This window comes from Girardinichthys multiradiatus, chromosome 20 (assembly GCF_021462225.1).
Source record: "Girardinichthys multiradiatus isolate DD_20200921_A chromosome 20, DD_fGirMul_XY1, whole genome shotgun sequence".
In the NCBI taxonomy this organism is placed as follows: Eukaryota; Metazoa; Chordata; class Actinopteri; order Cyprinodontiformes; family Goodeidae; genus Girardinichthys; species Girardinichthys multiradiatus.
In genome coordinates this window covers 21,087,590-21,202,102 of record NC_061812.1, presented here as the reverse complement: position 1 = coordinate 21,202,102, position 114,513 = coordinate 21,087,590, and the positions used below count along the sequence as shown (strand labels likewise).

Genomic DNA, 114,513 nt, shown 5'->3' with positions numbered 1-114,513 from the left:
TTTTGAGGTAATGTCTACAGATCTACAGACCTGGGAGATGATGCCCTTGTTTGATGGATTCGAATGAAAAAGCTGATTGTCCAAAGGTAGAACATCTTTTTTGGGCAACAGTAGAAGTGGGAAATGTACCTAGATGTCTAAGTTGTTTGGTCAGAACATAGTTTAATAATTTTGTTTAATGAAAGAGGAGCAATATTAACAATTTTGAAAATAATTTGTAAATATGCATCATGAATTAGGTCACTGAAAATGAGCATATTGTGTTTGCTAAGAATATTACAATGGTGATTCTTTGAACAACTTTAGGGCTTTGCTCACAATATGCTTTTCCAAAACCGGCTGCATGCTCCTCTTGCAAAAAACAAACATTTTACTCCCTGACTTATACCTACTCTAGTGCAACTTGGTGAACAAACATTATTTTAAGGTTGCAACGCCTCTGGGAAAGCACATTTGTTTCTCACACCCTTCTGGCAATTCCTGTTCAGTCAACAACACCAGGAAGCTGTGCCAGTTAAACAAATGTGGGATCATGTGGTTTCCAGCATGTACCTGTTCACAGCCGCCTTTTTTATCTGAAGAAGCATTGATGTGATAAAAACTGGAACATGGTGTGATCCTTTTCTGGTGTATCACAGTAACCTGCAGGGAAACAGTGTCTTCCCTACCGAATTAATCATCCCCTCCATCTTTGATCTGCTCTGTCTAAGAGCTGTGATAGACACGTTAGAGTCTGAAAGTTAAAAATACCTGAAGCAACTGTAGAAGCAGCAGCTGATGATTGATCTGGGGATTGGGTTTGTTCAAAACGAATGCTGTCTGTAGCATCAACACTTTAATACATTTTTTAACCCACTGGATTTGCTTGAATGTAACAGGGAGAGTTCAGACATGAACTCATTAATTTTTCTCTTTTTCTAAAAAGCAATGAATTGTAGTTTTATGACTTTCAATAGCAGAAACAAACTCCTGCACACATTAATTTATCTACCATTGTCAGATCTACCAGGGCATGGTTGCCCTGTCAGTACTGGTATGTGTCCTAGAGGCTATAGATAAAACAGACTCTGATGTCACTCATTTGGCAGAAGACCTAAGGCTTTTGGTTTAAATATTCCATATAGCCATAAGTGTTGAGCAGAAGACAGAACTCAAGGACAACCTGATTTAAGTCTCAGGGTGTGCACATTTGCCCAACTCACAGCCTTGCATGATAAAATGATACATTTATCCTGCCATGCAAGTTTGTGGACCTATTATTTTGTTATTTGTGACACAACAAATGATCTAATTTTACCCCCTTTCCACTGCAGTGGTTTGGGGCATAATTAAAAGAAGCCATTTCCTTTGTTATTTCACTGGTTTTGTTCAGCAAGACCCCTTGGTCAACTATATCAAAAGCAGAACTTAGATCCAGTAACAAAATAGAGAGTTTCTAAGATTTCTGATTCATTTTTTATTAAAACATTTTAAGGTAACTGTTTGTGCTGGGCCCCAACTTCCAAGACCTTTTTTTGCATTTTGTTTTTTTTGGAAAGTGCCATTTGCTTTTTGTCTTTTTAAAAGGGAAGGACACAGGCAGGGAAATGGGGATGGTTTACCATAGTGAGCAAGATTATGTCAACAAATGCAATTATGACCTATACGACCCAGTTCTGCTATTACAACCAAAGTATGAGTAACATATAGCTACCTGTCTTAATTATATTAAAGTGCATTCCTAATTATGACTAGTTTACAAAAGCTCAGCCAAGGCTTTGATACAGAAAATTGCACAACTTAAGCTTGCTCAGATTTAATATCTGCTGTTCACAGCTTCAGGCAGAGATGCTGTCCGCTGCATCCTGTAAACACTTTGCAACCCAGGAACAGTCACAGTCAACCCTGGATGAACTGTGTGTCAGCGTGATTTTACAGTGAAGCAAGCGAATGCGCTCAGTAACTAAAGCTGTAATCAGAAGGCTGAGGATACTGCTGTGGTGGTGTGGCTTTTTTTTCTTCCTCACCCGCCTGTTTGTTAAGTGGCTGTGTGTACGTGGCAGCACTCTCACACTCCTACGCACAGCAATTAGCGTGTTAGCCTGGGTGCACTTCGATACATCAGCTATGGTGAGAGAAGTGCACACACGCAAGCAAGCTGACATCCAGCGTGGTCAGCTTACACCAACACAAAAATGGATGTGAATTTAATTTTCTACTTGCATTTTATCCATTTGGTTTGATGTTCAGTTTGAATGAAGGAGCATGGAAAGTTCAAATATATGCATGACACTGCCCAGATTTGACAGCATGGGTTACAAACAGTCCACCTGCTGAAGCCAAGCACTTTAACTGCCAGCCATTTTTGGTCTGCATGACTAAAACTACGTATCAGTGAAGATTAATTGCAGAGACAACAAATAAACGATAAACCACACAGTTTTCCTGCTAAATATAGAAAAGCAAATGGAGAAGATGATAATTAATCGGTAACATAGTGCTATGAATCAGAAAGAGGCAGACCCAAGATTCAGCCAGACAGTACTGAAAGTTTAAAAGGTTTATTCAGCCACAGGAAAACATCACACAGGTAACACTCCTCACAGCTTCCAGGAATCACTGAGGCAGAAAGAGGGATTAGTGACTTGTAGTCTCTCCAGATTTTGCGGGGATCAGAAAAGCCACTAACCTGCTTTAGTCTTGAGTGGAACTTGAAACCCAGAGGGGAAACCTCAGTGGGCGGCAGGCAGTGATCTCCACAGCACAGGTAAGAAGTGACTCCAGGCTGAATAATCCGAGGGCTAGGCTGGCTCAATAATCCAAGGACAGAAACAGGGTCAACGATCGGAACAAGAGTCGTCAGGCAAGGGGCAGGCAGAGGCATAAACCAGATGCAGGAAACAAGGTCGACAACCAAAATCCAAATAGTCCGACACGGAGCAGGCAGAGGCATAAATCCAAAAGGCAAAGCAAGGAAGAAATGGAAGAGAAGCAGAGCTGCCTTGTGCCCAGGGAGAAACGTTTGACTTTATGGTAAAAAATATGGACCAAAAAGCACTGAATGGGTTAAAGAATTATTTTTTTTCCGACAGAGGGGTCGTTCAGCCCTAAATTATTAAAAAGGGTTGAGGAAGTGATAAAAGAGATGTTATTAAAAATGATGGACCCAAAATCACCGAATGCATCAATGAATGGGGTAAAACATTAGATTTTCTGACAGGGGGTTTGTTCAGCCCTAAAATATGAAAATTCATTAAATTTAAGTCTGTAGTCCAACTTTCTTACTTTTCTTTGCTTTTCATACTTTCCTTTATCATGCCTCTGCAATGTACTTTTGTTTTATTATGTAAAGCACTTTGAATTGTCTTTTTGCTGAAATGTGCTATATGCTGTAAATAAACTTGCCTTGCCTAAAATAGACCTCCTAACAATAGGAGCTACTGCTATCATAAACTGTGCCTTCTGGGTTTTGGCTTTAACTTGTAGCTACAGTCAGGTGATATTTTGCATACTGATTATATCACAGGGTTCAAGTGTAGGCTTAAAATATTTGAAAAGCATTTGTTTTAATAATTTCAAGGTCTGGATAAGAGTTGAAAAAAAGGAAAAGATATGGGGAATCAGTTAGTTACAAAATGAAACATTCTAAAAACACTGTTTATCTCTATTCTAATAAACGATCTGGAGCCAAATAAGGCTTGATTTGTTTAGCCTGGAATGAGACCACCATCTGCTATTTGAGAATCTCTGATCTTAACTATAAAGATTATAGGAAAGTATTGACAAAATGTCTGATTTTATTTGCCTTTATAGCTGTCATTGAGAAAAATTACCAAAAAAATTGATTGTGAAAGATCTGAAATTTTGAGTCTGGAAGAGGGTAGAAATTTAGAACGGAAAATGTTAAATGTTAAGAATGTGAATGCAATAATATAGGAGTTGTATCTCTCCTGGTCATGTTGGCCAAACATTCCTCTCTCAGCACATCTTAATCGGAGGTACAGTTCCCTGAAAACAGTATGTGCCCGCCATACAGATGTCTTTTAGTTTTGCTCTATTGTCACACTCAAGTATTTCAGATCATCAGCCAAATGTTTATATAAGAGACAAATATAACCTGAGTAAATACAAAAATAGATTTTCTAATGATGATTTCATTTATTTAGGTCAGACGTTTGTCTAAACCAATCTGGCCCTATGTGAAAAAGGCCATCTGAACCTAATAGCTGTTTGTGGCGTACTTGGTGGCAACAACTGCCAAGTTTCCGATAACTGGAAATTAGTCACAACAGAGGAATTTTAGACCTTTATTCTTTGCTGAATCTTTTCAATTTAGCCATATTGAATAGTTTTCTAGCACTAACATTTAAGGTTTGCGGTTTGAGCACCTAAATTGGATTTAACCTCTAAAAATGACTAAACCACTTTTATTCTGACTTTTTCTGAGCCATTCGGAGGTGGATATGCTGGTATACTTTGGATTATTGTCTTGCTGTATAACTCAAATGTGCTTGAGTTCAGTTCACAAAATAATTTCCCCAATGTCTTAAAGATCATCAAGATGTTTTTTGTGAGATGGGCCTTTGTGTAGCCATGTAACTCTCCCATACATAACACTTTTGTCCATCCATTTTGATATTATTGAATCATGAACACTGACCTTATCTGGGACGATTTTGGGATGTCGGTCAGGATTCACCATTGTTCCATATTTTCCCCATTTGTGGATAATGGCTCAAGTCCCTAATGCTTAAAATGGGTTTTTAACCCTTTTCAAATTGACAGAAGTCAATAATAAAGCAAAAACAGAGGGAATCTGTATCAGACAATTAGAGATTTTACGTTTAACTCTCAGAAAAATCTTTATAAAGTGTCCTTCATACATATGATATCTTCTGTACAATTAAATTACAACCCCCAAAAGCCTGTTTACAGGAAATTTGCACACATAGTTGCTATTTTTATTCACAATTAAATTGCAACTTAACATTAACTAATTAAAATTTGAATGTTTGCATATTTCTATATACTAGGTAAAATTTCCTCTAGTTCAGTATCTCAAAAATTCCGCACAATTTTGTTTTTCTGCACAAATGTTTCTGATAACAGCCCAGTTCATAAAAGCCACTTCTTCTCCTGCAGGATGATGCCCAGCAGCTCTTTGCCCTGGCTGCAACTGCAGAGGAGCAAGGCATTCTTCCTGAAGACCTGGCCAACGTGATCAAGCGGTTGTGGGCCGACAGCGGCATACAGAGTTGCTTTACGAGGTCGCGAGAATACCAGCTCAACGACTCAGCAGCATAGTAAGTATGGATTGGGGTTTCATGTAAAAGTAAAACATCAAATAACTGCAAACTGTCATCTCTGCAAAGGAAATCCTATGATTCTGCTGGGTGTTGCCTCTTTAAGCATCAAACTCTGAGCATTGTGCTTCTGCAGAATCTGTTAATTAGATGTAAAGGCTTTGTGAAAACTATCACTTTGCCACTCATCTTAGATAATTGCTTTTAAACTCAAACGTACTCAGTTAATAATGAAAATGTCTAAATGCGACAATCTACCTGCACTGGATTTACAGTTTTATTTACATTTTTAAATCTTTGCTTTAATAATGTCTGTTTAAAACGTCTGCCTTAGAGGAGGCGTTTTGCTTGGCATTGTGATGCATTCCATTTTCTGCCTCACCGATATGAGCTGCTTTGAAAACCTGTCTGAGTTCTCTGGTGGAGTAATGGAGACTGGAAAAATTGGCCAATAACTTCCATTTAGCCGTCTTTTCTCCCTCTGTGGGCTTGATTTTTAGTATCAAAAACTGATAAGAAGACAAAGATACAGTTTTTCTTCAGGGGTAAGGAAAACAAATACCATACACCAGTTTGCTGATGGTTCTCACCCATGTGTCTCTTTTTTTGCCTTTTTATATTAATTTTGGGATTTTCTGACAGCAATGTAAAAAAATATTTTATAGTAGCTATGATGAAAAGAAGGAATATTTACCAAATCATTTATGTTATATTCTCTCCAGTACGCCTCTCAGAATTTGACAGCTCATTAAATATTAAATTGTACAGCAAGAACAGGGAGATCTATGCTAGAGATATCCATTTCGTTTTAGAAATTGTAGGGTGGCTGGACATCTAAATCTTCAAGCTCGTTTTAGAAGATGATGTAAAACCTGAGTAAGTGGGTCCGCCAGAGTCGCGCATGGCAAAGATGCTTCTACGCTCCCCTACTGACCATCAGTCTTTCAGAAATCAGAGCAAATGCAAGAAATGATAAAGGAGAACCAATAATGATGTAAACAGAGAGCAAAAAGATACAGATAGACCTTGTGTTGTGAACCTATCTGTTTTGTAGTCTATGTTTTCTAACAGATAACGGAGGATCCTAAAATTATGTCGCATATTGCATGGATCACTATAAAATGCCTTTCACAACAACATTTAAATGAAAAACAGGTGCATGGAAATTCTCTGATATTTGCACCTTTTAAAGGTTATCATACAGTCTTGGGTATGTATCTCAGTGTGTCTTGTCTCATAGCAGTAGAATTTACATTGCACTTGCAGATTTGATGTTTGCTATCTATCTTTTCACAAGCACAATAATGATTATAGTGATGCTTTAAAATGTGTGCCCAAAAACATATTTTTTGTAGAATTAAAAATTAAAAAAGGATTTTTCAAAAGTGACAAATGGAACCTTAACAAAGCCCCTGTTCTGCAGCTGCAGGCTACTTTTTCTGCATTCCAGTTGATATTTCCTTTCAGCCAATCAGATTCACAATTTGCACATATAAGGCCACCTTCCTTCCCCCGAGAAATCCTTTCCACATTCAAGAGGCTGCAAATATGTATCATCATATGCATGTTGTTGATTAGTAAGCTAAATGTTAGCAATGACTGTCAATGACTCAGAGCTGCAGTTTGTGAGGAGCGTTTCCCTCTACAAGAATCACAAAGTGATCTGCTAGAGCATGAAAACCATTAGCAGCAACAATCAGCTGGAGGCTGCACCATCAATTCTGCACATACTGCGCTGCACTCAGACATCAACAACAAAACATTCATTGCAAAATTTATGCTTAAGCCTGGACTTTTAATGTTGAGAGCCTAGCGCCAAGATGGGTGGATTTACAAATACTAAAAATGAATACCTATTTTTCTACTAATTAGTCATGTGCTTTTGATTTCCAGCCCACGGTTAGGAGTACAAACATCGTGTTTGGATGTTCAAGTGTTCTGTGAACAGTTTTATTAGAGTAAAATCTGTGCAGAAGGCGATTCTCTTTGTTTCTGTTGCAGCACCCCTGTAACAAACCAGAAGGAAGATGGAGTTACAGATGAGTACGACGACCCAGTGCAATGCAGTCTAATCTGAGAAATACATTTTGTTCAATTATTACATTATAACTAAACATTCATGTGGACTCAAGCACTCAAGTGTTGGTAGCAAGTTAGAGCTTCTCAGTGGGTTGCAGCTTGATTTTATTTCTTGCCCTGTGTGTTTTGTACTGTGTAAGCCAGCTTGTATTGTTGTTTTTCTCTCTGCCTCATGGGTTAAAAATCATGTTGCACTACTGATCACTGTTTTTTGTCTCATAGTTACCTGAATGATCTGGAGAGGATAGCAAAAGCAGATTACATCCCCAGCCAGCAGGATGTGCTACGCACTCGGGTTAAAACGACCGGCATTGTTGAGACTCACTTCACTTTTAAGGAACTGCACTTCAAGTAAGCTCATAACGCAGTGAGCTGATTGATGGATGCAAAAAGACAAAATCAATATGAACGCCATGCTTATCAGATTTTAAAAGTAGATTAACACACTTAGCAAAACCTTGTAGTTGGGAGGGTATAGTGCAGCCAAGTGCTGCTGATCAAATGCACCTGATTCAGTGATCATCATTATCATGGAGTCCATCATTCAAAGAGAGAAACATTATTCCCAGTGCCTTTAAGGTATTCATACCCCTTGAATTTGTTCACACTAGAGCTACACACTTTGACGTATTTTATAGGGATTTAATGTAATAAGGCTGCACACAGTAGTCCATTATTGTGAAGTTAAATAAAAATGATATATGGTTTTCAAAGTTATTTAAAGGGGAAATAAAAATGTGAACATTGTGGTGTGCATAGATCTTCCCCCCACATTTTGTATCAGTTACAGCTGGTAAATCTTTTGGGGTATATCTCTACCAGCTTTGCACATCTAGAGACTGAAATGTTTGCTCGTTCTTCTTTGAGCATCTTATAATTCTTTCCACCTATTTTCAGTTGGCTTTAAGTCTTGACTTTGACTGATACATTCTAACACATGAAAAGGTCAGGTATTTGTTTTCCTACATAGATATGTATATACACATGCATACAAGTCACACTCAGCTATTTGTCTCCCAACTCAGAGTAGAATTGTGATATATAGCTCCTCGTGTATTTGTTGATGGCTTTGTTTTGTGTCCACTGTAACCTGTTGTGGTTCTGCACCTCTGATTTCTTGCACTGGATTTTATTCAGGGGTAACAGACAAAAAGGGGTTCCATATAAATGCTTTCCCCAGTTTTTAGGCTTGTATTTGTAAACAATGTTGAAAGCATGTATCCTTTTCTTTCAAATACACAATAATGCACACTATTTTGTGTTGGCCAATCACCTGAAATCCAAATGAAATACATTGTAGTTTGTTGTTGTGACGTGACAAAATGTGAAAAGTTTAAGGAGTGTGAATACTTCTTCTGTATTTGTGTGGTGGCGGCCGTGCTCATTGTTTACACATCTGGCCAGAAAATATAATGGTCCTATTAATATTAGCTTTAGGAGTGGCAGCCCATGCTGGTGTAGAATGGGCAACTTCGCTACTTAAAAGCCAAATTGTGGCAGAAATTAAAAGCCCAACCATCATTATCGCTCTCAGAGCAGAGTAAATAAATCTGATTCTGCCCACATCGCTCTTGTTCAATAAAACAAGAGCTGTATTGAGTGATAACGTTTTAGTAGGTTCTACATGTCGCACTGCTTTTGGTCTTACATAAAATATGCTCTATCCCAGCCAAAGCACTCGTGTGTGTTAGTAATGGATGTATAGGGACAGGTACTTATAGAGGAAGTGGTTCAAATATTGGAGAATGAAAGGTATAAAAGGTATTACATCTACTACACAGTTTTTCAGTTTAAGCTGCTTTTTTGTCACTAAAGTGAATTGATTAAAAAAAAGGGAGCAGCAGCTAAAGGTCTCTGGTGTGACCGGCTTCCTGATGAACTCTGACATTTACCCATTGTCTCAGTCTCAGCATTCAGCCTGAATAATACACGAAGACAATCAATAAAAGGAAGCCAGCTTTTTATAGTTTGGTTCCCTTCTCCTCAATTACTTTAGATGGAAAATACTTGGAGACTATTTTTACTTGGAGAGACAGTTGGTTTATATGGATTTGTGTACATAGTTGCATTAGATTTCATCAGCTACAAACTACTTCAGAACGACCAGAAAAAGACTGATGTCCTAAACAAAGAGGATGTACATCACCTCCACTTTTGCACCCAGCTTTCCCATTTTTGTTTTGTTTTGGATATGTAGCAATTTCTATCTCTCGTAACCCTTCTTGACCCTCTTTTCTTTTGCCATGCATCTGACAGACACGTTTCCTGTTCCTCACCACTTTTCTTCTCAGAGCAACCTCATGAAAGCATGATCAGACTTCCCTCTTAAATCCCCCACGGATATTCTTCCGTTAAAGTCCCTGGGGGATGTTTTGTCTGTACTAACCACATCTTACACACACTAGCAGATAATTGATAATTTTTCTGAAACATTTCCTTGCAGAATGTTTGATGTGGGAGGCCAGCGATCAGAGAGAAAGAAGTGGATTCACTGCTTTGAAGGAGTAACAGCTATTATCTTTTGTGTTGCACTGAGTGCATATGACCTGGTGCTGGCTGAGGATGAAGAGATGGTAAGGAAAACCCCATCCTCTGGTTTCTTGAGTAGATTTATAAACCTGCTCTTAATCTTGCTTTCAGCTCAATTTTAGACTGTGACACAGTGGATGGCATTATATCAAACTCCAGTTTGTTAAAATCGCTCACTGAACCTTTATTTGACTTGTGGTTATGTAATCAAATTTCTAATAGCTGTTTTTTGAGTGACTTGAAAGTGTGTGAGAGAGATACTGCTAAAAGCCCTTCTCTCCGTTTGTCCTCATGTTTAAATTATTGTACGAAACAACACTGCCCCCTGGTGGCATTTTGGCCGCATTGCTCTAATCCTTTAGTTCTAAAATGTTATTTTAAAACATCCTGACATCAGAATATCATTAAAAATGTATTTCAGTAATTTAATTCAAAAAGTGACAGAAACATATTTGAATGATTGATTACACACAGACTAACTATATTTCAAGCATTATTTTAGTTAATGCTGAAGTTTACAGGTTAAACATAAGAAAAACCCAAATTTCTCACAATATTAAAAGGGTCTTTAATAAAGAAATATTAATCCTATGGTCTACTTAATAATGAAAAAGACGCCTGACTTAACAAGTTTCCATCTGACAGTAATTGACCCCCCCGCCACACACACACACACACCACGCACGCACGCACGCACACACTCACACACACACACACACACACACACACACCACACACACACACACACACACACACAAGGTAGGCAAGCTAGACAAGGTAACTGCTAAAGAATTTGGTTGCTCATATTCAAGCATATTAATGGATAGTTGAGTGAAAGGAAAACGTGTGGTAAAAAAGGATACACAAGCAACAGGCATAACACAGCCTTCAGAGGACTGCAAATCAAAAACCATTTAAGGGAAGATGCACAAGGTTCTGGAATGCAGCTGGATCCACCACACACGGACGTATCCAGGACATGGGCTACAACTGTGGCATTCCTTGTGTTAAGGGAGACCTGAACCAGACGTATGATGAGAAGTTTCGTACCTGGGCTTATAGAACAAAGCACTGGACTCTTGTTAAGTGGTCTAAAGTCCTCTTTTTAAATAAAAGTCGATTTTTCAGTCAATTTAGAAATCAAGATCCCTAAGATTCTGAAGAGTGGAAAGGCACAGACTCCAAGCTGTTTGGGGTCCAGTATAAAGTTTCTACAATCAGTGATTATTTGAAGGGCCATCTCATCTGCTGGTACTGGTTCACTGGGTCTTACGAAGTTTAAAGATAGCTCAGAAAATTTTGAAGCACTTCCTGCTTCATTCTGCTTGCGAGGTTTACGAAGATGCTTTTCAGTAAGCCCACATTTCTGTATTTAAAGCCTTCTCCTTTTTGATCTTATTTACTATTATAATTTTCCAACTACCTGAAATTTGGGTTTGCATTAGCTGTAAGACAAAATCATCAAAATTAGCAGAAATTAAGGCTTGAAATATGTCACACCGGGTGTACACTATGTAAAGCCTGAGTTTCACTTATTGAATCTTAATTACTGAAATATTTTCAGTTTTTGATGATATTCTCTTTTATTTAGGGACTCCTATATGCCAGTTTCCGGGTACTACTATAATGACATACAGTTTAAAACAGCTTTCCAGCAAGACCTGAACTTCTTCAGGATTTTTTGTGTTTTTCTCTTTGACACTACATGTTTGGCTGAAGATTGCCGTTTAATTGTGCATTCTATGTTTACAGAAAAAATGAACAGGATGGCCCTCTGAAGTTTGAAATACAAGTCAGAATGTCAAACATTCCTCATTGATCCCAATCTCAAAATCCAATATGGCTGCCACATGTTTAAAACGTTTTCATAAAGCCAGAGTCAGCTTTTGATTGAACAACTTATCTTTTAGGCATTCATTTATTAGCTCTACATCACAGTAAATAAAGTTTGTATTTAACTTATGAATGATTGACACCAGCGTTTCTTTGAACACCACTGAAAGCTACCTAAGCACCACTAGTGGTACAAGGCCCTAGTTGATGCTGTTGGCCATGCCCATTCTTTCTTCTCTTTAGAACCGAATGCACGAGAGCATGAAGCTTTTTGACTCCATCTGCAACAACAAGTGGTTCACTGAAACCTCCATCATCCTCTTCCTGAACAAGAAGGATCTGTTTGAGGAGAAGATTACTCGCAGCCCCCTCACCATCTGCTTCCCCGAATACACAGGTACACAGAGTTTTTCTTCCGTAGCTTCTTGTTGCATTTCTCCTCCCAGTAAGTTTTCCTAACTCTTGCTTTCAGGAACCAACAAGTTTGATGAAGCTGCCAGTTACATCCAGACCAAGTTTGAGGACCTGAACAAGAAAAGAGACACTAAGGAGATCTACACCCACTTCACCTGTGCCACTGACACCAAGAATGTTCAGTTTGTCTTCGACGCTGTCACTGATGTTATTATTAAGAACAACCTGAAAGACTGTGGTCTTTTCTAAAGGTAAGACAAGAGAATAAGGGGGTTTGTGACAAAGTCACTGCCTTATCAAAATGTTTATCCTATGTCTTGCAAAAGTATTCACACCCCTTTAATTTTTTTTACCTTTTGTAACGTTACAACCACAAACCTATATGTATTTAATTAGGATTTTATGTGATACACCAACACAAGGTAGTACATTTTTGTTAGGTGGAAGGAAAATTAAGATTTCTTGAAAGGTTTGCTGTTGTTTTGTACTCTTTCCATACTGTTTTCCATTTTTGGAACACTGCTCAGTAAATTTTAAAACCTTGGGTGCTGTTTTGAATCTTAACCCTGCTCGTTCTTAACAACTTTATCCCTCATCTGGTGTTTAATTAGGTTTTCATGATGCTGTTTGTTCACTTACAGACAGATAAACAGACCCTTTAATAATGCTGGAAGGACATTTTGTTATAGTCGCACGCATTAAAAATTATTTCCAAGACCAAACAACACCATTTACAAAGTTTACAGCATTTACATAAAAAATAACAGTAAGTTAATAAGGTTTGACCTAACCGATTGTTAAGGTGAACTTCCACCCAAACTCTTCATGATGCCAAGAGGTCAATGCATGGCTGCTTCTCTGATTAAGGTCCTCTTTGCTTGGGATGTGAGTTTAGCTGACTGGCACTGTCTCGGTAGGCCTACAGTCGTTTAACTATACTCTTTCCGACAGTGCTCTGTGAGACGTTTAAAACATGGAAAATTGTTTCACAAACAAATTGACTTCTGAAGGCAGTTGGCTGCACTGGATTTTATTTAGAGTCTCACAATAAGCATGGCTGAACATAAATGTGTGCATCATAAAATCCCAATAAAATGCATTGAAGTTTGTGGTTGTATTGTGGCAGAATTTAAAAACTGTTATTGCAGGACTCAAATACTTTTGAAAGGCACTGGATCTGAATGCTTTTCATTAAAATTCTTAATTTGTATTTACTATAAACTTGTCTAAAAATGTTCCTTCTTTTGGTGCAGGACAAAACAGAACACACACAGACTGCATGAGAGACTGCAATAGCCATGTGACGATTCCTGCTTTTCATAATAAAAACTATGTTGATTGCTTCTGAAAGAGGAACCCGTCAGAAATTCTGCAAACACTGATTTACAGACATCACCTACATCAACATTTCACTTTTTAGGAAGTTTTCTTTTATTCAAATTAAAATCAAACACATATTTGATCCTAAAACACAATTTATACTCTAATTTGAAACTATGACACTTTAATTAGATCTGTAACAACATATTAACCTTGTAGCTTTTGTTGGAAATGTAAAGCTTGACATCCTATAACAGCACAACGTTGGTGGAAATATAGCAGAATTTCAAAGAGGTTTATTATTAATCGATCATTTTTATGACACCTGCTCTGATGGTTTTATTTCTTATTTGCCTGTTTTTGTATTCAGGTTTTTCATTAATTTTGTCTCGTTTTAGGCTGAAAAAGGGAAACAATTGACAGAAAAAAAAACTTTTTATAAAAGAACATAAGAACTTATGTTAACTATCATCTTAAGACCCTTTTAAGTGCACAGAGATTATTTTTAGAAGAAAACTAATGAACATGGAGATTGAAACTGCGGGCAAAAGAGAGATGTTTTTTGTACACTGTTTACACAAAATCAATATTCACACTTGTGTAGTGGAACGTTCTGCATGATCCTCCATAGATTAGCCTGTAATCTCCCCCATAAACTGATTAACAACCCCTAAAGCATCTTGTTAAGAAATAAAAAAAAAGCAGAAATGGTTAATGTGTCACTTTTAATGTATATGTATGACTTTTAAATGATTGTCTGTTCCCAACAAAGATTGTTTTTTCAGTCTTTTCATTCCAAGTCTTTTTAAACATATGTTTGTGCCTTGATATCTGTTTACACTTGTTCTTTAGAGACATGCCATCTCCATTGTGTGAATTAGGGCTATTTTTATTCCACCCAAGGACACGAGATCAATGATTTATGATGCAACACCACACAGAGATAAATGGATGATCGTTGCTCATTACTATTATTCTAATTCACTTGTTAAATGTAAATAAAGTTTGACCACATTAACTTTAAGCGTCTATGTGATGTTTTAAGAGAGAGTGTGAAGGTGGTTTCTTCTGTCTTTGTATTTGGACTAATAATTTGATTGCAAATAATAGGAGTCCCTATTAAAGATTTGTAAAAATCCTTCAAAATAAATGAATGTTTTATTGTAGTGACATAATATCACTCTGCAACCCTTAATTTGAGTAATTTTGTTCATGGAAAAAAAAAAACTTACCTTAAGAAATAAATGTTTTTAGTAAATTTACTGGTGGCACAATCCATTTCTTATTTGTCATTCATGCTGTACTTTTTAAGGTTGATCAGAGCCTCTAAGAACTATTATTTAGTAATCAGTGACTTAAGGTTATTGATAAAGCTTTACATATGAGGTGACATAAATGTCTATTTCTCTTAGTTACTGGCTGGACCAGAACCCTTATTTATCCCACCACAGAGCACTGTTAGCAGGATGCTAAGTGAAGTGTAAAAAAAAAAAAAAGTCTCCAAAGCTTATTGTTAATGCATTTTGGAAAAGAGTGGCATCTTGAGGTCACAAAGTCTTTATGACAACCATTAGATGCTATCAACATGCTAAGCTGTTGTTTCAGAATGATGCCAGAAAATAGCATCTTCTCTCCTACCATTACAAGCAGGCTGAGTTTGCCAAGCTGTTCTGGGACTTTTTTTTGCAAACACTCCAGGTAGGTCTGGTATGAGACATAGGGGGAATTGGTGAAAAATGCCCTCATGCCCACTGTATGGTGGAGGATATGTGATGCTGTGGGCCTGTTTCTCTTCTAAAGGCCCTGGGAACCACATCAGTGAGTATGACATCATGAACTCCTTGAAATAAAGAAAGACTTTTGTTACAAATGTGGTGGACTCTGACAGAAATGTAAAACATACAGCCAAATTGCCACAGAGAATGACACAGCATCAACTATCTATTTTTCTATTTTATATACATTATTTACAGCTCATCCACTGAACAAGCAAATGTTTTGAACTTGTGACACCGACAAACAAGGATATTCTGATTCTTCCTCCATGGTCATTATTCTATCAAGACCTAAATCCTACAGAAAAACCTGTGAGCTGAAGATTTTTGTCTCAACACAAGCAAGGTGTCAGTTGCATCTCATGTCCAGCTGCACTCCACACCTGGTCAATCTCCCACAAACTCTTGAACGGGCTTTGATTCACAATCCTCTCAAAGGTGTGATAATCCCTGTCTCTTGTGCACGTTTTTTGCCAAACCTTTCCTTCAACTAAACGGCACATTCTCATGTTTGGATACAGCATTGTAAACAGTCATGCTTCTCTAGCAATTACCTTTTGTGGCTTACCTGCTTTGTGCGGGATGTTGATGACTGGCTGGACAACTGTCAAGTCAGTCTTCTCATTAATTGTGTAGGTCATTAACATAACATCTCTGTGTTATAAATCTGTCTTCAAAAAGTCATATCCTTATTTTCTGGGTAAGTGAATTTTTGCTTTTTATTAGCTGTGAGCCTAAATATAAAATTAACAGAAATAAACATCTGAAATATATCACTCTGTGTGTAATAACTTTAATATGAGTGACATTGTGAACGGAATAACTGAAATAAATTTACTTTTCGATAATATTTAAATTTACTGAGATTCACCTAAACATATCTCTCAGCTTTTGGTTAATCCACCACATCAGGCCTTGAAATCGTAATTTTCCGTATTATAGTTCTTGAGGTACTCACTGAGATTCCATGTTTGAACAGACAGCCAAAACTGGCCTGGAAATCACTCGCAACATTTGGGAACAGTTTAGGCAGAGGGAAGAAAATCCAGCAGGTGGCGCTGTTGAATTTACCCACCAAGTGAAAGTCAGCGACATAACTTTGCGCTGCACTGAGGCTGGCGCTGATTCTTAATTAAATCCGACAGCATTTTAACTCAGAAACTCGACTGTGTGCAGTGTTGTAAGTAGAATCACGATTCAGTAGTTATTAGACGTGGAAGAATAGTGATATCAATGTTGTAACCAGTGTGAAACGAATCAGGTTATATTTTTCTATTGAGAAATTACGAAATTAAGAAGTCAAATTATATTATAATAAACGGTAACTTTTAATACAATTTTAAACAACCAGCTGCATACACCATAATTAACTGAAAAAAAGTGATTCTGAATAATAAATGTAGCTCATGTTGTGCTACACATCTGGATTCCTGATGCCTAGTTCCAGATGTGGAGTCACAGCAGTCAGACTAGATACGGTGAAGTTTACACACAGCAACACACGCTGTAGTTATTGTTCCGAAGAGTTTCTTAAAGGCAGCCTCCTATTGGCTGGGTTGTCAGTGCTCGGCGCTGATTGGCTGTAGCAGAAACGTTTAGATCGCTCAAATTGAGCCGACAGACCTTCATCAGTCTCAGAGGAGAGAGTAGATGGTGGGAGAGACATCTTCGGTGGGAATCGGCTTGCATGTGTTCGGACGTTTATTGCCCTTGAATTAAGTTTAAGGTATGGTAGTCTTGTGCTTGACGCAAAGTTTAGAAAGAGGGTAATTATCTTTGTTATTTGGCTAAATTTTATTTTTTCCCTTTCAGAGGACATAACTGGGGTTTAAAACGTCACCAATTTTATTTTTTGTTTTTGTTTACAACAGATGGTAAGTTTTGCTCACTTTATTCTGTTTCCACTTCTTGATTGCTTTTTAGACAAAAACACACTGTTTAGGTCTAACTTACAAAGATCTGAGTTAATGCCAAAATTGTCACCTTTTCAGTTTTTCTTCAATTCTATGTGAGCCACTGGCATGTTGCCCCCCACAAATTATAGTTTATGCACACCAAAGTGTCCCAGCCAAACGCATCTACTGTAACTGAATTACCTTTCCTCATTGTGTGAAAGCAGCCAAGAAGAACGGTGGGTCTTTAAAAAGCAGCAGAGTCCCTGTGGGTGTCTTTCTATGTCTCATAAGTCGGTCTTCAGGGCCAAATGGTCCAGTACCCACAGCTGTGATAACATCATGGTATTGTGGTGTCCTTGCTGACTCTGGTTTAGGGAAAATAAAAAAAAAAAAAACAACTTTGGGCCCTTCAAAATCTATATAAAGCAGAATATGCCTGCTTTATATAGATTTTGTTTTTACTGAAGAGATATAAAGCATTAGGAAACGGGGATTATCCACACTGCCTGCAAGATGTGTGTGTAATTCCATGAGGTTGCCGTCATTTCCTGCTGTATTAAACACAGCGGTCAACATCCTGTGGGCTGAAGGAGTCAAGGGAGGATATGTGAGCCAAGACGCTGCAGTCCAGATTCAGCTCCACTTTGTTTTTTTTATGTCAGTTTAGAAATGTGCATCCTGCGCTGTGATTTCTGGCTCATAATGCATGTGATGGAGTTCATAAAGCTGCTCAGATGTTTATCAGGAGTTATTTAAATGTGCCTATAGATGCAAGTGATCTTACTGGTTGTGGAATTTACACCGGAGTGTGATTTAATCTCAGTAGAAATACAGCTGCTCTGTGAAAGCCCCAAAGATTTCTTGGAGAACATTAGTGAGCATCATAAAGACCAAGGAACACAGCAGACAGATCTGGATAAAGTTAAGTTTTTAGTAATGTTTTATTCTAAAAGGTTATCCCAAGCTTTGAACGTTTTACAGAGTGCTGTTCAATCAACATGGTAGTGGCAGTATAATGCTGTGGGGATGCTTTTCTTCATAAGGAGCAGAGAAGCTGGTCAGAGTTGATTAAAAGATGCTTGGAACATTGTAATCCTGGAGCAAAACCTTACAGCTAAATCTATTTGAGACTCTTTGTGTCTTGACTTGAAAACTGCTATTTGCAGACGCTCTTCATCCAATCTGACCAATCTTGAGCTGTTTTGGAGTGAAGAATGAGCTAAATTGTTTACCACTTTGTGTTGGCCTACCACATAAAATCCTTATAAAATATTAATAAGTTTGTGGTTGCAACATGATGAAGTGTGAAGTTCTTTTTCGAGGCACTATGTTAAATGTGTTGTTGTTGAAATGCTGATTGTAATTAGTTTTGCATAGGTAATTAAATATTTGTCTGTTTTCTCAATGTGCAGCTGTGCTTGGGAAACTCCACCAACTGCCTCCAGGATCAAATGCAGTCGATGATGAGGTCCTTGCAGGACCTGAAGCAGATAAGCAGGCCAAGGCCACTGAGTGAGCCGAGTAGCCAGTCTTTTGCTGTCACAAGGCTCTGCAAACAAAGATTGCAGCAGGAGCGACTCACCCGACTTCGTGCGTCCGACGCCAGCGATGCCAGCACCTATGACTCTGCCTGCTGCCTAGCCAACCCGCTGGAGGAGGAGGAAGAGCAGCAGGAGCCCTCTCGGCTGGCGCAGGGTTCCCCTGGCAGTGAGAAAAGTGTGGATTTAGACTCTGGTTTCTCTGAGGCTTCTTGGCATGATGAAGGTGTGGTGCTGAGAAGGACCAGAAACGTGCGCGTCTCCAACTCCGCCTGCGTCCGAACAAACAGAGGAACCTCCAGCCGTGCCCGGCCGAAGTCAACATCTGACATCTGCCTGGAGCGCTGGACATCTTTTGAAGCGAGTGATTCAGAGGACTGGACCACATCTCTGCTGAGCCGCAGCAGGAACAGACAACCCCTGGTTCTGGGGGACAACAGCTTTGCTGACCTCATTAAGAACTGGATGGACCTACCTGATTTACCAGAACCAGCTGAACTAAAGCCCAGCTCGGGCCGACGTCTTGCAAAAGACATTTTTGGCAACATGCGGCGGAGGTTGGCAGGGATGTCCAAAGGCGTGGAGCTGCGGCCAAAGCCAGCAGCCTCCATACGGTTAAGAAGAGCTGCGGAGGCTCCCCAGAGGATGTCCTGTCCTGTGGGATTTGAGCCTCTCAAACCTTTCTTCCATCAGTCTCACACAGGGCTGCATCAGCTGGACACTGATTTCTACAGGTTTTCTGCACTCATGAAGACGGGCAGCCGGCAGCCCATCATATGCAACGACATCATTGGATACATTTGAATGTGATGCCTCATCCAAACAGATCAAATTTAAATAAGACTTATGCGCTAAAGTGTAATAAATAAAAGTTGTTTTTTTTATTTATTGAACAATTTGCTCGCTTTCTGACGCAACTAAGAAAACTTTTTTATGGGAGAATAAACAAAACAGTTCTGCCATAAAGTATACATAGACAATATGTTCCTTATAGAGACTTTTATGACCTTTTATTTACACATCACATCTTTGCTTTGTTACACAGTGCAGATACTTCAGTATGTACTGTAGGTAGGATGAGTTACAGTAATAACCACGGCAATAATCCACGTGCAATCCTTATAATTTGACCAAGCAGTAAAGCGGTGCATTTTTTGACAAAAATGTCTACATATTAATTGGAAAGTGTGGAGTGAAACACATTGTGGGGTTGTGCTTAAGGGCAGGACAAACATAAGCCATCTGAGGACAGACGGAGGCCTTGTAGATGACTGCAGGAGGCCGGGAGGGTAGTGTGTCCTTAGCAGTGGGTCAGCTTACCCCTTTGCCAGCTGTTACAGTCTACACAAAAAATATACGCCACTACATACAGAAGTGTCGCCGGATTTCAGCATAGCGTTACATATCTGCTGTTTTTGCCTATTTTCAATAACTGTGTCTATGATCTGTATTTGAGGCAGCTGTATATCAGATAATGACCCCTGATCAAACCAAAAACAACTATGAGTGACCTCCAGGTAACATTCACTAGAGTCACAAAACCACATTTCCCTACAGTAGACCAGTTGATTTTGAATTGCCAAAGAAATCAAACTAAAAGTAAAAACAAGACAAATGTCATAAATCTTATATCACATAAAAACAGTAGTCACAAATAGATGAAAACAATGTTTCGGTAGCTGTAGGTGTCCAGAATTACTTGATAAAACACCTTACATGAATGCATAGGAAATGGTACAATTCTGATAAAATCAGCAAAGAAACAGTAGTCCACAAAAACAACAGCAAAAATTGAGTTTTATCACATAATAAAAGGAAAGAATAACACCAATTGTAGTCAAGTCAAGTTTATTTATATAGCGCTTTTCAGCAACAAGGCACTGTACACAAGGAAAAACATTACAATGATACAGAACATCAAACAACAGAGGTAATTAAAAAAAAATAAAGAGAATAGAATGATGGAAAAGAAAATGAAAGGAAAATTGGACTGAAAACTTAACTAATAATGTTTAAATAACACATTCAAAGGCCACTCTAAACAAATACGTTTTTGATCTTGATTTAAAGCAACATAGGTTTTTGGCGATTTTACAGTTTTCTGGGAGCATAAGAACTAAAAGCTGCTTCTCCATGTTTGGTTCTGGTTCTGTGTATGCAGAGTAGATTTGAGCCAGAAGACCTGAGAGGTCTGGGTGGTTGATACACTGACAACAAGTCTTTAATGTATTTTGGTGCTAAGCTATTCAGTGATTTATAGACTAACATAAGTATTTTAAAGTCTATTCTCTGAGATTTGGTCTGATTTTAAGGGAACACTTCAAGAAAAGATGAACTATTAAAGTTCACATTACTAAACACAGGATGAAAAAGTGGCCGACAACCTGTAGAAATTGCAATTTTTGTAAAAAGTGTCATTAAATTATGTTTTTATCATTGTTATTATTTATTTTTTAAATAACATCATTTTTCAGGAGATTAGAATCAGAAGAACTACTATGGTTTGTTGAATGCATCACAGGAGCATGTATCTGATGGTAGGCACTGACTCGCTGTCCTCATCTTCTTCAAACGAAGGGATCAAGTCTAACATCTTCTTATGAGGAGGGACTTCCGCCTTCGTTACCATTTTCACCAAATCGGACACGCTGCAAAAGATAATCACACATAACATGAATTGTGTCCAAAATACACAGAAAATATACACGTTCTGACCACATTCTTGGTCAGAACCTTTTGTGTGAGTCTTCACTCTACGATACAGTGGATATTGGGGTTTTATGTGATAGATAATCACAAACTAGTGGAAAGTTTTGCAGTGTCAGGGGAAGTCAACACTTTTTAGAAACACCTTTTACTGCAGAGGCAGCTGCAGGTCTTTCAAGATATGTCTCTACAAGCTTTACACAGGTTTCTGCCTGTTCTTAGACTGGATGGAGAGTGTTTTTGAACATCAATTTGCCAGTCTCTTTACATGTCTTCAATTGGATTTAGGTCTGGACTTTTTCTGGGCCCCTCTAACACATAAACATGATTTAATCTGGCTCTATGCTTGGTGTTGTTGTCCTGCTGGTAGGCAAATGTTCTTCCAAGTTTGGCCTATATTTAGCTTCATCCCTGCAGAAGAAAATCATTCCCACAGCATGAAGGGAACACCACCTTGTTTCCCCATGGGGATGGTGTACATTGTTAGTTTCCTCCTCACATACCCTTTTACATGGAGGCCAAAAATGGTAAAATTTCCCTAATGTGACAGAGCAGCCATCTTATACTTAACATTGTCCCCCTACATTACCTGTGGCAAACATGAAATTGAGCTTCATATAGCTGTCTTTTAACACTGGCTTTCAGATAGGCCAGATTTGTGGATTGCAAAAGTAATAGCTGTCTTGTCAACAGATTCATCCACTCAAGCTTTGGATCTCTGCAGCTCCTCCAGGGTTACCATGGGCCTCTTGGCTGTTTCTTTGATCACTGCTTTTCTTGCACAGCGTGTCAGTTTAGGTGGATGACTGTGTCTTGTCTTGGCAGTTTTGCCATAATCTCTCGATTTTCAGAAAATGATTGAACGGGTCTTTTTGAGACGCTCCAAGCTTGGGATATTGTTTTATAACCTAACCCGGATTCCAACCACTCCACAACTTTCTCCCTGATCTGTTTGCTGTGTTCCTTGGTCTTCATGATGCTATTTGTTTACAAATGTTCTCTAACAGGCCTTCATAGAACATTTAGTAATTATGTGATGTCTGACGTTGGCTGCTCTGGATTTTATTTAGGGGTATGAAAGTAACAGAAGCTGAATACAATATCATATTGTTATTTTTGTCATGGATTAGCATCTTCTTAATAAAATGTATTACATCACAGATGAAACCAATCAGTCACTCAATAGCAAAAAAATGCCCCCTAATCCATTTTGTGTTTTGTTAGTGATGTTTTGTCAGTTTTTGTGCTTTTCATTCCACTTTCAGTGATTTGACACAGGAAGCTTGGGGCAGGGCGACTGCCCAGGAAGTGGCCGCTGTTGTACACATTTATCAAGTACAGCCTGGTGTCCACATGAACTGCGTTCTGCCTTTCTTTCCTGCACCTTAATCTAACCACAACACTGGGTCCACAGGAACTCAAATGTCAGCCTTTGTCAGTCAGTACCTATGCCAAAGATCAGCAGCATCAAACTTTAGTAAAACAATAGTAAGTATGGAAAGTCTTCCATGTAAACTACCTGTGGTTTATTCATCTATTTCATCTTAAAAGAATAAAAACAAACTCTGCAGGGTCAATATTCTTGTTTAACGGACAAGATTTCACACCATGAGATATCTGACTCACTCTGCCTGAGGGGTATCAAACCCGTGCAGAACTGAACTGGCCTGAACAGTGTGGCTTCTAGAATTCAGAGGTTCACTCTAATTTAACTCTTTAACGCTTGTCCATAACAAACAGAAACCCGAGGAGACATTTCGGTCATCTGTGTGCAGTGATGCATGTGTCTCTGTGTCAACAGGGTCTATCCTCAGAGGCTCAGAGGAAACAACGCCTTATGCCATTAGGGCCCAAAACAAACAAAGGAGCTCTGCTTTTCTGATGTGGTCTGTGTGCTGGACTGCCATGAGGGGATATCTTGCAGATTCATTTTTACTGGACATACCTCATTTTCAGTCGGTCTTCGTGTCCATTGTATAGGATAGCAGGTCCATAAAAAAGACTACATATGGTCAAGCCATGTGTTTCCTGCAAGAAAAAAAAATGTTATGTTTATATTTCGGCATGGGGCAGATAAGGTTAAACAGGACAATTCAATTCGAATTCAAAGATACTTTATTGATCCCTGAGGGGAAATTAGAAAATATGTACAGTGGTAATATTTTGGAATTTATTGTGCTTGTAACACAAAAAACAGAATTAATTTTAAAAGATTATTTTCTGGGCAAAAATAAACATCATTTTACAAGTTTACAAATTGCTCAAACATTCTAGATGCAACCAACATAAACAGCATATTAAAAAATCCTCAACGTGTTTTGTAACATATATTAGTGTATAGCAAAATTAATACATATGCAAATTTTTTTAAACCTTTCTACGTTTGCAAAGCTGCAAGGCTGAGGAAACCAGGACATGGGCATGAACACATTAGTACAACCCTGCAGACATACTCGTGCTCTAGCAATGCAATTTGTTCATGTAACAGGGTTGCAAGACTGTATTCCAGTCCGGTAGTAACAAGGGGTAGCTAAGCAATGTGGCCGGTAAGTGTTTGACAGCTTACTAAATATCACATTGCTGTTTCAAATTGTCTCCATTTAGCATCTAAGCCCATTCTATAGCTTCAATTCAAGCTTGAAAATTAAGAAAATGTCCACAATAGACCTCTCTTCAATACTTCTGTTTAAATGATAAAAAATGTAGAATGAAGACAATTATCTTTAAGTTGTTAAAAGCAGATCTAAACAGGGCAATCACCTCAAACAATAGTCATTGTCGCTTTGCGTGCATTGCAGGATGGCGAGCAAGTTTAGGAAAACAAATCTCATAAAAAGTGCATTCTGTAGCAGCGGGTGTGAAGAAAGTGTGTACTTCCTTGCAGTACCTTCACATGCTGGATAAGATCAGCCAAGGTCATTTCCTGCTGATTGCAACGTCTCCCTTCAACAAGAAAATCATCCCACAGGGTGTAAGTCTTTCCTGCGACCTGCCGATGGACACATTATTTAGTTACAAATTATACCGCAACACACAGACACAGAACAAGCTGACAGACGAAGGACGACTAGCTGTGAGGGATGTGCAGAGCATACCAGCTGAGAACAATCAGCAGGGCCCTGACAACCCACAAAAAGGTCAAGAAGGTGCTTCCTTTAGTGAGAATATTTGCTTTTCTGAAGTTCTATCTTTGTCAAAGTTTCCGATAATAATCAGAGCCATTAAAGATCTCTGCAGCCTTCAAATGTATGTGAGTTTAGAGAAGATTATATCAGAGCAATCTGGGAAGAAAACATGGAAGAACATTGCTTACCATAAAGTTTTAAGGGTGTGAGTTTGACAAAGGCCTAATTGTGATGACTAAATAGTTTGGTCAGACAAACCTGCAGGTCTTGTGGGGTAGTTCTCATTTACAATGATCAATATCTACCAAAAATGGTCCAAGCAAGAACCAGTAGTAAACTGGCAACAGGCTTATAAGCTGCTAAGGACTACCAATGCAACTGGGAAGCAAAGGATGGCCTGTATGGTCCAATCCAACATATGAGCTACAGCAGCTCAAATTGATGAAAAAGTCATTGTAGGTTCTGACAGAAAACTTTGGAAATCACAGTGCAGTTTGTTGCATATGAGGTTGTGGTTAAACAGCCCATTTGGCATGAAAGTAGGTCATAATGTTATGCCTGATGTCCAGAAAATCTGAAATCCGAGTTGCATGAAAACCACACATTTCATTGCCATATCTCCTGGTTTCACATGAACAGACACCAACTATTTGATGGACTATAGCAGATTTTTGAAAGAATCTTGTAGCTTTTATGGCTCTGGACAAATTTTATTTAAGGAGGATTGAGGCTCTTTGGATTGTAAAGGTTGCTGACCCCTGGTTTAGAAGGTCAGCATTAGAGTTGAGCAATAACAACGAAAACATGTATGACTCTTACTGCCCATGTACCTATCTAGTTATACCACAGAGTATTGGTTCAATGATGAAGATTAAAAACTCAAAAGATGTCTGTGATCATGTAACATGAGAAAGATTATCTTATAGAAATCATCTGGTTTAAAAAGCTTTATTTATATAGCTTTAACAAGCCGTCACAGCAGACAAAGCATAAAATGCAAAATAAAAACACAGGATTTGTTTTCAGATTAAACCAATTTGGTAGCCACACAATGACACAGATGAAGTCTTTCTGGTTTGGATAATAATTTTCTAAAGTTTGTATTGCTAAATGTGTTTATCTAAATTTTGTCCAATCAATTACGGCAAATTATGGGATGTTTTAAAAATTCCCTTTGGTTACTCTGCTGTGCAATGCTTCAAAACGTTTTCCAATAGGTTTCCCTAATTAATCATCTAAACAAGCATCACAATCTAGAAAGACACAGCCTGATTCTGGCCAAATTTATAAATGATTCAATATTTTCTTAAGTATTGATTTTCAGTTTAAAAAAATATATACAATATTTAGTGCAAATCTATTAAAAACCAGCACTGCAAGCTGAACAATAATTTATGCAAATCAAATAGGATCCCACTCTACAGCAATGCATGCAGACTTCTGCAGCATAAACTTTAAACTTTAAAACCAAGGCACAACACAAACCCAGACACCCAGACAGATTAAAGTAACCCCTGCAAACATAAACAGCACACGTTTACCCTAAACATCCTAATCCACATGTACAAAACCTAAAGAATAAACATCATCAGACTAAAGTGGGTCAGGATTCCTCACATGCAGAAAGTAAGTCAAAATATGTCGTCTGGTCAGACGCTCCTGCTCACACACAAGCGGCGTCTGGCTAGAGATGCTGTGAAGACCAAAACTTGGCCTGAGTTGTGAATACCAAAACCTCGGCTGAACCTGGCTCCAATTATCTCTGCTCCAGCAGCCAAGGGGAACTTTTTCAACTGGCCCTTGCAACTCCCTCCACTTACCGAGGTTTGGGGTTATGGAGACATGCTTGAAAAATATTTTTCCCAAAGTTTAAATGATTGTCAATGTGCTTTTTCCAAGTTTTTTATACAAAGCATAGCTTTTTGTTTGCAGGATACACATCATAACATTGGCCTGTAAGCATTCTTTACACGTTTTTGCATAATTTTATAGGAGCCCAAACCTATTCATGAAGAGAACAACTTGAAATGGCTAAAAAACCCTCTTGCTAAAGCAGCATCACTGTTGCAAAGCAAAATGGACCTTAAGTGGTCCCATGCCATGTATTTTCAGGAGGGTCTTTGTGCCTAAATGCTGATTCTACACAATACGAAGCAGACCTGTGGCCTATTTTTACACCACCTCCTCCCTTCCTCTAGCCTCAGTCATACAAATGTGTCAGGAACCTGAAGTAAATCATGTGGTATCTCAGTCCAGATACTCAGCTAAGTTAGATATTCACAGCATAAAGCAACAAAAAAAAAATTCTGCAAGAATGTTGAGACCAAACTGGCTGCTGGAAACAATTACAAATGGTCTCCCACAAGCACAACAACAACCTTTTATGGAGCTGACAAAATAAAAACAGCAGAACAGTTGCCTGTGGGGGAAAGGCAAGAAAAGTGAACCGGAAAGCTGTTTTCCTTTTAGAATAACACTAAAACAAATCACTTCAAAGAAATTACATATGATTTATCAGTAGGAAATAATATTAGGACAATCCTTTACATAGTCTGCATAAACGATAGATACTAGTCACACACAAGCTCTATCAATGAAATAACTAATCAAACGAATATCACAAAGCTCTACATATGAAGAATGTTATTAGTATAAATAAATAAATAAATAAATAAATAATTTTTCAATTGAACGGAATTACCATCTACAGTACAGTTAATGTCATAATGTAAACAACACAACAACACATTCCAACCAAAATGCTGCTTAACAGTTTATTAGAGTGTCCATCTATAATAAATAAAGGCTTATTTATATAACAAATAAAGGTTTATTATAGTGTCCAGCTATAACGCAGACAAAGTTTTTTTTCCATGCTTATACAGGTCCTTCTCAAAAAATTAGCATATTGTGATAAAGTTCATTATTTTCTATAATGTCATGATGAAAATTTAACATTCATATATTTTAGATTCATTGCACACTAACTGAAATATTTCAGGTCTTTTATTGTCTTAATACGGATGATTTTGGCATACAGCTCATGAAAACCCAAAATTCCTATCTCACAAAATTAGCATATCATTAAAAGGGTCTCTAAACGAGCTATGAACCTAATCATCTGAATCAACGAGTTAACTCTAAACACCTGCAAAAGATTCCTGAGGCCTTTAAAACTCCCAGCCTGGTTCATCACTCAAAACCTCAATCATGGGTAAGACTGCCGACCTGACTGCTGTCCAGAAGGCCACTATTGACACCCTCAAGCAAGAGGGTAAGACACAGAAAGACATTTCTGAACGAATAGGCTGTTCCCAGAGTGCTGTATCAAGGCACCTCAGTGGGAAGTCTGTGGGAAGGAAAAAGTGTGGCAGAAAACGCTGCACAACGAGAAGAGGTGACCGGACCCTGAGGAAGATTGTGGAGAAGGGCCGATTCCAGACCTTGGGGGACCTGCGGAAGCAGTGGACTGAGTCTGGAGTAGAAACATCCAGAGCCACCGTGCACAGGCGTGTGCAGGAAATGGGCTACAGGTGCCGCATTCCCCAGACCTGGGCTACAGAGAAGCAGCACTGGACTGTTGCTCAGTGGTCCAAAGTACTTTTTTCGGATAAAAGCAAATTCTGCATGTCATTCAGAAATCAATGTGCCAGAGTCTGGAGGAAGACTGGGGAGAAGGAAATGCCAAATGTCAGAAGTCCAGTGTCAAGTACCCACAGTCAGTGATGGTCTGGGGTGCCGTGTCAGCTGCTGGTGTTGGTCCACTGTGTTTTATCAAGGGCAGGGTCAATGCAGCTAGCTATCAGGAGATTTTGGAGCACTTCATGCTTCCATCTGCTGAAAAGCTTTATGGAGATGAAGATTTTGTTTTTCAGCACGACCTGGTACCTGCTCACAGTGCCAAAACCACTGGTAAATGGTTTACTGACCATGGTATCACTGTGCTCAATTGGCCTGCCAACTCTCCTGACCTGAACCCCATAGAGAATCTGTGGGATATTGTGAAGAGAACGTTGAGAGACTCAAGACCCAACACTCTGGATGAGCTAAAGGCCGCTATCGAAGCATCCTGGGCCTCCATAAGACCTCAGCAGTGCCACAGGCTGATTGCCTCCATGCCACGCCGCATAGAAGCAGTCATTTCTGCCAAAGGATTCCCGACCAAGTATTGAGTGCATAACTGTACATGATTATTTGAAGGTTGACGTTTTTTGTATTAAAAACAGTTTTCTTTTATTGGTCGGATGAAATATGCTAATTTTGTGAGATAGGAATTTTGGGTTTTCATGAGCTGTATGCCAAAATCATCCGTATTAAGACAATAAAAGACCTGAAATATTTCAGTTAGTGTGCAATGAATCTAAAATATATGAATGTTAAATTTTCATCATGACATTATGGAAAATAATGAACTTTATCACAATATGCTAATTTTTTGAGAAGGACCTGTAGATCTCTAATCTGTCGGGAAATGAAAAATAAATGGAGATATGGAAGTAAGCAAAAGGATTTTTATGCAGTGTAGCAAAGAATAAAAACGTTTGGAACGTTCGTATTTTTCAGGCCTGGTTAAGTTTGGGAAAAATAAATAGGATAATGACATTCTTTTGGATTCTGGGAAAGACTACTCTCTTTCCCAGTGTCTAAAAATGTTCATCCATCTATTTGTTCATTCCGTGCATCCATGCATGCATCCATCTGTGCATCCATCCATCTGTGCATCCATCCATCTGTGCATCCATCTGTGCATCCATTTGTGCATCCATCCATCCATCCATCCATCATGCAGGTCCTCCACTCAAAGCCGGAAATATGCATTTATCGTGAAGTTTTGTATCAATATTTATAAATGCTAAATGAACCAAAAACAAATAACTCCAAATTTTGGAAAATGTTAGAATAGAAAAGTATGGAGTTTGGACTTGAAAGCATGTAGGGACTTGCCATAATCACTACAGGCAACTCTGTTGAGTTTGCCTCCACTGGTCTATCACATGTAAGGTCATAGAGCAGACAAAAAAACAGAAATCAGTGTTAGCAGTTGTCCTGACCGATTGAGGTTCATCGTGTTTGAGTTTAGATCATGAGACAAAATCTTGATAAGTAGAGTTTGTTTGGATGTGGCTGTAAATATATACCATTATTATTAACCACTATGTAACAGTAATGACTGATTTCTCATTTCACATAATGTTGGTTGAGAAATTGTTTTTGGGCTTCTGGCTCTGAAGGTTTTCTAATAGGTTTCTTTAGGTTTTTTCACAATTTTTCTCTCTAATAACTCACCACTTTTAGGGGAATGTTTTTTGTTGTTGTCATTGTTGTTTGTTAAGTACGGAGCCTAGCAAGTGTCACTGGGTAAAACAAACACAAAGCCGGTGGAAATCCGTGCTCACGCTTTTCTAAACTGAGCGCTTGGTTTTGGATTATGTGTACACAGACAAGACTGTGCTCTGCACGGTTCAATAAACTGCTCGCTCTGTTTTGCAATCCGTGCGCGCAGATTACTCAGTGACATCTGTTGAGATATCTCAGTGTAACAAAAATAAGGTTATATTACAAGCTGTGAAGTGTGCTGATTGAAACATGGCAGTGCTTTAAGTTTATATATGACAACAGATCCACTGAACTTACCTTGCAGGTGTGGGCCATGCGTCCAAAGTCTCCACAGATGTCACTGAGTAATCTGCGTGTACGGATTGGAAAACGGAGCGCACAGTTTATCAAACAGTGCAAACGGATTGCAAAAACTGACAGCACAGTTTAGTAAAGCATGAGCACAGATTTCTACAGCTTTGTGTTTTTTTTACCCGCTGACACTTGCCTGGCTCCGTAGTTGAACTAAGTTAACCTACCCTCAGTGCATACAAAGTTTTCTCCCCTAAAGGGTTTAGCCAGTGTTTTGCAGACATCATTAGAAAATACATACGTTTAAATCAGCTCTTCTTTGTCACGAGACTATTTGTTCCAATTTTTTTAGCTGAATCTATGAAAACCACCAATGACTTCATAGTTTAGCATCTAAAATAGTATTTTAGTATCAAAGAAAACACTTTTCAAAGAGCCATCAGCTGAGAACAAGCATTGCAGTAGACAATCATCTGAAGGATGATGCATCAGTTCTCTGGATTGTTCATTTTGTTGTTTGTATGTATTTCAGGTACAGTTCATATGCTGTTGAAAGTTTTTTAGTCCTAATACTTCTTTTTTTCTGTACTTAACTTATCTACAACTTTTCTCATAACCAGGTTACTGCACAGTATATACAGGTCCTTCTCAAAATATTAGCATATTGTGATAAAGTTCATTATTTTCCATAATGTCATGATGAAAATTTAACATTCATATATTTTAGATTCATTGCACACTAACTGAAATATTTCAGGTCTTTTATTGTCTTAATACGGATGATTTTGGCATACAGCTCATGAAAACCCAAAATTCCTATCTCACAAAATTAGCATATCATTAAAAGGGTCTCTAAACGAGCTATGAACCTAATCATCTGAATCAACGAGTTAACTCTAAACACCTGCAAAAGATTCCTGAGGCCTTTAAAACTCCCAGCCTGGTTCATCACTCAAAACCCCAATCATGGGTAAGACTGCCGACCTGACTGCTGTCCAGAAGGCCACTATTGACACCCTCAAGCAAGAGGGTAAGACACAGAAAGAAATTTCTGAACGAATAGGCTGTTCCCAGAGTGCTGTATCAAGGCACCTCAGTGGGAAGTCTGTGGGAAGGAAAAAGTGTGGCAGAAAACGCTGCACAACGAGAAGAGGTGACCAGACCCTGAGGAAGATTGTGGAGAAGGGCCGATTCCAGACCTTGGGGGACCTGTGGAAGCAGTGGACTGAGTCTGGAGTAGAAACATCCAGAGCCACCGTGCACAGGCGTGTGCAGGAAATGGGCTACAGGTGCCGCATTCCCCAGGTCAAGCCACTTTTGAACCAGAAACAGCGGCAGAAGCGCCTGACAGAGAAGCAGCACTGGACTGTTGCTCAGTGGTTCAAAGTACTTTTTTCGGATGAAAGCAAATTCTGCATGTCATTCGGAAATCAAGGTGCCAGAGTCTGGAGGAAGACTGGGGAGAAGGAAATGCCAAAATGCCAGAAGTCCAGTGTCAAGTACCCACAGTCAGTGATGGTCTGGGGTGCCGTGTCAGCTGCTGGTGTTGGTCCACTGTGTTTTATCAAGGGCAGGGTCAATGCAGCTAGCTATCAGGAGATTTTGGAGCACTTCATGCTTCCATCTGCTGAAAAGCTTTATGGAGATGAAGATTTCATTTTTCAGCACGACCTGGCACCTGCTCACAGTGCCAAAACCACTGGTAAATGGTTTACTGACCATGGTATCACTGTGCTCAATTGGCCTGCCAACTCTCCTGACCTGAACCCCATAGAGAATCTGTGGGATATTGTGAAGAGAACGTTGAGAGACTCAAGACCCAACACTCTGGATGAGCTAAAGGCCGCTATCAAAGCATCCTGGGCCTCCATAAGACCTCAGCAGTGCCACAGGCTGATTGCCTACATGCCATTGAAGCAGTCATTTCTGCAAAAGGATTCCCGATCAAGTATTGAGTGCATAACTGTACATGATTATTTGAAGGTTGACGTTTTTTGTATTAAAAACACTTGAGTCCATGAAGGTAAAATATAAAGAGGTGTTTTAAAACTTTTGCACCATCCCCTGAATACATTTATATCATGAAGTGTCATCTTTTATGTTAGGGGATGGATTTATTTCCTATTTTGAGTTTTATTTTAAAAAAAGTCTTTTAACTTCCTCTAATACACGTCAGCCACTCAGTCCAAAGCAGTTACAGAAACCAATGACATTTCAACTTCCCTTGCTATCTCTATTGTGACATTTCAATGGACAGAGTTTATACCAGACAATACATAATATAAAACAATCAACATGCAGAAATAATTATTTACATGTTAAGGCAAAAATCTCAAACTCAATGTTAAAGATTTTATGATCTGAATCTCTTTCTTTTGTTTCCTTTTTAGAAAGAGATAAGAAGAAGCACCTATATACATGCTCTGCATGATATTGTCAGATTTGAAGTTCCCCAGCATCTGACCTGCCTACAGGCTGCTTCCTCTTGTTGACAGGAAGTCTGAAGAGCTCCCGATCTCTTCCTGAAAAATCTGAAGGCAGCGAGTAATTTATAATGTGCTAAAATTGGCCACAGACACTCAACAACAAACACGTACACCTTGTTGGTTTGTTTTCCCTTTCTTAAACAGGCCTGGAGCTAATGTCCAAGTGTGAATCCGAAAATTGGTCAAAACAAGTTACTTCACAAAAAAAAACTTCACTTTATTCAAAGATAGTTTACTACAAACATTAGATCATTATATTGATGATTTGCCTATATTATTGTTCTGTTAAGTTTTACAATGTTAATTAGCACTGTAGCTTGTAGCTTGTGATTAACATCTAGAATTTCTCCTTTTACCTACAAGAAGTACCTTTCTCCAAGTCCCTTCAAAATGCCATTGCCTAGCCACAGGTCAATCCAAAACAACTTCTGATTACTGCAATTGATGACCCAGAATCTCTCAAATATGAAGACTACACAACCTTGCTCATTGTTTTTTTTACCCTCTGTTTATATGAAAGCTGCCAACAGATGTGAAATGTTCTGCCAAAGATGAGACAAATCAAGGATTTTGCTCAGCTTATATGAATTATCCCACTTTACTTTTACTACCACTAATCCATAATTAGTGGTAGTTTTAAGCAATGATTATTGTTAATGGTGTTAAATATTGTAAACCTGAATGTGAACCATCTTTTATTGAATGGAATGATACCATGTGTGGAAAACTAAATGTAAAAGTAGACCCAGTCAGGAGGTAGTTTTATGTCTTGCAGTACCCAAAGTCCACCTTTTGACTGGCTGATTAGCACCTTGTGACGACTCCGCCCAGAAGCACACGCTGCCGGAAAAAGGGCTGAGTTGTGCCAGTTTCAAAAAGAGAGAACCAGATCCTATCAAGACAACTTTCCTGACTAAGCCTGAATTGTACATCATAGTACTTGAGTCTGTTTTTGTGTAAAGCTGTGCAAAATACAATTTGTCCTGCATGCACCTTGGACATGTGTACAGCAACACTTTCTTTAAGAGCATTACACGATTCCGAATCTAGAGCGGGACATCTTTTGGACATTCAAAATAGTTCTTTGGGGGACAATTTTGAACAGATGACACCAGTACTGCCTGGTGGTCTCTTAATGACCTGTGGCAGACAGAACCATGCTGGAGTAGGTGAGCTGCCCATTCCTCTGGCTGAAAGAAACCGATGTAGTGGAACTGCCTGGGCTGGTTCAAAATAGAGTCAACAGCCAGTCTGTCCAAACTCTTTTGATTTTTTCTTATAATAGTTTTTCATTTTAAGTTCTTATTTTAGAGTTGAAAAAATGAAATGAAAAAATAATATAGTTTAACAGCGTAATCTCATAACTGCTTTAACAATAAACCTGCTTTGGTTAATGCATTGTTGTTTAGTTCTTCAGCTTCCAGAACATTTAAAATTATGACCTGCCAGATTTGATGAGATAAAAACAGCTGAGTTATCAAGCACAAAACAGATGCCTAGTCCAGCAAATATTAATGAGAGCCTGGGAAAAGGACAGTTAGGGCCCAATTAATCCAAAAACAGTCAGAAAGGATCCCAATCCCACTGAAAAGAAATCAACCTGAAAAATGTAATAGTTTTACGGTTACTGTGCTTACTCCAGTCTTGCCTTTAAAACATCAGACTTTATGGAACCAGAAATCTGTGTTCAGTTATAGGTCCAACTTACATTGTGCCTCAAGAAATACCTCTGCAGAGGCTTGTTTCTATCTCAGCTTCATTATCTGCCCAGAATTCCAACACTGGAAACGTTTTTACAACTTGCTGTGGCTGGAGGCCTGTTTCTTCAAAGACTGCTTTTTTCTTTTAAATGGCTTCAAAGTGAGTTTTAGGGAAGTCATATGGGGAATTTGTGTGGCCTCTTCACATCATTTTTACATCTTAATCTCTTTTAGCTTATCTTAACCTTTCTTTCTGCAGACAGTCTGGCAACTTAAAGCCCTGCAACGTACTTTTCACCTCATGTGAGCCTCAAAGTCAGACTGCAATTAAATGCTGTTGACAATCAAATAAGAGTTGTACTAATGTAAAAATACGCTAATCAGAAACACTGAACAGTTAATTTCTGTTGATTACTTGTTCTTTTTTGAAATGCATACATTTCTATCTTTTCCCTCTTACATAATTAATTATAATTAAACATTTACAAGACTTTTCAAGCCATATTTCCAATACCACTATGCCTAGACACTTTATTTAATGTCATGAGAAAATGGTGGTGGACTTTCATGTGGAAATGGTGGTGGACTATGGGAGAACACCAACCCCATACACCCCCCTCACCATCCTCAACAACACTGTATCGGCCGTGGACCACTTCAGGTTCTTAGGAACCACCATCTCTGAGGACCTGAGATGGTCTTCACACATAGACACTGTTCGAAAGAAGGCCCAGCAGAGACTGTACTTCCTGAGGCAACTCAAGAAGTTCAACCTTCCACAGGAGTTGCTGGTCATCTTCTACACTGCCATCATTCAGTCTGTCCTATCTTCATCCATCTCAGTGTGGTTTGGCTGATCCACAAAACAGGACAGGTCCAGACTGCAACGAATAATCAGGACTGCAGAGAAAATAATCAGAGCTGACCTTCCCTCCATCCAGGACTTATACAGGTCTAGGGTCAAGAAAAGAGCTGCTAAAATCTCTGCAGACCCCACACACCCTGCACATAAACTGTTTAGAGTTTTACCTTCAGGCCGCCGCTACAGAGCACTGTTCACTAAAACCAGCCGCCACAGAGACAGTTTCTTCCCCCAGGCTGTTTCTCTGTTGAACATTCAATAGAGTACAGAACAACAACATACAGATGTTGCAAATGCACCTTTTTATTTATATATGTGTATATTTTAGAACTATCCACCCTTTAATTTGAGTACATTGATTCAGTGGTATTTACATGGTATTTATTTATTTATAAATGCCATGTGACACACAGGCAAATTTCTCCTAAACCTTCCTTAAAATGAGAAAGACAACAGAACATGGTATTCAAGTAAGGCAGATTTGCATTTATGCCAATAAATCTTGGAGATCGTTACCAGATAAATCATCAAAATACAAGTGGAAACATGCACAATGCTTGTCACAAATCATAGGAAAAGCTTTATTGCTGTAATACCAATACAAATGCTGCCTTTGATTATTGAGAAGGGTTTGCATAATTTTCTGGTTCTATTTTAATAAAATATAAATAAAAACAGACAATTGGTGTAATTATTTTTAACTGATCCTCGTTTTTCATACGTTTTTTTTTTCTTCTTTTTAGAGATGTCTGTTACATTTCCTATCACAAACAAGCAACTGGGTTCAATAAAATTCATTTTAAATCTAAATCTGCCATGGGAATGAATCCTTTTGGGCTAAAGTGTGTAATATAGTGCCTGTGTTTTTGTGTGTCAGGGACAGCACATGGAAATTACATCTACGATCTAGAGATCTGGAATAAAGCAAAATTTTCTTTGAGATCAATGCTCCAAAAGCTCCAAATTGTAGCTTGATTTGGATAAAAACGTAGACTAGTTATAACGATTCACATATATGGAAAATAACATTCTGCACATGTAGATTGTAAATAAAGACAAACAAATTTTTATTCAGTCTTACGAATGCTTATTTCAGTTTTCAAAAATACACATTATGTGTGCTCTCTTATAGAGATTTAATCACTAGTAATTGTAAGGGATCTGAACTATAATCATAACAGATTTATTGACTTATCAGGAGTAAACAGACAACTTCTAAAACACATCTGTTTTTTACAAAAGAAAGATAATGTATGGTCATGTAAAATGCATCTTTTGTCTAACTTAAAAGTATAATCTGCTACTTGATCACCATTGATCACCAAAGCCTTTCAGATTCAGTGAAGAGACAGATGGTCAGGATCTCCAACTGGTATTTTTGCTCACTATAACAAATAAATCTTCAAACACTGGTGATGTTATCAGTATTACAATCTGCCTAAAGAAGTGAGATATAAAATTTGATAACAGGGTAAAAAAAACAACAACTTTAAGCATATTTTGTTAGCTGTCCTGTGGCGTGCTGCTTCAGGGGTGGAGGAGGTGCAGCTCACTGCAGCTCAACAGACGCTTCTCAGCTCAGTGCAGAGTTTTACACACACACTAAAAGCAGTCTGTTGTTTCTGAAAGGCTTCTATTGACGTGTAAAACAACAAATAGGATCTCAATGTGATTGTCTTTCAAATGAGAAGATAACAGCACTCCACCTTACTGAAAATTACCCTGGGGCAGAAGTACTGAGTCAATAAAACTCTGAAAAATTATCCACTGACATAATGGAGCTTGCAGAAGCAGCAAATGCTGGGGAGACTGCAGTTCCATCTATCCAACCAACCAACCAACCAACCAACCAACCAACCCACCCACCCACCCACCAACCAACCAAACAAATTTGTTCAACACTACAGAAGAACAATTATGATTCATAAATGAATACTTTATGAGAAAACAGCCAGAACAGAGGTCAAGGAATGATACCCGGGAGCGTTTTTAGGTTTGCTGATAAACCCTTGGAAAACTGACACAAGTTTCAACCCTGATTCAGTTGGCTGAAGGGCAGCTGTTTTAGAAAAGGTTATGCTACCTATGCGTGATGCCTCTGAATTAAATATTTATGAGATTAGAAGATATAATAGTGGATAATTTCAAAGAGCCACTAGACCAAATGCCTGAAGCTTTCTAAACTACAAAAGGAAGAGTGTGCATGCAGAGTTTATGATCTGCACCACACACTACTGATTAAAAAAATCTCAATATCTACCTTTTTAGGTTGGTCTTATCTTCCATAATCTAAAGTCAAATGTTTTTTCACTTGTGTACCACATCCTGTTTGATGGCACATGGACAAGCAAACTGTCCACAAAACACAATGTTCCGTTATGACAGAAAACGGAAAGTTAATTGTATGAGGAAGAAAAAAACAGAAGATAAAAACAATGTAACATGGAACAAGATGAGGGCAACCAAACAGAACCAACAAATAAACTATGGAAAACAACAGAAGGTACATGCCCTTTGTGATGATCACAGATTACTCATTATCCCGCAAGCTCTATTCACGTCAGGGGTCTTGAGTTACAAACTGCACAATGCTCTCTGAGCTTATTTGGGAATCCAGAGGGTCTTGGATCATGTTCATCCCTTCTTTACTGGCACAGACCAAGGTGGCTAATGTGAGGTAACCACAAGTGAGGTAAACCCCCCTCCTTCTTTGTTCCTGGGCTCTCTGTAGGCCATTCCCTGGTGTTTGTGTGACAGATGTGTGGCCTTCAATTATGCATGTACTCAAATCACGAGCCACTTGGTAAGGTGGTAATTATTTTCTAGATCTTGAAGAACAAACTTCCTGTACTTCAAAACACAGCATCTTTGCCCTGCTTCACAAAGGCACACACTGTAAACAAGCTGTGAAAGAAAATGTAATAAGCACATCTTCATTCTGTTCTGGAGACAATACAAGCTAGAAAATATGAGAGCAGAATGGAGCTGAGGTAAAAATCAGCCTGAAAGTCTCTTTCTTCTCGCCTGTTGTCCTGCTAATTAAATAAAAGACTAAGAAGGCATGTGGGGAAAAGGGTTCACATAGAATGTGTGAAAGGCACCAAGTTAGAACCCTCTTGCAAAGTCTGTGCACAGAGAAGAAAAAGGGTGTATTTCATGGCACTCGACCAAGAGGTATAAAAGCAGACAAGTAAGGGCAGTAGCCTACTCATCGGTACAGAGAGTTGGACCAGCTGCTGTGGGGGCGGAGGATCAACTAATTTACCACATAGCTGAAACATTTCCTTGTCTAGCCTCAAGTAATATTTTTACCTTTTTCTGAAGCTGTACATCAGTAACAGCAGCAGATTTATAACACCTTTAAATGTCGTTTCTAGAAATATTTTTAAAGGTTTTTGTTACACTTTTGTGGATTATATGAAAAAAAAAGCAATCTTTCTGTGGTCGTTACCGTTTCTCTTTGGGAACCGGCACTGACCAAACACAGGTGGCTCACTACTGCATCAGTGTGTGCTTACACACAACAAGTATGTGGAATCAGCTCAGTGACAACATGTCCATATGCAGGCAAGGTGCACAAATCATTTAGACTACAAGTGTCACATGATCCAATTACAACCTGACTCTATATGGGATACCGGCATCATTCTTGGATCAGATATTGAGCTGGGGCCACTGATCCATTCATAGATTCAGATCTATGGTCCCATCATGCAGGATGTATCAGATGTTATGATTGACGTTTAAGTATGCAGGAAAGAATTGTTGTCCAATTACATATTAAAGTAAATCCAGTGTCGCACACAGTCTGCAGCAGCACTCTTCCTTCTGCAGGGTAAGTAGGCAACTTGCTCATTATGTGCTTCTTCTGACATAACTTAAGTGTAGAATAAAAGCAAACCATCTTGCCTTCCCTTTTATGCAAACTTTCAGAGGGACACTGAGTTAGACTGTTATAGTAAAACCAACCACTTTACATCCCCCTGAGGCTCTCTGCAGCTCTGAGCAGACTAAAACAAGTCTGTGGCAGCTGACATGTTTCAGTTTGTTCAGAGAGCTGCAGAGAATAAACATAGCAGCTATGCAGCTGATAAACACAGGGATTTAGTACACCTTCAGCTCTGTTAGCTGCTAACAGCCAGTTGTTATGTTCTCAAAGTGTTTACACACGGTTTGTATCTTGTCTCTGATTCGGTCAATGTTTCTTTTTCTGTTGGATACCAAAAATGTGGAACGCGACGTTTATTAACTAACTGCTAATACAACAACAACAACAAAAAACTACTTCCTTTCTTGCTTCAAAATAAGAGTCTTAAACACAGAAAGCGTTTCAAGCTACAAGCATTCTGCTTCAAATCTAGACCCCATAATAAAAGCTGTCACTTACTGGACCAGACGAATCACATGTTGACAGCAACTAAATACTGCTAAATATTGCACTGTTTTAATATTGCAAGATCTTGAGCCACATATATTTAGGTTCAGATGCCAGAATTAAACCACAAACCATAAAATGTAGATCAATGCATCTCTGGTGCAATCATGACTTCTTAAAGCTGCAGTAAAGAGTTCTGATAAAACTGTGTACTTAGCTTGAAAGTACGAACAAGCACACCTTGCACGTCCCCCCCTTGGTCTCTACTGTGCTACAGCCCTCCATCCACAGCGGAGTGAACACACAGGCTAGTAAGTGGGGCCACCGATGACGACGGATAAACAGCTATCGGACATTCACAGGTAGGGACGAAACATCAACAGTATGCTTTACATTGACTATGGCCTCCCCTTCCCATTAGCGCAGCCGCAGCAAGGGTGTGAGCAGCGAGTACACGAACACGATTGACACTGCTAAGACATCCTCCCTGGATCTGATTGGTTATTTCTGACCAGGATCGGTGTATTTCTGCAAATGGCAGTAGAACCCCTGGTAGGAGCCAGAGGAGCTTAATTCTTTTGCACAGATTACCTGCCCCATATTCTACTGTCAGGACATAGTGACAGGTTTAACAAATATGTTAAAAAAAACACATTTTTACAAATGTACTGCAGCTTTAAGGTAGAGCATCTTTTCTGTGTGCAACTGGTCTTTTTTAGGGCGCCATATGAAAAGTGCTAAAGTCTTATGAGATTTTGTTTTGTTTGTACTCACTGAACTTTTTCACTATATGGTTCCTCAATATGGCTGCAAAGACAAGCTCCAAGAACTGCTCATGTGATTTCCCTCACCCTAACCCTAAAAAAGCATTTATTTATTTTGTTTTATATTTGTAAAATGTTCATGATGGTAGTAAAATGATGTGGGGTGGATATTTTCATGGCACACTTTGGGCCCCTTAGTAGAAACGGAGCATTGTTTAAACCCCACAGGCTTGTTACTGACCATGACCATCCCTTTATAACCACAGGGTACCCACATTCTGATGACTACTTCCAGTAAGTCAATGCACCAAGTCACGAAGCTCAATTCATTCACCATTCTCCAATGGCCTCCAAAAACGATAAAGAGATTTTTTTTGCTTCTGTGTGAATCCACCAGACATGCTATACCTTTCCTTTCTTGGCCTTGGTTCCCAAAGTAAAAAACACAGGGGAAAAAACTGTGTGACAAAGCTAAAAAAACTGTGTGACAAAGCTACAGTGAGCAGACAAGGACAATCTCCTGTTTGGTTACACATTTCTAACCCCACTTAGAGGAGAGGGAGCAGAAAGAAGCAGGGAAACTTCCTATTTTGGGAAACACCTGCTTTAAAACAAAAAAAAAGCCCTGGAAAATAATTATGCTGGTGGGAGAATGACTCTTGTGATAGGAAAGCACAGAGCTACATGTCACACATTTTTTCCAAATAAGCCTTGAATATCAGCAGTCATAACAGTTGAGGTCTCAGGGCAGGTTACATCAGGGTGACTGGTGAGTATTTGGCAACTTTGGACAAACACGTGGTGGGCCAACAGTCAAATCAGAGAGATGTGAGTGTTGTTACTTGATATTAATGAACTGAGACTGAGCTCATGAGGGGGGAGGTCTAAGTTATTGCAAAAGTAATCTGAGCTCTTGATACCGCATGTCTGATCAGTGATATTTAACAGCTGCACGTCTGAAGTTAAAACAAAAGTTGCCAGCAAAAATCCGGCCTAAACCCAGAGTGATAAGACTGTATTAATACCCAGACCTATTATTTTCTTGTCCTTTGAAGGTTTCTATGTATTTTTGGAAGGAATTTATATAGATGCTAACGTTACACATTTTAGCTCAATAGAGAGTAGTTATAACCCTCTACCACAGGGTTAAAATGTTTACGAGAATAAAGTACATTTAATGTTATGCTTTTTCTGGTGACAGAGTCTAGACCCAAGGGGTTCTGGCACTGGAAAAAAATATTTAAGATGTCAAATTTCAGACATTATCTAGGAATCTGCAAATCGTAGACTTTAAATGGATATAAGATGCAATTCATGAGAGCAAACTAATAAAAGATAGTTGAGACCAAAAACCGCGTCAGTATATAAGCATTTGGAATTTTCTATTGCATGCACTTGACATTTTTGATAGGGACCTCTGTAATTACTAAATGAAGGAGCTTTGATAAAGATATACTACCAAGTGGGTTAAAAAGATTACCGGTAAAGTAAACTTAAACAATTATATTAATATTTGACAATCTGTCTTTGCTGGCTTTAATGCTAATGGGGAAGTATGGGAAGTATCTTAAGCTAGCACACAGCAGGACAGGGGTTCAAACCTCTGTTTGTGTGAAATGTTTCTTTTGGGTTGCAGTGATTGCAGAGGACAGATTGTTGAAACAAGGATGTATAATTTACCTGAATTCACTCACATTCACAGCATCAGTTCAAAGAATGACTGTGAAACAATTAAAGATCATTGTTTTATTGCTCTAAATTACTGCTTTGTTTTTCTTCTCTATTATCAATGTTGCTGTGCTGACTGGTGCGAGAATAAGTGGGTGGGATTAGTTTTAAATGTTATGTTCACAACTGAGGTATTGTAGTTAAAATTACAGAAAACATTTTAATGTGGAACAGAAAAGAAAAATTCAGAGATGACTCAGACAGGGAAAATCTGAAATTTACATGCATATTTGTTGAATAAGAATCACACCTTAAAAATCCCATGGATGATGTAATTGATAGCTTTATCTACCCTTCTATGACTAAGACGCATTTTAGAGATAAAAAAATTTAAATTTTACCAAGTTAAATCTTTCGCGACAGAAGGCTCACAGATTGTTCTGTTTTAAGAATAAACAATTTCAAGACTTGGTGACTCTTCAGTGTTAATTATGATGTCTATAATAGTAAAATGATTTATTTTGACCACTAAACATATGTAGATATGTGTCATACAGACACATATCTACATATGTTTAGTTCACTTTTACAACTCTCAAGTAAATGCTGAAATACATCATTTTTAGCCAATATAGGAAAAGATCTGAGTTTGGTTTCTAGGCTCCAGTCTCATCATTCCTGGGCCATGCTGCTCAACATGTCATCGAGTGATGAGGGCATCTCTACCCCCCTTGAACATGTCTTCTGCATGTCAGGAAGCGATGAGAGGGTCTCTAACCTCGGAGCCCAAAGAAGGTGCTGGCAGGATTGAAGAAAACCAAGCAGAAGCTGGGGTTAGCTGTAGGAAGGCAGGATCAGCGGATGAAATGTAAGGTGCAGGATGTTTAGCAATTTAAATAGGTCGCCCAAATTGTTAGAGAAACCTTGTGATATTCTCCAAGGTGTGAGAAAAGTTGTAAAGCAGAAGCACAGCTTGTGTTGATTACTTGAGCTAGTCCTTAGGAGCTGCCTCATCTATAAAACACATGTCAATAATAAAGGTTTAGTAGCTCATGTGGACCATATATAGAGGCTATTAATCCTGGATGTAGTCATCTGGGATTTGACTCCTGGCCCCTAACCATTTGCTGCATGTTCCCCCTTCTCTCTCTAGAACCCCTTTCCAGGCAGATTTTTGTGAATGAACATCACTAGTGTTGCAATCAGGGTTCCTACATGTTTAAATTTTTGGATTTTGACTTTAATTTTTAGAGTTCCAGTTCTTCTACCTATTGAATTTGAGGCAGACATTAAACAGTTTTCAGTTTTTGAATGTACAACCTGTAATAACCACAGAGGAACGATTGGGCAGACAAACAGGCTGTGGATCTTAAAACCCTCAATATTGGAAGTTTCAAAAAAGCAATTACAATATTGAGTGCTAAAATGACTACAAAGTATTCATTGGCAGCAATGAGAGCATCTAGTGTTCTTCCTTTAAGAGCATCCCTCATAATATTTTTCAGATGATACCTGGACTCTACATCGGTCTCTTCCTAAAATCTAATGCTGAAATCGAAGACAAAAGGTCCTGGATCTGAAATTCTAACATCTACCCACACTTCTGATAAGACAAGGTAGGCAGATTAAGCTATTTTTTTTTTTCACTTTGATAAAAATAATAGCTTTACAAGAATAAACTGTAAGAACCCCCATGTCTTTGCATGTGAGAAAGAGAGAACGCCTGGAGCCTTTAATGGGCAGTAAATCGCAGCTGCTTCTGTCATCAAGGTGGCCTTTTTTTGCAGATGCTGAATTTTTTCCCTGTAACTAAAGCTGAAACCAGATCTACACTGTCTCCAAGCCCCCTCATTGCAACTTAAGTTACACAGAACACAAGTTTCCCCACATTTGGTGGCACTCAGCGACCTTTGGCTCAGAAAAAGCAGGCAGGCACGGCTGTATCTGATTACACTTAGAGGTGAGCTACAGACACAAACTGTGATTTGCCATATTTTCTCAAAAGTAACTAGCTTTGAAGTCTGATAGGTAATATTGTTTCATGTGTATTTGAAATAATTAATGCATCCCCAGCAGACCCATTCTTCAAGAGTCTTTTAACATCAACCATTAGCTTGTACTTGACCCTAGAGGAGAAAGAAAAAAGTTCTCCTTTTATCGACATACAGTTGGCTTGAATTCACTTCATGTGTCCAAATAGAGAGGCAAGCCGGGGTCTGTTTCTGTCATACTTACAATAATATATCTTAAGGGTTGTACTGAGCCCGCTTAAAGACCGGACTTAAAGACACAGACAGTCTACAACGGGCTCTCATTCTGAAAGCACTCATTCATGACTTAATGCTTTCCAGCCGAAGAAGAGGGACATTACTTCAAACAGAAGTCAACACTTTTTTCCTTAAATTGACCGGCTTAAATCATGAATGTATATAAAGTAAGGGTCTGTTTGACTGTAAAAAATGCTTCACTCAGGATTTGTGTGACTGAATCCTTTTATGGATGTTTTCCCGAACCCCTTACAAACCCTAACTGAAACCAGCTGTGGTTGTACAGTGGTGCCACTCACTTCGAAGCTCTGTGGGCGGCATGGCTGGGACAGAACAAAGTACTGTACAGCCAGGTTGAGGTAAGCCGTGCGGTAGGAGCCGATGTTCTTCTGACCCTGAATCAGTTTGAGCAGCTCCAGGCACATCAGGCCTGCCACTGCTGCCGTGGTCGTGGCGATGGCAGGAATAATCCTTCCAGCAATGCGCTTGCTCTGTTAAAGTAGACAATGAGAAGTTCACTTCCAAGCTTCGCCCCAGGTCATGTAGACAGGCTGATGAAATACAATTCAAGATCTTCAAGCCAGTGAATTTAAAAACTGAATTTCATGATTTCACACAATTAGGCTTCAGTTTCATTGCTGGAAACTGATCTTCTGTATATTTTTTATTATAAATCAGAAAAAAGTTTGACATCTATGTTCAGCTGAAGTAATTCTTGCTACAAATGTACAAATGCTTAGATTTAAACAAATCTGAGTATAGAAAATATCTAAACCATTCATGGAGCTGTCATTAAAAAAAAGATATTCGGTAAAAAGAAAAACATTACTTACATTACTAACCACATGATAACATGAAATAACAGCTGACTAGACAGTATGAAACATTTCCCTTTCTAAAAAATGATAAAAGTGTTTTACAAAAATATAGAGGAAAGGAAAAGGGGAAACAGTCAGGAAAACAATTGCTGTCTTATGACTTAAGCTATCGGCTATCGATTGTGTTTGCCCATAACAGGTTGGCAGGGTTTAATACTTCACATAATACAATGCACAATAACGGGGAATATACAGGTGAATTTTTAACTACTTTACATCTTGGTGCATATGCATGTAAATGTCAAAAGACTTTCAAATGAGGAAGCATAACTGTTTCTAAATAAGTTGAGTATATTCTTTAAATATATGCATATTTTATTTAGAATTTTAGAATTTTCTGACTTCTTACATGACTAAAGAATGTCTGATGTGGTATATGCTCCTCATAAGACACATTTTGACTATTTTATTTGAGGTTTTGCAAAATAACTATATACTAAAACTAAATCCTTTTAAATAATAACACCAATATATCGCCTTAAGATGATAAAAATCAGGATGATTGATTATTATTATTATATTGTATATGACTAAGTGACTAAGCTCGAAGTTATTTGAAATGAGACGCAACCTGTGGAAAAGTCTGTGATTACACAGGGCTGGAGGGGAGGAATGGTGGGGGACTCTTTTGTCTCCCCTCACTCAACAGCTCCCCCCTCTCTCTGAGTCTCCATCTGTCTTGTCAGTGAGTGTCTGCAGCAGCGGCTGGAACAAGGCCCGGCTCAGGTGTCACCTTCCAGGCAGCAGGTAAAGTGCCGAGATTAGTCCTATTCCAGAAACAATAGGTGGGGAGGCTGTTTCTGCAGCTTCAGGGCAGGTGTGTGAAGCGAGAGCTTAAAACACTGCCACAGGGGAGGAGATGAAGTCTGTCGCCCTGTTTTTTATTTAATCTTTGTTTATAACAATCTGAACAGAAGCCCTGAATAGTCCCCTCTTTGTTTTTATTTTGTATTCAATGAGCTATAGTTTTTAAGATCTTTTCAATGTGTCTCTATCAATAGTTCTTTCACAAATTCTAAGTCTGTTTAAGCAGCTAAAATCCAAAGAAAGGGTTTGAAACCCTGAAAATCTATTTGCCAAAGCAACTTTACAAGATCACAGAAAGGAAGAAAAATATGAAGCTGGTTTAAAACGTGGATGAAGTGATTGATGTAAATACGGACCTGGTGGCGATCAGCAGCAGGGATGTCGTAGTTCTCCGCTCTCAGGTTGGATGCAGCAACGATGTAGTCCATGTGGAAGTTACTGTCATCATCCTGTAAGAGTTGGGATGTTAATGATAATGAACAAATGATAGTGAACAAACCAGATAAAACTGATTCCCATGCTATGTGACATTCCAAGGATCTGATGAAGTTTGCCCGCTTTGTGTTTTACTTGCTTTGAGTCACTGTGGTCACCAGTGTCATAATTTAGCAGGAATACGACTTCTGCTGTGATTGATGTGAGCAGTGAGCTCATGCAGCTCTACAAAAGGTAGGAGGCTGACTGTCGCTCAGGGATAGCTTTAGCGTCTGTGATGAAGCTCCTAGCTGGCAACCTGATGCCTCTGGAACTCTCCTACACACATTCCATCCATCCACAGCATGACCAGGGCACACAGGCATAGAACTGAGAGAGAGGAGTTTTGGGGTCTTATTTTTATATTCACGATGACATTCAATATGTGCCTGACTTACCTCTTACACCTTCATTACTGTCTCCACTGAGTTACAGAAAGTTTAAGCTCTTTAAGGCTTTGTTTTAAAATCAGTCATCATGTGCCAAGTCTTCTTTCCATCAAACAACTAATTCTGCTGTGAAACATCTTGAAAGCGGTGTTCTTGGCCATGGCTGGTATGTCTGATGTACACATTTGTACAACCTTTTATTGCCAATTGGAGAGACATTTGTCTTCTTCTGTAACATTTCAGCATTGGAGCATACAGAATTTACAGTTTTCTGGCAGATGGCACCAAAATGTTTAATTATTAAAGGGTCCTGATATTTTATAGGGTTCATAACAAGCCCAAAGCATCACAGATCCTCCACTATACTTAGCAATGAGGATGAGGTGCGTTGTCACACTTCTGTGTTTCACACCAGAACCACGTGGAGTGTTTCTTGCAGGAAGGCTCAATTGTAGTTTCATCCGACCGAAGCACACAGTTCCACTTAAAGTCCAAACAGTGTTTGACAAATTCCACATATTTACTTTTCTGTAGGCTTTTTTTTCCCCAGGATGCCATCCTATCAACCAGTGTACACGTGGATAATGTTTGATGGTTGCTTTGGAGACTTGGTGGCGCCAAGATAAAAAATGCTATGACAATAGAAGATGTATTTAATATTGAGCTTTTTTTTTTTTTTTTTACACATCTTACTGAGGGTCCAAATGAGTGAAGTACGTATCAAATTTATTTTATTAAATTACTTTTAAATCATATTACAGGCTTTGATGTCTCAGTGTAGTAAAAAAAAACCTGTGAATTTATTGGCAAAGAAGCACTGTACACTAAGTCCAATTCACACAACAAATTAACTTAAAGTTAATTAAAAATATATTTTTAAAGAGAATACAACATTAGTTTAAGAAATTATCAGAAAATATTTTATATTTTATTTTGTTTTATTCTGCAATATTTTCTTCTTTTTATTGAACACACCCTCCATTTCTGCTACCTGTATGACCCCCTCTCTTTTCCATTGGTTATGGTTTATCTGACATAGAGAGGTATCCCAATCGTTATGGTTTTTAGTATAACAATGGCCATCAGTGGGCTCTAGATGGACAAACTGTCTACTTTTAAGACTAGGCTTAAAACTTTCCTTTTTGATAAAGCTTATAGTGGAGTAGAGTGGCTTAGGTTATCCTGAGCTATCTGTGTAGTTATGCTGCTATAGGCTTAGACTCCTGGAGGACATAATGACCATTTTCACCCTCTTCGCTACATTCTCACACTACTCTCCAATTTTGCATTATTTGCTGTTATTTCAATTTTTAACTTGATGTTCTCTCTTTTCTCTTCCTAGAAGCTACACCTGGCCTAACTCTGTGTCTACCTTTCTGGAGAGGGGAATCGTCCGAGCTTCTGCTGGCAACAACTTAATGCTCACCCTCTACGGATGATCCACATGGCCCTGTCTTTTAGTGTTTAACCCTTTCTCTCCCCTAGACATGGAAATTGACTGAGCTTTTACTGTGACTAACTCTATGTGCTCTCTTTCAGACTCTAACCTTGAAAACTGGCTCTGAGTTTATCTGTTCATTCTTTCTAGGTAAAACGACTAAAGGAGCTACATCCATTAACATTTACTTTTCCTTCCCATAGAAAGGACTCCTGGATCAGTGCTTCTTTGTTCTCTTTGTGTCTCTGCTCTGTTCTCTCAAACCCCCAGTCAGTTGTGGCAGATGGCCGCTCACACTGAGCCTGGTTCTGCTGGAGGTTTCTTCCTGTTAAAAGGGAGTTTTTCCTCTCCACTGTCGCTACATGCATGCTCAGTATGAGGGATTGCTGCAAAGTCAACGCCAGTAACTGTCCACTGTCTCTACATGCTCATCCAGGAGGAGTGAATGCTGCAAGTCACTGACTGGATGCAATCTGCTGGGTTTTCTTAGACAGAAAAACTTTTTATCCAATTTGAATAAATAACTAACTCCGACTGCACTGTTCAATTGTTAGAATTACTTGGAATGTCTGTACTTGACTTTTGTGAAGTGCCTTGAGACGACATGTGTTGTGAATTGGTGCTATATAAATAAACTGAATTGAATTGAACTGATGGAAACATGACTTACAGGGAAGATGACCATTTCTGAAAAATATAGATTTAAGGTTATTAAATATGTGTGAGCTCACAAACCCCAGTGACAGCTGGGGCTTTGGTTTAAGTTTGTTTTAAATTTTGGAAATGGTTGCCCAATAACTGAATGTTTAAATGAATGTATATAACATCCAAAGTCTAAAGGCACTCTTTGTCATAACACAAAGAAAATAAATTTGTTCAGACAGAGATGACAGAAAAGGATGTACAAAAGCCCCAAGGAGGCACTACACTTTTAAACATTCATACTCAAGGAAAGTACCTTGTCCTTTTAGTGTCTCTTTTTAAAGGTTTACACCTTAGGAACACACGACATTTTCAAACAAACCTTTTTGGCCCTTCTTTTGAAGTGAAACTGATCGAGTGAACACAAAAACAAAACACTTTTAGTCACTACTACAGACAACGATGGCGCTAAAACATCAGCCTAAAAAAACAGTTTTTTCTCACAGTGGCTGTTAAATAACTACCACTTCCTTTTCAGGAGGATGCATACAAACACAAGAAAAGCTCAAGAAGACATTGGAAGAACTTCTCGGTATCGTTAGGGAGTTCCTGGATCCTGGATTAGATTAGAAAGCAGATTTATGACTAATACAGTCTATTTGTTAACATATTTTCATGGTTCACCAGAGAAATCAACACAAAAATAAATAAAAAGGTGTTATGGTACCCATCTTGACCAGGTATCCCTTTGAAAATAAGTTTTTAATCTCAATGGTCTACCATGTTTGATAAAGCTGTAATAAAAAGTAGTTTAAGGTGTGGCTGACTGTATTTTGCCAACGCACTTCCAAAAAAAGTCTGACTTTTTTGAACATTTATGATAGTGCCTTAATAATAAATATGATAGAATTTTATACAAAGTGAAGATGTGAAACATGAACAGACTTCAGGAAATGCGGAAATGCCTAGCTCGACAGTCAGCTTCTTGTATTTCTTTTCAGCAAGTACCGGTATATCTTTTCCATGTGAGCCGACACACTCAACTTTTCCTTTTTCCCCATTTCTGAAAACAAGAAGGAAATTTCTACAATATCTGCCTCTTCTTTTGTACACTGTATTCTGTGTGAAAACACGACAAAACCGAGCCCTGTTTTAATGAATGACTGAGCACTGGCTAAGATTCAGCTCACTGAGGCTCAAAAGATGTTGGAAAAATACACTTTGTGAAAGCACCTATAGATTTAAGTGTTGCTCCCTGCTAAGGCTCAGTCGCCACTCTGTTACTGTCTGTAGCCTCTCCAAAGCGTGCAGCAGAGGTATCATTGTGCCTATTGACCTACCTTCTCAAAGTCAATGGGGTACATCTGAGCTGAGCTCTTTAGCAAGGACAATTTTCCTTTCAGCTCCTCGAGCCGGGCTTTGTCTGTGGGGAAGACGGAAAGACGCTGAAAATGCAGGAAGATTACATTAGGTGGTGCAAATAATTAAAAGCATCCAAAGCTAACTGACCAGCGTCATCGCTGTCCTTTTTTCTGTCTTCCTCCATCTCCTTGTCAGTGAGGTGAATTTTTATGGAGGACTTGGGACTAAAGGGTGGAACCTGGACTTCCTCTAAGGTCCTTCTGATTGCAGCACTGTCTCTTCTGATCCCATAGATCTGCCCATATAGGTTAGCTGCTGCCATCACATACTCCATGTGGGTTGCCTGAAAAACACAATCCAAATGCAACCACATACTAATCAGGCATAACATTATGATCATCTGTGTAGAAATGCATTGTTCCAACTTTTGCTGCCAAAACATCCATAAAATTTTAGACTGACTCCATAGATCCCTGAAGGTGTCCTGTGCTATCTATAACCCCAATTCCAATGAAGTTGGGATGTTGTGCGAAGCATCAATAAAAACAGAATACAATGATTTGCAAATCCTGTTTAACCTTTATGTAATTTAATACACTATAATGACAAGATATTTAATGTTCAAACTGATTTACTGATTTGCTTTATTGTTTTTTTTTGCAAATATTGACTCATTTTTTATTTGATGCTTGCAACACATTACAAAAACGCTGGGACACGGACATGTTTACCACTGTGTTATATCACCATTCTTTTCAACAACACTCTGAAACTAGGAACTGAGGACACTAATTGTTGAAACTTTGTAGGTGGAATTGTTTCCCATTTTTCCTCGATGTACAACTTCAGTTGCTCAACAGTCTGGGGTCTATTGTCGTATTTTGTGCTTCCTAATGTGTCACACATTTTCAATGGGAGACCGGTCTGGACTGCAGGCAGGCCAGTCTAGTACCAGCAGTCTTTTACTAAGAAGCCACGCTGTTGTAATATGTGCAGAATGTGGCTTCATTGTCTTGCTGAAATAAGCAGGGACGTCCCTGAAAAAGACGTTCGTTGGATGGCAGCATATGTATATCCAAAACCTGTATGTCCCTTTAAGCATTAATGGTGCCTTCACAGATATTCAAATACCCATGCCATGAGCACTAACACACCCCTCATACCATCACAGATGCTGGCTATTGAACTTTGCACTGATAACAATCGGGATAGTATTTTTTCTCTTTGGTCCAGAGGACAGGATGTCCATGATTTCCAAAAACAATTTGAAATATGAACTCGTCAGACCACAGCACACTTTCAACTTTGCATCAGTCTATCTGAGATGAGCTCGAGTCATGAAAGCCAGCAGTGTTTCTGGGTGTTGTTGATATGCAGCTTTTGCTTTGCATGATAGAGTTTTAACTTGCACTTTTTTGTGTTAACTGACAATGGTTTTCTGATTGGTGTATGATGTCCGTTTTTAAAGCAGTGCCACCTGAGGGATCATAGGTCTCGAGCATTCAATTTTCATTTTAGACCTCCCCAGATTTTCTAAATCTTTTAATGATATTATGGACTGTAGATGATGAAATCCATAAATTCCTTGCAATTTTACACAGAGAGGTGTCGTTCCTAAACTGTTGGACTATTTGCTCACACAGGTATTCACAAAGTCGTGAACCTCGCCCCATCCTTGCTTGTGAACGACTGAGCCTTTCACGAATGTTCCTTTCATACCAAATCATGACACTCATCTGTTTCCAATAAACCTGTTCACCTGTGGAATGTTCCAAACAGGTGTTTTTAAACATCCCACTGTCTCCACTAGCTTGCCTTCTCCCATAGTGTATCCTTGTGCCATGTGTTCCCCAGATAAGAGACACACCCAGCCATCCGCAGTATTTAAAAGAAAAAAGAACTTATCAGACCGGGCCACCTTCTTCCATTACTCTGTGTTCCAGTTCTGATTGTACAGGTCCAATGTTGGTGTTTTCTTCAGCGGACAGGGGTTAGAAAAGCCCCCCTGACTTTTCAACTGATATAAAGTCTCATACACAACAAACTATGATTCATTGTGTACCAACATTAACTCTTTTAGAAATAAGAGCTGCAGAAGCTCATCTGTTAGATCACATCACACCAGTCAGCTATTTCTCCTCATCTGTATCAGTGGGCCCTGGCTGCTCATAGCCCTGTAACCAATTAATCAATCTTTCCGCTTTGGACCAATCTTTATATATTCTACCCACTGTAGACAAGGAATACATGACAAAACCTGCAGTTTTCAGATCCTGTCATCTAGCCATCATAATTTTGCTCTTGTCAAATCCTTATGCTAGCCCATTTTTCCTGTTTCTAACATTATCTGTTGCTTGTTTATTGTGAGACAAATAAACAGCTCGGTTATCAAGGATGTCAGTGTGTGTGGACAGCAGATCATTATCTTTTACTGTGCATTTGTAGCTCATGTAATCACTTTAAGGACACTATCAGATAAGATAAAGAAGGAATGAGAACTGCTTTCAAAAACATTGGCATTTTTTTGTTTTTTACATCAGTTGCATGTCTTGAATTGGGTCAGAATATACTTACATTGTTAGGGTCAAATGTCAGTGGATGAGGGCATCTCTTGGATCCAGACCAAAAGGGCAAGCCACTGGTGGTCAACTAAAGGAGGTAAAGAAGAAAATCCCTTTATCACAATTATGAATTGCTGGAAAACCAATGTAGATTTAGGTTAAATGCCAGTCACTTCTCTACAATACATAACAAACATAGCATCAGGAAGCTGTCAAATCTCCTCAATCTAGTGACATCTTTACAGTTCCTACAATTTTTTGTTAAATTTAATACCTTTCCAAGCTCAAATTTCCACAGTCCAGAGTTCCTGATTTTTTATGTAAATATATAAACATTGATCACTTCCTGACTGATATATATGAAGTGACCAGGCTTTGCTATGAGACAGATTTCTTCTGTTTTTGCTTTTTTGTCACACTTTTTTGTCTCTATGTTTCAGATCATCGAACAAATGACAATACTGGATAAAGATAACCTGGCTAAATACAAAAAGCAGTTTTCAAATGATTTCATTCACATAGGGAAAAAGTCTATCCAAAATGACCTAGCCATCTGGGAAAAGTATTGGGTGAAATCATCATTTGAAAACTGCTTTTTGTTTTTATTCTGGTTATCTGTATCCAACATTTGGATCTGAAACACAAATGTGACAAAAAAGCAAAAACAGAAGAAATTTGTAAGGAGGCAAAAAGTTTTTTAGAGCACTCTACAGACGAATGGATGGATGAAATAGGGAATAACATCTGGAAAAACATACATTTTCCATGACATATTTTCTTTTTCCCTACTTATCAAGACCTGGTGAGTACTAAACTCAAATTCCAGTCTTGTCCAGACATAGAATAAGACCTAAAATATTCTTTAGCTGGACCACTTTAAAGTATGAGCTACATTATTTGCTACATTTAGGGTATGTTGCATCCAACACTATAGGCAATTACATTCCTGAAGGCACTAATGATATTATTATCACCTATGTGTTGGCTGGGACACAGTTTGTAAGTCTGATAGAAGAACAAAAGGTCTGGCAGCTTTGATGATGCCAAATGTTCCACAAATGGAGACGGAGAGACTGTATTTCTGGTTGTTCCAGTTTTCACTGCAGGAGGGCTTTCTATTGCAGCAACAGGGATCAAAAGCTGAAGGCCTTTTCAGAATCAAGGCCTTCTCTTTAAAAAGATAAGGCTTATGTTATAGTGTTGTCCTTCTGATGGCCCATGTTCTCATTCTGTAAATTTTATTATACCTAAACTTTAAGCCCAAACTAAATATTATGCACACACACAAAACTTAACCATAAATAATTATATCCACAGTGCATACAGAAAAGGACAAACCACATAATCAGATCATTTACTTTTACTTGATTTTCTTGTGTATTATTTCACATTTACTGATTTGTGCTTTGAGAAATAAACAAGCAAATCACTATAAAATCAAACATTTCCATAACGTGTAATAAAGCTCATAAGGTGTATTAAAGCTGACATTCAGAAATGTGGCCTTTAGGGTAGTTAATGGGTCTAACAGTTACAGAAGTACAAAAACTCTTAACACTAAATAATAAAATAAGGTTTTGGCAAGGTATAAAGATAAAGCTGCAAGTCCTTATTTCCCCAAACAAAACTAATAAAGAAAAACAACTTGAATTTATTAAAAGGATGAACTACATATTAGCATCTGTCCATAGGTTTAGTCATAGCTCTTACTACAATAAACTGTTATGAAGAGAAATACCACTTCTGTTTACTCCTGTTTGCTTCCAAGGTATGATTTTCTTTTTCTTTTTTTTTTTTTACCATTCTCCTCATATTCATATATTCAACTGATCTCTCACTTATTTAGTAGCCCTCTTGTTTTCAAAGCTTTGCTTCAACTCAGATTTAGAGCACACTCCACATTTATTATTGCTTTTAGCAATATTGTGTGAAAAAACCTTAAAATAAATTCATCTTTTATTGCAATAGCATTATCTGTAGAATTTAGAAAAACCCAACCTTTAATAATTTAAAGTGCAACATTTACTGTTAAGTAACAACGTTGATCAGTGTCGATGAGCTTTTATTTACTAATCCAAGACTTCCTGTTTCCCGGGGTATAAACATGATGCAACACAAGGGATGAGCAATTATTACCTAATTTTATTGGTGTTGGGGGAAAAAAAGTTATTGTGATTTATCATGATAATGATAAACTCAAAAAACATCCTGTATGATTTGGATTTCTGCTTTTCCTATTTTTGCAATGGTTCCATGAGAGCATGAAGAACTATCAATATGTTTGAAAATATGAATAAATGCAGTTACTGTGCCCGGTTTAGTGGTAAAGTTACACTACTTAATGTAACTGGAGTACTGGAGTAGCACCTTTGGAAATGGGTAAGTTTAAGTTTTAGGAACTTAAACTTACCCAACAGTGTTGCTATTTGCAGTGACACCATAGCCACACAATCTATTGCCCAAACAGGCTGCAATGAATTAAGAAAAATGATTGTAACTTTTATTATTAGTACAATAAATCCCACAAAATATTGTGATTAACTTTTAAGTGCATGTTGCCCATCTCTATGTGACACGGAGACCCATCTATCTTGATCACTCTTCAAAATGGGAAACAAAAGAGAACAAGACGTTCAAATAAGACAGATGTGTTTATCAACAACCTGCGCATTGAGGAAGAAGGAAGGGAGGTGATAAAATCTCCAAAGATCACTGTTAAAGAGCTGCTCCTTTTTCTTAGTGTGAGATAATGCTACTGCAACAGAAGATAAATTAACAGTGTTTTTATGCATCTTTTATAGGGTTGCCAATATTTAAGGAGAGAGGTGTATGCTGGGTAATATATGACTGAAAGAAAGCATTTTATTTGCAGCAGCCAGTGGCCATTTAAAGCAAAACAAACCAACCAAATGAAATCAGTTAAACCTTAGGTCGAGTCTATTATACATCCCATATCAAATCTGTTAAAATGATTTTGACTCAGATTGCACCTTTTGTTTTTTTCTGTTTTAACATGGGAATGTGTGCATTTTACTGAAACCTAAAATTTGGCTCCTATTTTCATATGTAAAAATGTGCAGCAATAGAGCGCCTAAACATATGACACATAGGAGGGAGTAAAGCTGTTTGCTTGTCATATAGCAAAACTCATAAACTAGAGCTTTAAAGTCCAGCTTGACACATCGTCATATGAGCTTAAAGCTGTAAGTAAAGGCTATCGACCAGTAGTAGCTGTTACACGATGTGTATGGTTATCTATGGCCAGTATTTGTCAGGTTGGCTTGTGACAGATAACTGACATCAGTCACCTTATCATAGTTCCTCAGATGGCCTGTGGTAACAAGTGACTTTCCACGAGAACAATGGAACTATAACTGTTGTGTAGATTAAACATGACAAAAAAGAGAACAAAAACCAGCAGCAGCAATGACTACCTTTAGCAGGATTGGGTTTTACGCAAGACCATAAAGATATGAAGCCAGAAAAGTTCTGCTTTTCTAAAGACATGCTCAGGTAATTCTCCATGCCCTTACAAATATTTAGGTAGAAGTGGGTGGAAAAAACAGAAAAATGGTCATAGGAATTTCCATAACTGTGCGGGACAGTCAGTGATAGCACATCAGGGCCATTTGCTAAAACTGGGGGTCAAAAATTGGGGTGAGTTAGTTAGTTACCAAGTGTGACATCAGTCAGTCTGCATGCTTCAGCCCCTTTAGAATCCCTTTGAGACCCTTGAGATATTTATCACCACTGGATTTTTACTAGTATAGTCAAATAGGCTCCAGTTGTCTACTAAGTAAAAATGCAACAACAGTGTTTTTTTTTTTTTTTTGAGCCAATGTTCTAATGCAATGTTTAAATGGCTGATACAGAAAGTTGCTGTGCACAACAACAGCGCCCCTGTGTGTCCTTACACATTAATCGCATGTTTATGATATCTGATTGCAAGGACAGGAGTTGTTCTTTTAGCCCAGCTGGAATTTTACCTCTCCGGGAGGGAAACAGTGCAGAAGCTGACAGATATCGTTGTGGTACAGAGTCTCCCACTTGCAGCGTGCCCAGCTCACACAGTCCTCCCAGCTCTTGGGATGCTGTCCTCCCGCTTCCATCTCCTGAAGGCTGCTCCACACGCCTTCAAGAATCTCCAAGGCCTCAGCATCCCCATGGGTTAGAGTCCGCTCTATGAACTTTGGATCCCTACAGCCAATAGTGCAGCTTTAAATAACAGACTTACACTCTACAGAAAGTACAGCATAACTCTCTGTCTACGCAAAGAAACTAGCTGAAATATATATGGCAAGAAGGCAGCCTTGTTATAAGCAAATCCTGCTTAAAGTTTGCCACAAACCATGCGGAGGAAACATTATATACAGTATGTGAAAGAATGTGTTCTGGTTAGATCAAACTAAAACCTTTTATACTACGTGCAAAACAGTATCTGTGGGGGATATACTAACACTAAAAATCACCCTGAAAACAGCCCATTCCTACAGTGAAACGTGGTAATGGCAGCATCATGCTGTCAGGATGCTTTTATTTAGCAGGAGATGGTCAGTGTTGGAGGGAAGATAGATGGAGCCAAGTACAGGAGCATTCTGGAAAAAAGACTACAAGAGGCGGGGAGAGGTTCACCATCCAACAGATTAACAAATCCATCCGTCAGAACAGACCAGTCGAAGTCCAGACCAAATAGAATTGAGAATCTGTGACAAGACATCTTCACAGATGCTCTACAAAGAATATGACTGAGCTTGAGCTATTTTGAAAACAAGAATGGGTAAAAATGTAAGTCTCTGCATTTGCAAAAGTGGAAAAGAGCTCTGGTAAAAATGAACTCAGGAGGGCTGAATATACAGGGGTTGGACAATGAAACTGAAACACCTGTCATTTTAGTGTGGGAGGTTTCATGGCTAAATTGGACCAGCCTGGTAGCCAGTCTTCATTGATTGCACATTGCACCAGTAAGAGCAGAGTGTGAAGGTTCAATTAGCAGGGTAAAAGCACAGTTTTGCTCAAAATATTGAAATGCACACAACATTATGGGTGACATACCAGAGTTCAATAGAGGACAAATTGTTGGTGCACGTCTTGCTGGTGCATCTGTGACCAAGACAGCAAGTCTTTGTGATGTATCAAGAGCCACGGTATCCAGGGTAATGTCAGCATACCACCAAGAAGGACGAACCACATCCAACAGGATTAACTGTGGACGCAAGAGGAAGCTGTCTGAAAGGGATGTTCAGGTGCTAACCCGGATTGTATCCAAAAAACATAAAACCACAGCTGCCCAAATCACGGCAGAATTAAATGTGCACCTCAACTCTCCTGTTTCCACCAGAACTGTCCGTCGCGAGCTCCACAGGGTCAATATACACGGCCGGGCTGCTATAGCCAAACCTTTGGTCACTCATGCCAATGCCAAACGTCGGTTTCAATGGTGCAAGGAGCGCAAATTTTGGGCTGTGGACAATGTGAAACATGTATTGTTCTCTGATGAGTCCACCTTTACTGTTTTCCCCACATCCAGGAGAGTTACGGTGTGGAGAAGTCACAAAGAAGCGTACCACCCACACTGTTGCATGCCCCAGAGTGAAGCATGGGGGTGGATCAGTGATGGTTTGGGCTGCCATATCATGGCATTCCCTTGGCCCAATACTTGTGCTAGATGGGCGCATCACTGCCAAGGACTACCGAACCATTCTTGAGGACCATGTGCATCCAATGGTTCAAACATTGTATCCTGAAGGTGGTGCCGTGTATCAGGATGACAATGCACCAATACACACAGCAAGACTGGTGAAAGATTGGTTTGATGAACATGAAAGTGAAGTTGAACATCTCCCATGGCCTGCACAGTCACCAGATCTAAATATTATTGAGCTACTTTGGGGTGTTTTGGAGGAGCGAGTCAGGAAACGTTTTCCTCCACCAGTATCACGTAGTGACCTGGCCACTATCCTGCAAGAAGAATGGCTTAAAATCCCTCTGACCACTGTGCAGGACTTGTATATGACATTCACAAGATGAATTGACGCTGTATTGGCCGCAAAAGGAGGCCCTACACCACACTAATAAATTATTGTGGTCTAAAACCAGGTGTTTCAGTTTCATTGTCCAACCCTTGTAAATGCACAGCATACTCTTTAAACTTGAATCTTTTTCCTTTCACTTTACAATTATGTAACACTTTGTGTCTGTCTATCACACAAAATTCCAACAAAGTCCATTTGTTTTGTTGTAATAAAGTTCAAAAGGTTTCAGTACTTTTTCAAGGCCTTGATTCTGTAATTCCAATACCCACAATGTAAGCTCCAATTAATCCAATTAATATCCCTTTTAAAACAAAACAAGAAATGTTTGTTGCATCCAGCATAAAAGAGAATGAACTCATCAGACGTTTGAATCAAGAAAGGTTTTTTTTTTTATTCTTTACTTCTCACTCACATCCACTGGAAGCCAGTGGTTACTTAGCTTGTACCATGCAGGTCAGTGCTTCACTAAAATCTCATTCATTGGTAATTCATTCCTGTGCTATGAACATGCCGTGGCTCACACTACACTTACTACCTTGTATGCATTATGGAAATAGGGGATCTTCCTCCTCTTACACATAAACATGCTAGAACAGGAACTTTCAGATTCATACGTCTACATGTAGCAGCATGGGTGGAACAATAGTGGATCAAAACAAAAGTGTTCTCATTTTTGATGAGTCACAATTTGCTGGACAATGAAATGGGAATGATGGTCCACAGAAAAAAGTCCAGAAGGCTTTATTAGTACACTGGAAAATACTATCTACTAAATGCTAAGTTCCTGTTGGTGTGAGTGTGTAAGCCCCTGACAATGTGAGGGAGAACATCAAATCTAACGAAAACAAACCGAAATAAATTTAAATATGTCTGGATTAGAAAGGCTCCGAGGCTCAGAGCTCCCACAATGTTTGGCTCTAGAAGCTCAAAACCATTGCTGTTTATTTGTTCTGTCATCTTGCTTTGTCATTAGTTCAGTACATTAGGTGTTATTTGTAAAATAAGCTCAGGTCACAGAGTTGAGTAATTAGGATGATGTTGTAGCAGGCAGAGAGCAAACGAGTCACTGCTTGTTAGAACCACAATTTGCTGCAAATGCAACTGCACTCATTTTGGCGGTATGTTTCTACCAGCTTTACACATTTAGAGATTCACATTTCTACCCATTCCTATATGTAAAACCACTCAAGCTCAGTAATGTTAACTGGAGAGTGCCTGTGAAATTCAATTTTCATTCAGTTCTCAATTTTTTTAAGTCTTGTTGAATCTTCATAAATTCTCAACTAGATTTGGCTCTGGCCTTGCTACTAAAGTAGCAAACTAAATCTAGTTGAGAATTAGGTCTAGGTCTGGGCTTTGACTGGGTCACCTTCCAGCAGGACAGTGGCTATACCGCTGTCCGCTGGAAGGTGAATTTTTGTAGCAAGTCTCAAATCGTTTACAGACTCCAACAAGATTTTTTTTTCCAGGATCACCCTGAAAGCTCCATTCATCTTCCCACCAACACTGACCAGGGTTACTGTGCCTGCTAATGGAAATCATCTCCACAGCATATTGCTGCAACCACAATCTCTCACTGTGGCGATTGGTGTGCTCAGGGTTATGTGCAGTGTAAGTTTTTCCTTACACATTATGTCTATCATGCTGGTCAAAACGTTTGGACTTGGTCTCATCTGGCCTTCCTCCACATGTTTTCTGTATCCCCTTCATGGCTTGTGGCAAACTGCAAATATGAATTATATAGCTTTCTTCGAACAATAGTGTTTCTCTAACAACACTTCCACAAAGGACAATTTTGTGGAGTGCACCAGTAATAGTTGACATATTTTACTACCTGAGCTGTGAATCTCTGGAACTCCTCCAGAGTCATCATGGGACTCTAAACTGCCTCTCTGATTAATGATCTACTTGCCTGGCCTATCGGTTCAGATGGCGCCGGTCGCTTGGTATTTTTGCTGTCATATCACACTCTTTCCATACAGGTGGACTCTATTTACTGATTAGCTTTACTCTGAAGGCAAATTTTACAGTAGATTTTATAGGGGTATCAGAGGAAAACCACATTGTTTAGGTTTTTCCTAAAAGAAGATCCACAGCCATTTAATTTTACATCCACTTCACAAAAAAACCCCCAATAAAATACAGTAAAGTTTGTGGTTATAATGTGACAAAATGTTGAAAAGTTTACATTTCAGTAAGTTTAGTGACTTAAATGCTAAAAACGTGTTTCCAAGTGATAGGAAAGACTGACCCCAGTCTGTGGAATCAGCTTGTTTTGAACCTTAATAAGATCCAAATGACGGTGGAGTCTTTGCTCACCTCAAGAAGAGATTGACATTTTCAGGTGTTTGTTTAAACAGTCCTTCAAACTGGTCCCGGGCCCACTGAAACAATAACATGTTAACTTAGTTGACACAGTTGTAGTTTAACTGTCATTCATCTGAATACCTAATTTTACACTTTAACAAACAGAAAGCAAAGGAGCTCAGTTTAGTACCTGTAGTGTGTGCTCAATCCGGTGTGGGAAGTTCTTAAGAGTGCACAGAGGGATGGTGTTACCGGAGCTCGACTTGGCCGGTCCATAGGACTCCGTGAGATGAGGTACCACCACCAGAGTATGACCTTTGCTTCCTAAAGTTCCCCCTTCCAGCATCGGTTTCTGGTGCTGAACACAGCGCTTATCGAGATAAACCCCTAGGAGCATGTACAAAAAACGGATTGAACAATTTAAAACTTCTTTTAACCTTGTTGTGGCAATGAGGGATCAATTTTATAATGCTAATCTTCTTTACTAGCTTCCACGTTATCAAGGGCCGCTGCCACACCATCCAAGCCCATGAAGAAGCTGTAGTCATACAGCCCCTCGCTATCAGGGTCTAGACGGTTCTGGTGTGCAGTGATTTTAATCTGTGGGTTCATCTCTGCTACTGCTTTGGCTGCAACCTCAGATTTGGGCTCCTGTTTACAGAGACATGAGCAGATGAGAGGTGTCTCTGAATTAAGAAAAAGAAAACACATGATGGATGAATGAAGAGCTTAATGAATACTTAATTTGGGTGATTTCACATATGAGTTATGTGTAATCTGAGAGAAAGACCCTCAACAATCTCAACAGTGAAACGTAGTGACTGTTTCACTTAATATGGGTGTAATAGAATAATCACGCAAACCTGCAAACGTCTGGTTCTTAGAAACTGTGAGATTTCTCACCCCAATATCCTTAGATCTGAATAAAAATTGGCGATTAAGGTTGGATCTTTCAATGAAGTCCATGTCCGTTACAGTAATGTGGCCTTCATCTCCTGCACCGAGCCCAATAAGAGCAAAGTTTTTAAGCAGTTCACAGCCGATAGCACCAGCCCCAACCTAAAAAGACAAGAAAAACAAGTTTTTCAAGCCAAATGAACATAATAGCTGTTTTTCATAGTGGTCTCCCAACCTCATATTATGGCAGAAAACTATTTCATTAAAAGCTGCACAACATATTAACTTGTCATTCCAATATCAATGTGTGGAGTAACTCAATTGTAAAAGACTGCTTCAGTGCAGTATTTTGTATTACATTACTATAGCTCATGTGCCACTCAGTCATGCGCTGCCTGCCAATAATAATATTTGACCAGTTGGATTGTCTTATAGATATAAACAGATATACTTTGATGACCAAGACTCTAAATCTCACTGGAACAGAACATGTGGGTTAATTGCAACTAATTAATTGCAATACTTTGCAATTTAATGTAATACTGTTGTGTTCAGCTTTTAAAAAATGCTACATAGCACATAATGTCCTCTTCAAACCTAAAAAATAAACATGCAGCCAGTAAGCTGTAGAAAAATATAACATTTCACAGCAAACAGAGATAGGGCTAGGCACATTTAAATGACCTCTAGAGCAAAAGGTCTGCACTGCCAGGAAGTGAATGCCATTTTCCTGTATGTGCCATCAGTCACAGGTAAAATCAAATTATAGCACAAATAGGAGTTCAGGTATCTCCAATTGAAAGCCTGCCCTCTGCTGGACAGAGAGCTAATCTGTCCTCACCAGGAAATACTTCTGCCTCAGGAGCTTCTGCTGAAACTCAGACCCGAAGACGACGATCTGGGCGTCGTACCTTGTACCCTTCTATCAGAGAGATAAAAGGAAGAGCTTAAATCACAGAGAAATAATCATTCAAGAGACTGTTTGATTGACAACATCAGCATTTAAATTAAAGCAATCATTTGACGTACTGGTGAAAATAAGCTCTCTTTCAGACAACCTCCATCTTCAGGGAGACATTCCAGGGCATCAAAATATAGCCACTGTTGTAGAGGGGTAAATTTCCCACTGCATGCCTGTAGAAATATTTTAAAAGGTCAAAAAACATGAGATTGTATAGTATATGGCAACATGCAGTTCTCTAAACACAGAAAGACTGTCACTATTTTCAGTCTATACACACATCAACAAACAGCATGGGCTGTCATGCACTTATTTCAGCCTAAAAAAATCAGAAAGAAGTTGTTGATGTGTGATTTGATGATAAATTGGGATTTTGTCTTACTTTCTGTTTGATTCAAAACTACAACCTCCGTCAAAAAAACAGCAGGAAATTTTCTATTTTTCAGCTTTTATAATAAAGGACATAGATGTAAAAAACAAGAGGCTGTCATTTTCAATAATTGACTTTACCTTGATAACTTCCTGAGCCGCCAGGCCTCCAAAGAAAGCGTTCATAGGAGCCAAATCGCCCCGGGCGGTGAAGCAGAAGCTCCTCAGTGCAGCTTCGTCTACTTCTTCCAGTTTTGCGACCAAATTCAACTCTTTCACCATGTTAAGCAGCAGATCTGCATCTGACTGTATGAGTTCATTGAGTTATTATAGGTGAGTTGAGACCATCATGTGAACTGCATTATACAGTGCTGTGAAAAAGTATTTGCCTCTCACGGATTTTTTCTGTTTTTGTTGTTGTCTAGTCAACAGTTGTTTAAGATCTTACCTTAATTTCAGACAAATATCAGATAACTCAAGTTAATAAAAAATGCAATTTTCAAATGATAATTTCATTTATTAGGAAAAAAAATTTAAACCAATCTAACCCTGCGTGAAAAAGTAATTGTGTGAATGTTAGTTTTACAGCAGCTGTCACCAGATGCAGACCTTCCAAAACGTTCCAGTTTTGTCTTGTCAATCCAGAAGCTACATTCCCAAAAGTGGGATCTTCAGGATGTTTTATATCAGAAAGATATGGACCATTGTTTTCTTTTTGGTCAACAGTGATTTTGGCCCTGGACTGCACCAGTTTTGCCCACTCTCTTTCTTATGGTTGAGTCATGAACACTGACCTTAGATGTTGTTCTGGGTTCTATTGTTACCTCCTGGGTGAGTCACTGATGTACTCTTGGAAGCAATTTGTTAGAACAGCTCCTCATAGGAAGATTCACCACTCTTCCTTGTTTTCTCTATTTGTGGATAATGGCTCTCACTAGGGTTCAATTGCTACCTTTTGCAGACCGACAGTGACTTTGTAGTTTTTTTTACCTGCTCTTGAATTCCTTTAGCTCAGGGCTTTTTGAGACCTTTCACCCTACTTTATGTTGTCAGACAGGTTCCATTTAAGGAGATTTTTGATTCTACAGGTTAGGCAGTGATAAGGCTGGGTCTGGCTAGTGAAGCTGAACTCAATGGAACTCACTGACTCGATGCAATTTGCTGGGTTTCCTTAGATAGAAACACTTTTAACCAATTTGAATAATAAACTGAATCCAACTGCACTTTGTTTGATAGTTAAGATTAATTGGAATGTTTGAACTTGAAATATGTATGATTCGACTGAACTGACTTTATAAAGTTCCTTGAGACGACATGTGTTGTGAATTTTATATAAATAAAAACTGAATTGAATTGAACTGAATTTTAAAAAAAATGTGGCGACTACTTTTTTTTTATGTAGAACCAGGTCGGTTTGTTTAGCTATTTTTACAGTGGAAGAAATAACTGTTTGAAAACAGATAACCCAGGTTATCTTTGTCCAAAATTTATATGCATTTGATAATCTAAAACATGTAACTGAGTCAAAAAAAATATAAACAGTAGAAATCTGTAAGGAAGGAATAGTTTTCACAGCACCGTCATCATATTCTCATACAACATTTTTGCTGACCTGTGACCATGACTGAGGGAGCCGCTGCTCTTTCTTCACAAAGCCATGCAGGGCTTGGAAGGCCAGGTGCAAAGTATTATGTCTGGCTATTTTTCCGTAGTCATTCATAATCAGTAGTTGATGGTCGTTTAAAGCCTCACTCAGTGGTTTCTGCAAAGCATGTGTTTATTATTTTACTTGTGTGGGGACATTTCCTTTTAAAGCTAATGTTGAAACTGTAAACACCTACAAAATTCAGCACGAGGGGCTGCTTAACTTCAGTCACCACTCCACCTCGTTCATACTCAGAAAAGCTGGAAGTGTCAGAGATGCTGAAGGAATGCTGGCCTGGTGATCGAGGTGAGGAATAAAATACAGACAGAAAGATAAAGAGAAATTCTCTTGGAATCCACAAAATTTCACCATGAATCTCTTCTAAAGCTCAGACAAATGAAATGTCACGTGACTCAGTAATATCCTGGTGCATGAGTGTCGCAATGACCCCAGCAATTAAGAAAATCAAAAGCAAGGCAAATTATTTTTAGTTAGGCAACACTAACCGCAGACTTTGATCTCCACCGGGCCTATACTGTTGAGTTCTGTCATGCCTTGGACCTCAGAGAAAATAACTTTTGAGCCATCGAAAAGTCCATGTTTCTGGTCATCTGCACAGATAACAACTCCAGGATTGTCCTGAAATAAATGCAGGCAAATCTTTAAAAAATATTCAAACGTTAATGGGCACAAAAGTATTATTTTAGCCAAGTCCACTGGGTGACACTCTCAGGAGGTGTTACGTTTTAATTATAAAGGTCAGAATATCATTGCTAATCTGGTTTATATATTTCAATTTTTCGTCATACTGCACTTTAAGTATCATGTTGTGACCTAATGTTACACAAACGAGAGACCTGTCATTACTTAAAATATATGGGCATTATTACCTTAGTGATTCGGTCAATCATCAGTGATGCAGGCATCTCTCCATCTTGATCCAAGACCTCAAACCCCTCTCCAAAATCACAAAACAACTGGCTGCAAATGTATATCAAAATTTACAAACCTTCCTTCTCCACTGTGCCAAGTTTATTTCACAGTGTATGCATGCACACTCTTACCCACAGAGCCCTTTTGTGTCTGTGACTATAAACTTAATTCCACGTGTGTGGCAGAAATCCCCAAAACGCTTCTGATCATCCAGCGAGGAGTCGGTGAAGACCACCACCTGGATAAATTACAAATCTTTAGCTGCATGTTACTGGACTTCACTGCACAGTTCTACATGAAGAGACTTTCATTTGTTTAAAGACAAAAGTATTTTCCCTGCTCTTCGTTGTTACATGTTTGAAAGTTGAAGTCTTTATGCATCATTAGTGAATATATAAAACAACACCTGGTATTTTTGAAGAAGGTCTTCATTTAGTGGTCCGGTGTGTGCGGACACAAGCACATGAGGGTTTAATGCAGACAGCTGTGGAAGGGAACCTGTGGCTCGGTTCTGACCGAGATCAGCCTCCTTCAGAAAAAACTGGAGAAACAACAAAAAGGTGAAAACCAGATGGCCTCAGTGTTTCTAGCTTTTTATCAGTTTTGAAGTGCCTTAACGTTCATCCCCAGCACCCTGACTTTGATCCGCTCTCAGAAAAATAAGGAAATGCCTTCACTGATCCAACTAAATTGTAACTGAACTGAAATGTACTGTATGTTAATTAATCTTAATCTGACTGCATTGTTACTGAGAAGAAAAAGAGAGTATAACGGATCTGAATTTGACTTTATTGCAACAGGAATGAATTAGGCTGCATTTAACCTGATCTGAATCTTACTGTATTGTAAATGAATTGGATTGTAAATAATTTGATTGCACAACTACTACATACTTTACTGCAATATTTATTTATTTAAACCTTTATTTAACCTGGAAATGAATAACTGACATAAAAGTTTGCAAGAGCATTTGCAACTTAGGCAGCACAACTACACCACAATCAAAGATGTAAAACATTGAACTTATAGAAATCAAGGTATTTGACTCTGATACATTTTGCTCTCAATGAGAATTTTAGTGACATAAAAGATGATAAGAGCATCACAAAACAGCATGAAGAGCTAAAAAAAGAAATAAATATAACAGCACCTCCACCTAGATGAGACTGGTCTTGATTTAAACATGTTTGCAATACAACTGAATTATCCTGGACTTTATTTAATTGAAAAATAACATATTGTATTGTAATTATGTGGAACTGGTCTCACTAACTGTAACTGGATTGAACTGGCAATGAATCAATTTAAATCAGATTTTATTGTTGTTGGATCTGAATTTGATTTTATTATAACAGAATTCAATCAGACTATTTTAATAGATCTGAAACTGACTGCATTGTAAATTAATAGGATTTGGTTGTATACCACTGCATCTGAATCTGGCTGTTTGTAACTGAATTTTACCACACTGGATTGACTTGGACTACATTTTATTTGAATGTAAATCTGACACGGTTGTGTTGAAATTAACTGGACTACACATTAACTTGGACTTAGTTTAGTTATATATGATTAATTATAAATTGGACCATATGATGCCATTTTGATTTTGTTCATTCGTTTTATATAAATAAACCAAATGGTGTCTGGTTAACTTTCAGAAATGTTGATTATTTATTCTGAATGATTTGTTGCTGCTGGTTTATAACTGTACTAGGGCTAAAGCAATTAATTGGATTAATCGGATTAATGTGATTAATCGATTATTAAAATAATCGTCAACTAATTTAGTAATTGAATAATTGTTAACTGGAGTATACAGACTGTAAAACCCGCCATTAGCTGAAAGAACAACTCACTCAGAGCAGTAATTAGGCCAATTGTACAAGAAATACATACATTTTGCATTTAAGATGGAAAAACCCCTCAAGTGGCATAATTTTAACTTCGCCTGGTTCAAATTCAGTAAAAATCTCCTATTATGCACCTTTTGTTATTTGAATAGTCGACAGATCAATCTATTAGCAAAATAATCGTTGGCTGCAGCCCTAAACTGTACACAGATAGGTGGGTTTAGTATGTTCTTATATTGAAAGTAAAATGTCTGTACAGGTACTTACATATTTCCCTTACACTGATCTTTTACATGTTAAACCACATGGTCAACTATTTTTAATATGATCTTTTTCAGACCTGCCATAGAATACCCTACAAACCGGGAATCAAACAAGCAGGTGGATCAAGTCTGACAAGTTATTGCTTCAGCAGAAAGTTATTCTTATTCAGAGATTTTTACTTCATTTATTTCTCCTAAAAGCTATCAGTTGTTACCTGCGATGACAGGTCAGACCACTCAGCCCGACCCTCATCCTGGACAGTGACAGACTTTACTCCGGACAGAATCACATTCTTGGCTATTTCCACTCCCAGCCCCTTCATCCCTGCAATGAGGACCTCAGCTGTTCCCATCCGGTGCATCGCCTCATGACCCAGAACATACCTGTCCCAGATAAAAACCAAGCACACCAATAATGAGTTGAACACCTTTTAAAATACCCTCCCGAACATCAGCCTTGTTACTTACAGCTGCCTGGAGTAAAATCCCTCATCGATTTCATTGGTTCGTGCCATGTTGATCCCTCAGGTTCTTGTCTGAAACAAAACAGCGTGACTTTACAGGGAAGCAAATATCTGAATTAAAGCCGTCCGATTCTGAAGCAAGCAGGCAGTTCAAACCAGTAAAAGAGCAAAACCTGTAGCTCTGACCAGTGATCTGATGATAGTTTAACACTACCGGAATCTCACTTTCGTTTTAGATTAATTTCTCAACAATGACTTCGCAAAAAAAAACAAAAAACAAATCCTTCCGTGTGTGCACTCGTATGTTGGCCACTAGGGGGCAGATCAAGACTTCTAACAAAAACAAGACATGCTTACTAGGTTTTCGTTTTCACTTATAAAATCATAGAAGGCGCTCCATTTCGTGGATCTAATTTCTTGATGAAGGGTCTGCCTGTGTGCTCGACGTCAATCAGAATAGTCTGTCCTGTTTCCACATACCAAGCAAGTTCAAAGTCCACTAAGTTTAAGACATGCAAGACGTCAACAATGTCTTCTCAGTCTACTTTACAGTAACCTTGTTTCTGCAGTTTCAGAATTGTTTTAAATAAATAGCATTTAGATATTAGATTAAAAAATGAATAGATGTTATGTTCACAATAAAGTCTATATTTAAATGTCTACATATATTATATTTATACAACAGGGGAAAGCAGCATTTAGTTTCTACGCTCCTCAGATCTGGAATACATCTGAGGAGCATAGATAGAGATTGTGCAAAAATATTCACGAAGGTTACATCAGGAATGAGAACTTTGCTATTTAACACAGCTTTCAGGGAAAATCAAAACCTTACTTTATCAATTTATTGTTTTATGTTGTTAAGTATTTATTTTGAAACTTGCATTCTGTAACTTATTTTTTGTGTAATGCATGCAACCTAATGCAAATGTTATTTATGTAATATTTTTAACGTATCTTTTTCAAAAGGTATTTAATTTTTTCCCTGTAAACCTATTTAAACTGCCTAGCATATGAATGCTGCCATGCGTAGAAATGAATAAGTGCTTTTATGTGGGCATTGACGTAATACAAACTTTGTTAAAGCCAAGAACAGGTGTGGAGGGTTTCAGAATTTTTTCCTACTAAAATGGTGTATGTGTTTTTTTTTTTTTCCAGAATTATGCCTAAAATCTGTGCTGCCCATTTCTGTGGAAAAATGGTAAAGGATTGTGTTAGTACACACGCTTTTTAACGACGCCATACACTAGAGCAAGCAAGAGAGGCTTGTCCAAATGAGGCACAAGGTTTCCTGACATGAAAGACTCAAATTAACTTTGTATTGTAGGTGTCTGCAGCTCTTGCACTTTTAGGTGGTCTGTGCTGATCAAGATTTCACAAGACCAGGCAGACCAGAGGACATCCTGTTTTCATTCATGAAGTAAAAATAACACAACGTATGATAACACAAGATAATGCAAGCAGCCTTATTTTCTCAAAACCTGAGCCTTCTAGACCAAAAGCAGCACAGCGCACTCAGGGATTATTTGTCACAGTCTGTCTGTGGACTTGTCTCATGGATTTTAGGGTATTTTTCTAAAAAAGTGGAGGGATTTACCCAGCCAGAGACAGGATGTTGTTAAAGAGCAAAGAGGGACGATAGGAGCAGACAGGTCAGACAGCTGAGCAATAAGGAGGATATCATCATGTTTGCTCAGATTTATAACTGTTTACTGTCAAAAAGTAGTCCTGGTCTTTCAAATGAGATTTTAACCAATTTATCAAAGTATAAGAAAGTCCCCTTCACTGTTCCACTCATAAATCAGTATGTCGTGGGTCAGAAGGGGAAAAAACTAAAAAGAAAACTAAGCAAGTAGATCTGGAGGGGTATTTCTTTGATGCAAAAAACTGTATTACAACATTATTGCTTAAATGGTTGTTAATTTAATTAATTAATTAAATCATCTTTATTGGTCATTGCACATGTACATTACAACGAAATTTGTCCTCTGCATTTGACCGATCCCTTATAGGGAGCCTCGGTCTGACAGAAGCAAATGTACAAAAGAAAACCTGCCCTATGAATCAACAAGACTATAGCAAAATGACGAGAACACAGTGAAAAACAAACTAGCTGAAATGAAGATATGTAAAATAATAAGAGGAGAGGAGAACAACACAAATAAAGTAGACATGTTTTTACAGTTTGCTGTTGTCATAGAATCAGACCCTTTCCTGCTTGATTGAGGTTTGGCAGTACTCCTTGCTTCACTGTGTGTGGATGAGTCTGTGACAGGAGGATCTGCTCTGAGTTTAATCAGTTCCTCACAGGAGCTAAAAGATGTTGTCTGATTGACATGAGCCTGGCCACTATCCTCCACTCACACTTCATCATTATAGCCTGGAGGACAGCCAAGGAAAGAGCTCACACCCTGACAAGCCCTCCATGTTATTGTGTTTGTTTTAACTGCCCTGTGTATACCCCACCCCAGTAGACCACAGAGTAAAGGCTTGCCACTTCCGCTGTGTTTAAATGATTCATGCCCTCCAAACATCAGAACTTCTTGGCATAATCATCCGGATGACTCTGTGCTTTGTACACGTTTTTGTTTATGGACCAGTCTAGAACACTGCTGAAATGATAACCACTATCACTGTCAATGTCAATTTATTTATCAAGAACATTAAAAACTTGCAATTAGCATGACAGTACAGCACAGTGAAATAAAGCAAATCCCCCAAAAAATACATTTAAGGAGAGTTAAGCAGAACAGGTCAAATATATAAAGCCAATATAAGTCAGTATAACTATTTAAATCTTAATAGTCTTAATACTTCATTAAGGTGTTATGGTTAATCCAAGTAAACCACAGCCAGCCAAGGTACAGTTCGAAACAGATATTTATTGGTTATTTTTCGCTATCTGAAATGAAATCAGACTAAACATTTCCTGCTTCAGCTCAGCCTAATTGAGCTGAAGAAGGAAATTATTTTTATTTGCTAAGCGCCAGAATAACAAGACACATTTTGTTTTTTTACTTTACCCCCAAAATTGGTAGAATTGCCTTTCAAGCTGTGTGACTTGTCACTTTAACTTCTTGACTGATGGCTGGAGATGCTTCCCAATATTTCCACATAATCTTTTATTCTTTATGATGCCATCTGTGTTGTGTAGTGTAGCAATCTCTCCAGCAGCAAAACATCCAAACAAGATGATGCTGCCACCACTGTACATCACAGCTGGGAGGGTGTTCACAAGTTTCAAGCTTCTCGCTTAACTACTAAATGTAACACTGGTCATTATGGCAAAACACTTCCATTTAGGTTTAATTACACAACAGGATATGTTTTTAAAAATAAAGTTTCATGATTTTATGTTACAGTATTGATTTCTTCCTCACTGACTGGCTATTTCAATTATCGTTTTTACAGGCCTCATTTCCCTGTGGATACTGACACTATCTTCAATTTTGAGCCAATACCTTCAAATGTTCTTTTGCTTTTGTTGTGGGCTTGATATTTACATTAAACACCAATATATGTTATTCCCTGGGACATAGGATCCATCTCCTGTGTGTGCAGTATGATGGCTGGACAGTTCTAAGCTTTTTCACTGGCATATAGTAATTTAAACAGCTGAACGGAGCACTAGGAATGAACCAGAATTGTGTGGTATTTTTCAAATCAGCACATAAATAAAATAACTTCCGCTTGGTTTTGGTTTATATTGAAAACATTTAATTCACCTACATTTCTGATATCATCTATAAGCAGTGCAATAAATGCTGCAATAAGTATTGGATGTACTCGTACTCGTCGTCTTCCGCTTTATCCGGGACTGGGTCGTGGGGGCAGCAGACTCAGCAGAGATGCCCAGACGACCCTCTCCCCGTACACCAACTCCAGCTCCTCCAGGGGGAGCCCAAGGCGTTCCCAGGCCAGCCGAGAGACATAGTCCCTCCAGCGTGTCCTGGGCCGTCCCCTGGCCCTCCTCCCGGTGGGACGTGCCTGGAACACCTCCCGAGGAAGGCGTCCAGGAGGCATCCGGTATAGATGCCCGAGCCACCTCAACTGGCTCCTCTCGATGTGGAGGAGCAGCGGCTCTACTCCGAGCCACTCCCGGATGGCCGAGCTCCTCACCCTATCTCTAAGGGAGTGCCCTGCCACCCTACAGAGGAAGCTCATTTCAGCCGCTTGTATCCGGGAACTCGTTCTTTGGGTCATGACCCAACGTTCATGGCCATAGGTGAGGGTAGGAACGTAGACTGACCGGTAAATCGAGAGCTTCGCTTGTCAGCTCAGCTCTCTCTTCACCACAACGGACCGGCACAGCGCCCCCATTACTGTGGCAACCGCACCGATCCGTCTGTCGATGTCCCGCTCCATTCTTCCCTCACTCGTGAACAAGACCCCGAGATACTTGAACTCCTCCACTTGAGGCAGGAACTCCCCCCCAACCTGAAGAGGACAAGCCACCCTTTTCCGGTCGAGTACCATGGCCTCGGACTTGGAGGAGCTGATTTTCATCCCTGCCCCTTCACACTCGGCTGTGAACCACCCCAGTGCGTGCTGTAGGTCTTGGCTAGAGGGGGCCAGCAGGACCACGTCATCTGCAAAAAGAAGAGACGAAATCCTCTGGTCCCCAAACCAGATCCCCTCCGGCCCTTGGCTGCGTCTAGAAATCCTGTCCATAAAAGTTATGAACAGGACCAGTGACAAAGGGCAGCCCTGCCGGAGTCCAACATGCACCGGGAACAGGTCCGAACTTAGTGCCGGCAATGCGAACCAAACTCCTGCTCTGCTTGTACAGAGACCGGATGGCCCCTAGTAAAGTGCCCCCGATTCCTTACTCCTGGAGCAACCCCCACAGGGCATCACGAGGGACACAATCGATTGCTTTCTCCAGGTCCACAAAACACATGTGGACCGGTTGGGCAAACTCCCATGAACCCTCGAGTAGAGGGTATAGAGCTGGTCCAGTGTTCCACGGCCGGGACGAAAACCACATTGCTCCTCCTGAAGCCAAGGTTTGACTATCGGTCGGACTCTCCTCTCCAATACCCTGGTGTAGCCCTTACCAGGGAGGCTGAGGAGTGTGATCCCCCTGTAGTTGGAACACACCGTCCGGTCACCCTTCTTATGTAGGGGGACCACCACCCCAGTCTGCCAATCCAGAGGCACTGTCCCCGTCTGCCACGCAATGTTGAAGAGGCGTGTCAACCATGAAAGCCCCACAACATCCAAAGACTTGAGGTACTCAGGGCGGATCTCATCCAACCCCAAAGCCCTGCCACTGCGGAGCTTTTTAACCACCTCGGTGACTTCAGCCTGGGTGATGAAAGAGTCCAACCCCGAGTCCCCAGCCTCTGTTTCCACCAGGGAATGTGTGATGGCAAGATTGAGGAGATCCTCGAAGTACTCCTTCCACTGCCCGATAATGTCCCCAGTCGAGGTCAGCAGCTCCCCAATCGCTTCGGGGCCAGCCGGTAGTCCTTCTCCATGGCCTAACCGAACTCCTCCCAGGTCCGAGTTTTTGCCTCTGCCACCGCCCGGGCCGCGGCAAGCTTGGCCCCATGGTATCCGTCAGCCTCCTCAGGAGTCCCACAAGCCAACAACAGCCGATAGGACTCCTTCTTCAGCTTGACAGTGTCCCTTACTGCCGGTGTCCACCACCGGGTTCGGGGATTGCCGCCACGACAGGCACCGCAGACCTTACGGCCGCAGTTACGGGCAGCAGCATCGACAATAGATGCAGAGAACATGGTCCACTCGGACTCTATGTCTCCAACATCCCTCGGAATCTGGTCAAAACTCTCCTGGAGGTGAGAGTTGAATACATCCCTGGCCAAGTGGTCCGCCAGACATTCCCAGCAGACCCTCACTATGCGCTTGGGCCTACCAAGTCTGTCCGGCTTTCTCCTACCCCAGCGGATCCAACTCACCACCAGGTGGTGATCAGTGGACAGCTCAGCCCCTCTCTTCACCCGAGTGTCCAAAACATGCAGCCAAAGGTCTGATGATACGACAACAAAGTTGATCATTGACCTCCTGCCTAGGGTGTCCTGGTGCCAAGTGCACTGATGGACACCCTTACGTTTGAACATGGTGTTCGTTATGGACAATCCGTGACTAGCACAGAAGTCCAATAACAAAACACCGCTCGGATTCAGATCGGGGAGGCCATTCCTCCCAATCACGCCTCTCCAGGTGTCACTGTCGTTTCCCACGGGGGCGTTGAAGTCCACCAGCAGAATAATGGAGTCCCCGGGAGGGGCACTATCCAGCACCCCTGACAGGGACACCAAGAAGGCCGGGTACTCCGCACTACCACTCGGCCCGTAGGCTGAAATGATAGTCAGAGACCTCTCCCCAACCCGAAGGCGCAGGGATGCGACCCTCTCATCCACTGGGGTATTGGATGTCATCTGCATAAAAATTTAAACTCTTGTCCATGAAATATGATTTGAATCTCTGTAGAAAATAAATGTTAAACCCTTTGCCTTGTTCAAGTCATGATATGAGTTGTTAGAATCAACAGCCCCGGAAGATGAAACGCGACGTCCTGCAAAAGTCTGTCACCATCTCTTTCGTGTTCTGTTTTCATTTTATTTTATTTTGCTGGAAGTTGAGTACATCAGCTGAGAAAGTCCTTCTGAGACACAAAGAAGGAAACCAACAGGCTGTTTTAAAATAAAAGGAGAAACAGACAGGCTGAAAAGCTGCAATGAGTCACAGAACATTTAAAGCTCTATGTTATACAATCTTAAAATGAACTTATAAGAAGTATTTATTTGGTAATATTTATTTTATACTAATATAGTATTATCTTTTAAATTAAGTTATATTTTTATTTATTTACTTTCTCTTAAAAATATGAATTTATTCCCAGTTGAAAACATTTGTGCAAATAGATTTATTGCAAAGGATAATAATTTGTCCAGAAAGTTTACTGAACTTTAAACATTCCCTGATACAAATGCCTTAACCCAGAATGGAGCTCCACCAACTGTTTCTGTAAGACATGACAAAAGTATTTAGTTGTGAAACATTTTCAAAGCTCTTCTGGTAAGTTTATTTTATGGTGAATTCCCTCTGGAGAGCCGTTTTCTTCTCACAAAGTGTTGCTTGCAGGTTTAAGTTTCTTAGTGTAACATTCTGTGTGTATTTCTGCTTGATTCAGCACGGAATATTCAGATTTTTTGTATTTAGTTAATTTTACAATCTTGGCGCTCCATTGTGCTTGACTTTGTTGCTCTCAAATCGATGTTCTTTGTTCTTTGGGTGTTATGCCTCTTTCTGTGTTAGTATCCTCTCAGTATTTATCACATATTTCCTTTTTTAATTGGTTCACAAATGGTGTGGTTAGTGGTTTGAATAGTTACTTTAGAATGTATTTTCCCAGAGGGTTACAACCCATGTTTGCTGAACTTTGGATACAATGGTAGATAATTAACGTTTGGATGTAAAACCAGACATTATATTGTCAATAACACTTGCACTTGAATGACCAGTCTTATATTAAGTTGCAATATTAGCGAACGATAATAAACAATCATTACAAAGCTACTTTTATGGCTGCTTTATACAAACAAAATGGTTAGGGTGCACAAATCACTTTTCCAGCTGACCCAACACTGCACATGTCGCTCCTTTCCTTTTTTTTCGGTGGCTATAATAAAAAAAAAAGGGGGGGGTCTGTTTAGGGAAAGAAAGCATTCCTTTCATAACTTCCTGGCTTGACTACAGAAATCTCATCCCTCATGAGAACAAAATCCACTTCTGGCAGAAATCCTGTTCTGTGTTCAGGAGCTTTTTCTCTCCAACGCCTGTATGGAAAAACGCTGGAGAGAATAATATGAATATGACGTATTTTAAAGGAAACCATGAAAATACTTTTCGCTGAAGGTGAGCAAATTTCGCAAGTTTTTACACTTCCTTGTTGCGGGCGCGGTTTGATAGGACAGCAGGACCTAGAAGGGCAACACTTAATGTCAAGTCAGCAGGATTGAAGATGGTGCTTCCTGTCTTCAGCCCTAACAAATTAAACCAGGACAATCTTCATCAAAGCCCAGTTCTCGCCAGTATGTACCACTACACAAAATGTTATGTATTTTATATATTAGGCTATATTATATATTCTATTCCCCCGCATGAATAAGGGGGTTGTAGACCATGGATGGTTGGATGGAGTGGTTTCCATGTTAACTCTCGTGTTTCCAGTTTTCATTTAATCAATTACCTTGGACTTTGTGCGAAATAATTGCCTATAGAGCTGCTGGAGGCTGGCTGATGAAAAAAGCGGAAATGATTCGTGAGAAGGAAAAAATTTATATTGCGTAAATTTTGTTGAACTTTAAATAAACCTAATTCACTTTTTTAGTTAAACTAGATGGGAACATAAACAATTAATAAATAGGCATGCTAGCACAATTAGCCTAATCATTCATTGTTGCTTTTTAAATCCAAATAATTAATTCCTCGTTTTAATTGGTTAATTTATGGGCATTTGCAATAATTATATTTTATTCAATAAACCCTAAACATAAGTAAAGTCTGGCGTCAGCGAGGAGCACATGAGCGCTTTTATTTTGAAGGCTGAAGTGGGATCATGTGTTCTTTTTCAGACTGCTGCTTGTTTTAGTTTGAGCAACCAGTTTGCTCCGAGACAATCTGAAGTCTCTGTGAGTGAGAGTGATACGGCAGGTGAATACAGTCTTAGATTTGAGCTTCGCTCTTACTAAACATTTTCCTCCTATAAAATCTAAACCTGACAGGAATACTTTTTGAAGTCTGTAGTACAGGTTTCAGCGACACTGCTTCACTTTCAGACTGAGGTATGGGTTTCTTTTCTTATTTGTCTGAATGAGGTTTGAATAATAAAAATGAAAAAAGAAAACCATTAAAAATGGCCAAACATAGGTTTCTTGTTCAGATTGTTCATATGTCTGAATGAAAATAAACATTCAGCTTTTTACATTTCGCATTATCGATATAATTTTAAATCAGTACCTAATTTCAGTCATGTAAACAAATAGAGATCGTGTAACGTAAAATCTCCAGCAAGTATATGAAATATGTGCAGTTGTTATTAGCCTGTATTTGTTTTGTGTTACTATGAATGCCTGAAGGTTTCCATAACCGCTCCACATGTTACAGCAAGTCTCCTTCCACTTTTGATTTCATCTTTTCCCAAGTAATTTTTTGTTTGCTTCTGTCCCTCCCTTCTTCACAGCTCTATAGGTTTCAAACCACACAAATCTAGTATCATTTACTTCCTTTGAGGTGTGTTTATATACTTGGCCTGACAGTTCTCTGGCTCTTAACTTAGTTGAAACAACTAAAGGTTTACTCAGTCCACCTCCACTTTTGAGTCACTGTATCTCTGTTAAATGTTGAAATCAAATTTAACAGCCCTCTTGTCTGTTAAATTTCAACATTCCTGCTGTGTTTTCTCCCACAGGGCCCACGCTGCCTCTCCAGAATGTTCTCTTTTTGGAAAGTGTCCTGCAGGTAGCGCTCAAACAAAGTGGGCTGTGGCGTGGAGATGGTCACTGTGACTGCCTTGCTGGCAATCTGCATATGGATACAAGCACTATCTGCCTCAGGACAGCAAACCTGTCCCTCTATTCACCGTGAGGTGGTGGATTTCAAAGTAAAATACTCTTTGCCCTATTTCCAAACGAACAAACCCATTCAGAACATTGTGGTAAACAGGGATTCAGCTTCAACAGAAGTGTATCTTGGATGCCAAAACTCCATAGTTGCAGTTGATGATGCTATGAGGAAAAAATGGGAGTTGAAAACAGGACCCGTAGACAGTTCTGACTGTGAAACCTGTCACTTGTGTGACATAAAAAACGATCCACAGGATCCAGTGGACACAGACAACAAGGTTCTTGTTTTGGATCCTGTTGCATATTTTTATCCATACTTGTACATTTGTGGAAACACTCAGCATGGCATCTGTTTCTTTGTCAACTTCAGTTCTCCACAGCCTAAACCCAAATGCTTATACAAAAAAGAGCACACCTCTTCTACTGACTGCCCTGACTGTGTTGCCAGCCCTCTTGGCACCCAAGTCACCGCCGTCGAGAATAGAGACACAGCATTATTCTTTGTAGCAGCTTCCATCAATAACAAAGTGGTGCAGAAATATCAACGGAGGTCAATTTCTGTGCTGAGGTCACTTTCGACTGAAGATGGCTTCCATAAAATCATGGATGGCCTGACAGTGCTGCCCAATCTACGCGACTCTTACACCATTGACTACATTTACAGTTTTTCCACCAAAGAGTTTGTCTACTTTCTGTCAGTGCAGAGGGAAAATCCCTTCAGGAACAACTCAGCCTTTCAGACTCATCTGGGACGGTTGCCTATTTCAACTCCAGAGGTGTGGATGTACAGAGAGGTGGTGCTGGAGTGTCGATATGAACCAAAGCGCAGGAAAAGAAGCAGCTTGAAGGACATTGTGTATAATTGGCTGCAGGCTGCCCATTTAGGACACGCAGGGAAGGACTTCGCTGAAGAGCTGAGGGTCAGCGTGAAGGAGGACATCTTGTACGGGGTGTTCACAGTGGTCAACAATCAAGGGGAACGTCAGAGGACCTCAGCCCTTTGCGCCTTCCCTTTGAGTAAAGTCAACCATGTGATTGATATGGGAGTGGAGGCATGTTGTTCCTCAGGCACGGAGCAGCTGTCCAGAGGCCTCTGCCACTTCCAGCCATGTGAGAGCTGCCCACATGAAGTGAGTAATGTTTTATGGCTCTGTGTCAACAAAGATGTTCAGAGGTCGCTGTGTGCCTAGACAGGAAGTGATCTGCTCAGGCAAACATTACGCAATAGAGCAGCCTGTAAACATAGCCATAAGGCATCTGGTTTTAAACCACATAAAATTAATAAAGAAAATCTGAAATGTAGGAATAATAAACACCATTCTGAACTTTAAAAGAGTTACCTCTGTTTTTATAGTGCCATGTATTTTTTATTTTTGTCATATTATATCCACAAAAATTATTTTATTGGGAATTTACTTGATTGACCCACACAAAGTAGTAAATAATTCAGAAGTGGAAGGAAGATTCTACAATTTCTATTCTTTTCCAATTTTATTACAAATTTGAGAAAAACTGAAATGTGTAGAGACTATAGATGTTTTCAGGGTCCCTGAGTCAGTACTTTACAGAACCACCTTTTGCTCAGGATCGGTCCATCTCTATCAGCTTTTAACTTCTAGAAACTAAAATCTTTACCTATCCCACCCTTAAAGAATCGTGTTTTCTGATTCTGTATTGTTTAGCACAACGACAATGTCAAAGTGTAGATCAAAAGAATGAATATTTTTTCTGATTTTAATAGAAAAAGAAAAAAAACAAAAAGCATGTGGTTTGTACTTATTTGTCTATAAGGCCACAATAGAACGTTTGATAAAATTAGCTTTTTTATTACATTAAATTACAACATTATTTATATGTAAAAACATCTTTATCCATTGTTTTTATAAAGTTATCAAGACTCACCATAGAAAGCTTAAAGAGCCACATGTGGCTCTGATGCCGCAAGTTGCAGACCCCTGCTAAACATCCCATTGTAGTTCTGGCTATATGCTCAGGACTGTGTTCCTGCTGGAAGTTGAGGTTCTGTCCCAGACTCAAGTCTTCAGGAGCTTGTTTTACTGTGTGGATGACTGCATTAACGGTGATGTGTGGTGTTAATTTTCCACCACACATAGTGTCTTGCATATTGACCAGAAAGTTTAATTTTAGCTTTATCTGAAGGATAAAACAGTGCTTTGTGAGATCAGCTTTATCTCTGACCTGTCTGCTGTGTTCCTTGGTCTTCATGATGCTGTTAGTTCACTAACATTCTCTAATCAACCTCTGAGGTCTTCACAGAACAGCTGGATTTGTACTAAGATTAAATTATACACTGGTGGATTGATTGCGGTGAATTTTATTAGCTTCAGATTAAAGGGGGGGGGGGGGGGGAAACATATGCATACCCCTCTTTTAGATTTATATTTAGAAAAAATGTTAAACCATGTATGACTTTCTTTTCATAGTTTTGCACTTCTTTATGTTGGTCTATTGTAGTAAATGGCAATGAAAAATATCAAGGTTTTTTATGTGAAGAACTTTGGAAAATTGCGTGTGTGAATAATTTTGGAAGGCACTGTTTATCTGTCTGTTTGCTTATGTGAAAAAGTGAGGAAGAGCAGACCAAGATGACAGAACAGGGAGTGGTGGTTTAGTCAGTAACTTAACCTGCACCTTGCCACATCATTGCTGTGATTTGTGTCAGCCGTATGTTTCACTCCGTCTCAGACAATGACTGCACTTACCATTTTCAATCAGATTAAATGCTTAGTATTTACAATAATATGAACATTTCCAGTTTGTCATTTTTGGAAAGGCATAATCAATCTTAACTAAAACTACACTGGAGGAAAAGTGATTCAAGTTCTTTCGCATTAATGTGTTAAACTTTAGAACAGCCTTTATAAATTAGCTAATGTGTTTGATCTTATCTTTACTTACTTGACTTCGTCCAACCTATCTGTTCTGATCATTCCCAAGTACATTAGGAAAAGCGGAAATTGCCCAACTGAAACAACTTCAACCAGCCATGTGCAGCACATGCTTAAAGTTTCAGCTTTTAGGCTACAGTTTCTGATAAAAAAAAAAGGAGTGGCTTCTTCTTTTCAAGGAATTCCATCATTGCTTTTTCAGATTTTTCAGACATGTATACACCCACAGGAATCAGTGCCAACAAACACGAGCTATGAATCCTACTGATAAAAGCTGGAATTTCAAGGCGCAGGGTCAGTTTTAACATGTCATTTTGAGTAATATGAAAGAGGACTTATGTTAGAGGAAGGACGGATATTACCTCAGTAGGTCTCTCAGATTCACAAAAACATTTACATTTACCCAAAGAAAATAATACAACAAATAACAACAACACGTCGGTGCAGCAGGAATGAAAATCAAACTTTAAGTCAAGCAGTGTGAAGGTTCATGTTAAAAAATATACAAGTAAAACTGTGTAAATATTTGTGTTGGATTGGGTGATTAAATACAGAACTATGAGTTGAAGATCATCCAGGTTGGGAGGGGGTGTAATCAGAGGACAAATACAAGCAATGTCAAAAAAGCATCAGCTTGAAAAACCACAAACAAGTTACTCTGGTAAATAAGCCAACTACGACATGACGGTACAGGTCAGCTTGGTGCTTGGGAGTGGAATGCTTTCTATTAGTTAAGCATCCTCTCTTTTTTGAAAAATCACCTTAATTTAACCATTATGACTAAACTCTGGCAGCCAGTTGAAATGTCTGTGAGGCACAGAGCATAGTGTCACTTCCCAGCAAATTACACTTAGAGACAGTTACTAAGTCAACAAAGCTGGGAGCACTTATGTGCAACTTTTATGAGGCTCCCTCCTTTATCTGATTTCAAAGCCCGAAGACTTCCTCAATTAATAAAGATCTGTTTGTTTTTTTCAAGTCTTCTTGTTTTTAGGAGGAATGTACTGTATATACAGGTGCATCTTGATAAATTAGAATGTCTTCAAAAAAAATTTTATTTCAGTAATTTCAAATTGTGAAACACATATATTTTATATATACATTACACGCAGCGATGTATTTAAACCATTTATTTCTGTTAATTTTAATGATTACACCTTGTAACTAATGTGAAACCAAACTTTAATTGACCAGAAAAGTAGAATATTACACAAGACCAATGAAATAGGATTTTTTAAAAACTTTTGTGGCACTAGTGGCTTCTATTTTGTATGTTGACCAACCGAAATGGGGTGGAGAGAGAGGGAAAGACATGTAGCAAAGGTCAACGATCCTTAAATTGGTCACTTGCTTTATCCCTGCGCCACCACCACGCTCATTAAATAAGATCTTTATGAAAATCTTATTTAATGGCCTTGAAAATGTCCCCACATTGATGGAGAAGACTGTTATCTTAAAAGTTGCCCAGCACAGTCACTGACCATCAAGGAGGGTAAGCCACAAAAGGTCATTGCCAAAGAAGCTGGCTTTTTGAGAAGTGCTCTATCTAAGCACATTAATGTAAAGTTTAGTGGAATGAAAAGGTGTGGTAGGTTAAGGTGTCCAATTCAAATCTAGGATTTTGAGGTAAATCCCATTCTTTTTGGGGGAGATTTGCAAGCCACAGAAGTGTTTCAGGAACCACCACACAATGATGTATCCAGAAAATAGGATTAAACTGTCACATTTTCTGATATTAATGAGGGTTAATATCAGAAATGTCACCTAGGCCAAGGAGAAGAAGGACTAAATTGTTGCTTAATGGTCAGAAGTCCTCTTTTCTTGTGGAAGTAAACTCTGGAAATCAAAGTTCCAGAGTCTGGAGGAAGGTTGGTCCACTGTGTGTTACCAAGTTCAAAGTCAGTACTGCTGCTTACCCAGACATTTTAGAGCACTTTATGTTTTTTTCTGCTGACAAGCTATACGGACACCGTGGTTTTATTTTCCATCAGGACTTGGCACCTGACCAAACTGTCAAAAGTACCGATACTTGCTTTTTGAGCATGGTATCACTTTCAGGAAAACTTACCAGACCTAAACCCATGGAAAATCTATTGAGTATATCTATGAGGTAGATGTTGCTATTAAAGCAGCCTGGGCGTCCTAAACACCTATGCAGAGCCATTCCTCCATGCCACACTGCATTGATGTAGTAATTTGAATAGAATAAGCATTATCCAAGCATTGAGAGTATATACTGACAGTACATGGGCATACCTTAATGAAGACTGACATTTCCGTATTAAAAATATAAATTTCTCCTTTGGTCTTATAAAATATTCAAATTTTCTGAGAAACTGAATTTTTGTTTATTATTAGTTGTACACCATAATCATAAAAATTAACAAAAATAATTGCTTGAAATGTTATTTTGTGTGCAAATAATTGTTTTTAAATTCATTTTTAAGAAATAAACTTACACTTAACATCTGTATAGGAGCTCATTGCAGACTGAGGCAGATCCAAGCGTTGAATGAAAGCATTGGAATAATGAAATGCTGACCATTGAGTGAATGTGGGTCTCTTGCTTGTACAGAACTCTGAAGGGAATCACACATGCAGTCATAAGGCCACACTGGTCTCAAAGCCGCATTACAGACTGGACATCTTCAACAGCAAGATGAGAGACGTCCTGTTCACGTCTGTTCTGGTCAGCACCATAGGAAATGATACAGTTGGGCATTTTGGCACCTCAGATGGCAGGATACTGCAGGTAACAGGTTGTTGCAGCATTAATTGAGTGTATTTTGTGTGAATGTATAAACAAAATGTTTATGTTTAAATTGGTTGTAGTTGATTCTCACAGTGTACAAACAAACAGTTTTTGCCAACTACTCCCTGGGAGAGGTCGGAGTATTCAGGACAGCAGCTGCATTCTCGGAGGATTCACTTATCTTTACTGCCGGAAATAAGGTACATTTTGTATATTCTGCTGCATGCACCAATTATCACAGAGGAGATTTCCCTATTTTCACTTCTTATTGTCCTCTCTCCCTAAAAAAGATGTTTAAGGTGCCATCTGCTGGACCTGGGTGTGAACATTTTCTGACATGCCCCAAGTGTTTGACAGCTCCAGGCTTCATGAACTGTGGCTGGTGTTCTGGAAAATGCTCAAGGAAGCATCAGTGTACCTTTGTCTGGAACAAAAATTCATGTGCACCTATCATAACTCAGGTAACTAGGACACTAAAGGAAACTAATTAACACATTTCAAACAAAGTTATAAAATTGTAGTATCAGCTGTTATTGCACAAATAGACCGATGCTGTCTCATTTTAATTTGTAGTTTTTTCCGAAAACGGCACCTGCTGGAGGGGAGACAGAGGTGACACTGTGTGGTTCAGAGTTTCTGTCTGCTCTGCCACCGCCCATCATCAGCGGGAAAACACACATGATTAGAGTGGACTCTGGGACCTTGTGTGCTGTCCTTTCCAAAAGAAGCAGCAGTGAAATGTGAGAAGCACAGACACAAAACACTGACAGTATGATTAGTTATCTCAGCTTTTGTTTTGCTTGCACTGCTCTCTGCTCAACTCAAAAAAAGTGTTAGCAAATGCTGATTGTGAATAGTTTTGGTTTATTTTTGGTTTTCAATAACAGATTTTTTTCAGTCCTTAAAGTAGGGCAGTTGTAAGGATTATGATTATTGATTAATTAATATTCATCAATAATTATAATTTAAAATCATAATTTGAAAAAATATTAATTTCTTAACCAAAAATCATTACTTACCAATAGAAATCAGAGATGTCCTCTGGTGTTGTGATTATGGGCTCAAAACTCTTTAATAATTACAAATTATTAACCAAACCACAAACTGTCACTGTTTATCCAACCACTTCACTTTGGGAACTTCGACCTTGATTGACAGATAAATCACTTTTGCACGAAATAAACACAAATGCTTCTCTTAATTATATATATGAAGATTTATTGAAGCCGAATAATCCTGCTATACCATTATTCTGGTCCAAAAACCTTCACCTAACTAACAAGCACTATTCTACACAAAGGGAATAAAAATAACTACCTAACAATGATAATAAAAGAAAAACATATATATGCGCATTTAGTGTCTATGAAGATCAAACCAGTAGTTTTATGGACAAAATGTGTAATTTGGGTTAAATGGAAAGAGAAGTCCTCCTGTTGTGCTGATGTCTCGATTGCAACGATCAGCTGATAAAACGTGGGGCCACGCCCCTTTAGCCACAACCAGCTGACCGCCCAAAATCTTGACAAAGCGTCATAAAACTCTGAGGCGGGAACTCAGTGGAAAATCTCCAGCAATAAAACTGGAACAAAGAGTTGGACGGGCGAGGCCCAGACCACAGTTGCTTTGAATGAAAAACTTTTAAAAGTCCATCTTCTAACTCCTGGCTGATTTGAGATCAGCCAGACAAAACATTAACCACGCACAATTCAGCAGCGCTTGCACAGCAAATCAAAACACAGCTCAGCATAAAACACTTCAATCAGTATTGCATGCAACAAGTTAATACCTTAGATTAACAGGTGATCCCAAATCACCTTAACTATGTCTCATCCTCCCCAGACCTCTAAATGCACCTATCCGGTTTAATATGAAAAGAACGACATTACTTTGACGTTGATTTCTGCTCTCCACCGGTTGAGGATGGATCAAGTCTGAAGAAAAAGGAGGGGAGGGGGACCATGCGTCCGTGATCAAATTAAAGAAAAAACAAAACGGTAATTTCTCATCCATCCAGGAGGGGAAAAGATGTACCGTTAGTCGACTGCATACACAAGGAGGAAAACTCATCTTCTTGGACATAGAACCTCTGTAGGTTTCCACCTGCGCCGGGTGTCGGCGCGGTCTTCGATCGGCGAATAAATCTCCTGATCTTCTCGTATCAGACAGATTTCCAGCTTTCCAGCTCTTCCAGGAATGGCCTTGTGGAGCAAAAGTTCGCCTGCGAGCTTTTGTCTCTCCAGATATGCGCCTCCATTGCACTGTCCTGTGAGACAGGCGGGAAATGACAACGAAACTCTGTACCTCAGCCGGTTTTGCTCCCGGTGACGTCAGAGCTGCGACGTCTGTTGAGCTGCGTGTGTCAAAATGTGCGACCAAAATGGATGGCCCCAACAGAGTATTTGGGAATTCAATTCTATTTTTAGTTACAAAATTGTGCTTTGTTTAACATGGCAATTTTACCATTTTAAAGTGCTCAAATGATTGATATTTGACTCAAGTGAGAACTTCAGCATCTCCTTTTTGTTGTAAGTTTGGCACCTACAAAAGAGCATTTGCAAATATTGGGATTATGGGCCACCCAAACAAGGCTGCACAATAACAGGAAAACATGTAATTGTGCTGAATTTTTGGATAGCATATATCCAGAGAGAGCTGGTTCCAGAGTCAGGGTTTTGCCACTGAGAAAGCAAGATCACCCCAGCGTTTTCACCTGGTCGTTGGTATATCTAATAAAAACTGATTCATAGACCTCAAAGACCTGCCAGGCCCACGAAAGCTTTGTCAATCAGACAAAGAAGGTGGGGCCGGGCTATTAAGGGCTTTAAAAACAAATGGAACTTTAAAATCTATTTTAAAACGGACAGTAGGCCAATGTATGGAGGGTAGAACAGGGGTGATGTGTTCACATTTGACAGAGTCAGTCAGAAGATGGACAGATGCATTTTGGACAAGCTGAAGCAGTCAAATATAAAAACACAGCCGTCAGTTACTTGTAGGTATTACTGATCCATCTTGTTTTCTATTTAAGAATCATTAGTGAAACAAAGCAGGGGGCAGTTGTTTCATTCAAGTCAGCTCTGACCTTTGCCAGGATTATTAATTATAAAACATAGAGTGAAATAATTTAATTATTTTATTTAATTATTTAATTTTGTCTTTTAGGCCCTTCATACATCTTAGCGGACACATTAGGAACATTCTGAAAATCATTTGGTGATCCCCTTACTTGGTGGCTCGCGAGCCCCCCGGGGCTCTTTTGTGTCCAATTTATTTTTCGTCGTTTTTGCATTTTTAACAGACACAAAAAGCCTCATCAATCTTTAACCTTAGATTTATAAAACTTGTTTGTATACCCTATTGGGCTTGATAATGTTATATCATAGTTTTGTATTTGAATGGAAAAAAAATCGGTTTTTAAAGTGCCCCAAACCAAATGTGTTTAGTCTTGATTATTCTACAAGTAAACATATCTGGAACCATCATCTGACCTTTCTATCTCTTAAACAGCCCAAACTGACTCATGAGCTACCAACTGTTGAAGTTAGACATATAAAAAACAAGTCAGTGGTAATTAGAAATGAAGTTAGATGTATAAAAATAAGTCAGTGTTGATCACAAATAAGATGCAGCATATTCTTTGTAGAGATGGGACAGGGCATGCAGAGAAAAGCAAGTCCTCATTACAAAAGTGCCTGCTTAAAAATTGCTAAAATGTGAACAAATTCTTCTCAGATCACCAATCTCCCCTGTCCAGATAAAACTGATACCCTGTATCTGTTGTATCCATGTCTACCTTGCATTTTAATAGCATACAAAAAAACATACTTTTAAGAAACCTCTAGCATTGTCTTTCTACACATAAGAAATTAGTCATCAGTCAGTCATTTTCTACCGCTTATTGCATAGTGGGTCACGGGGAGCTGGTGCCTATCTCCAGCAGTCTATGGGCTGGAGGTGGGGTACATCCTGGACAGGTCGCCAGTCCATCGCAGGGCAACACACAAACAACCATGCACACACTCATTCATACACCTAAGGGCAATTTAGAGTGACCAATTAACCTAACAGACATGTCTTTGGACTGTGGGAGGAAGCCGGAGTACCGGTGAGAACCCACGCAATCACGGGGAGAACATGCAAACTCCATGCAGAAAGACCCCAGGTCAGGAATTGAACCCAGGACTTTCTTGCTGCAAGGCAACAGTGCTACCAACTGCACCACCGTGCAGCCCCATAAGAAATTATTTCATATGTAATTTAAACTCCAGGCAAACTAGGATATCTAAGATGAAAAAACGCCAGGAGATCACAGCCCATAGACTTGCCAACATTTACCGCATATATACACCACTGCTTCCAAATTTATGCTAGTACTAGTCAAGTGTTGAAGCACTGACTGTGATGTTTGCTTCACTTATGCATTTCTGACACTCTGTCTGCACTCATGAAGGCTTTCTTATCTCAACTTGCAGAATACTTAAAGTTACTCCAACGGTAGAACATAGTGACCTATTTTGTGATTAAGCTAATGATTATATATCCACCTGGAGCACTCAATGAATGCGTGTAAAGCATCAAACTTTCATCTCAAGATAGTCAGTCAGTCATTGTATGAACAAAGAGATGCTGATTTTACAGCAAAAGTAAGTTATTCAGTCCTGATGCAGTATCCCCAACCACATTTTACACCCTTCATCCTTTAACTACAGTCACTTTGTTCACGCTTAGATACGCTAACACAGCAGCAAATTAAGAAAGTATGTCTCAGGTATTCTGAGAGATCTTTACGTGATGTGGACATTTCGATTTGCTCTCCATTGGAATACCTTTAAAACATTATTACATGTGCTTATTACACAGGCTAGTGTGCAAAATTAATGAAAAAGTACCACACCAAGATCTGAACTTTATCCTGGAAATACATGAGGGAAACGTGAAGGGCGACTACTCCATTGAAGGCACGGCCCAGATGTCTGGCTTCTCTGTTGTGGTAAGAATGGCCCTTTCTAAAGTTCCTAAGGGAAAATCAAGATAATTTATCAAAATGATTGAAAAGAAAAATAATTAATTTACCTCTATCAGGAGCCTAGCATAACAGACATCACTCCTGATCATGGCCCCATGTTTGGAGGAACAACAGTTACAGTCATAGGCAAACATCTCTACTCTGGGACCCGAAGAAATGTTCTATTTGGAGACAAAAATTGCACATTGATTCCAAGGTGAACCACACACTAAATCTGATTAGAAATTTAACTTACTGTTATAATCTATTTATCTTACGTATTTCCAATTTTACCATGATTTCTTTTGCTTTTAGTGATCCTAAGGAAATAGGAAATTTATCTTCAGTAATCTGCAACACAGCACATGCGGAAAGCATCGGAGAAGTGCCAGTGAAAGTCTTAATCGACAACCTTGAAGTGGCGACGGCTAAAACATTTTTCTATAAGAGAAATCCTGTCATACACTCTGTCAATCCCCGCTGCAGCTTCCGAAGGTGGGACTGTCTCTTAATACCTTTACTGCAGTCTTAAACAGTCTTAAAATTACATTTATTGTAAAAATGCCAGTTTCTGTTAATGAAAATTATTCTAGTGTTGTTGGTATTAATAACATTGCCTATGCTGCCACACAGCGGCTCCAAGCTGGTTATAAATGGTGAGAATCTGGATTCAGGCCACAGAGTTGTGGTTCAGTATGCTCCTGAAGATTCTCAATGGTCTCTTCAACAAGTGAGTCAACTCGAATCATTTAAAAGTTTTCATTTCAGTTGCCATTATTTTTTTGGAACCACTTTAATGCATCCGATTTTAAACAATTATATGTTATTTCACATGAGGTCTGCAACGGCTCAAGAAACGCCACACACTTGGAGTGCTGGACCCCGTCCTTTTCAGCAGAGATGCAGGAGGATAAATTTAATGGGGGAACGATTTCTATTCACATAGATGGAAAAAATGATCTCTATAGCACAAAGTTCATTTACCATGTAGATGCCAAAGTCATTCCATTTGAATATGATGACAACATTTTATTCCTGAAACCGGGGGACGATGAAGTTTCACTGCATGTATGATGGTTTAAACTATTCTTTAAGCAATAAAAATATCTCCCACAATATTAGCCAGTTTGTGTTTTAATATTTGATCTGTTTTACAAATCTAACAGCACAACAAACTACAATCAGTGGAGACATGCATGAATATAACAATGAGTATTGGCAATGAACTCTGCAAGCATAAAGTTCTGCTAAATGAGGTAACCTGCAGGATTCCTAAAGACCTGCTTGTCCCTGGCGAGGGATTACCAGTTAAAGTAAGAAACTCATTTAAACCTACATTTTAAAGCAAATTTGACATCAAGTAAAATGTAAAAACAAAATAACATTTTGCTTCACTGCTGCAGGTGTCTGTGAATGGGGAAGATCACTTTGTGGGCACAGTTGTCTATTCCAAAATCAACAACGACACTATAATTGCAGGCATTGTGCTTGGCTTTATTTCGGCACTGATCATAGGTGCTTGCCTTGCATTGTTCGCGATGAGACATCTGAGGAACAAAGAGAGAGGTGAGAGGAAAAAAAAGCTTGTGAATCAGCTTGAAAATATTATTCAATAAGTGAACATAGTAGAAACCTATAGAAAACATTGTAATGTGGTCATAATGTTATAATTGACAAGTGTCAATTCTTGTGTGTTTAGATTTTGCAAATTATTCTCCACTTTATTATTAACCTAAACAAGTCTACCTTTACCCTTCTGCTTTCACTTTTAGTCAGTGGTGTTGTTTCATCAAACGTTTCCTGCTTCCTTTCAGCTAACATAGAACATCGTTTATCAACAATGTCCCGAAATCGGATGGGCAGCAACATTGACTTGTCTCCATCAACTGACTACAGACAAGGTGCGGCATATAAAGACAGAAAATCTTTACAAACAATGAAGATAAATGTCCGCCTTCTTTTGCACTATTAGGCACTACTATAAAATTTGGTACATAAAAAAAAACACCTGGCATGTTTTATGAATTACCAATAAAAACAATATGATTTTTCAAAACCATTTGACCCGAAAATGTTTCAAGCATTGTAAAAACAATGTTCCAGATGACAATACATGCCAGTTTAATTTTTTATTTTTGAATTTGATGTCAAGAGCATGTTTTACAAAAATAACACAATAAGCATGTGTAATGCTAAAAGCTCAACTTGACTAAACATCTCATAAGTAAATAGTTTGACCATAAACAGGAAAGAAACATATTGCGATCACAGCTAGCATGGACAAAATTTGGGTAATCTTTTAATGCCTTTATTTTTTGTTGGATTCAAACCTACTCCCTCTATCCAGGAACACTTCACTAGTTTATTACATTTAATAATAACATTTTCAGATGTGCTGTAATCTTTAAAAGCCTGATCGGTGCATCTCTACTAATATGATGCTTCTTAAAATGAGATTTCAAAACCTATAAATTTTACCATCTGCACTATGGATTGTCATTAAAGTGCCTGTGATATATTCAATTTTCATAATAAATCCAATTACATTTATGGAAAGGAAACATTAATACAATATTTTAAAAGTAAATTCATGCCACTTAAATGAACGGGTGTTGAGATATATGGTCATAAATCTCACTAAAAAGGCATTTCCAGATTGCTCCTTGACGATTTTGTTGCACTCTTTTATGACGTCAGAGGGGAACCCCTGCAGGTAGACTGACCGCTGCTACAACGACCAGCAACACAGACAGCAGCAAATAATCTGATATTTCTTTAGATATATTTCAGTCACTATCACAGGGAGAGCAAAGTCAGTAGAACAAAGTCACCTTTCATCAGATGGCAGAGCACCAAATGCTGCTTTGGGTTATTAATAATAAAAATAATAATTTGGGATTTTTAATTATTAACAATATCTAAATGTACTTTGTGGTTGGACCAGCCCATCTGTCCCTCGTCAGTTTTCCAGCTTTGATCCAGGCAGCTCTGATCCTCTGCGCTTCAGGAAAGTAGTGCACACTAATGGCTGCTGTCGTAGTATTAATGCCACCACCAGCAATGCACCGTTTCACCATATTAACGCTGTTTTTAATGCAATTCGGCTTCTATCTGAACTGTTTATCATTGACGCTCGCAATAAATGACAGGAGATGTCACTTTCTGGCGACTTTGGACTTGCAAAATTTAACAACAAAATAAGCCTATTTTGTCAAACAATTGTCTTTAATTACGTCTTTAATGCTAATATGATGTCAATTGCTGCCCAATTTCTTAAACATTAAGATATTTCCTTTCAATATCTGCAATTGAGTGAAAAGCGTGTCACAGGCACTTTAACAATTTAAAGAATGCAAATGCACCAATGCACATGTTCACCTCTATAATGTTAATCTAAATGTTTCTTTCTCTTTCGTTGTTTTAACTTTTGCATTAGGTCACCTGTTGAGTCAGACTTCTGGCTCAGGAGGAATAGCCTTCCAAGGTTTGACGTATTCCTCCAGCTATGATCATCTGGCCGTCCCTTTAATGCCGAGGGACAACGTCTCTATGGTTAGCTCAAATCCTGAATTACTTGAGGAAGTAAAAGACATGCTGATTCCTGCCAAGAGGCTCAGAGTTGAGGAGGGACGAATTATTGGAAAAGGTAAACCCATTTACTTTACTTGCCTCCACAACATTAGCTCATTTCCCATTGTTGTTTCCTTCATCCACTGTTTCTTCTCACACAGGTCACTTTGGGATCGTTTATCATGGATACCTAATAGATAGCAATGAGCAAGAAACTCACTGTGCTGTTAAGTCATTAAACAGTAAGTGAATTTGTTTATAAAGATAATTATCATCACAGGAGTTTTCATTATCCACTGTTGTTCTGAAATGTTCTGGCGATTATCTTGAAGGGTTTTAGGAGGATATTTGTGTGCCATTCCCACCTAAATGAAATGTCAGGATGAATAGTGCAGATTTAACAGCAAATGTTGATAGTATATACTATTCATGTGTTTTCATAATGCATTTCACAATGTAAATGTGCATCTCCAGCAGTGCAAACCAAATTGCTTTGCCTTTTCTCATAAAAATATTCAGTGTTCAATAACTTCTTTGTGCTCAAATAGACCTTTGCTGATAAGATTTTATCTCATATTGACAGGAATCACAGATTTGGGTGAAGTGGACCAGTTCCTCAGAGAGGGAATCATCATGAAAGAATTCCACCACCCCAACATACTGTCTCTTCTGGGCATTATGCTGCCCAAGGAAGGACTTCCCTTGGTTGTTCTGCCATACATGAAACATGGCGATTTGCGTCATTTCATCCGATCTGAGCAAAGGGTAAGTTCTTAGATGACACTTCAAGATGCAGAGTGGCCTTGACTGTGAATGTTTTTCTATATTCTTAGAACATATTATAAAAACTTTGATTACAAATGATTTTTGTCTCACAGAACCCAACTGTGAAGGATCTGATTGGATTCGGGCTTCAGGTTGCCATGGGTATGGAGTACTTGGCGCAAAAAAAGTTTGTTCACAGAGACTTGGCTGCAAGAAACTGCATGTGAGTGTGATCAAACCCTGATTATATTACAGGCCTGTGAAACATCAGTGTCATGTTACAACAAACTATATTGTATTTTACTAGGATTTCATGCAATAGACCAAGATAATCGTGAAGCGGAAAGAAAGTAAAACATGGTTTTACAAATAGAAATCTGATAAGTGTAGTGTGTAGCTGTATTTAACCCTATATAGTCTGATACCCCTAAATGAAATCCAGTGAAACCTATTGCCTTAAGTAGTCACCTAATTAGTAAAAGGAGTGCAACTGTGTTTAACTTAACATTAGTATAAATTAAGCGATTATATGAAGGGCTCAGAGGTTTGTTAGAGAACATTAGAGAACAAACAGCATCTTGAAGCATCACCAAGCGACAGATCAGAGACAAAGTTGTAGAGAAGTTTAACAGGATGAGGATATAAAACAATATCCCACGCTTTGAGCATCTCTTGAAGGATGAACAGTCCGTCAATCAAAAACGGTAAGGATACAGTTCAGCTGCACACCTACTAAGACATGGCCGTTTACCTAAACTGACAGGATGGGCTAAGAAAGCATTAATCCGAGAAGCAGCCTGGAGGCCCATTGTAACTCCGGAGGAGCTGCAGAGATCCATTCCTCAGGTGGTGGAAACTGTTAAGAGGACAAATATTAGTTGTGCGCTATACAAATTTGGTCTTTTATAGAAGAGAAGGAAGAGGAGCCAAACAATTGCAGTTTGCCATAAGCCATGTAGGAGAGACCAAACATTTAGCAGAAGGTGCTCTGGTCAGATGGAATCAAATTTTAACTTCCTTGCCTGCACAAGTACTTAGTGTGATACAAAACTAATACTACACTTGACCCTGAAAACACCACCCCCACTATGAAACATGGTGGTAGCAGCATCATACTGGGGAGTTTCTATGGTTCTACAGCATCAGAACATGGATGGATCTAAATATGAGGCAATCCTGGAACAAAAACCCTTACAGGCTCCAAATACATGGAGGCTGGAGGGGAGGTTTCTCTTCTTGTGGGGAAATGACAGTAAACATACTGCCAGAGCAATAATGAAAAGGTTTAGATCAAATCATATTCATGTTTTAAATGAACCCAGTCAAAGTCTGGACTTATTTGTGAAACAGAGAACAAAGAAAAAAAACATGTTTAATTTTCCTTCCATGTAACAATTATGCAATTATACATTTTTGCTTGTAATGTCACAAAATGTAAAAAGATTCAAGGGGTAGGAATTTTTGATTTTGAGAAAAATGTCACATATATACAAATCAGACACCCAAATTATTCTGAAAATCATTTAGGATTTTTTTCAATTCATTTCAGTTTAATCATGGTATATGTTGTTGAATTTCGGATGTTTTCTTTGAAGCAATGAGGGTATGTAAAATTGTTTAAAAACACCTATTAAAAATTACCTTAACAAGGGAGATGATTGCTTCACTGTTTCCTTTCTGTAGGCTGGATGAAACCTTCACAGTAAAAGTAGCTGACTTTGGCATGGCGAGGGACGTCTATGACAAGGAGTACTATAGCATTCAGAATCACAAAAAGGCAAAGTTGCCAGTGAAGTGGATGGCAATCGAAAGCTTGCAGACACAGAAGTTTACAACAAAGTCAGATGTGGTGAGTGTGGTTGATATTCAGAAAGTTTGACATAGTCTATTGTAAATATGCATCTATGAGATGTTATGTGTGTTGCCAGTGGTCCTACGGTGTCTTAATGTGGGAGCTAATAACCAGAGGAGCCAGCCCATATCCAGATGTGGACCCCTACGACATCACACACTACTTGTTGAAGGGCCGAAGACTTCCACAACCACAGTACTGCCCAGATACTCTGTAAGCATCACACTACCTCTTAATATGTATCCAATAAAATAATGGCCATTTACTGTCTTTTTTTTTACACATATTATTATTTTAGGTGGAAGGAAAAAGAAACATGGTTTTAAGTTTTTTCATAAAAGAATCAAGTTTGCTGTGCATTTATGTTCAGCACCTTTCACTGTGATGCCCCTAAATAAAATCTAATGGAACCGGTTGCCTTCAGCAGTCACCTTATTAGTAAATAGAATCCACATATGTGTAATTTGTTGTCAGTAGAAACAAATGGCCATCCACCTAAACTGAAAGACAGGCCAAAGAGAGCATTAATCAGGGAAGCAGTCATACCTCTGGATGAGCTGCAGAGATCTACAGCTCAGGTGAAACAATTTATTGACAGGACAGACATTAAATGTACACTTTCTAAGTCGGGCTTTTATTAAAGAGTGGCAAGAAGAATCCTATTATTAAAAGATAGTCAAAAAGAGTGTTAGGTGAAACATGTTGGTGACATGCTGTGGGGATGTTTTCTCCAGAAGGGACATGATAGATGGTTATGATGTATAATAGCCCAGTAAAAGTCCAGACCTAAATCCAATTGGGAATGTGCGGCACAGCTTGAAAATTCCTGTTCACAGACAATCTCCATCCAATTTGACGGAACCTGAGCTACTTCATGAAGATGGGGAAAGGTTTAATGCCTTTTTTCCATTAGTACAAACTCTCCTTGGGTCAGGTCGGTCCTCCAAGGTTTGGTTCGTTTTCAATTACAATTGAGTACCATCTCAATGTAGGCGGGATCGTCAAAACAAGGTGGTCTCACTGTCCGAAAAAGTAACGTGATGTGATTTGTATTTGACACGAACACAACAGCCTTGACTGCTGATCAGTCTATGGCTGTTGAAAGACTCAAGGGAAGCCACGGAGTGGTATCACACTGAAGGGTACGAGGTAGAGGACGTGTGAGAGTAAGCTAACGCTACCTAATGCTAGCTTGCTATAGTGGTCATATACACAATAAGTCTAGGATACAACAATTTTAACTGTTGACGATATTAGTTATTAAAATACGCTGTAACTATTGATGCAGGCCCCTACCCATCAGTTACAGACAGTCTTCTGAGATCACTTTTTTAGTACAGGTCGGGTCACTTGTAAGCGCAAACACAGGTACTAAAAATAGTAACGGTTCCACGTATATTTTGTGAAATATTTAAAAGAAACAGGTTTTCTTTCCATTTCACAAATATTTACTACTATGTCCTGGTTTGTCACATAAAATCATGTCATGTTATGATACAAAATGTGACAACCACTCTGTTTGTTTGTCACATCACAATCACTCAGTCTTTGCAAACCTGTGTCCACATTTACCTTCTCGTAAAGTCATTTTGTAAAATCATCCACAGCTACTCCATTATGCTAGCGTGCTGGGACCCAGAACCTGAGTGCAGACCCAGTTTCCACAGCTTGGTTGCAGAAGTGGACCAGATCCTGTCCTTTTTGGAAGGCGAACACTACATCAACCTGAAGGTTACTTACATCAACTTGGATCAGCCCAGACCATACCCACCTCTAAGTGTTTCTGCAGATGAGGCTGAGGCCTCAGACTTGGACTCAGACGGCCACTCAACCAGCTGAGGTTGCAGCGATGCAAGACAGCCTGAATCCCCCGAAAGGATGAGAATCTCAAGATCGCAGTGAGGACGTTTTCATATAGAAAAGGTTGTTTTAGTAAACTGTTGATGATTTTCCAACCCTGAGACTTTTCACTACTTATATTTGATATAATAAGTTCTAACTGGAGATAATGATGGAGGCAATTTCTCATCATTCCTATGTAGCAGAATAGAAAAAAAATAGAAAGATTTTTTTGCAGCACTGGTAAATATGAGACAAAATGAATGTAAGAGCAGTAACGACATGTTTCTCAGAATTTTATTTTTGTTGATAATTGCCTCAAGTGTTTTTATTATACATGGATATACAGTATGTGAAAGATGATTTGTAGCTTCAAAACATGTATCTAATTCATTTATAGAGAATCACTACAATAACTTTGCAGGTACTGGATCATGCCGAGCTCATCGTGCTTTTGTATGAGAACTGATCTCATACTCATATTCATATTTATCACTAGAGGGCAACCAAGGCCTCAATCTAAAGAGAACTGTTTTGCAGCAAGGCTTTGGCAGTGCAGTAAAACAAAACATCACCAAACCGACGTGTTGCAGAAACAGTAAAGCTGTATTTATCTGAATCTGATACAGACAACGTAACCAAACTGATACTTTCAGTTAAATCAACACAACACAGAAGACAGCGTGACACATTTTTTGTCGAATATTTGATTAGTAAATGTAAAAATGCATGTACACAATCAAGGAAATTCTAAATGAAAGTGCTGATTGTTACATTTGTTTAATGACTTTACGACATGGTTCTCCTAAAACAACGAAGACCAAAAAACCTTTCTACAAGGGACAGTGGCGTATTTCTAATCTCACCACTTGACTTTTTTTTTTTTATCCAGGACTATTTTATTTATTTTTTACTAAACTGCACTGAGTATTTTTTAAATAAACACTTAATAGACAAATATGTTTTCTTGTGTCACTGCTTTAAATTTACTAAATATAACAAAGAAGGTGACCTGGTGCTGGGCTGAATACAAAATGGTTCCACAAGCTCTCTTTAACATTGGGAAATCACTGCAAAAAGCAAAAGCATAACTAGTTCATCAAAGCTGAAAGTGAAAATAATCCTGACTGCAAAGGCATAAACCTGAGGCAGGAAAAGCTTTTATTCTCTGCCAGGTCTGAAGTGTGTCAACCCGACCAGAGCAAAACGTACCTGCCTGCAACTGATCTTTGTATCCTGCTTTTAAAATATCGTCTATGAATATTTTATGGATCCAAAAACATTTTAATGCATTGCTTTTAGGTTTTGAACATGTTGCTGTAACAAGAACATTCTGATTGTAGGTTTTCAGGTTGTAGAAATTAGTTGATCTTCCGAAAAACAAATATTAATAATGGTAATAATAACACACTACCAGAAAGGCACTATTATGGCTTTATTTCTTCATTTATGATGGATTGTTTTTTTTTTTATGAGGATGCCTTTTTGCTTCAGTACTGCTATTTACTTTATGTATCAACTCTTTTTAAAATCATTTCAGTCAATAAATAAAATGCTCTGTCTACCATGATTAATTTTAATTACACTGACCTGTAATGCCTCTGGACATCCAAAGGCAAGGGGGATGAAACTAATCTGTTTCCTATACTATTATTTCTGTACACATGACAGTTTAGATGAATAGAAACATTTTATGGAAATTTTTGTGTAATTCCAAACCATTTTAAGCTGGAAGGATTTAGTAAGAAATGTCACATCACTTGTAAACTTACAGACCAGACACAGATATGTTTGTGGGCACCCCAGGTAAAGATGTATGAGAAGCCTTAAAATAAATGATTATATTTGCAGTAGCATAGCCTCATAGTGAAGAATATAGAAAAATCCAACCTTTAATTTGAATACTTATTCAGTAGGGGAAAAGTCCTATGTTTTAAAATAACTAGTCCTTTTGAAATAAATGTAACCATTTTTTCTTTATTTATACTTATTATTTTACTTGTAGTCATTCACCATTAGGTTGGATGAAGTTCACTATTTATCTTGCCGAATATATATTCAAAGCTCAGTGTTAGACAACTGCAGCAGTGGGTGGCATCGCGGAGTCCCCAAGTCATCTTAAGAACAATTAGATACAAACAACATTCCAACAGGTTTTTTTCTTTTTTTTGTAAGACCAGAAAAGAAGCCTTCCCTGTCAACATAACTTCAGGATTCTTTATTATTTCAATAAATGCAAAATTATATCAATATAGCAGGGGGGGTTAGGGGTGTTATGACCCCCCCAAAAATCTGGTCAAGTCAATTTAACCCCTCAGTAAAATCACATGATTCCAATTTACATAGATGAATATTTTGTTGAGTTTCTTTATTTTTATTTGCCAGCAAAATAATTTAACCCTCTGGTAGTGTAAGCCCTCTTCTTCCTGCCAAAAACTTGGCCAACCGATTTCTCTACCGAACATTCAATGTTTGCTGTACTTTTGACGCAGTCGCTGATGAGCGTGGTTGTACTTTGAAAACATGAAAAGAGCGGCAAAAAGCGGATAGACGACATTTTTTCATTGTTGGTTGACAACAACCCCTTGTAAAAAGAGCAAAAATCTAACTGAGATAAATATATACAGGTCCTTCTCAAAATATTAGCATATTGTGATAAAGTTCATTATTTTCCATAATGTCATGATGAAAATTTAACATTCATATATTTTAGATTCATTGCACTCTAACTGAAATATTTCAGGTCTTTTATTGTCTTAATAAGGATGATTTTGGCATACAGCTCATGAAAACCCAAAATTCCTATCTCACAAAATTAGCATATTTCATCCGACCAATAAAAGAAAAGTGTTTTTAATACAAAAAACGTCAACCTTCAAATAATCATGTACAGTTATGCACTCAATCCTTGGTCGGGAATCCTTTTGCAGAAATGACTGCTTCAATGCGGCGTGGCATGGAGGCAATCAGCCTGTGGCACTGCTGAGGTCTTATGGAGGTCCAGGATGCTTCGATAGCAGCCTTTAGCTCATCCAGAGTGTTGGGTCTTGAGTCTCTCAACGTTCTCTTCACAATATCCCACAGATTCTCTATGGGGTTCAGGTCAGGAGAGTTGGCAGGCCAATTGAGCACAGTGATACCATGGTCAGTAAACCATTTACCAGTGGTTTTGGCACTGTGAGCAGGTGCCAGGTCGTGCTGAAAAATGAAATCTTCATCTCCATAAAGCTTTTCAGCAGATGGAAGCATGAAGTGCTCCAAAATCTCCTGATAGCTAGCTGCATTGACCCTGCCCTTGATAAAACACAGTGGACCAACACCAGCAGCTGACACGGCACCCCAGACCATCACTGACTGTGGGTACTTGACACTGGACTTCTGGCATTTTGGCATTTCCTTCTCCCCAGTCTTCCTCCAGACTCTGGCACCTTGATTTCCGAATGACATGCAGAATTTGCTTTCATCCGAAAAAAGTACTTTGGACCACTGAGCAACAGTCCAGTGCTGCTTCTCTGTAGCCCAGGTCAGGCGCTTCTGCCGCTGTTTCTGGTTCAAAAGTGGCTTGACCTGGGGAATGCAGCACCTGTAGCCCATTTTCTGCACACGCCTGTGCACGGTGGCTCTGGATGTTTCTACTCCAGACTCAGTCCACTGCTTCCGCAGGTCCCCCAAGGTCTGGAATCGGCCCTTCTCCACAATCTTCCTCAGGGTCCGGTCACCTCTTCTCGTTGTGCAGCGTTTTCTGCGACACTTTTTCCTTCCCATAGACTTCCCACTGAGGTGCCTTGATACAGCACTCTGGGAACAGCCTATTTGTTCAGAAATGTCTTTCTGTGTCTTACCCTCTTGCTTGAGGGTGTCAATAGTGGCCTTCTGGACAGCAGTCAGGTCGGCAGTCTTACCCATGATTGGGGTTTTGAGTGATGAACCAGGCTGGGAGTTTTAAAGGCCTCAGGAATCTTTTGCAGGTGTTTAGAGTTAACTCGTTGATTCAGATGATTAGGTTCATAGCTCGTTTAGAGACCCTTTTAATGATATGCTAATTTTGTGAGATAGGAATTTTGGGTTTTCATGAGCTGTATGCCAAAATCATCCGTATTAAGACAATAAAAGACCTGAAATATTTCAGTTAGTGTGCAATGAATCTAAAATATATGAATGTTAAATTTTCATCATTACATTATGGAAAATAATGAACTTTATCACAATATGCTAATATTTTGAGAAGGACCTGTATGTATGGTTAAGAAAGCTGACCATTTGTTGACTCTACACCGCTCACACACACCTGTACACACAGACACATTGTGAATGCATGTGTTTAGGCTAGCTCCGAGGTACAGTGGCAACCAGGTACATTGTTAGACCTGTCACCTGGGCCTCTGGGGCTGAAGCTCCAGATGTTTTCTGAATAGCCCCGAATCTCATGAAAGTAGGCATTTAGAAGTAGGCCTACATGTCCGTTAAAAAGATGCATTAGGCCTCAAAATGGCATTAGACCTCGTTCATTAGCCAAAAAGTTATACTGAGTGACTCGAACAGTGCAACAATAGGTGAGACGGCTCATTTCAGGGCAGCCGCGGAGCCAACCAGAGAGTTGGAGACTGGTGGGTGTGTGACAGGAACATGTGGAAGCAGAGTGGCTTAACCCGGGCTGAGGTTAATGATAAAACCTGAATGCTGACTCAGAATGGGCTAATTGGAAGTGCAAAAGTAAGCCTCCTTCTTTTCTTTCATATATTCTGTGCTGATTCTAAACATAGAGCTCTGGGTTGTTTAAAGGTGCAGCATTAATAAAAAATAACTCAAAGCAATTATTCACAACTGTACCATTACTTAGCTGATTGTTTTATTTCTCTAAATACATGTAATATGTAATATTATATACAGTATACAAGGATACAGTTTTACTCAAGTTGATACATACATACATACTTTATGCATATTATTAATAACTGAAATATTAGCACTGAAAACAGGACAAAAGATGAGAGTCCAAGAAAGGTCTAGGATGAGGTTCTGTGTTATATATATATATATATATATATATATATATATATAAATATAAATAAATATACAATGAAACTGAAACACCTGGTTTTAGACCACAATAATTTATTAGTATGATGTAGGGCCTCCTTTTGCAGCCAATACAGCGTCAATTTGTCTTGGGAATGACATATACAAGTCCTGCACAGTGGTCAGAGGGATTTTAAGCCATTCTTCTTGCAGGATAGTGGCCAGGTCACTACGTGATACTGGTGGAGGAAAACGTTTCCTGACTCGCTCCTCCAAAACACCCCAAAGTGGCTCAATAATATTTAGATCTGGTGACTGTGCAGGCCATGGGAGATGTTCAACTTCACTTTCATGTTCATCAAACCAATCTTTCACCAGTCTTGCTGTGTGTATTGGTGCATTGTCATCCTGATACACGGCACCGCCTTCAGGATTCAATGTTTGAACCATTGGATGCACATGGTCCTCAAGAATGGTTCGGTAGTCCTTGGCAGTGGCGCGCCCATCTAGAACAAGTATTGGGCCAAGGGAATAATGCCATGATATGGCAGCCCAAACCATCACTGATCCACCCCCATGCTTTACTCTGGGCATGCAACATTCTGGGTGGTACGCTTCTTTGGGGCTTCTCCACACTAACTCTCCCGGATGTGGGGAAAACAGTAAAGGTGGACTCATCAGAGAACAATACATGTTTCACATTGTCCACAGCCCAAGATTTGCACTCCTTGCACCATTGAAACCGACGTTTGGCATTGGCATGAGTGACCAAAGGTTTGGCTATAGCAGCCCGGCCGTGTATATTGACCCTGTGGAGCTCCCAACGGACAGTTCTGGTGGAAACAGGAGAGTTGAGGTGCACATTTAATTCTGCCGTGATTTGGGCAGCCGTGGTTTTATGTTTTTTGGATACAATCCGGGTTAGCACCCAAACATCTCTTTCAGACAACTTCCTCTTGTGTCCACAGTTAATCCTGTTAGATGTGGTTCGTCCTTCTTGGTGGTATGCTGACATTACCCTGGATACCGTGGCTCTTGATACATCACAAAAACCTGCTGTCTTGGTCACAGATGCACCAGCAAGACGTGCACCAACAATTTGTCCTCTTTTGAACTCTGGTATGTCACCCATAATGTTGTGTGCATTTCAATATTTTGAGCAAAGCTGTGCTCTTACCCTGCTAATTGAACCTTCACACTCTGCTCTTACTGGTGCAATGTGCAATCAATGAAGACTGGCTACCAGGCTGGTCCAATTTAGCCATGAAACCTCCCACAATAAAATGACAGGTGTTTCAGTTTCATTGTCCAACCCCTATATATATATATATATATATATATATATATATATATATATATATATATATATATATATATATGTATACCACGTTATCAAGTCCGAGGACCCCAAAGCGCTTTACACTACAATCAGTTATCCACCCATTCATCCACATAGACACACTGACAGTGGCCACAGCTGCCCTGGGGCAGCCTGATAGGAGTGAGGCTGCCATACAATTTGCGGCACCGGGCCCTCTGACCATCATCAGAAGGTAAGGCGGGTAAAGTGTCTTGCCCAAGGACACAAAGACTGAGACGGAAGGAGTGGGGATTGGAACCTGCAACCCCTACCACCGTCGCTCCTCTACAGAAAGTGTTTAACAGTAAGTACTGCATTACTGGCTCACATGCTAAGTGGAGAGCAACAGACTGTGTTGTAAAATCTTATTATTCTTAGCGGGCCAAATAAAAATAGTTTCTTAATAAGTGGAATGAAGGGCTGGAAAGTTGGCAGTAAAACAGAACAGGTTCATGAAACAAGGAACAATTTTAATCAAATGTTTGGAAAGCTCTCAGCATAATGGAAATAAATAGAAATAAATAAAAGGTTTCCTTTTTAAAATATAAGAAATTACAACAATGGAGCCTAAGGAGTTAAACAATTTGATTAGTGTAACATTTAAAGAGATAATTTGCGTAGATTAGAAAAGAAGCACATTTATTTGACCCACAATAAAAATTTCTCTCGGTTTAAGAACATGTTTACTCAAATGGACTGAGCAGAAATTCAGATTATGTTTTATCTAAGTATCACAAAATGTGTGATCTGCCTCAGCAAAATGTTGTTTTTTTTTTATCCATCTTGAACTCTTCTTCTCTTCTTACTTCACTTCAACTACTAACAAAAATTCAAACCAAGTAAAATTATTGTAAACATTTCTTGTTTGATTCACAACATTTTATCTTCAATGAAAACCCAGCCAAGTCAGAGAACTGGTACAACATGTCCTGTATTAGTTTCTTTCAAAATTACTTACTTGACTGTACATCTTGCAGAAACAATGTTAGATTCAAAAGGTATCTTTATATCCAAGGGGCGATATCTCTTAAAGGCAGAGTGGAAAATACAATTCAGCAAACAGAAAAGCAAAAACAGAAAAGAAAAAAAACACTAACAACATAACATGTAGTTACATATTCAAATAAAAATAAATAGTAGAACTAATGGTATCGTTGACTTTTTGAACAGAATTTTTTTAGATTGTGGGTTGCCATGAATCATCCATTGTTTTCCCAGATGCGCACCCTTTCAAGGTCAAATATTTTACATCCCTTCCTCACATATGTTAGAACTGCACACAATCAATACATGAATGATTAGGAGGGAAATCTTTCATAGTAATTTTTGTTGTGTTCAAAAGCAACTATTAATTATATCACAGTTATAGTGCCCTCCGTGCTTATTGGCACCTCTGATAAAGATGGGTAAAAGCTCTTAAAATGAATCCTTTATTGCAGAAGAATAATTCTACATTGGAATATTTGCTGCATTTCTTCAACAGAGAGTTTTGGAGCTGTTTTCCGTCTTCACTGTGCATGGTAACAAGAAAAACTGACCCAGCCTTTTTTGTTACAGTTAAAGTTGTTTCTCTGACTGTAGGTATGGACAAGTTAAAACAACTAGTTATTTACTTTTAGCAATATAATGCCACATCTGTCTTAGTTGAATGGCATGTTTTCTTTCCTATTCTGACGAGTGGGTGAGAGAAGCAACCCTTACATCTTTGGATTTGTGGGGGAAATAAAGCAAACTGATCTGTACACATGTGAAGCGTTGCAGGATAACTCTCTGGTGACAAAATCCTTGAACATGGACTTAGCATTCTGGGAACACAAGGTTTTCTTGGAAAGTTGTCCAAGCTTAAGCTAAATTTCGGAGTAAGAAATCTGATATTTTGACTTTTTTACAATGATTAAAGTTCTAAGTTGTATCATAAAGCCTGAATGTCAATCTCCATTTTTATTAGGCCAAATTGTAATGATGCTTGATTCAGAATCACAACATAATTATAGTTTCATTCTTACTAAGCACTTCAAAACTAGACCTGAATCTAACACAGTGGCTCAGTGAAGGAAAAAAGCTGCAAAGAACAGACGGCATTCCTCTAAAGTGTTTGGTCAAAAATTCCTTTTGTTTTTTGCTGTATATATATATTTATATATATGTATATTCATAAATATTTTACACCTTCTTTCACACTGTCCTGGTTTTGGTGTAGAGTTGGGCAGAAATCTGTGATATCTATGTGTAATCTCATACAGCAGCTGTTGTGCGATCCATGGATGAGCCAAAGTAACTGGCTATAGCTATTTCCTGTCGGGATTTATGCAGATTTGTCCTTCTAGACTGAAACAGGGAACACAACAAATGTGTTATGTGGACAGTTATGCAGCACTGTAGTTTTATTACTAAACCAACAGTATTTCTTATAAATAAAACAACACAATTGATTAAGTAAACTTTGCATCAGATGATTTCCATTGCATCAGTAAATGTGAAAATGACTGTGAAAACAAATGACTAGATTTGATTAGTAGTCAAGGTCCTTCTATTTTCAATGTGTTGGTCAGAATGAATTCTTAGAAGATGATAAAAAGAAACATAAAATCTACTGAGAATTATCATGCTTTATTGGTTAAAATGTATTATATTTCACAATGAATTCATGAAAGATATGTGGTATGCTGTAGGATTATGTAACTCATACTACACATTCAATTTTTGAAATATTTTTTTGTTAAGTGAATTTCTTTATAAAGAGTATCTAGAGGATTTGTAGCCTGACACTTCTTTATTCTGAGCTGAATCTGCTGCCCTTGAGCTTTTGTACCATCAGTAGCTGCCTGAATCGGGAGGCAGTCTTTCTACCTCTCTCTTGCTCTTCTTCATTGTTGCTTTGCATTCTGAAAGAGGATGAGGACTTGGGAGGTCACAGATGGAGAGAAGTGTTATGTTTGTTCCTGTCTCTGCTTTGCGAGTGAATGTCTCTGCAGATGAGAATATTTCGAAAGGAAAGCACAAATTTGCACTGCAATGAAAGCGCTTTAGAAACACAAGGTCAGCCTCATGGCTGACTGCTGACTGAGTCTTCTTTTTCTGTGGCTCTTCTGAGTTTTTCCATCATCCATCTTTTGAGAACAGCTATATTTTCTTGGCTTATGAAATTAAAATGTGTGACATAACTGAAACTAGAAACTGAATTTCTTATGAGGTTATCCACATGCATATGATAAATACAGTGCAAACCTCTCCACATGCTGATTCTAGGCTGACCTTTAAATTGTCTCTAATACCAAAACAAAATGAAGATTTACAACCCCAATTCCAATGAAGCCAACTCGTTGTGTCTAAATGTAAAATTAAATACAATGATTTGCAAATCCTGTTCAAGCTATATGCAACTAAATACACTACAAATACAAGATATTTAATGTTCATTTTGAAATTGATGCTTGCAACACTTTCAACCAAGCTGGGACAGGGGCAACAAAAGACTGAGAAAGTTGAGGAATGCTCACAAAACACCTGTTTGGAACAGTCCACAGGTGAACAGGTTAATAGAAAACAGGTGAGGGTCATGATGGGCTTAAAAGGAGCATCCCCGACATACTGAGTTGTTCGCAAGCAAGGATGGTGTGCGCTTCACCAATTTGTGAATTTGTCCAACTTTTTAAGAACAACATTTCTTCACGTACAGTCCTCGGTGTTGTTGATATATGGCTTTTGCTTTGAATGGTAGAGTTTTTACTTGTAGATAGGGTGACCAGATATCAAAAAACCGAATGCGAGACAAGAAGGATGAGGGACATTATGGGACCCATTACCAACACTATGATGACAGTCATACATTTTCATTTAACAAAGATCTCACATAACATTCATCAATCTCTGCTTTGCCGGTTAGTGCCAAAACAATAAATTTGCACAAGTTTTAAAAAAAACTTTACAAGCTTTCAAAGTTTAACACTGTCAATCTCAGCTGCTGTTACCTCGTCTGTCTGGCACTCATCTCTGGGTTTGAGTAAAAATCCATAGAGTGCATAGATTAGCAGGCAGCTTTTTCAGCTGTGCATTTCTTGTGGAACTCACTTTTAGTGTCTCTTCACATTGTGCTCCCCTCCATGTGAAATTGAAAAATAACTTTGGAAAACTACACAAAAATCCCTCAGAGATCACCTTTCACTGGCCTCACTCAATTATAAACTGTTTCAGTCTTTGTTGTAGCTGCATTTTCTTTTCTGTGACACACTTTTCATTGTATTCTGTATAATCTACAGATGTAAGCTATAAAAGAAAATCCTTTTCTTGTTGTGTTCTATTTTACTAGCATCGTGACGTGCCAGTTGGATATGACGTGGAACGCTGCTGCGTATTTTAATTGACAGCTGATGACTGCAGCTCTGCTTTCTTTATATTTCATAAAAGCTCCAGTCAAATAGTTTCTTGACTTATCAGAATCTGACCCAGTCAAATGCGAGACATTGTTTTTGTTTGAGGGACACCCGGACAAGAGTGAAAAATAAGGCACAGTCCCACTCAAATCAGGACATCTGGTCACCCTACTTGTAGATGTAGCGACGAACTGTGTTAACTATGGTTTTTCTGAAATGTTCCTGAGTTTTCAATGCAGTGCATCCAGGGGGATCCAGGATCATGGACATTCAATGTTGGTTTTCAGCCTTGCTGCTTATGTGCAGAGATTTCTCCACATTCTCTGAATCTTTTGAAGATATCATAGACTGTAGATGACAAAATCCCCTCACACTGGAGCTCCCCCCGCTACCACATCACCAGGTCATCAAACAAACTCCACCAGAAGATACCACTGCTTTCCTCACTGATGCCAATCCTTACTCACCTCCGATGCAGATGGATCATCATATCTCATTTCCCTACAATCCATTCACACCACCTTTACTGGTGACTTCAACAATGAAAGTGATAATTGACAGCAACTCTTCTGGCATGTTCCATCTGTCCGGTCGCCACACTTTTGTTTTAATTTCTTTTCACTTTATGTGCAAGTTTCCAGGGACTTACCTATATTTGGATCTTCCATTTCACACAAGTGCAAGACACTATTTGAAGTAAAAGTGTTATTATTATTTGACTTAATTCAATGCTGTAAAATTAAACAGGCGATTACCACATAAAGAAATGTCTTCCCCTGTAACATTTTGCACCGACAAAGTTTTTTCCTCCTTCATTTTGTCAAAGTCACACTTAACATTTGCCGACACTGTATCTGTTACTTTCACACTAAGTCCCAGCTCCGGGAGCAGTTTAGCAGGATATGTGTCTAGCTTATTCACTGTTTAAAAGGGTGACCAGGGTTATATGTGCTAAAGCCGCTTTTTTGATAAGAATATAAGCATAAAAAGTCAACATCAAATGCAGTGGTGTGGTCTGTGTTGGTGGAAATCACCAGAAATCACCAGTTTACCAAGAAATCTGGGGAAAGCTTTTAGAAAAAAAGAAGGATGATGTTTGCCCTCTAATTACAATGTGTAAACCTTACACAAACTGGACCCTTACCCTTGGACTGTAGGGATTAAAGTAACCACTGGTGGTACTTGGGTTGCTCTTAGTGGTACTCAGAAGAAATGTTAGTATCAGTCATTTGTAATGTAAATAGGAGGAACTAATTGTGTTGTAAAGCTATTAGACACCAACTGTCATTGTGGAGGACTTTTTGTTGACTCTAGTGTTTGTGTCTTGTCAACTCAGTTGGCCAAAGTGCTTTACACACCCAAAAAACCTAATAGAGTGCAGACCTCTGTCAAGCCAATAGGGTCGTTGACGCATGTCAGCCTTTTCCATACATATGAGCTATACTCTGGATGACTTCTGTCCACTGTTTCAGTTGCTGACAGGGTGAAGAACCATGTGGGAATTCCAAGTTGTCGCACCATGGTCTGGCAATGATAAAGAATCCTTAAAAAAAAATATTGGATCCAGATGGTTCTCCAAATCAACACCAAAATCTAATCATCTGTTCCCTGTCCTAATACACACCTTGTCTGAAAATTTCATGCAAACTCGTTCATGACCTTTGAGATATTTTGCAAACAGACAGACAGAGACAAACCGATGGTGACAAAAATATAACCTAACCTACTTGGAGGTAATATAACAAAATAAAAACAATAAAAGCAAAAACACAATAAAACAAGTAAAATAGAGAGAAGATTCATAAAAACAAACATGAATAAAACCACGAAAGCCAACATGTCAAACTAGATTAAAAATCAGTAAGAAAGAAAATTGTATTAAGAGTAGACTTAAAAACACCTGGCGATGATAAAGTAGCAAGAGGAAAGAAATCTTAAGTTTTTACAACAAGTGTTCAGGGGGACAAACATATAGAAGAAGGTGCTCTGGCCAGAGCCAAAGCTGAGAAAAAGAAGCACTGCACATCATCTACCATTCCACTCCCACTGTAAAAAAGAGTAGTGGCAGCATGGTGATGAAGGGATGCTTTTCTTTAGCAGAGATAGGGTAGCTAGTTAGAGTTTATGGGAAGATGCATGGAGCTAAATACATGGCAACACAGGTAGAAAACATGTCACAAAGTGCATGAAGGAGTGTGGCAAGGTACATATGCATATGCATACATATTTAAATTTTTAATTGCTAAACATTTCAAAAACCATGCATCCTTTTCTTTTAAATTCAAAAATATGCAATATCTTGTTTTAGTCTATGACATATTATGGTAATATGTCTCAGAACAATTTAATTGTAATCAAAAGCCTGATCACTAAACTGAATCAAATATTTTTTCCCTGTAGCTGTTTTGGAAGAATGCGACAGCATATTTAAAATTTTTATTTCAAAAATATCTCATCAAACAGCAACACTTTGAATATCCAACATTTTTTCTGTGAACTGAAGCTTGTGAGATAACTTATTTATTGATCTCATAGTAAGAAGATTAAACATCTATAGATGTTTATTTGACTGTTTTTGCTTATTTACTTTTTGCTTATTTGCCTATTATTTTTCTTCTACTTCTGCCACCTCAACCTATAACTTTACCAACCTGGCAAATAAAACTTTAGACTGATTTCTGTCAAAAATGTTAGGAATCAGACACTAAGTTGCTTTGCTTAAATTAGAGAACATATAAGGCCAAAGGGGATTAAGTTACCATTTTTCCTATGTTTTTTTTAATCTTACATGTGAGCTTATGTTTCCTGGCTTGGATCAACAATATTCTATTAGTCTTTAACTTAAATCTTAAATTCATTACAATTATCTAAAATGTAAAAAGATGGATTATTTCACACAGACAGTGTCAAGGCATGTCTGCAGACAGAGAAGGTGGATAAGATAGATTTTCTCTAATGCTGATATGTGTGTGTCTTCCAAAAGCCCTGTTGTGGCTTGTGAGCCTGTTGCCACGACAACCACCATCCGATACCAATTGTGTGTAGGACGGCAGAGAAAAAAGTGGTGGAAAATTAGCAAACTGTTTTATACATGTTTTGTCATCTATTCATAATTTTTAAATGTGTTGTGTCAGGGGAATGATGGAACATAACTAAGAAATAATGAGATTAGCACTGGGTCACATCTGTAGTTGATGAAAGGATCATTACACTAAATGTGCCTTAAAGTCATTGTCATTGGGAAAACCTTGGATGTCAGTGAAGTTATCCAACTGACACACTGAATTATAGATTTTGCTTGCCTTTGTCAATTATTTTTTTATGACAAATATTAAACAACTGTGTGTGATTATGATTCAGATGGGGAGCTTTTGTTTTAATTACACCACTGGTCAAAAGTTTTTGAATCCCTTTCTCATTTAATGATTTTTTCTGTGTTTATGACTATTTACATTGTATGTAGATTCTCACTGAAGGCATCTAAACTGTGAATGAACACATATGGAATTATGTAGCAAACACAAAATTGTAAAAGAACTAATATGTTTTATATTTTGCGATGGAACCTGTGATGACTGAAATATTAACCTTTGGCCATCTCGCAATGAACGTCTGGGAAGTTCTTTCAAGACTCTTTGGAAAACTATTTCAGTTGTCCACCTCATGAAGCTCATGGAGAGAATACTAAGAGAGCAAAGTAGTAATCAGAGCAAAGGTTGGATATTTTGAAGAATCTAAAATATAAAAATGTTATTTTACACTTTTTGTTTACTACATAATTCCATGTGTGTTCATTCATAGTTTGGTTGCCTTTGGTGAGAATCTACAATGTAAATAGTCATGGAAAATTAATTTGATATTTGGAAACATTTAGGTATGACAAAGAAGGAGGCAAATTCCTTTTTACCGCACTGTATGTTCAACTTCTAAAAAATAATTTAATTTCTCTTAATTTTATGATGAAACACTGTTCAGTAACTACCTGACCTGGAAGACTCCAAATCATCTGTGCTAATACCAGTTCACTATTTTGCAGGTAAAATAGTCATACAGTCTTGTTAATGTTAATTAGACAAACTGTAATATCAACCTGATCTTGGGAGGCTTTGTAGCATGGTTATGAATTAGGGATGATCCACTTTAAAAGTATGAGAATTCTTAATAATATTCTTTTTAACTTATGCATAAAAAAGAAATTGGAAATTGCATATTTACTGGTAACATCTAGTATATAAACATTTTATACTTGAATATGTTGGAGTCTGTACCTTTTTCAGGGGGTCTTTACTTAATTTCTTAGGTTTCCTTCAGTTTGAATCATGATTTAGACATAAACAGAACTGGTGGGTTATCTCTTTAACCCAGATGCAAGTTTTGTGCTGACAGAAGTGACAGAAGTGGGGTGGTTTAAATTAAACATTGGGTCAAAAACTGTGAGCCTGTTGGTTGCAGTAAAAAGGAGAACCATCCTTTATGAATTGCCAGACTGTTGCTATTTTGAACTATACATTTTTTACAGGGTGAGAAAAGCACTGATTATATGGTAAACGTATGCTGCAATATTGTGTAAGATAACCATTTAATGCAGGATGAAACAAAAAATATGCACAATTCAATCTATCATAGTATGCTGGGTCAAACCTATATCCAATTCCAGTTTTGTTAAATCGACCCAAAGTTGAATAGGTTCATATTTGACCCAGGACTGGATTAGCAATGTAACCATAATTGAGTTATTGGACTGGAAACATCCAAAACTGCTGGGTTATTTCTCTAACATAACTGCTGGGATGCAAGTTGTGTAGTTCTTTTTATGCAGCATGCAGTAATGGCTTTTATTTTTGTTATTTTTTCAAAGTAGGCAGACAGGAAGTGGATTGGAGAAAGTGGAAGACATGCAGCATAAATCTCTGTGGCCAGGACTCGAACCCAAGATGGCTGTGTCGTGGACTAAGGCCTCTGTATATGGGTCACGTACTCTGCTGCTTTGCCAAGCACTGCGCCCCACAAGTTGTGTTGTTCTAATCATACTTTGGGTCAGAAATTGTAACCCAGTTTGTGTGGTTAGAGAAGAAATAAAAAGCAACTTCATAATTTTTTACAGAAGAGAGATTTTAACCTATACAATGAACTGATCAGATATCACTCAACCTTTCCAGCAGGATGAAATAAGAAATAATTACACGATAAAATTAGGCTGCATAATAATGCTAATGTCAGTGGGTTGTGTTAATTGGTTAGGCTTTCTTATACTTCAGACAAAAGTTGCCTTTTTCCTTAAGTTAGTACAAGCTGTAGCTGTCATAATGGGGTGGTGTTTTGCTAGACTAACGTGCAGACAAGAATGTGGGAGCCGTATGGTGAGTAGGATTATTTAATAATAGAACTGAAATAACTTCCCGAGGTTAAAACAGGACACGGAACATAGGAAATGAGATGGGTATGGAACGGACAGGCAAAGAGTAGTGGCGAGGAATGACAACCACAGAGTTGAACTATAGAGGCAGGATGGAGAAATGATCAATGAACTAGAATAGCTAATCAGATGAAAGGTGGAGCAGCTGGTGGCAGGGAGAATGCAGAGCAGCTGAAGGAGGGAAGCTAATAAACACAGATGAGCAGGAACACAAAAACAAAACTTTAAATGTACAAGAATACAAGAAATAAGTAAATAATGGGATGAACTAAAATAACACTACCTAAAGAACATAAACAGGGAAGTGCAGAGAAACAGACAAGAGGCAAACTCAAAACTCAAACATTTAATACAGGCAAATCATGACAGCAGCAAGTTATATTCAACGTTTACACCTTGAACAAACAACTAGTCATAAAGTCAGTATAGACCAACTTTGTTATTACTATATATACTGAAAATGTATTTTCTTATGCAAATTCATTTGTTTGTCAGAACAAATCTCATTAGACTGGGGAAGCATTTGTTTTTGTTTGAACATTTTAATGTAGAGTTAAATTAAAAATACAAATAATTTTAACCCAAATATCACCTGTTTTCTAATCCCGATTATAGTTTATTTGTATCAACTTACTCTTTATTAGCCTTTACACAAACCTTAGCTACTTTAACATATTTGCTTGAATTCGAAAACTAACCTAAAATGCTGGGTCAGACCCACAACCCAACCATAAATCTGGAGCTGGCTTGGTCCATATTTGACCATGAATTGGATTAGTAAAATAACTCAGATTGGGTTGTATTTAACGCAACATTTTTAGAGATTGCTATCCATATGGATAGAAGGATAAAGATTTTTAAAGTAGAGCTTTTTATTACAGGACACAAGCTGGTGATTAGTATTGTAAAAGTATTGTAAAAGGAAGGATGCTGTGGGGATGAAGTGTACAATGAAATCAATAAATGCAAAGCTATTGAGATCAGTTAAACAATAAGCTATGAGGTTGTGAAAAAGATCATCTTGGGTCTAATGTGCTCGACTTCATGCAACAAACTGTCTGAAGTCTAATTTATCTGCAGCCAGCATAGCCTGCAATAATTAGGAGGAAGGGTCCTACTGTTTGTGAAAGTGGTTAGGAGCTGCTGCACACCCAAAGGCAGTCATAAACTGTAAATTAGCACAAGAGAACAGAGATAAACGGCCGTTCCACATGAGCAGAGCGACTGCTTTAATTGCAAGGGTATGAAATCTTTCTCATGACTTTATACATTTATTGTTGCTTTGTCCCAAAGGCAGGTCCTGTTAATGAATTGCACAAGACTTAAGTTTGTTACCGTTGAGCTCTTCTCTCATCACTGTTCTTAATCTCAAGTTTAAACATTATAAGATGATAATTTGCCACTTTGCTTATTTGTCTGCAGCAAAGCCAATGCAGCAGATTGCTATGGACCTCTTTTATGACACAGAAATCATCAACACACTCCAGGAACCAAGCAAAGCGACATTTTGGACATCCGGTCACACTGTGTTGTGGT

General features: G+C 38.7%; 4 protein-coding genes across 5 annotated transcripts in view; 3 read left to right on the top strand and 1 right to left on the bottom strand.

The window, feature by feature from the left end:
* Positions 1 to 14,475, top strand: part of gnai2b (guanine nucleotide binding protein (G protein), alpha inhibiting activity polypeptide 2b) — a 65,887-nt gene extending 51,412 nt beyond the window's left edge. Inside the window, exons 4-9 of the mRNA XM_047348392.1 lie at positions 5,122 to 5,282; positions 7,584 to 7,712; positions 9,805 to 9,934; positions 11,967 to 12,120; positions 12,196 to 12,388; positions 13,391 to 14,475. Coding sequence (XP_047204348.1) covers positions 5,122 to 5,282; positions 7,584 to 7,712; positions 9,805 to 9,934; positions 11,967 to 12,120; positions 12,196 to 12,386 — 765 coding nt within the window. The 3' untranslated portion in view covers positions 12,387 to 12,388; positions 13,391 to 14,475. The remainder of the gene's footprint in view (positions 1 to 5,121; positions 5,283 to 7,583; positions 7,713 to 9,804; positions 9,935 to 11,966; positions 12,121 to 12,195; positions 12,389 to 13,390) is intronic.
* A 2,367-nt stretch (positions 14,476 to 16,842) lies between these two features.
* Positions 16,843 to 20,496, top strand: inka1b (inka box actin regulator 1b). Its single transcript, XM_047347930.1, has 3 exons — positions 16,843 to 16,958; positions 17,045 to 17,106; positions 18,540 to 20,496. Exons 2-3 carry the CDS (start codon positions 17,104 to 17,106, stop codon positions 19,467 to 19,469), a joined length of 933 nt encoding a protein of 310 aa, XP_047203886.1. The 5' UTR covers positions 16,843 to 16,958; positions 17,045 to 17,103; the 3' UTR covers positions 19,470 to 20,496.
* Positions 20,497 to 20,837: 341 nt separating this feature from the next.
* uba7 (ubiquitin-like modifier activating enzyme 7) lies at positions 20,838 to 68,960 on the bottom strand. Its single transcript, XM_047348910.1, has 25 exons — positions 68,879 to 68,960; positions 68,526 to 68,593; positions 68,273 to 68,441; positions 66,348 to 66,482; positions 66,073 to 66,179; positions 65,899 to 65,989; positions 65,515 to 65,647; positions 65,205 to 65,302; positions 64,976 to 65,125; positions 63,505 to 63,669; positions 63,063 to 63,167; positions 62,875 to 62,955; positions 62,040 to 62,195; positions 61,622 to 61,787; positions 61,327 to 61,523; positions 61,149 to 61,213; positions 56,784 to 56,994; positions 52,811 to 52,885; positions 50,384 to 50,579; positions 50,215 to 50,297; positions 46,288 to 46,380; positions 44,546 to 44,737; positions 24,259 to 24,360; positions 23,317 to 23,399; positions 20,838 to 21,313 (listed from the first exon to the last, which is right to left on the bottom strand). Exons 2-25 carry the CDS (start codon positions 68,570 to 68,572, stop codon positions 21,181 to 21,183), a joined length of 3,033 nt encoding a protein of 1,010 aa, XP_047204866.1. The 5' UTR covers positions 68,573 to 68,593; positions 68,879 to 68,960; the 3' UTR covers positions 20,838 to 21,180.
* Positions 68,961 to 76,291: 7,331 nt separating this feature from the next.
* On the top strand, positions 76,292 to 98,379 carry mst1ra (macrophage stimulating 1 receptor a). Of its 2 annotated transcripts, none has more exons than XM_047348729.1 (21): positions 76,292 to 76,405; positions 77,961 to 79,244; positions 83,599 to 83,775; positions 83,856 to 83,975; positions 84,066 to 84,236; positions 84,349 to 84,515; positions 88,639 to 88,768; positions 88,861 to 89,000; positions 89,099 to 89,278; positions 89,417 to 89,513; positions 89,621 to 89,851; positions 89,950 to 90,096; positions 90,187 to 90,349; positions 90,598 to 90,684; positions 92,220 to 92,429; positions 92,515 to 92,595; positions 92,937 to 93,118; positions 93,232 to 93,341; positions 94,802 to 94,967; positions 95,047 to 95,183; positions 96,578 to 98,379. In XM_047348729.1, the coding sequence occupies exons 2-21, from the start codon at positions 78,045 to 78,047 to the stop codon at positions 96,807 to 96,809; spliced, it is 4,128 nt and encodes a 1,375-aa protein (XP_047204685.1). In that variant the 5' UTR covers positions 76,292 to 76,405; positions 77,961 to 78,044; the 3' UTR covers positions 96,810 to 98,379. The 2 variants fall into 2 exon arrangements, with proteins under 2 accessions (XP_047204685.1, XP_047204684.1); XM_047348728.1 differs by lacking the exon at positions 76,292 to 76,405 and adding an exon at positions 77,178 to 77,334.
* The last annotated feature ends 16,134 nt before the right edge of the window (positions 98,380 to 114,513 follow it).

Bases quoted from the DNA above. Each gene is read 5' to 3' on its own strand.
- uba7 (XM_047348910.1), bottom strand. From the start codon at position 68,572: ATGGCACGAACCAATGAAATCGATGAGGGATTTTACTCCAGGCAGCT. The intron at 50,580-52,810 runs GTAAGTATATTC...TGTGTTTTTCAG, and splicing joins TGACATTTGACCCTAACAAT to GCAACCCACATGGAGTATGT. The intron at 23,400-24,258 runs GTACTGCAAGGA...TTTTTCTTGCAG, and splicing joins ATCTTATCCAGCATGTGAAG to GAAACACATGGCTTGACCAT.
- mst1ra (XM_047348729.1), top strand. From the start codon at position 78,045: ATGGTCACTGTGACTGCCTTGCTGGCAATCTGCATATGGATACAAGCA. The intron at 83,776-83,855 runs GTAACAGGTTGT...AATTGGTTGTAG, and splicing joins CAGATGGCAGGATACTGCAG to TTGATTCTCACAGTGTACAA. The intron at 84,516-88,638 runs GTGAGAAGCACA...CTTATTACACAG, and splicing joins AAAAGAAGCAGCAGTGAAAT to GCTAGTGTGCAAAATTAATG.